The sequence below is a fragment of the Dipodomys spectabilis genome, unplaced genomic scaffold, assembly GCF_019054845.1.
Source record: "Dipodomys spectabilis isolate Male_0828 unplaced genomic scaffold, ASM1905484v1 ptg000115l, whole genome shotgun sequence".
Lineage (NCBI taxonomy): Eukaryota > Metazoa > Chordata > Mammalia > Rodentia > Heteromyidae > Dipodomys > Dipodomys spectabilis.
In genome coordinates this window covers 14,505,749-14,649,927 of record NW_024870792.1, presented here as the reverse complement: position 1 = coordinate 14,649,927, position 144,179 = coordinate 14,505,749, and the positions used below count along the sequence as shown (strand labels likewise).

At 36.3% G+C, this 144,179-nt stretch overlaps 1 protein-coding gene across 4 annotated transcripts; it reads right to left on the bottom strand.

Moving 5' to 3' along the window:
• Window positions 1-45,505: 45,505 nt before the first annotated feature.
• Cwc22 (CWC22 spliceosome associated protein homolog) lies at window positions 45,506-103,890 on the bottom strand. Of its 4 annotated transcripts, XM_042688297.1 has the most exons (21): window positions 103,718-103,739; window positions 93,683-93,767; window positions 92,431-92,569; window positions 87,583-87,650; window positions 86,093-86,218; window positions 81,674-81,916; window positions 80,243-80,371; window positions 75,968-76,136; window positions 75,343-75,396; window positions 72,718-72,853; window positions 72,420-72,626; window positions 72,273-72,335; window positions 65,837-65,941; window positions 64,059-64,140; window positions 58,468-58,528; window positions 55,461-55,538; window positions 54,621-54,773; window positions 52,561-52,688; window positions 52,005-52,106; window positions 51,687-51,907; window positions 45,506-46,344 (listed from the first exon to the last, which is right to left on the bottom strand). In XM_042688297.1, the coding sequence occupies exons 3-21, from the start codon at window positions 92,455-92,457 to the stop codon at window positions 45,758-45,760; spliced, it is 2,739 nt and encodes a 912-aa protein (XP_042544231.1). In that variant the 5' UTR covers window positions 92,458-92,569; window positions 93,683-93,767; window positions 103,718-103,739; the 3' UTR covers window positions 45,506-45,757. The 4 variants fall into 4 exon arrangements, with proteins under 4 accessions (XP_042544231.1, XP_042544232.1, XP_042544230.1 ...); XM_042688298.1 differs by lacking the exons at window positions 93,683-93,767; window positions 103,718-103,739 and adding an exon at window positions 103,869-103,890; XM_042688296.1 differs by lacking the exon at window positions 93,683-93,767 and having other exon boundaries at window positions 103,718-103,770.
• Between the last annotated feature and the right edge of the window lie 40,289 nt (window positions 103,891-144,179).

Here is a 144,179-nt window from a genome sequence, read left to right as displayed (position 1 = left end):
TTTACTCCATTCCCTAAATGGCATGAAACTCTGCCTAGTGAGTCTTTCAGTACGGGACTTTCTGTCTGGGTTACAATTAGTCTCTCATTAGTAAGCTCTGATTTTTCTCCTGGTGATCTACAACTACAGGTAGCAAGAAGGCTTGCTCTTCTAAACATAATAATCAGATGCAATAAATAATGTGTTTATGAATCAATGACATACACTAAAAACACAGTGGAAACCAACCTGAGGAATAGTTAAGACACAGTCTAAATCTCCACATATTTCTGTTCTAGAATTCAAACATATATCCCAGACTAAATAACATTATTAAATATATGTTAACACTTTGAAATAAATAAATTCCAAAATAAACAGAATCAGCCAGGTGCTGGTGGCTATAATCCTAGCTATTCAGGAGGCTAAGATATGAGAAATACAGGTTGATGCTAAGCCAGGAAGGAAACTGTGTGAGACTCTTATCTCCAATAAATTTACCAAAAGAAAAAAGCCAAAAGTGGAGCTGTGGCTAACGTGGAAGGGCTTTAGCTTTTCAGCAAAACAAAAGCCCAGGGACAGCACCCTGATTCCAAGTCCCAGCATGGCACAAAAAAATTTTTTTAAGATAAAATAAATAAATAAATAATCAAAGATTATAGGCATTGATTTCTGGAGAGTGATCTTGGTATGGGCACAGTACAGAAATGAAACCTGGATCAAAAGGAGCCTTCTAAATTTCTGAGGGGCATTGAGTATGGAAGTGTCCTTTCCTCTGAAGAAGGTTCAATTTCTTGGCCTGAGTTTTTCCAATAGACTCTACAATCTTGAATTTAGAGTCTGCAGCTGAATCTGAGAGACAGAGATCCTCCAGAGGAAAAACGGTTATAAGGCCTTGAACACGTTTAGGAATGGCAAATTGAAGCACCTTTTTTGGATTTGGGTCATAAGTTCTTTAAACTGTACTCTACTGGAAATATATCTGGAATATTTTCCTGTATCTGTAATAAAATACTTATTTTTCTTTTTAAATAAAGTATATTCTTGAGACGGTGTGTGTGTGTGTGTGTGTGTGTGTGTGTGTGTGTGTGTGTGTGTGTGTGTGTGTGTACATGTGCATGCATGCACATGCATACATTTCTGTAGCCTTGTTCTAGTTCTTAGGTTTGAATTCAGGGCCTGGGTGCTGTTCCTGAGCTTTGTTGCTCAAGACTAGCACTATACCACTTGAGCTACAGCTCCAACTAGCGGTTTTTTGGTGATGAATTGAAGATAAGAGTGTCATGAACTTTCCTGCTCAGGATGGCTTTGAACTGTGATTCTCAGATCTCAACCTTCTGTGTAGCTAGGATTACTGTCGTGAGCCACCAGTATCTGGCTCTTCAGAAATGTAATCCTTTAAAAAGTTACTGAAAATTGCTGGGCGCCAGTGGCTCACATCTATAATCCTAGCTACTCAATCTTAGCTGAGATCTGAAGATCATGGTTTAAAGCCAGTCTGGGCAGGAAAGTCTGTGAGACTCTTATCTCCAATAAACCACTAGAAAACTGGAAGACACTGTGGATCAAGTTGTAGAGCGCTCACCTTGAGCTGAACAGCGCGGGAACAGAGCTCAGGCCCAGAGTTCAAGCCCCACAACCACAAAAAAAGTATTGAAAATTAACCCTATTTCCTATTTTTTAATGGCCCAAAGAAATTAAAATTAAAGAACTGTCTTATTACATGGGATGCTGTGACTTACCGCTAATCTCAAACCACTTCAAGAGGCCAAGTGGGTTGAGAGGATCTAACTGTAGAGGAACTTCATGTGTCTGCTCTCACCTGAATGGATTCCTCATCTATTCAACTTTATCTGACAGTGGGCTTAGACATTTGATACAAATGTTAACTTATTGAATATCTAGATTGTTAATTGCAGTGTCTCCCATGAGTTCCAATACTCAATGTTACCAGCACTAGGGTCTTCTCCCTTAACTCCCATATACTCATTGGTGGATGTTTTCAATAATGTTTTAATAATTGATGGGGTATCTTTCATGATTATGATCCAAACTGTAGTTTAATTATGTTACATTACTATAAACTATTTGTGGTCTTAAACACCATAAATCTATTTTTCATGAATTACTTTCATAGCATTCAAAAAATATGGTTGGACTATATAACTAAACCCCTTCTTAAAACACTCCTGAATATTGATTTTGTTCTTGAAGTCATTCATATTCAAAAGCAAAACTGCCTATGTGTAACTCTGAATTTTAAAAATTGTGACCTATATCGTCCAACTTGAGAATGTCGCTTGAGAATGCAAGGCCATCAAGACACAGAAATTAATTTCCCAACTATTCAAGATCTTTGCTTGTATGTTAGAGTATCAGAAAGAAGCCAGGCTGAGTGCTATTTCTTTAACACTCCTTTCCATCCCTAATACTTGACACACCTTCAAGGACTCTAATCCTTCATCTGCTCTCAAAATTCTGCAAAGTAGTATACTATTTATATGGGGTGGAAGGCGACAAGAGAGGCAGAGTGATGGCTGTGTGGAAGAATAGGTGAAAAGGGAAGTAGGGACCACGAAATCCTTGACCATCTTGTCCCATCTTAGAGGTTTTATACCAGACAGAATTCTCTTAGGTTGAATTCTAGGGAAAGAAGTTGTGAGACGGGTTGGCAAGTGGTTCATTGAGGGCAGCTCTCAGGAGGAATATCTGCAAAAGGATCTGGTATGGAGCATGACAGAGTGGAGTACGAAGTGGTAACAGCGACAGGCCACAGTCCAACAGGCAAACTACAAAGCTGTTGTTACAAATTGAGACAAGGAAATGGTGACCACTCCTCCAAAAAAATGACTAGTCTCTTGTGAGCCCACTCAAAATGGCCAGTCACTGGCTGTTCCAGGAGGGGTCATCATTGGGAAGAGAGGAACTTCCCCTGCAGCAGAGGGCCAATCAAGCTGGATGACAGCAGGTGATGTCCCCGGCAACCAAGGAAAAGGACACAGCCCAGAATGAGGTGTTAAGAGTGACACATAAAACATCTTCAACAAGCACTGTATTCATGTGCTTTTTTTATATATAAGCTAACTGGAATCACCATCCCTGGGACGTCCCCCGTGCATCGGTCTTCACATAGAACCTTCGTGTTCCTGATTACTGTTTTGGAAGCTCTCACACAAAGCTCATTGTTGCCAACAAGAAATGGCCACCCTTTACAGAGAAATGATTCTCTGTAAATGAAATTATTCTCCCTAATGTCTCTTTGTGCTCATGCTTCCTCTGGTGACTGCTTCCCTTTAACTTTCTGTACAGCAGTTCGGGTATCTTCTTGCCATTTATATCTGGCACATTTTCAGGCCAACAGAAGTTCATTTTCAGCAATAAAACTTCAGCGTAGTTATGCAAGTCTGATGTTGGTGATGGTAGGCAGCCAGCAGAAATGAAGTAATTGTAGAATTGAACTTAAGTTCAAAAGCTTAGTACTGTATACCAGTTTCCTAAGATCTTAGGGAAAACTTTTTGTTTGTTAGTTTGCACATCCCAAGTTTGTCCTTGAATTTCTGAGCTACATTGATGCCAGTGTAGATTCCTAACCATAGACATGGTTGGTTCTATTTTCTCCTGCCCAATCTTCTTAGTGTGTAGTTTGATTGATATTGCAAAATATTTTTTTTGTTTTGGTTGAAATATTTAACTTTCTTGTCCATAGAATATATCATGTTGTATAACCTTAATTTCCTCCAGACTGTATTTATTTAACTTGATGGTGATTCTTGGCTTGTCTTGATGCATGTTAACTTCCATCATGTTGGTATAAAAACAGAGCAGTCCTAAATTTGTTATCAACCAATGAATAAAAGGCTAGCAATGAATTCTAGCCCAGATTTCCTCACTGAAGGCAACTGTAACATTATATATCAACCCAAATGTGATAACCCATGCCCTACTGCCATGTCTTAAAGGGGCTATTATTATAACTTAAAGGGGCTATTATTATAACTTTCAGTGATCAAACCTAATTAGTAGCTCCTAAACTCTCTGTCATTATTCCTGATGTTCAGGAATGAAATGGCACATGCACATTGCATTTGCAGTGGGAGGTGTGTCAAAACACAAAACTATTCTGTAGAACTGCTGTCCATAACAGAGTCAGACTGGGCTTCCCAAAGTGAGTGAACCAAAGGATTGTATTCTGGCACAGAGTTCAAAGTCAATCATTAAGCTAACCATAAATTTGAGGCTCAGAGAAGTGAGAGGTCAAAAAATAGGGAGTCTCTGGAGGTAAAATAAGGAAATGGATGAAGTAGAAGTGCTTATATTTTATTGATATGGGTGGACATAAATCCTGATTGTGTTTCAAAGCATTGGATCACTTTAAGCTTGGCTTTTCATACCACTCACATTTTAACACCCCACCCCAGTAGTTTACTTTTCAGATAAAAATCCACACAGAGCAATCACTTTGTACTAGTCAAGGTTATTTTTGCCATCACAGAGAGCTCTAAAGAATTGACTAATTAATCTTTACAATTTCTGTCAGTTAAGTTATAGATTGAAAGAAAGTACATCCCTTATCTGGGATAGAGCCCCATTTGGAACGGAAGGGTTTTTTTTTTTTTGAGCTATAACTAGACAGCAGCTCAAGACAGAATGCTGAGGACAACATATGGAACAAAAATCCAAATGGATGGAAGTATAAAATAGGACAGGAAGCTAAAATAGATGTGCACTCAATTTCTTTAGTATAAATAGCATTGTCTGTAATCTCAGGTATATGATTCAGCAATTGCTAATGGAAATAATTTCCAGTATAGAAAATGGGCAAGGCAGACAGTCTTGGATTTTTTTTTTAAAGAAAACTGAAAAAGGTCACTGAAAGACTTGAAACACTCAAAAATAAAAAGATTTGAAACAGGCAAAAGTTCTGGTCATTACATTTTTCAAGTGTTATTATGATTGGCATCCAAATTCCCTATACCAAGTAGATATGGCTGGTAACCCACCTATACTGTAAACTTAGATGGCTAAAGGAAGTCAGTTTTAGTGGAGTGGGTAAAAAAACGCACCAAGCAGTGTTGATTGGACTCAGCAAATTCATGACCACCACATATACTGGGGCTTTTACAGCTATTTTCCCATCATTTTCTCCACCCAGGATAACTTCCTATTCCATCTGTAGTCATATTTTCTTTTTTTAAAAATAAGCTTTTTTTTCCCCTTTGTTTACTCTTCCCATCCCTTCCCATCCTCCCTCCCCCTGCTCCCCCAATCCTCCCTGCCTCCCCCCACCAAAGTTGTAAAGTTCGTTTTCGACATAACAACTTGTACCCTTATTTAAACGACTTGTTTTTCCCCTTCCCCTCCACAAATTATACCGACATCAAATACAGTGAAAGCAGGGGTTATACTGTGGGGGAAGGACATACAAAGCAACAAAGAAATAATCTTAGAAATGCTTTAGAAACAAATGCATGAGAGAAAAAAAAGCATTTAAATACATATCTTAGGGTTCATTTTCCTAACATCATCTCATCTGACCTTTTCTGCTTGACTTATATATATACTAGATATTGCAAATAAGGGAAACCATGGGACCTATGTTTCTTTGGGCCTGGCTTAGTTCACTTAATATAATTTTTTCCAAGTCTTTCCATTTCCTAACAAATTGGGCAATGCCATTCTTTCTGATGGAGGCATAGAATTCCATTGTATATATATACCACATTTTCTTGATCCATTCATCTACTGAGGGGCATCTGGGTTGGTTCCATATCTTAGCTATGGTAAATAATGCTGCAATAAACATAGTAGTGCTGGTAGCTTTAGTGTGGTCTTGTTTGTAAACATTTGGGCATGAAGTTGCAGTGCTTCTGCATGGCAAAGGACATAGCTAGCAACATCAATAGAAAGCCCACGGATTGGGAGATCTTCACTAGCCATACAACGGACAAAGGTCTCATATCTAAAATATACTTGGAACTCAAAAAATTAAATCCCCCAACAACAAATCCTCAAAGAAACAACTGCCCAATAAATAAGTGGACAAATGACTTAAAGAGAAACTTCTCTAAAGAAGAAAGAAGGATGGCCAATAGACACATGAAGAAATGCTCAACCTCCCTAGCCATAAAAGAAATGCAAATCAAAACAACATTGAGATACCACCTCACCCCAGTTAGAATAGCAAAAATCAAGAACTCTAAAAACAACAGATGCTGGAGGGGATGTGGACAGAAGGGAACCTTACTGCATTGTTGGTGGGAGTGTAAACTTGTTCAACCACTTTGGAAAGCAGTATGGAGGTTCCTCAAAAGACTCTACATAGAGCTCCCCTATGACCCAGCAATCCCACTTTTGGGCATAAAAATAAGCTTTTTATTGTGAAAATACCGTACAGAAGGGTTACAATTACATGAGCAAGGTAATGAGTACATTTATTTTTGTTGCCTCTTCCTTTGTTTTTCCCCTACCATCCCTGCCCTCCCATCTCCATGACTACACTCCCCCCTCCCTGCCCGCCGCCCCCCAACCCCCGCCAGCCAAAGTTGTAAAGTTAGTTTTTCAACATAGCATCTTGTACATCTCATTATTGCAATGGGTCCATTTAAACAATTTATTTTTTCCCTTCCCCTCCCCAAATTATACCAACATCAAATACAGTGAAAACAGGGGTTATACCATGGGAGAGGGACATAAAAAGTAACAAAGAAATCACCTTATAAATACGTTAGAAACAATAGCAAGAAAGAAAAAACTGCAGTCATATTTTCTTATTCCCTGTTCAGCTCTCAGCTCCTTTGCAGGGTCCTTGTCAGCATGGTGTCTGACCACCTTAAATGAACTGGTCAGTTTCCTTCCCATCCATATCTGACTTCTCTATCCATATCTATGCTTCTCTATCACTTCCAGTGAATGATCAGTCCTTCTATGTGATCCTATTTCCTCCTATCTTTCTGGAGGCCTTACTCCATTAACCAAACTCTAAAACTTTTTTTTCAATGTTGTCTGCTTTCATGATTCAAAACCACTATGCTTTAAACAGTATTTATTCGCTTACAGCTTGAAATTTGGATAGAGCAAGGCTCCACAGTGATCCAAGTGGCATTTTTCTGTAGGTGGGAGTGAAAACTTGTTCAACCATTTTGGAAAGTAGTATGGAGGTTCCTCAAAAGACTCCACATAGAGCTCCCCTATGACCCAGCAATCGCACTTTTGGGCATTTACCCAAATGACCACAAACAAGGCCATACTAAAGCTACCAGCACAACTATGTTTATTGCAGCATTATTTACCATAGCTAAGGTATGGAACTAACCAGTAAGATATGGAACTAACTCAGTAGATTAATGGATCAAGAAAATTTGGTATATATACACAATGGAATTCTATGCCTCCATCAGAAAGAATGACATTGCTCCATTTGTTAGGAAATGGAAATACTTGGAAAAAATTATATTGAGTGAAGTAAGCCAAGCCCAAAGAAACATAGATCCCATGGTTTCCCTTATTTGCAATATCTAGTATATGTATGAGTCAAGCAGAAAAGGTCAGATAAGGTGATGTTAGGAAAATGAACCCTTAGATATGTATTTAAATGTTTTTTATTCTTTCATGCATTTGTTTCTAAAGCATTTATAAGATTATTTCTTTGTTGCTTTGTATGTCCCTCCCCCACAGTATAACCCCTGCTTTCACTGTATTTGATGTCAGTATAATTTGTGGAGGGGAAGGAGAAAAACAAGTCGTTTAAGGATACAGGTGGACCCGTTGTAACAATGAGAAGTACAAGTTGTCATGTTGAAAATGAACTTTACAATTTTGGTTGGGGGGGGGGAGGGTTGGGTGGGGGTTGGGGGGGAGGCTGGGAAGGGATGGGAAGAGGAAACAAAGGAGGAGGCTACAATGCTTGATAAGAAATGTACTCATAAGGGATGTGAAGGGTAAACAAAGGAGGAGGCTGCAATGCTTGATAAGAAATGTACTCATTATCTTGCCCATGTAATTGTAACCCTTCTGTACAGTATGTTCACAATAAAAAAAATGTAACAAGCAGAGAACCAGTGAACAACAAAAAAAAAAAAAAAGAAGAAAGAAAATACGAAAGGGCTTGCCCACTTGTATCTGGGGCTTTAGCTGGGATGTCAACACCAACTAGGAGCTTGATGGACATCTCCTCTACCATGTGGTAGTTCCATTTGAGTAGGTTTCTCCCAAAGCAAGATCATGTCAGGTAAGTTTCTTCTAAAACACACAAGCAGAAACTGCTAGGTCTTAATACCTTGCCTTGGAAACTTATGTAAATGCATAATATTCTATCAGTCACAACATTCCAGATCCAAAGGGAGGGACTACACAATGGCAAAAATACTAGGAGACATGGTAGACTGGGGGAGGAATGCCATTTTAACTGATTACCACCCATCTCTGCATTGTCTCCTTAGAATAAATTTTCATTTTCTCATTATCTTATTCTTCTCAAACATTTATAACACTTTTCCATTTACACTTCATCCCTAATTTTCAAAAAACAATTCTCCACTCTTTTCCCCCCTTTAGTCTTATTTCCTTCCCCCTTCCACCTACTGCAATGTGACGTTTAGTTTTGTCACATTATTAAAAATGAACGGTAACTTGCTAAACATTAAATCTACACTTCTGCCCTCATTTTATTCTTCTCTTCTGAAGCATTTGTTTCTGCTGACTTCTATTTTGAAACCTTCTTCTTAGTGGATTCTGAGATGTTTGTGTTTCTCCTTTTACGTGCCTTCCTCGACTTCTCATTTCTCTTGTACTACACAAATGCAGGGGACTTACACATGCTATTTCCATGCTACCCCATCTGCTACTGTACTATCACAATCCCACCCCAGTAAAATCTAGAAAACACTCTTTGTTTCCACTTTCATCACTCTTATACTAATCCAGTCTCATCCCTTTGCCATTTGTAAATCTTCTATTTTATAACTAATGCTTTCATGTATGCTTCTTATGATTCTATGAACTGGTACAAGAGTTATCTGCAAGAAATAGAGCAGTCTATACTCCAGAATTTTTCCCAGGTATCTCTTGCCACTTAGAAAGAAAGTCTAGTTTTCTTGTCTTACTAGGACTAATTCCATAATTTTGTTATTGAAGCCTATTTCCAAACACCACAGATAATTACCACAGTACAAGCTTTAGTCCATACAATATGACACTGTCTGTAAGGAAGACCAGGTTAAAATATTTTCTAATGACATAATTTTGTTTAGTATTCCTTATAGAACATCTGAATCATAATTTATACTATTTTTTTCTCTATTTTTAATATGTCAGCTGATGAGTACTGAGTCACTATGTGTTATTTTCAAGATAAGACTATGTACTATTTTGGCGCTTCTGAGTAGATTAAAAACCTTATGTGACTAGTGGCCCAACATCTAGCAGCGTTGGTAAGAGCTGGATATTGTTAAGTTTAACTGTGTAAGTATTATGAAGTATGTGTTGGCTTTTAACATTTAGTGAAATATTTATGCAACACGATAGTCATTTCCTTGAATACACATGATTCAGTTCCTAACTGAGCACCAAAGCTTTCTGTAGACAGGGCTGCTGGAATTATGTTTATTCAAGTCACTCAATGATATGGTGAACTTTTAAAGGAAAAATTTGAAAATATCTAGAAGCATATACAAAAACAATTCAGCATTTAAAAAAATTACCTGATAATTACCTTACTTTATCATCTTGTTATAAGTTTCTTTCAAAGATTTATCAGGAACTGATGCTGATGTTCATTTAATTTTCATAACTTTCTGTAATATGTACCACAGAGTTACACTATACTTACTGTTATAAGTAGTAGTATGCATGTACTGTATATGTATATGTAAACATTTAAATTAAATATAAAATAGTATGTTGATAAATCTGCAGAGAGGGATAAGGATATATTGGTGAGGATTTCATGTGGTAAGAAAATATTTGACTTCTATTTGTGAGAACTACAACAAAATTATTTTCTGTATTCAGTGAGCAAAAATTAGGTTATACTTTGCTTTCACAAATTCATTTATTTCTAAGATATAGAGATCAGTAAATCAATCCTATTTTCATATCTCTCATAATTTAACACTTCTCATCTATCTTTAATAATTTCCAATATTTATCATTAGGCTGTTTAACCCACTTAGATTAACATATAGTTAATGATCAGGAAACATTAATATGTAATTAGTGGTCAGGAAACAATCATTAAAGAAATTGCTGTTCTGAAGGAATTCTAGAGTGAATCCTTCTGCAAGCTGAATGACTAGATAGTAGCTTATACTTTGCATAAATCGTTCAGGGATGCACTTTCAATGTATGATTATGCTTTGTTCCAATGACAGTTTGAAAATCAATTTTGGAAAATCTGGAATAAAGAATTTCTGTCAGAATCATCTTATTCTACTTTTCAAAACAGACTTTCTAACCCTAATATGAATGGCCTGAGCATATTAGTACTATTAATAAGTATATTAGTTTCAGGATCATGAGATTGAAAAGTCCTGTATAGAGGGAAAAAATTTTAAAAACAGCCATTGTGCAAAGTAAATAAACAAATAAAATTGATATTCTTTAACTTCCAAAAAAAAGGAAGAAAAGCAAAGCTTTGGCTGTCATAAGAAAGAAGAGAGTAGAGAATAGTATCCTTTCTAATTTTGTGTGTGTGTGTGTGTGTGTGTGTGTGTGTGTGTGTGTGTGTGTGTGTGTATGTGTGTGCATGCATGCAGGCCCACTAGAACTGGGGTTTGAACTCAAGGCCTGGGCACTATCCTTTGGCCTTTTCTGCTTAAGAGTCATGCTCTAGTGTTTAAGCCCCGCCTCTACTTCCCTTTCTTGCTGGTTAATGGTAGATAAGAGTCTCATGAACTTATCTGCCCAGGTTGGCTTCAAACCATGATCTTCAGGTCTCAGCCTTCTGAGTAGCTAAGATTACAGATGTGAGACTAGGGCGGCTGGCCTTCTTCTACTCTTTAGTGAATAGTGCTAAGCAATATTTCAAAACGTCAAGATGTGCTATCAACATTCTGGTACTTCCTAAGGGTCTCTTTATGGTCTTCACTACCTACCCTTAGGATAAGACTGTGAGAATGGAACTAGATAGGAAAAGAAAACAAAAAAATATAGGAAGTACATTTCCACAAACAGTGTATTAGAGTTCTCTTTTGGCCATATTTCTCACCAGCATCTGTTATTGCTTGTTTTCTTGATAATGGCCCTTCTAACTGGGGTGAGGTAGAATCTCAGTGTTGCTTTGATTTGCATTTCTTTTATGGCCAGAGATGTTGACTATTTCTTCATGTGTCTATTGGCCATTTTTCCTTCTTCTGAGAAGAGTTTTTTTTTAGCTCATTAGCCCATTTATTAATTAGGTTGTTGCATTTTTGAGGGTCTAATTTTTAAATTCTATGTGTATTCTGGATAGTAGGCCATTGTTTGATGTGATTGGTGTATTCTAAATCCATTTGTTTGGTGATTTCTTGATTGTAGAGGTTATTCATAGAAAAATAAAAATGAATTTGAAACTTAGAATCATGATGACTTAGTGCAGATTGATGGAAGCACTGTTTGATTGCTCAGCCATCCATGCATGTCTATATTTTTATAGCAGATGATTTGCCCTTGCACTGGGACTATTATGAGATGCCTCTTCCAACATAAGAGTTTCCACTGTTTCCCATCCTCTCTGCACTGCTCCTACATTTATCTTCTCTCAACAAGATTGTTACCATCAACATTCAAATGTGCTTTAATCTCGCTCTTGAAAAAAATGGGTAATTCCAGGTATAAGGAAGGTATTATACAAAATAAGGCAAAAAAAAACCCCACCCGTTTAACTAGATAGTAAAAAGTACACAAAAAGCCAAAAGGGCCTGTCAAATTGTTTCTGCGGCCAAACTGAACACAGTCCCACTACACAAAAATTGGGGCAACTAGAATGTCAAAAAGAATGATAACTTCAATATATTGAAGCATATATAAATATATGTAAAACAATGAGTTTTTAAAAAATTCTGTGTTGGAGGATACGCCAAGGAGAGAAGGGTAGATGAAAAAAAGAAGAGAAGAGGGAGCGGGGAAGAATGTAGTCAAGAATTTATTGTATTACTATACAATTAAGAAAAGTAAGGCAAGGAGGGAGTGCGAATGTTGAAAGAGGTGGCAGGGATCAAAATAAATTGTATTCATAAAGTGCATTGAAAAATGGCAACTCATTTGTACCACTGTTTAAAGATAAAAGTAGAAGAAGAAAAAAACAAAAAGGAACAATCCAAAATTTATTCTTCTTTTACTATCAACTTAATGTGAGAAACCAAATAAACAGCAAGGGAAAAATTACAGGTAGTGAAGAAGGAAGGATATAACTAAAAGGTAATCTTTTATAATCTCACATCAATGTAACTGTATATCGAGGATTGATAGCTGCTTCCATCATACAGGAAAAAGGCAAGCAGATATTATGCTCCTTTTAACAGGTAAACATACAACAACCTCTCAATTAATCTTGTTTAAAAAAAAGTAAACTCAAATGGAATCTACTTTTTGGATACAACTGTTGGTGGTGGTGAGATACAGAAGACAAGGAAGCCAGGCGCTGGTGGCTCACGCCTGTAAGCTTAGCAACTCAGGAGGCTGAGATCTGAGGATTGTGGTTCAAAGCCAGCCCAAGCAGGGAAGTCTGTGAGACTCTTATCTCCAATTAACCACAAGAAAACCAGAAACGGCATTTGTGGCTCAAAGTGGTAGAGCACTAGCCTGAGCTGAAGTGCTCAGGGACAGTGTTCAGTCCAGAGTTCAAGCCCCATGATCAAAAACAAAAAAAAAGAAAAACGTTTTCACTGTATTTGATGTTGGTATAATTTGAGGAATGGAAGGGAAAAAACAAATTGTTACATAGGGATATGGGTGACCCATTGCAATAATGAGATGTACAAGACGCTATGTCAAAAAACGAACTTTACAATTTGAGGGGTGGGGATGGGGAGTGTAGTTGCGGAGATTGAAGGGAAGGGATAGTAGGGGAAAAACAAAGGAGGAGGCAACAATGCTTGATAAGAAATGTACTCATTACCATGCTCATGTAATTGTAACCCCTCTGTACAGTATTTTCACAATAAAAACTTATTTTAAAGAAAGAAAAAAAGAAAAGAAAAGGAACAGTAGTCAGGAATACTACTAAGATCTGAATGTGTCCAAGATTCATGTATTGAAAAGTTAGTGCCCTACCCTGCATTGGTGAATGGTGAGGACTTAGGAGAGGTGATTAGGCCTGAGAAATGCATTAGGTAGTGTTATAACAGCCCTAAATAGACAACGACACATATCCAGACAATAGGATACCATGGGAAAAACAAGTTGGTTTCTTCCAAAATAAATTGAAACAAAGTGAAATGATGGAAAAGTAATCTATAAACTAAAAAATAATACACTACAATGTCAAACCTAAAGGGTATTGCTCAGAAATTATATCAAATAAATATGTATCCTAACATTCATACGACAATTAGAACTCAGAACACTCTTTATATGTGCCATTGAAGTATTGTCAGTTTTCTTTAATTGACATAAATATTGTGTCATATTTCTTTGTAAAAGCTCTTATCTTTTAGATATACATATATATACATATATGTGTGTGTCTAAGTGTGTTGACATATTTATAAATGAAATAATGATATCTAAGATTTGCTTCCATAACTATATAGAAGTGTAAATTGATATATTTTAGTGGTACTTGTGTTTGAAGCCAAGGCCACACTTGCTAGGTAGGTGATCTGCTACTGAACCATACCTGCAGATTTTTCTTGCACAGGTTGTTTTTGAGATAGGGTCTCATTCCCTGCCTTTGCATGTCCCTGAACTATGATCTTCTTTGTTCTTGCTTCATTTCAGAGCTGGGATGATCAGCATACACCACCATGCCCAATTTCTTCCATGTGTCTAGAGGATTTTTTCTGCCCAGATTGGCCTAAAACCATGATCCATCTAATCTTACCCTCCTAAATAGCCAATATGAGAAGCATACACCACTATACCCAGCTACTAGTTAAGCTGGGGTCTCACATGTATGCCCAGGCAAGCCTTGAACTACAATCCACTGGATCTCAGACAAGTAGCTAGTATTACTGGCCTAGGCTTGGCTGGCATGGCTAGTGCTTGAAGCCACTGATGGTCATTAAAATTGTCTCTTGGTCATGTTTTCTTTTATTCATAGCTTCAAATTTCTGCTTCCTTGTGGAGCAAAATTCCATACAAAACTCTGGTCTCCACTATTCCATCTACCATTCACAATCTTTTCAATTAAGATCTTTTTCTTCCCCTTGCCCTTACAGATGCACTATGCACTCCATCTGCCAAAGCTAATCTTCAATTTCTTTCCTTATTGCACTCAGCTTCTTCATGGTATTTGACAGCATCTGGACCATTCCTGACTTTGGGGACTGCCTCTTCCTTATAAGATCCTTCTAATTTTATTGGCCTCTCCCTTTTTTCCCCTCAGGATTCTGGAAGGCCTCTCAGCTCCTGATCAATGCAACTCAGTATACAATCTCATGCAATTCCCTAACTTTAAACCCAACCTAAACACCAGTGATATCCTGGCTCCTGAATCCCAAATTGTATGTCCATTTCACAGCAATGTCTCTTAGGCACATTGTAACATTAGAAAATGAACAATGAAACTGCTAACCATGCTTTCCCCCTTCACATCCACCCCAAAAGTACATTCATACCACCACATCCAGATCTTCCATCTCTTCTAGTTAGTCATGAAGAACCAAAATTTCTTTCCTCTTTTCTTTCCTATTCTGCACAATCCATCTGTAAGAAAATCTTGTAAGCTCCAACTTAAATATATTCTATAACTGATGTGTTGGTCAGCTCAGGATGCCAAAACAAAATATCATAGATTTGGTGGTTTAAATAACAAAAAAATATTTATCATAATTCTGGAGATTGAGAAATCCAACGGAGACTGAAGAAGTTCTTTTGGTAAGGTTCCTCTTCCTTGTTTGGAGCAGTCTACCTGTTTAGTGTGTCATGCAGAGAGAGAGAACAAGAAAGAATGGGGTAAGGAGGAAGGAGAATGCTACGGGCTTCCTCCTTTTTATTGGTGTACTTTAAGTTCCTACATGGTAAGAAGTTTTATCATGACACTGCCACATATGTACGTGATCTACTTGGAATATACCCACCTCCTCTAGTACTCTTTCTTATCCTCCTTTTCACTCCCATTTCCCTCCCCTTCCACCTTCCTAATACCTCTTTTATTTTCATGATCTTGTTTTGCTTTACTTTTCCCTAGTTCTCACAAGTGAGAGAAAACATGCAATATTTGTCCTTGTGGGACTGGGTTAATTCACTTCACATAATGATATTCCAATTCTGTTCCCTAGCAAATGGCAAAATTTCATTCTTCTTAATGACTAAGTAAAACTCCATTGGATGGGTATGTTACATTTATTTTATTATAGGGTCACTTCTTATCAGAACACTAATCCTACCATATCAGAACCCCCATCTCATGACTTCATTTAATCTTATTTACCTCACTATATGTCTAATCTCTAAAATAGAATCACACAGACAGACATACTCACACAAAAACACAAAAATGCATACTTTTTAAAATAATGAAAACCAGTATTTTTGAATGTACATGTTGGTCCCACTTAAACATTTCCCCTGATCATCTTTCCAAACCAGTTGGTGATCTGTCTTGTTCTTTTTTTAATTTTTTTTGTGCCAGTCCTGGGACTTTAACGCAGGGCCTGAGCACGTTCCTTGAGCTGTTTTGCTCAAGTCTAACATTCTACCACTTCAGCCTTAGCTCTACTTCAGGCTTTTTGGTGGTTAATTGGAGATAAGAGTTTCACAGATTTTCCTATTTGGACTGGTTTTAAACGGTGATCCTCAGATCTCAGTCTCTTGAGTAGCTAGTATTACTGTCATGAGCCACCAGGACCTACCTTCCCTTTTGTCCTTAAAAAACTGACATTACATTCTATTAAATGAATTGTAGCTTCTTTATTCATACTTCTTTGGAAGGACATGAAATTATTAGTGTGTTCAATTATTTTTTTATTTTATTGTAAAGATGCTTACAGAGGGGTTACCGTTACATGAGGAAGGCAAAATGAGTGCATTACTTGTTGACCATTGTTACCCCTTCCCTTGTTGTTGTCCCACTATCAAAGGACTTACACGTTGTAGGGCCATTTGCTTATATGTATTTACAGAGCTCTGTTGATATTTTTCATAGACTGTATTACTCACTGTGAGACGGCTTTGTTAAATGAAATGATCATTCTCCTTCTCAAGTTCATATATGTATTTCAACTCCCATCAGCAATCTATGGCATTGTCCTCATCAGCTCAGAATGCTCAAAAGTTATCAGTTTCACTTTTGTGACACACTGACAGACAAAATCATCTTGTCATTTTCATTTACTTAACTTTGCGTGTTTCCATTGATCACTTATAACGGATAACTTTTATATTCATGTTTTAATGTAAAGGTAATTACAATAGCCTATTGAGATTAGTAAGTGATTGCATTAGAGTATATAACTACTAAAATGGATTAAATGAAATATTAGGATGGAGGATTAGAATTCTGTGATGTAAATAAGTATTTGTCACTGCATATGTGTGTTCATTTCCATAAACATTTATGGGATGTTTGCTGTTAACCAGATATTTCTCTAGGCCCTTGAAAGCAAAAATTAATATAACCTTGGCCCTGAACTTGGAGATCTTCCACCTAATTAATTAAGCATCCAAAGATGGGAAATTAAAATACAAAATGATCAGTTTTGAAGCTTCAGACCCATACATTATAGTTCCTCAGTATATGTGCTAATATAAAATTCCTAATGAGAAAAAAAATAAAGGACTGGGTTTTCACTGTAATGGATAAAGTGATTGCAGATTAGCATTAAATACCTATTAGATTTATATAATAAAAATGTGTTGAGGTAAAAACAAATTTAATTTCCCTGCAGACAGGGGAATATGCAGGAAGAGTTGATGAATTGCCTTCCTTGCTTCTTAAAATCTCTGCTTGATTTCTGACAGTTTGACGAATAACCAAGTCCACTGGGGGACTGCTTTCTCAGATGTATTCACTCATAAAGGAGTCATAGTTTGTAATAAAATCACTGCAAGCATTAAAAGAAAATGAGAGTGGGAACCACATGTGCAATTCTCTGCAAAGCTGAGAAACAACATGCTCTCATTTTAGACACCTTATCAAGGGCTGCTAAAGCAAAAATAATTGCACTTCGGATTTAAACCCAACAACCCAGATGCTGCACAGTTGGAAAAGTGGGACTGCCCTGGTTCTGGAACATAGTGGAAGAACTTCTGAGGCAAATTCAACATCCCTCCCCACAGACTGTCTTAGAATATAAATGTCCCCTTCTCACCTTCCCAAACAGGACCATCAAGTGGGGTGAAGAGGGAGCTGAATGAGGATTCTCCCCAGGAAAACTCATCACAGAATTTTCCTGCTATCCCTTTCCTCTACCTTTCCTTCCTCTGATCTTCCCTCCCTTTCCCCCCTCTCCTAGCCTTCCCTTTCCTCTTCTCTCTTATTCTCTCTCCCTTTTCCCCGTCAGTTCCCAAGAAGGTTTCAAATCATTAAATCATTACGGTCAGTGAGAACTTTATGAGTTAGGATATGTTTGAGCAAGGAGACAGAAAGAGGACACAGAGAAGTGTAGTTAACTTGGAGCTCCTCCAGGGAGGCTGTCTTTGCTGTCTGCAGACTTCTTTCTACTGAAGAAACATTTTGCTCTAGACACTTCCATCCTCCTGCAGCCTCAACCCCACAAGCTGTGGCACACACTTTTTGATGGAAAAGACAATGAGGTATGGGCATTTTTGTAGCATCTTGAGTTAGGATCTCAGCTACACCACACTGGCTCCAGGGGTGGCGCAAATTATCTTAGCCACTGGACTTTGTCCCAGAGCCTATTACAAATTAACTAAAATGTGAGGCAATCTTGCTAGCTAGAGATAGAAATTAATTTGCTACTTTGGCCTTCTTTTTCTATATTGATGTATATTTGGCACATGAAAAGTTGCACATGGAAATGTATGCAATTTGGGGAGTGTGAGCATGTGAAGATATTCATGTGATCATCACCACAATCATGGTAATAAAAAATGCTCATCACCAATCACTTCCAAAAGTTTCCTTGTGTATCTCTATATTTTTGTGGCAAGAACAATTGTTATGAGTCAGTCTCCTTTAACATATGAAGTGCACAATATCTTATTGTTAACTATATGAATTACACTGTTCTAGAACTTATTTACCTTGTATAACTGTTCCATTATACCCACTGAACAACTTCCCTAAGCCTCTTCCCTCCTTCTGAGAACCACTATTCTATTGCCTACTTATGACATTTGAGTACTTGACATGCTTCGTGCAGGAAGAATCATACAGTGTTTGTCCTTCTGTAAGTGACTTATTCAATTTTGCATATCTTCCAGATTGGTCCATCCACGTTATACCAAAACACATGATTTCATTCTCTTTAGGGACAGAGTAATATTCCACCACATATTCTTTACCTATTCATCTATTTATAGACATAACATGGGTTGTTTCCATATTTTGGTACAATGCTACAATAATCAAGGGAATGCAGATTATTTTGCATTTTGATTTCAATTCTAGCCTTGACGCTCACAGATTGAGCTTTGATATATGACTGATCCCCTGACTCATAATGGGAATTGGAATCCTAATAGAAAACTTCATTACATGTATTAACTCTGCCCCCTAAAAGACATGTGCTATGCCTAACCTCCAACACTATGACTGACTATGACCTTGTTTAAAAAGTCATTGCAGATACAATAATGTTAAGGATTTGAGATGATTGTCACTTTAAATCAAGCGGGACCTAAACTGAAGGATGATCTTTTATGAGACAAAAGGAGAGAAGACACAAATCCTTGTGAAGATGGAGGTAGGACTGGAGTGATGTGTCTAGAAGCCCCAAAACACCAAGGATCTTCCACGGCCTCCAGAAACTATGACAGAAGCAGGGAAGGGCCTCTCTCCCAGAGCCCACAGAAGGAACTAGCTCTCTCATTCTTGACTTCAGATTTCTGTTCTTCAGAACTCCCAGAACAACTAAGCTTCTGTTGTTTCTCCTAATTTGTGATGGTTGTCCTAGGAAACTAATATAGCCCCATAATCCAGATCCAAGACATTTGTGTGCTCTGGGGTGGCACAAGGGCTATGCCCAGTGGAGATAACACAGGATTTGGAGTAGAGTGACTTTACCAATCACTACTGTGTGCACTTGGTAAGTCCTTGTCTAGGCTTTGATCTTTCCTTATTAGAGACCAGGAAAGCAGCCTGGAACATGGAATATAAGTTAGGTAACATAAGTAAAAAATGTATTACAGGTGATCAACCCCAGCTGTCCATGTATATGACCTGGAAACTTTAAAAAATATGTTTGGCAACACTTTACCCTGGATAATTAAATCAGACTTTCTGGGTCTAAGCCATGAGCTTATAATGGCTATGCTATGATGATTTTCAAACTCTTTGAGCACTATCCATATTTATTAGTGGATTTTTCATATCCACTAGAAGATTTTGTTTTTATAATTATAAAAGCCAAAAATAAATACACAGAAGTAGAAAATAGGTGTTAGCAAGGATGTAAAGAAACCTGAATTCTTGTGCATTGTTGATAGGATTGTGAAACAGTGCAAGTATGGACAACACTATGGCAGTTCTTTAAAAATTAAACCCAAGGGCTGGGAAGGTGGCTCAGTGGTAGAGCGCTTGCCTTGCATGCCTGAGGCCCTGGGTTCGATTCCTCAGCACCACATAAGCAAAAAAGAAAAAAGCCGGAAGTGGTGCTGTGGCACAAGTGGTAGAGCGCTAGCCTTGAGCTGAAGAGCTGAGGGACAGTGCCCAGGCCCAGAGTTCAGGCCCCATGACCGGACTCCCCAAAAAAAATTAAACCCAAGATAGGTATGGTGATACACATCTATAATCCCAGAATTTGGGAGACTGAGGTAGAAAATGACAAGCTCAAGATAAGCTTGGGCTCTATGGTGTGTTTGAGGTTAGCTTGGACAAAACTATGTAACACAAAAAAAAAAAACATAAACTAGCATAGATCTAGCAATCTTCTTCTAATTATACACCAAAATGAACTAAAAGGGAATCAGACAGATCTCTTACACCAAAACTCATAGCAACATTATTCACAGAAGCCAAAGGTGAATACAATTTCCATATTCATCCATGGATGAATGGAAAAACAAAGTATGTGACCTTATTCACCACTAACATGGAACACCGTCTAGAACCTCATGAATGACTGTTAAAAATATTGTGTCAAGTGAAACAATATTTGTTAAGAGGACAAAGATTGCATGGTTCTAATTATATGAGGCAGCTGGAATAAGCACATTCACAGAGATAGCAAGTCAAAGGGAGAGTTCTAGAAGATGAAAAACAGGGAAAGGAGGTTAATAAATATGCAGATAATTTCAAGTGGAAATATGAAACAGTTCTGGAGAGGAATATTGTGGATGGTTATAGAACATGCCAATATACTTAGTCCCATTAAGTTGTACATTTGAAAATGGTCAGAATGGTCAATTATATGACATTTATATATTTTTACCATAATAACCAAACAAAGCAAAAAGTTTTCACATACATTGTTGCTCTGTTACTAGAGTTAGAAAATAAGGATCCACAATGCTAAGTAACAGAAGACTAAGTCAGGTCAGGGAAGTCATACAAGAGACATCTGGCCAATAGCCAGGAAGGGAACTCAAGGAGACCCAAGACAGATTCCCACACCTGGTAATTAGATGCCAGGAGCCAGGGCTCCTAGCAAGGCTGGGTCACCAAGGTCAGCTAAGTACTGAAATCTGTTCTTTCCTAATAGTCTATGAAGAACAAAATTAATTCTGACAATAGAACAGAGCTGAAGTTTTTGTGGACAATGATGCATTCTTGACAAATACATGGGAAATATGCTCAGAAGACTGTTTTATCTCCAACTTTGCTTTGTTTTCTTTACATCTCAACTCTGTATTTTGTTTTGTGTGTGTGTACTTAAAGAAACTTTTGTGAAATCTCAACTCTTAGCCTTTTGGATAAACTCCCATCCTGCACATCAGTCTGAGAGAGGTTTGAAAGCCTGTAAGCCTTGCATAAGTCTGACAAGCAGTCTATCGATCTATTTCCAGCTCAAGAGTGGGTTGCAAAGAAAAGTTGAGCAAGGGTGTGTGGGTGAGGGGTGAGGGCGTGCAGGAATAGAGACTGAGTCTCTTCTTTTCCATTCAGAAGGAATATTGTCGACCTCACTCTCATATGTGAGCATGTACTCTCCTTGGACTGTGTATACTCCTGGCACTGCTTTTAACTATCTTCCTTTAAAATATGATAATATCACAACCAGACTCCAGCCTAATTATTTGCAATGATTTCGGCAATCCTGTTAGAAATGAAAGAATATACAGAACCACTTTTACCAATTGCATGTATTTAGTCTCATGTGAGTTCATTTTCCCTAAATAGGTAAAGACAGAAATAAATGATATATAATTCCAGGAGTTTCATTAGGAAACACAGATACAAACGGCATTCCCTGTACCTTTATACTTATGTTGGTTCATAAATAAGGTTTGATTTAGTTAGGCTGTGCTTGATGACAGGTTGAAGGCAGATCATAAAGATACATCATTCAAGGTCAAGGACTGAGTGTAAGCTGATGTTAGCTGCTTAAATTCTCAGTAACATATTTTGAGGCTGCATGCCTTTCTGATAACACATCACTGCCCTATGGAGTTGAGTTTCTCAGATGCTTTAACACTGAAAGCAACCTTGATCTCCTATGCAGGTCAAAGCTTCAGATAATGTATTTACAGACAAGATTTCACATTCACCTAAGCTTTCTATAACAGAAACCTAAACCCTCATCACAGGTCAGTACTGGTTACTAGCATAGTCATGCTTGTTGTTTTTATAACACTGAAGCATTATTCATTTCAATTTTACTTAATCTCTTGTTGCCAAGCCCATAGGAACACTAGCTCTTCCTCTGATTTGATGATAGGTCTCACAATTCTGCTGTGTGGTTTCTCTTACTACATCTAATTAATAAGACTAGCTTTGTTAGGCTCTGGATGTGACATAATTTTGTGGTATTTAAGCAGATTTATCAGTAACAATTTCCTATAGCCAGTCTCAAGAACGTTAAAATGAATATGTAGTACCACATTAGATGGAAATGAGTTGTTACTGGCCATAGCTGGAACCTGTAAAAGACATAAAACTAAAGAAGGAATAACTTCATCATCCTTTGCCTTCATTGGCTCTAAGTTATGTTCCACCCTTGTACTTACTTGTACTTACCTTATGCTACAGGAAATATGAACTATTTACTTGTTTTAAGGATTGTAAACATTTATTCCTTGTATTTATATATTCAGATATGCTGCGTATACCACCCCTTGATAAACATTGTCTTGATTCTGATGTAACTGTGACCATTTTTCACGTACTATATATTTTGTTATAGCGTTTACAGTTTCATTGATGAGATTTGTAAACTTAATTCACAAAAAAAGTCAATTTCTCGTTGCTTTTAGCAAGGAACCAGCAAATGGGCTGTGAAAGAAGACTATGGGATGGAGTGTGTGCGCTGGGCCCTCAGGGCTCCTTTGTTTGAGAAACTCTCTCCAGATTTGGAGTCCTGGAAGCTCAGCACAGACAGGAGTCTAGTAGTTATATATTTTATGTTTCAAAAAATACAAAGGCAGATAGCCCAGCCTCACAATCATTTAGGTAATCATTACAGGTTACAGGTTCAGAAGTTTTCGATACATCACACACAAAGGATCTCCTATGCCACCCTTTGCTCCAGGTTGAGCCACAGGGTCAATTTGAGATCACAGTGCAACTAGCCTGGCCATCACTTATTGCATTATTATTGCTAATAATGAATATGACCAGGTTGTGAGCTCTGTAATACACTCTTTCTTTGGGATAAAGCAGGGAAAAAATAAAAACGAAACCCAAATATCATGACAAGTAATTGTCTCTAATTTTCTGCCCAAGTCAACAAAGAAACAATAAGATGAATAGTAAGAGTCAATCACAGTAAACATCTCAGTGTGGATCAAAGAGAGATCTATCTCGATAATCTGAACTCTCTACTTGTTCAGAGGACCATTTCATCCATAAACTCTCCAATCTATATTACAAAGTAGACCTTTGAGTTCCTAGAATAATTGTTTGCCTCTGAAATACTTGGTTAAGAATGAGTAAAGTCCACAGTTATTATTATTTGTTGTACCTTCTTTCTGGAGTATGTACAGACCCTCACTAGTTTATGTAGCAGCTTATATTTTCTAAGCCAAGACTTCACTCTGTGATTTTTATATTTTTAATTTCTCAGATCATATGTATTCCAAGTCATGTACTCTTTTAATTCATCCTTTTGAGAAATATACATAAAGTATGTTTTACTTATTAAGCAGTGCTGTGGTTACTAGGCAAAACAAGAGATAAATGATGCCATTTTTACTTTCAAGGTTTCCACCCTCTAGTTAGAAAAGTAGACACTATAGTTAGAAAAGTAAAATCCCAGTATAAGTCTGTAAATAATCCTCATTTTGTATGGTTCTAAAGACAATCTGCAAGATGGCCTCCAAAAATCTTCACCTCCAAGACCGCCAGCAATGCCTCACTTTCAAGATGGCCTCTAATGGTCCTCACCTCCTGGTACCTGGATGCTAGCCTGTATGACCAATAAAAGAGAGGGAGAATGAATTCTGAGGTAATAAAAACATGATAATTTATACAATGTTATTTTTAATCACTTATCAGCAAACCACACATCATGATGGGACTAAAGTGTTCATGAAAACACCTCTTAAATGCAAATCAAGGTTCCTAGACAGTACTACCAGCAATTTCCCAGTCACAGGAGTTGTTCACATTGGAAGCAAATTATCCTGTCCCAGTCAAGGTAGGCTATGCTTTTGTCTGGTAGAGTGAGCTTTTCTTCTGCCTGAAACCTTTGTATGTGCTTTCGTATTTCATCTCTTTCACTTTCAAAATCACAGACATCAATACTGCTTTTCTGAATTATACCAATCTGAGATCTGTACCAATTACTTAGTACATTATAAGTATTATAATTGCTTGTCTATTTTTCACAACTATTCACAATATTATGAACTATGTATGTTCAGGTTGTACTATACTTAAAGTTTATCATTGTACCAATTCAAGGCCTGGCATATTTAATGTATGTGATAACTAGTTAACTGAATTATATGAATGATAAATGGTAAACTTCAGTACATACACAAAGATTGTGCTTTATTAATGATAAATGGTAAACTTCAGTACATATACAAAGATTGTGCTTTATGAATTTTTAAATTTATATGCTTCATTTCAAGGGCTCTTTTGTTTTTTATGTTTACTTTCTCTACCAGCATTACTCTGGACCTCATCTGTTATTTCCTTTCTGTCTCTTTACAGCCTCTAATATAGTGCTAGATACTCAATGTATACTCAATAAAGCCTGACTAACGAATCATTTAATACCTAAAAACAGAAATTCAATAAATATAGTCTCAGTGACCTGAAAGAGTAATGTCCTTCCTTGTGTGTCTAATAGATTACCAAAGAACAACATATAGCCTGAAATTTAGAAACAATTGTCAAGGCTAAATTCAAGGACACAAATATGGCTTGAAAGGGCCTTCCCAACAGGAAAAAAGTTCTCAAAGTTAAAGAGCTGAAGATATCAGCCTCTTCCTAACAAATGGGGTGGTGTCATTCTTTCTGATGGAAGCATAGAATTCACACACACACACACACACACACACACACACACACACACACACACACACACACACACACACATATTGCTGCAATAAACATAGCTGTGCTGGTAGCTTTAGTATGGCCTTGTTTGTGATCTTTGGGTAAATGCCTAAAAGTGGGATTGCTGGATCATAGGGGAACTCTATATGGAGTCTTTTGAGGAACCTCCATCCTGCTTTCCAAGGTGGTTGAACAAGTTACACTCCCACCAACAATGCAGTAGGGTTCCCTTTTTGCTCTGTTGTTATTAGATTTCTTGATTATAGCCATTCTAACTGGGGTGAGGTGGCATCTCAATGTTGTTTTGATTTGCATTTCTTTTATGGGTAGAAAAGTTGAGCATTTCTTCATGTGTGTATTGTCCATTCTTACTTCCTCTTCAGAGAAGTCTCTCTTTAAGTCTTTAGCCCACTTACTAATCGAACAGTTGTTTCTTTGAGGATTTGTTGTTGGGGGATTTAATTTTTTGAGTTCTAAGTATATTTTAGATATGAGACCCTTGTCTGGTGTATGGTTAGTGAAGCTCTTCTCCCAATCTATGGACTTTCTATTGATCTTGCTTGCTATGTCCTTTTCCATGCAATAGCTCTACAGCTTCATGAAATCCCATTTGTCCAACCTTTCTTTGATTTGTTGTGTTTCTGGGTCTTTCCTAAGAAAATTTTAGCCTGTGCCAAGGAGCCCTAGAGTTTTTCCTATTCCTTTCTGTAATGTTTGCAGGGTGTCTGCTTAAAAAAAATTACATTAAGTGAAATAAGGCCCAAAGAAACAGATGTCCCATGTTTTCCCTTATCTGAAAGAACTAGTATATGTCTAGGACAAGCAGAAGAGATCAAAAGCTATGTACATATGACCATATAAGATGATGCTAAAGCAAAATGAACCCCAAGATAGAGACACAAGAGATTTTATCTTTCTTGTTGTTCTTGTTAATGTACTTATAATGTACTATGCGATTTTTTTTGTCTCTTTGTATGTTCTTCCCCCATGGTATAACCCCTGTTGTCACTGTATTTGATTCTGGTGTCCTGCATTTTATATATACATTTTATATATACATTTCTGGGAGGGGAAGGGAAATAACAAAATGCTGAAATAAGGATACAGGTTGACCCATTGTAACAACGCAATGTACAAGACACTCTGTTGAAAATGAACTTTACAATTTTGCGCGGTGGGGTTAGGAGTTGGGGAGGTGGAGAAGAAAGGGATGGTAGGGGAAAACAAAAGAGGGGATAACAATGCTTGATAGGAAGTGGACTCATTACCTTGCTCATGTAACTTTAACCCCTCTATACAGTAGCTTTACAATAAAAATATATATTAAAAAACTAGACTCCTTAGATTTCCTATGTGCACTGAGTTCACATTAAAAATAAGAGACTTCCCTCTAAAAGAATGGATGTTTGACTATCCCAGTTCAGGAACCTGTCAGAGCCTCAAAGCATAAGTGAATTATCACAGATGAAAAGTTGGTGTCAAGGGAAGAACAGTCAAAAAGTCCAGCTGTCACTGCGACTCTGCCTCTCTACTAAGCTAGATCGCTCCATACATCTTGCCAGAGCTGCTGTCCTTGGGTACTCTATCCTGACCTCTTTACCTTATATCTTCAGGATATAAAGTCCTTAGCTCTAGCCTTGACCAGGATTGGTTTAATTTATCTAACTTGCCTTTATCCATGCTGGGTTCTAACCGTGACCTCTTGGCTTACAACTCCTAGTGTATTTCCATTCTTCTGTTTAAGTACAACCTATAAACTTATGATTGAATATTTCCTACTCAGACAAAAAAGTTTTTCATTGTGAAAATACCGTACAGAGGAGTTATAATTACATGGGCAAGACAAAAAGTTTTAAATTCTGAATTTATCCAAGCTTTTTAAAAAGAAAGAAACCTGAATTTTGGTAAAATTATTCTTCAAAAATACTTTGTTATGTAGTATAGTTTCTCAGAAAAGCTAACTCACAGCCCAACAAAATAAATACCAGGAAATGGGTACCCAAAAGGGAGTTAAGAATAAAGCAGAGGGAGGTAGACAAAGAGAGGAAGAGAGAATAACGCAGTCATAAAGTCCAGTGCATATTCTACAAAATTAGGAAAATTGAGGCAAGGGGGGAAGAGGTGGGGGAGAGAGATGGGGAAATGATGAAGTGGGGGGCTTGGAGCAAGATACGTTGTGTTCATGCTTTGTTGAGTAGCAACTCCTTTGTACAACTAAAGATAAATAATAAAAATACTTTGTCATGATATAGTGTTAGCCAGAACTATGAAAACATAATATTATCAAGTGAGAGAAAAATGAAAAAGTAAAAGAAATATAATGAATATTTAAGACTTATAATTTACTAACATTTACCCTGTGGATTTTCAATAATTTAATAGAGAAACAAAATAGATTTTTATTATTCAACATGTTTGCATCCATTATCCATCAGAGATGGAAATGCCTCTAGTTCAATCATATTTATCTTGAAGGTATACTAATAACTTCATGTTGATGGCTTTTGTGTTTTATATCCAATTGTATATTTGTTATTATGAGAACAATAAATATAACTTCATAAAGGAAAGAGAAAATTACATAAAGTAAAATGATATCTAAGGGGAATGAACTGAAGTAAACATTATTAATAGAAAACTAGCTTTAGAAAATAAACTGATTTTAAAATTAATATTGTGGTATAGAAGGTTTAAAAACTATACCTTAGAAGAAATTAAAATGATTCATATGTGTTTTTTGGCTCTAAAATTATTATATTTAATAATTTAAATAGTCTGAAAAATCCTTTGCATTTTATTAAAAAGTTCAATAAAAGAATACCAAATGAAGCATAATCATCAATTTTCTAAGTAGCATTTATTGAGCATCTGTCTTACCAAAAAAAGTCATGTCAATAGCATAAGTAATAACAAAAAAGTATATTAAAAGTCAGCCATTATGTTGTTTCTATGTTTTTTCCACTATTCCATTTATAATATTTCCTACCACCACAGCAATGTTTATGGAGCATTCTTTGTAGGTCTTGAACTGTGCTGAGCACTCTCATGCATAATTTCACTTAATATTCCTATAACAAATAACCTGGTAACCCACCATACTGCTAATAAGTGAACTAAGACATGGAAGGATTTGGTAACTTTTCCTATAAGATAGTTGGAGGTGAACAGAGCTAGAACTCAAATTAAATCTATGTGTCTAAAGTTGAGCTCTTACTTAATTCTTTTTTGGAGACTCTGAATTGTCATCTCCCTCGAAAGTCCTGCCCCCTTCTTTAGGACATACAGATTCCACTCACTTTTCTACGTCAAGGTTCTTGTCATGACTGGGGAATGATTGCCTAATGTACGTGATAACCTGTGTTTGATCCCAGCACTACAAAAGCAAACACAAATTTAAAAAATCTTGCAATGGATTCTGTCTTTTGGTTACATACTCTATTATAGTTATATGAACATGTTTATCTGAAACTTTACAAAGTAAACTCCTATTTAATGTTTCCATATACCCAGAAATTTACCAAATTGAAACATTATTCCTAAATACTAAATAATACTAAATAAATTTATTCAGTATAGCCATTTAAAATTGGTAATACTGATTAACAAGGTATTTAGCACATTCATCCTAATATCATGATCAATACTTAACTATATTATTTCATTTAATCCTGGAAGCAACTTGAAAAGTTGGCTTCATCATGCCCACTTACAAATGAAGAAACAAAATAAATATTAAGTAACGTCACCAAAGTCACAAACTAGTGACTGGCTTTGAACCGTGATACTCAGATCTCAGCCTCCTGAGCAGCTAGGATTATAGGTGTGGGCCATCAGCACCCAGCACTAGTGACAATTTTAAGATTTGGGTTCAAATTATCTGAAAAATATCTGTCCTTATTATCTACTATACTGTTATATCAGGACTTTAATAGGATACTTATGAATAAAATTATTTTTGTTGCAAGGCAAAGAACTGACATGAATTGGTCATAATACTGCATTTTAATTATTGTTATATATGTCTGAGTGCATGAATGAGAGTATGAGATATAATTCACTGATGATTTGATACTTTCTAAGAAGTAGAGGAGAATAAGCTAAATAAGAGTCCTAGAAATCACTCACTTAAGAGAGAAAAACAATTTAACAAATTACCTATAACTTTCTATCGCTAAAGCCTGACCTATCAACAGTCTCTAATTTCCTATGAGGTTGCCAAATAGATTGAAAAAGAAGAGTTGGTTTTGTCTGGTTTGTGCTCTACCACTCCAGCCACATTTCCACTTCCATCTTGTTGCTAGTTAATTGAAGCTAAGAGTTTCAGAGACTTTTCTGCCTCAGCTGGCATATCTTCAGATCTCAGCCTCTTTAGTGTGATTACAGATATGAGCCACCAGCCACAGATGACTTAATAGAAGAAGCAGTTCACATAGTTAGAAAATTTAAAAAGCAACAATCTTGATTGTTCTCTTTTCAATCACAATCTCTTGAAAACATATAGCCTAGTCTTCGTCCCTCAGGTTTGTCGCATACTACAAATTATGTGTTACCCTTTCTCGGGGACTGTTCTTTGACTTCCCCTTGCTTTGTCTTTTCCTAATAGATGATTCATCTCCCCAAAAGAGCCAATCAAAACAAGTCACAGGCAGACAAGGAGAACATTGCTTAGGGAGAAAGGAACCAAATCCATTGCAATTTCTCATAAACTGATGACTCACTTCTCTTGCAAATAACTGCCTTCACTGAAGCCAGTTCTGTTCTGTACTCTGTAACTGGGCCAAAGATGGCCACAATGGAGTAGCAGTATCCTTATTTTCTGGGAAGCAATATTTTTGATAGTTTACAAGGAAGCCATATCAATAGTTAATAGAATTTTCAATATCCAGGAGAAAAAAAATTGATTTTTGAGAATACAGAAGTGGAAAATAATTTTTGGCCTCTAAAAGTTATATGTAACAATATATGCCTTCATGCTACCATTTCTTAAATGGCTAATATATTTGGCTGACAATGGAAAATATCATCCTATAAATAGGATTATTAATGGTGAAGAATTGGAGATTCAGTAAGAGAAAAGTGATTTGCTGCAGAAGCAGATACCGCTGAGCAAGGCAAAAACAGGAGAAGAAAACATTCCAATACCATAGAGGATAATGTACTCAATTCCACAATGGGAGAGCAAATATTCATATCCCTGGGGATGTGACCAGAAGCAGACCTGCTACATTCAGGTAAACATTATTTATAATATCGAAGACAATGTAAATGACAGTCCATTCTGGTCCACTCATGCAAGACAACACAATGCAGCTGTAAAAATGAGTTGTTGGGGACTATTCAAAGACCTGAAAGAAATTGGCAAAATACTATAAAATAGTAGAAACTACAAGATATGCACCGATTACAAACACACAGCTATTAGTGTGCACATGTGTCATATACAGATGGCAAAGAGGAGCAACAATATACTATCAGTTCCAGCTTAGGAGCTTGTGAGCAGTTTTTAATATTCTCCTATGTGCTAAGTAACAGAAATGAATAACTTAGCAGAAAGATTAAGCAGCATATTAGACACAACTGCAAAGAGAGTTAAAAATGGCAGGAGGGAGATTTACGGAAAGTATCCAGAATGTAACAGCAAAAGAGGGACAAGAGATGGCAAACATGTAAGAGAAGTTAAGGGACATAACATAATGACGAAGGGGATACACATGTGCATCAGATGCACGGCAGATCCACAAGCAAATTAAAAACGTGGATGTAAGTATTACACATAGGACAAGGGCTACTAATGGATGGGCGCAAGACATTGGTTCACAAGCAATATTCAGCTTCAGAGATAATGACAATATTCTATTGAAGACGGGTGGTGGGTACTTTCCTATTTATTATTTTTGTTAAAATACATTATAAATATTTTGTTATATTGTTCATAATTAGTTACAATATGGAAAAGTAGCCTGAAAGAAAATACTTCATTTCCAGCACAGTGTCTAGTGAGTGTCACTGTGGAATTGGTTCACACTTTGTCCCGCCATTTCTGTGCTTCCCCTTCCCCTCCCCAAATCTTATATACAAGAACTATACAACTTGGGGAAAAGGGGGCCGGGAGGAGAAAAACTGGGGGAGCATGAGGGACAGAGTGACACTGTTCAAAATGAAATGTACTCATTACTTGACTTACGTAACTGTAACCCCTCTGTACATCTCCTTTATAACAAAATTTTAAAATGCAAAAAGGAAAGAAAATCCTTCACACTTTTAACTTTATTTGAATCTTAAGACTAGTAATTTTTATATTCTTATCTTTTCTGGTATTTTTCTTCTTGAGGCAATTCAATTTACAATAAAGATACTATAAAGACTCTTTATAAAAGAAGGAAATATAATGAACTCCCAACACAATAAATATCTTTGCATAAAAGCACAAGCTGAGATGATGATGTGATCTAGAACCAATTTTTTTTTTACACACAGCACAATTTTCAAAATGCATTGTATCAAAGTGGGAAGGCTCCTTAGGGTTCTACTTTTTTTCTAGCTCCCAATCAAAGGTTTTTAATTACTTTCTGGAACGAATGCCGGTTCTTACACTAAATTACTTCAGTTTCTTAATTGTATTTAATGACAAAATTAATTAGAGATTTGGGACTGGTAAGATTATAATAGCACTGTTGAGATTCTAAAGTTGTTTTAAGCAGAGTTCATGGCAATGATAACATTATTTTCATTTTGGGCTGAACATATTTGTAGGAATAGGGGTTAAGGCACATTGGTAACAGAAATACTGACACTGGTAGATTTGTAGATCAAAATTTTCTTAGGTGTCAAAGCAATTTATTTATTTATTTATTTTTGTTGGTTGTGGGGCTTTGAACTCTGGGCCTGAGTGCTGTCCCTGAGCTCTTTAGCCCAAGGCAAGTGCTCTACCACTAGATCTACTGCACCACTTTCAGTTTTCTGGTAGTTAATTGGAGATAAAAAGTCTCATGGACTATCCAGCCTGGGCTGGCTTTGAACTGTGATCCTCAGATCCTCAGATCCTGAGTAACTAGGTGTGCACCACCAGCACCCTGCTCAAAGCAATTTCAATAACTAACAATGACAGAAAATAGAAAACAGAAAAGTGAAAAATAAACCTTTAAGTCAAAAATATGACCTGCTATAAAAGTATCACTTGCAAAATCATTTAAGGAGCAGAAAGAGATAAAATTTAAAAAGTAATCTCATTGGAAGTTGCCTTATTCTTGTAACATAAATAAATTATCTTGTAATGAACTTAAAGCCGTTCCTATTCTATTTCCTAACTAGAAATCTTAAAGACTTGAAAAATAAGTTGTCATGATTATCTTGCTAGTTTATAACCATAGTTTTTGAGTTTGAAAAACACAGTTTTCGTAAACAATGAAATGTGCAGATATTAAGAATAAAGTTTGGTCCATGCTGATAAAATACTGTGTAACTCTCAAACCTATCAAGATTCTATCATTCTATCAATCTTGAAATTTCCCTTGTGCCTCAGTCTTTAACCCCATGTAACTACTCTCCTGATTTCTATTTCCACTAATTAGACGTAGGGTTTTAAATTTTAAAAAAAATCTTTAAGTAGTTATAGGAAGTAGTTGCTATTTAACAAATTAGTTTATGAACACAGGGCATCTTGATTAGTGTCGCTACTCTCAACACTCTCACCCATCCCTCCCCATCACTTTTCTTAATTGTAGACAATACATTGGATTCTTGACTCTATTTTCCACCTTTTCTCCTCTTCTTTTGTCTACTCTTTTTCCCTGGAACCCATCCCACCTCTTCGGAAGACCTGCTTTCTCATGTTTTATTGTGCTAAACTTTGACTTTGTAAACCAAGAAGTCACTAGCACAACCATATTTACTATAGTACTAATCACCATAGCCAAGGTATGGCATCATCCCAGATATTCCTCAATGGACCAATGGATCAAGAAAACGTAGTATATATACAGAATGAAAATTTACTCATCCATTAGAATGATATTGTATCCTTGGTAGAGAAATGGAAAGACCTGGGAAAAATTATGTTAAGTGGACTAAGTCAGGTCCAGAGACAAAGTATGCATGTTTTCTCTTATATGTGGAAGATAGATTTAACTTAAATTTAAAAGTAAGTATGTTGGTAATATGTGTTAGTGTATATAGATGTAGTTTTTGTATTTTAATTAGTTTATTTATTCTTGTAGTACTGGGGATTGAAGGGACTCTAGGCTCCCGAGCCACAACTCCAGCTCCTTTTGTGTTATTTGCAAGGTAGTGTCTTGCCTTTTCTCTGTGCTGGCCTGGGTTGCATTCCTTCTACTTGTTTTCCTCATGTCTCTGAGGATAATAGTCATATGCAACTGTGCCCAGACATTGTTTCTGATTTTTGTTTTCATTTTGTTTGTTTTTCTTTTTTAATTATGTACTGAAGATGGGGTTTGCTTTGTAGCCTCGGCTGGCCCTGAACTTTTGGTCTTCCTGCCTCAGCCTCCTGAATGCTGAGGAAAATGCTTTTAAAATATTCTACTGTATACTACAACTCGTTTATTCACTTTCCTGCTGCTAATAGCTATTGGGGATGATTTTTAACTCTAGTTACTATAAATAAAGCTATTGAAAATATTTTTGTATAAGGTTTTAGAAAACAATATGTTTTAATTTCTTTTGGATTAAAAACCTAGTTTGGACTAAACACCTAAGTTGGAATTGCTAAATCATAAATATTTATTTAGCTGTTTTAAAAGACTATCCAAGATAAATAAGTACATGAAGAAATGTTCAACACCCTTAAACATAAAAAAAATATAAAACAGGGCTGGGAAGTTGGCTCAGTGGTAGAGCGCTTGCCTTGCATGCATGAGGCCCTGGGTTCAATTCCTCAGCACCACATAAGCAGAAAAAAAAAAAAAAGTGGAAGTGGCGCTGTGACTCAAGTGGTTGAGTGCTAGCCTTGAGCTGGAGAGCTGAGGGACAGCACCCAGGCCCAGAGTTCAGAGTTCAGGCCCCACGACCAGACACTCCCCCCACCCCCAAAAAAAGAAATATAAAACAAAATGACAATGAAATTCCTTCTCATCCCAGTCAGAATAGATATCACCAGGGAAACAAGTAGCAAATGCCAGTGAAGGTATGCAGGAAAAGGACACCTATGCTCTGCTGGTAAGAGGGTAAATTAGCATAGCCACTGTGGAAATCAGTATAGAGGTTCATCAGAAAACTAAACAGAGAACTACCATACGATTCTGCCATGTTACTCTTGGGCATGTGTAAAAAGGAATTAAGTCCAAAGGAGATAACCACAGAACAGTGTTTATAGCAACACTAATCATAGTAGCTGAGCTATGGAATCAGCCCATGTGTCCATCAAGCCATGAAGGATAAAGGAAATGTGATGTATACAGATAATTGAGCCATAAAGAATGAAATTGGGCTGGAGGCAACTTTCCTTCAGCAAAGGGTCCTTTTTAACAGACTGTGAATGATCGGGGTTAACTCAAGCTAGCTTCAACTGAGATGAATAAAGACTTTCTGGTGCATTACTTAGATTTAGTTCACCACAGACTTAAAAGCCTTTTGGGTACAATTAGGATATTCCCGATAGCATAGCTGGAGGTTTGAGTATTTGGACAGGTTATATAAATTCTCATTTCCTGACTTTAGCATTTAGTGTGTGTGTGTGATGCACTTGTTCTTAGGAGATTATCTATTGCTTTGTATGCCCTCCCACAGCCTTCCACATGGGGCTGGCAAAGGAGGTGCTGCTTTGAAACTGAGGCTTTAAATGCCTTTCTTTTTTGTTGTTGTTTCAGTTTTCCCACTAAAGCACACCCAGCTTCAGCAGACCCAGCTCTGTCAGTGGAGTAAGCATATCTCTCTCAACCAAAAACCCCTTACCCAGCTCTGGGAAGACCCTCATTCTCAGGTCCAGAGTGCTCTGAGAAGTTTTGTCCATTCTGTTTTCCTTAACACTTGAGCTTGGCTTCTGGGCCATTCATTAGTCTCTCCATTTTCTTGTCCTTTCACCAATCTTTCTAGTGTAGGTCCATGAAAAAGATCTGTAAAGAGCAAACTGTTTTTAAGCATGGTGCTCTTTGGTTTCAGATCATCATGCCAGCCTTTCCTCTGCCTTTGAAAATGTGTTAAAAGCTTTGCCATTTTCTCCTTAGTGGGGCAACTGCCTTCTCCAGCTGCTGTACAAGCAGCAGCTCAGGATTGCTTTTCTTACTTTCTCAATTTTAGTTTGTTAGGGTTTTTTTTTTTTCCGTTTTGCTTTTGTTTCATTCTTTTTGCATTCTCAGCTCTCTTCCATTGAATCAGACTCATACATTTGTAAGTTATCCAGTTTTTCTTATGGAATAATAGAACTGTTACCTTGTTTTATACCTGAAGTAGAGACCAAAGAAGCAATATATAAGTCTAGTAATATGTAAATGTCTTTCAAATCCTTTTTTGTAATTCTTCAGATAAGTTTGTGGTCTCCTGCCTTCATGGAGAACAATGACTATTAACTTGGGCTTGTTCCAGGCTGTTCCATCTTTTCTTCATCAATTACTTTCAATATTACAGAAGTTTTATGCCTATTTTGCCTATTATAATGAACCATGCTGTAAGAAGTTTCTTCAACTGTGACCTCTCTCCTGCCCAATGCTGCCCATTACTTTCTGTCACCCAAATTACTTTAACCTTACCTGCTTTCCAATCCGCTCAGCACCCTTCTCAGAAACACTCTTAAAACATTGATTTGATACTGTAGTTCTCTGGTTTTAAAGTCTTTCAATGACTTTCTAAAACATGTACAGTGATCTGCAAGATTTAAACATCCATTCTGGATAACTGATGTGCAGTTATTTTCATCTAACAATTCTTTACTTTGAACTCCATCCTGCATAGTATAATAAAATTACTGTAGTTAATCTCAGGGAAATCCGTACAAATCATAGCTTTCTTGCTTCCCATTTTCTCCCCTAAATTGTCTTGTTCTGTCATGGATTGTTTGTGGAACAGTTCAGTTAACACCACTCTTTGATATAAAAAACTTTGTGATGTTTGTGTTCCCATCCTGTCTTTACTGGTCTTTTTTCCCTCTTTACCCAATCCCACAAATTCACAGGTTCTCAGTGTCATCTCAGAAATCTATTGGCAGCTTCTATACATTGAATGAATCTTGCAATGAATCTATGACTTCCTGGAATTCTTTTGTCTGTCTGTGGCAGTATTCTGAATCTTTTTAATATACTCTCCAGTGCTATCATAATATAAAAAATTTTAAGAGCTTGTCACTTACCCCAGCATCCCAGAAGGGCAGCAGGGTGCAAGACTCCTCTATTCTGACATCAAAATTTTATAGGGCCTTTTGTTCTTTCTTGATGTTCAGAAAAATTTCATCTTTGGTGGGAATAATAAAAGTAGATTCTGCCTCATCTCAAATTTCCCCAAATATATGTCTTATTCTTAAACTATAGCTTTTGAAACTCAAAAGTCAAGACTTGACATCTTTGTTCTGTGATTTGATTGGGTGAACTCACATTGAGAACAATGGGGACTCCTGTCTAATGACAGAGAGAACAAACTGGGATAATAGAAAATGATAGGAAGGAAGTGAAAGAGAAATATCTATCAGCTCCTATCTTAAAGCATCTACCCCATTAGCTTGGTTTTTTCACCTTTCAAAAGTACTTAGCAAGAGCTAGAGAAAAAGCAAAAGCAGAGGTTTTATTCTCTGTAATCTTGCTAGAAATTGTTTATACACTATGCTCTTGAACCTCTATCATTAGAGTATATATTTGGGTTGTTTATCTTGTTGTAGCTATATACCTGTGTTAATTGTTTACCAGTCTCCTCTAATTTGCAACCCTGGTAAGTAATATACATCTGAAGAGTAGTGGCAAAGACATCAAAGTATGATCTAAAATGGCATGACCCCCAAAAATGAATTGATTATATACGATTCTTCTAAACACTCAGATAATAAACCATTAGTCTCAAGAGGATGAGAGATAGAACAGATGAATTTACTCAGGGCACATTGTATTTATGCATGGAAAAATATGAAGACTGCTAATAAACATGCTTAAAACAAAATAAGACAATCCCTATAAAACTCTTACAGTTAAGAACATTATAAAAATTGATGGTAGCTCTACTACATTACAAAGAGATGCATGCAGACTTTTCCTGGGGTTTCTGCTTTATGTTGTATCTATGGCAAAAGTTAAAATCATAGAGTAAATTGGGCTCAAGAGATCAAAGGAGATGTACTATATGTCAAAATAGGAATATGATCAGTTTTTCAAAGGCTTAATGGAGACTTCACAACCTTTCACAGTAAATTTGTTCAATTTTTCACTGGCAAGAAATGTATTCCTTAAGAAAAAAAATCATGCAGCTCCTGAAGAATAGCTTTGACTATTATTTTCTAAAAAGAGAGTAGCAGTGATAATGATGGCTTGTATGGAAACTCTTAGCATATCTGAAGTTCATTTCTAGATCTTTAAAAAGGCTAGTATATAAACAACAACAGATACAGACCTTGACAAAAATGATGGGTTTTAAAAGCACTTCTAAATATTTAACACTTCTAAGGTAAAGATTGAGATGTATTTTATAGAACTGACTACCTAATAAAAAACTAGAAGAATAAGAAGAAATCTGAATTATCATTAAAAATATTTACTGGATGTGTAAAAGTATGTCTTAGACTAGTTTTTATGCAGTAAGTTCAGGGATCATTATTGAGTCAGATTCTGTTATGCACAAAACTGCTCTAAAACTAGTGTTTTGTTTTTTTTTAAAGCAAACATTCTTGAGAGCTTGTTTGGAGGTTCTAGCAGGGGAGCGCAGCTACTTGTACACCCTTGACCTAAGACCGGTCCTCCTCTATCGGGGATGGTCGTCCTCTTCGACCAAACATGCAGTCTCAGGAGGGATGCACATGGAAAGGTGAGGGAGGAAGGGATACCCGCCTAGGCAGCCAGATCAGCCGAACTAACCCTGGCGATCAATGGGGTGACAGATGTTGCAGCCAGATTGCCCTCACATCATGCAAACATTCTTGATTATGAAGGGTCTGAGAATTGTCTAGGTAGATCCTTTGATCTATGCCTAACAGATCCAGCCTGGCAGCTGGCTTAATGTTGGTGACAATCATTACTGTCATCATCAATCATTACTGATGAGCCACTTTCAGTGACAAGTGTGGGCCAAGGACTACTCAAGCTTCTGTATGTTGCTCACTGTTGGTAATGTTCCACTGGCCAAAGCAAGTCACATGCCCAGATTGAAACAACTGAGAGTTGTTAGAATATATTTGTTATAAAAAGACCCTACTTCTCATTCTGAGTCATATAAAAATAAAGATTCACTATTTGTATCTCTTCTGATCTCAAAGATGAAATCATAGACTATTTCTCTTGACACTGAGAGGAATTCATAGAAAGAATCATAAGCATGGTGTAATCTTTCATATCATAAGCTTTTTGCTTATTGTTTGCAATGGAATAAGTTCAGCTGTGTATTTGAGTTGGAATGTCATAAGTTTACTATAAGAAATTTTATGTTTTATTTTAACCTTTATTTTGCCACTTTTTTTTAGGGGGGGGGTCCAGTCGTGGGGCCTGAACTCTGGGCCTGGGCACTGTCCCTCAGCTCTTCAGCTCAAGGCGAGCGTTCTACCACTTGAGCTACAGCGCCACTTCCTAATTTTCATTTTTATGGTATTTAATTGTAAGAACATAACACAAATTTGGATCTTAGTTGTTTCCAGGGCTTTTTTTATTAGTGAGGATAAGGCTATTTTGAAAATTTTTATACATCTTCTGGTGCACGTATATATATATATATATATATATATACATATATATATATATATGTATGTATACTGTTTGTGTGTGTGTGTGTGTGTGTGTGTGTGTGTGTGTGTGCATGTGTGCTGGTTCTGGGACTTGAACTTAGGGTCTGGACACTGTCCGTTAGCTTTTTTGCTTAAGGCAGACATTCTATCACTTAACATCCCCACTTCTGGCTTTTCGCTGGCAAAAAGATAAGAGTCTTAGCAGACTTTCCTGCCTGAGCTGGTTTTGTACTGCAATCTGCATATTTCAGTCTCTTGAACAGCCAGGATTATAGGTAAGAGCCAGTGAGGCCTATCTTATATATACATTTTGAATATACAATTGACAGTAGGATTGCTGAATCATAGCTGCAAATGTTTCTTCATCATACTTTTGTGGATATATTTTATCTTCTCTTTGTCGTCCTAGGTTTTCAGCTAGTGAACTCTTACCTTCTATTTTCCCCTGCTTTATCATAAAACACTTACATATAAATTCTATCTGGGTCAATAGTGGTTGATATGTTATTGAAAATTAAATAAGCTCTCAAAAAACCTGAAGTATAGCAAATCACTGTGTCTAGTAATAAGCAAAATATCTGAACTATTCCATTCATTCATCAGATTTTTTGAACACCTACAAGTGAATTTAGATTTATATATGGAGATATGTAGAAATGTAAACTTGCACATCCCACCTCAAAGTAGCCTCAGTGGTAGCTAGTGACTCATGTCCACTTTTGCAACTCCTCCTCCTGTTCACCAGTGCTTGCCCTTTGCCTGAGAAAGCAACTATAACAGGTCAGCAGCCACAAATAGGATTATTTGTACTACTTCAGTTCATCACTCATCCACTACAAATTCACTTTTCTATCTTAGTAGATAACTATCTATAGTTTGATCTCTTTCTTTTAGGGGCTAAAAATAATTACTAGGAATATGAAAATTTCTGAAACTTAAAGAATGATGCTATTATTCAATTTTCACATTCTTGTATTTTAAGGAAGATGACCTTATACATTTATGTAAAATGGAATTCTCAGACTACACTTATATTGTGGGATAGAATATTTATAGTGTTCTTACTGTTCAGTATTTTATACTGTAATATGACCAGGAGGATACATTAGTTTTTAGGTAATATGCTCAAGTATCTTTCCTGCTTAAGGGAAGCATGAAAAATCAAAATCGCCCATTAGTCCTTCTCATTGGTTAATGTTAAATCAGTTTTTGTGAATTGCATTCGTGCATCTATGTGTTCCTATTTTAAGGCCTGAGTGTTGTAGAAGCTACCTGTAACTTACAAAAATGCAGCACTGAATTCTGGTAACATAATTCACATCATGTAAAATCATTCATATACATTTCTATATAGTATAATAACCCAAAGATCTTTTGCTGTAATTTTTAATAGGCACTTTTACTAGATCTGTAATTTCCATTGGCAACCAAAAGGGAAAACTTCAAGGAAAAGAATGTAAACACAAGTGTAGTAAGGTGGGACTAACTATCCTTACCACCCAAGTGATCCAAACCCTCTCAACAGGAATCACAGAGTTAACACTGGTATTGTAAGAGCAAGTGGTACAAATCCAAATCAAAGCTGCTTAAGTAGAAAAGGGTACATTGGCTCATATAACTGGAAAATCTAGCTTCAGATTCAATTCAATTCAGACATTATTGGGACTCTCCCCTCCATCTGGCCCTGCTTCCTGTTGAGCTGTGCTGATCCTCTTCCACTGCAAACTAGCTTTCTCCACAGGACAGAAGATAATGAACTTCCACTAAACTCCCTGTTCTGCATACCCTTAGACACAATCTCATTTCATGGTCCAAACTGGAAAACTACTGGGGTGGGATTCTAAATGGATGAGCTCAGATCATACACTCACTCCAGAACTAATTGCATTGCCAAGAAAAATTGGGTATTATGTGTGCAATGGCAGGAGTGTTTAGTTGGCAGGTTCACCAGAACCATCTGCTCAGGAAGAGGAATAACCCTCAGACAATAGCAGCAAATGTTCACCATTGCCTTCACAGGAACTTCCCATGTACTGACCACAAAAACACAGTTTTAGGGAAGGAAGATCTCAAGTCAAACAGAAACGCAATTCATTAGCACACCAAAGGTGTCCTAATCACACCAAAGGTGCTATTCCAGAATTCTTATTTCTGGAAGGAGAGTTGATTTGAAGCAAGTTCAATCTCATCTGCCCAAACTTTTAGGTCTTTTTTTTTTGGTCCCGTCGTGGGGCCTGAACTCTGGGCCTGGGTGCTGTCCCTCAGCTCTTCAGCTCAAGGCTAATGCTCTACCACTTGAGCCACAGCGCCACTTCCGGCCTTTTTCTTTTTGCTTATGTGGGGCTGAGGAATCGAACCCAGGGCCTCGAGCATGCAAGGCAAGCGCTCTACTACTGAGCCACCTTCCCAGCCCCAACTTTTAGGTCTTGTAATGCTTAAAACAATGCATTAAACAGTTATTCATCTTAATAATGGTATGAACTGTCACTCAAGTGCATTATCAATACATAAGGTGTTTGCCAGAGTATGTAGACTAGATCAAATGTAAACTATGGATTTGGGGGGATGGTGATATAATAAAGTAGGTTTAATTTTAACAAATGAGCAACTGGTTGGGGATGCTGACAACTGGAGAGACAGTGCATGAATGGGGCAAGGGGTTTTTGAGATATCTCTACACCCACTGCTCAATTCTGCTATGCAAGTTAAACTGCTCTAAAAACAGAATAACCTAGTTCTGTAATGCAAGATTAAAAATAATTCAAAAGTCACAAGCAGTTGTTTTCCACTACTGAAGTATTATTAATAAGTATCTACAGTGAGAAACCAAACCCTAAATGGGACAAATCTTAAATGGGATATTAACAGGATAATCACGCCTCCATTTTTGCAGAAACCTTACTAAAGTGTCAACCAGATTGTTTCCCTCAGAATGAGGTATCAGGATATCTTACCAAACACAGAGTAGAACTAGTCCTTTCTACTGCTCTATTAAGTACTAAGCTCATTATTTAAAACAAATCTTGTCATCACAAAAACAAAAACAGAACAAACCAGCACAACTTTGGATTCAGGGACACTGTGATGCTGTACAAAACAAGCACTATCATGGCCATACATTAGAGTACCTCCTGATTGCCAGTTCCATGTCAGTGGTGATCAACTAGATGTGACACTGTCTCATCTTACCACCCAGAGCTTATCTGGAAATGTCTGAAGACAATCACTATATTAAACTGGGATGTGTGTTCCTCGTAGTTAGTTGGTAAGGGAAGGGATACTGGTGAAAACATCCTAACAGGATTAGTTTTGGACTAGAGACATTCACTAGTCCATATGCTCCGCAATGTTTAATTAGACCAAAATGAGAATGGGGAGGCTAAGAAACCTGGGTTTTGTAGTGGTACAGAGGAAAAGACAATGTTTAAGACAAATGCTTGCCCCAGAAGAATGACTAACCTACTTGGACAGAGGGATAAGATAAATAATGAGCTTATTGTTCAATGTGTAAGTGATTATAAGGCCTATGCCCAATGTGCTTTGAACTACATCAAGTGCTGTGCCTTGTCAAGAGAAGCCTTCATGAGTATGAGGTAAATGTGTAGTCTTGATAGTCTCAAGTAAACGCAAAAGAGTGTTTCAGTTGATAGAGGTGGCAGACACTCATGGTAAGAAAGAGCAGTTTCTTTTCAGGACAGTAGATAACCAATTTAGCCACCACAAGACTATGTGTCCAGACAATCATAAGAAAAAAGAAACACTTAACTATCACAGGGGATAGCCTGGCCAATGGATTTCTGGCTGTCATATAATAAGCTTGACATGAGCTATAAAATTGGGCAACTCTTATCTTTCAGTTGTTCCTGTAGAAACACTAAAATGCTGTCATGTAGTTGTGCTCAAATGATTGCAGCTCCAAGAGCAAGTTGAACTTGGAGGAAACTAGACTAATAGGCTGAAATTTTACTTAACCCTCTAGTCTGGCCTAGTCACTGGACATAAGTGTGTAAGGGAATGAGAGGACAGGAATACTTAAGACTCAGTTGAATTGAGGTAGATGAGATTAAGGTGACTAGTGCACTCACTGTTACATTTTCTCAATTAATGGTTTCTGTTCTGTCATTTTTTTTTTAACTGTTTATTTGAGAACAGGTCCTCTTTTACACACTGCTATACCCTTACCAACTGAAACAGTAGGTAGCAGGAAAGTACTGAACAGTACAACTAAAAACTACACAAGAAGGAGCAGAAATATAGTAGTCACAGTTGGATAGAAAGATTGGAACATATACTTAAGTTCTGACACAATTTACTAATTAGAAGAGAGTGGCATTGAAAACTCAAATCTGATGGAACAAATTGCAGAGAAATAGAAAAAATATATTTAATAATTATACGGAGGGATTACACCAAGAAACTAAACTTGACAAGTTTTATAACAGTATAGTCAGAAGGGAATGCTGAGCTTAGCAGAGTACATGTGGTTTCTCAAAAATAATGAAGGGCATATCTATTCTACTGTATGAAGAGCAGAAACTGAAAAATGACCTTTCCAAAATAGAAAAGTAAATAATATACAATCACAAACTACTCCAAATCTAGTTAAACTGTAGATCATGTTTGGTTTTCTTTGAAAGTCCCAAGCTGACTGTGAACTTATAGTCCTTCTGCCTAAAGGCATGTGCCACACACAGTGCCATAAGCATGTGCTACTGGGCCCATTTTAACCCTACAGATTAGTGTCAGCATTTAAAAACTGGGAGCAAGGTAAAGATCCAGATTCTTTAACTATCTTCAGCACCAGAAAGATGGACAAACGTAGGCCTTTGTTTCCAAAACAGGACTGATAGAGCTGAGCAAATGTTGATGCCTGGGAAATGACCGCAATATACCATTAGTGCAACCAGTCTCATTTGTACTGTCCTTTTGCCCACTGTAGGTATCTGAGTTTGTAATTCCTGGCCTAGTGGTACAAGGTCAGCTTTAATGACAATTACAACAATAAAAATGGTAACAATAATGGTATAAGCATAGAGACACTGTTCTAAGAAGAGCACTGATCAACATGCATTGTATTCATAAACTGCTTTGTTAAATGCCACCTCCTTTGTACAATTACTTGAATAAAAAAGTATAAAAAAGAAAAAAGAATGCCACAGAGATCTTTCATCATCTGAAGGACAAAGGTAGATGACTTAAGCTTCAGCTAAAGGGTCTGTCTAAAAGGGCAACAGCAGCAAACAGTAAAAGATGACATTAAAAAACCATGCACAGTCAAATGTGTAGTTAGTTACCAGTGTATATGAACATGAACCTATCTTGTCCTAAAAACAAGTATTCTCACTTCCACAAGACTTCTGCTCTTTTCTACATTGTCCACAGACAGAACTAGAAACCATTTTGTTCACTGTTTTATCTTTGGTATCAGAACAGAACTGGGCATATAGTAGAAGTTCAATATATTTTCAGTTAAATTTTAAGTTTAATCTATGTCAGTAACTTTTAAACGTCTTTTAAGTACCCAGTAAAAATATTTTTTACATTGTAAAATGAAGAACACAAACTACAATTCCTAATCTCTTTTGTTCCATTTTACCACACCTAAAGATGACTATTCAGGTAAAAAAGAAAAGAAAAACATAGAATTTACTTCCTACAGGGCCTCACAGCTTTGACAGTCTCTTCTAACAACATTCATTATCATTTAATGACAACATGACAATGGTAGGAGAAACACAAAGAATTTTTCCACGTTTATCTCTATAATCCTAGCTACTCAAGAGCTAAGATCTGGAGTATATCATGCTGTTAAAACCCTGACTGGCAGAAAAGTCTGCCAGGCTTCATTTCCAATCAATGAGCAAAATGTTGGGACTGCAGTCAGATGTGTGTGAGCAAGAAAACTGAGTGAGACCTTGAGTTCAAGACTAGTACTGACTCAACAAAGAAAACATTTTTTTTCCAAGCTGTCATATCAATATTTCTAATTTGGGGGGGGGGGTTGAAGAGAAGGGAAAGATAGGAATATTTATGTGGACTTGACTGTTAAAGTTTCCAGATAACAAAGACAGAAAGCATTCTGAACCAGAACATGCCTTAAAGCTATTCACTATTCCTGAATGCAAACACTGACTAAAATGGACCATATCTACTTTTAAAGCAAACAAGCAGAATAAGTCCATTTAGTAAGTGGAGTTAAATATCTGTCAATCAATTTGAGATCTCAGAGGTAATTTTTTATTTCAAAGTAAAAATGATTTGATCAAAGTTATAATGACAGAAACCCTAAAATTATTATTAAGAAACAGAATTATTCCAAGGCTATTCACTTATATATGACATTTTTCAATGACCAGTCCAATTAAAAATTAAATATATATTAACTTACAATACAACTTCAAGACTGAAAAAAGTTCTAATCACAAATAATTGTAGATCAACATAATTAGCAGTAAGAGGGAAGAATTGCGACCAATGGAGAATCCTAATTATAAATAATGTACCTGTGAATCAGTTTAAATACTAACATACACTTACCTCGTTTAAGACATAATATAAAACTTGTAATTAACCCTCTACTTGCGAAGACAACCATCTGACAACCATATTTCACTGATAAAAAATTAATTACTGAAATGGTCTATAGTTTTGACATCAATCACATATAAAAAGCCACTAATCATAGTAAAATGTAATAATTAGAGTGTTAAAGAAAAAATATTGTCAATAAAAAAAAAAACCACTGGTTCGTAGACCACCATTTTATTTATAAAATATAAGCAAGGCATACATCTTCTTTTGCTGAGACTTTTCTTTCCCAATAATTACACCAAGAGGGCCTTGAAATGCATCAATTATAAAACACACTGAAATGAAAACATTTTCAAACTTTACAAATACAAACCAGTGCTTTGTACAAGAGTTCTCTATGAAGTTCACAATGTAAAACACTTCCACTGATGGAATATAAGGCACGTTCAGTTTGTTATGTTGTAGAATTATTTTTGCTTTGCTGGAGACTTTTCTCTTCTCCAGTGTTGATTTTTCTTTGATTCTCTGGAATGTTCAGAGTACCTACTAGATTTTTCCCACCGTCTCTCAGAACCATTCTGATACCTATCTTCGTCACTTTTAGATGTTGAATGTTTTCTATTCTTTTCCCTTGACTTTGATCTTGCTTTTCTTCTAACACTTTCACCATCATGACTTCGAATTCTATGTTTCTCATTTTCAGGAAAAGAACTTCCTCTCTCTCCTCTCCTCTTTTTTGGATCACCATGCTTATTTTCTAAGTCTATGTGCATTTCTTGGTCTCGGTCATTCCCAGCTCTATGGTAACTATTTCCTTCGAAAGGAATACTTCTGTCTGATGTGTGTTTTGTTATGGGATCTCTCCAATTTGGATCTCTTGAGCTCTGACCTCTGTGTCTTTCTGACCTTCTTTCTCTTTCAATCCTTGTTTCCTGGTGCCATTGTTCTGCAATTCTTTCTTCTTTTCTCTTATCATTTGCTTGTTGGTGCCTGATTAATTTATCTACTTCTTTACTTCTGGTCTTCCCTTGCTCCTTATTTCTTATATTTTTAGCTGTGTGAAAATAAAATGAAGTTAACTGTAACTTATTTTAACTGTAACTTACAATTTAACAGTATTTACAGATACAGTTACTCTTTTACATAAAATGAAAACAAAGCCAAACTGATTAACTGTAAGTCTGATAGAATATCTGACAAGATATGTAACTTTATATATTCAATATATCAATATTAGTTACCAAAGTACCACTCAAGACAATGAACAGAAACTTTTTTTTGCCAGACCTCTGGGTCTGGGCACTATCCCTGAGCTTCTTTTACTAAATGCGAGTGCTCTACCACTTGAGCCACAGTGCCACTTCCAGCTATTTTTGAGTACTTTATTGGAGATAGTCTCATGAAGGTTCCTGCCTGAGCTGGCTTTGAACCACAATTCTCAGATCTCAGCCTCCTGAGTAGCTAGGATTACAGGCATGAGCCACTGGCACCCAGCATGAAAAGAATGTTGTAAAAGTTTTTTGGTGTAACTAGAAATGTTACACTTGCACTTACATAATTTAACCTGAAATAGAAATTCTAGCCCATATACATTATGTCATATTAGTTTCATTATATCATATTAATTCTGGCTGTGGTACATAATCAAAACACAATGATCACCCACCACATCATGGATATCACTTGCTAAACATAGGGTGGGATGCACAATTGGATTCTTGACAGCATAAATCTACAAGATTTAAATAAAACCCTTTTTCTATGAAAGCAATAGTTTCTAGTACTGTCAGTCACTAGCTTAACCAATAAAAGAATCTGTTAGGATTTATAGTCACAGACTTTATGAGAGCAACACAGGTTTAACTTCTGAAAGGACTTCTAAAAAGACCTTGAAGGATTTAATATAATCACAAATACAAATATAAAACACTGGGAAATACTTTAGCATTTTAAATCCTAAAACAAACTTTGTTATTTTACCTTTGTTATTTAACTACTTGGGTACATAATAGAAGTACTTAGATGACTAAAATTTTAAAAATTCTTACATATCAAAACCAAATGTGGGAGAATTATTTTACCAATCAAAGTACTCTAGTAAAATTGTAAGTAGTAAAATAAGGTAGATTAATTTTGCATCAGCAAGCTTCCTTACTGCTGCAGTTCATGCTGTGCTATCCTATGTTCTCAGAATGGACACCATGAAATACATTGTGTAGAATTAAGAGGTAAACGTTGAATGAACAGTATCTGAATTATTTCAATTTAAGGAAATGAAATTGTGCTCTAACAACAGAAAATACTGGTTGACTATAAATCCGATAATCCTACAATTATGGAGTTCATACAGTATATAATATATGTAAAACACTCCAAGATATAGCAAGGTAGAGAATGAGTGTAAAGATTAACCTTCCAACCTAAGACTCCTGTAAAAAGTGAAATATGGCATTAAAATAAAATAAAATAAATATGTATTTTACATAAGCAGACAGTCCTTTACCCACATAAGACTACAATTCAAGAAAGCAGAAATTGGGTAAAAAAAAAATCTTTAAAAACTGAGCAAGAATCAATCTTGAAAAAAGTGTTTCACAACAATATCTCAAATTGTGATAATGAAGACCAAAAGATCTGTGCTTTGCAGAAAGCAACTAGAAATAGCAGAAAGACTTAAAATCTTCTGCTTAAAGTTGATGATGATCTGAAACAATTTCAGGTGTTAGAATGACAGGAAGTATCAAGTACAGGCAGACCATGTGTCGAAAGATCACAGGAGTCAAGCAGAATAAACTCCTAGCTGCCTAAAGTGAAATAACTTCAATAAGATAAATGATAGCACTGGTCTTTAAAATTCAGAAAAAGATAATCATGAGTGAATACTAATATAAAATTATGATTGAACAAATAAATGAGGGAAGAGAGGCAACTCTTTTTTACAGAAGAAAGTCACTTACTACATTCAGAGTAGAAAATTTTTTGAAAATCACCATTAGGCAAAGATCATAGTAAATGTTGCAAAGATCCAAAGGAAGCTGCCAAAATTAGTAAGTGAAAGCTGGAGGATAAAGATTTGCATAGTAATAGTTTCTACATAAGTAATAAAGTATCTCCATATGAGATACTAGTAGAAGAACACAGCTTCTGTAAAGACATCAGGCAAATATGATCTTAATCCAGTGATCAAATTAATATTAACAAAACTAAGACAAAGCAATATGATGCACTTAGAACATGTCTTTTCTATGGTATGCTTGACAAAAATGCCTACCCTCATGCTAATCAAGAGAAAGAAGCAGACTAATTTATATTGAAGGATGGCAAAAATAAGTGACCAAAGAACTGTACAACACTCAGAGAGCCTGGGAGGTAAGAGAGGCTGAGAAGAATGTAGTTAATTCACACAGGATCTTGAAAAAAGAAAGAAGACATATGAGTTCGTTGATTTCTGATCAGCTCCTTCATTTCTGGTAACATCCAAGTAAGGCCTGCAGTTCAGTTTTACTACAGTTTATTTGGACATGATAGAAGAAACAGGACCAAATGTTCACATAGGGATTCCAAAGGAGGATATTCTTAGGAGAGGATCACAAACGCTCAATAGCCAAGTGCATCTGATCATATAAAATGATGCTTATCAAAATGAACTCCAAGAAATGGAGGTTTTCTTTTTTTGTTATTTTGCTTTCTGTTTTCCCCTTTTTTGCTCTTTTGATTCCTGTACCTTTTATCTTGTATGCAAATTTATATATTTGGGGAGGATTAAAGGGAGCACAGAAATGATGGGACAAAGGGTGAAATAATATAGCAGTGAACTTGTGGGTAGGAGGCCGAGAGGGAAAAAACTGGGAGAAAATGAAGAGGTGGCACTGTTCAAAAGAAGTATACTATCTGACTTATGTAACTGTAATCCCTCTGTATATCACTTTTACAATAAAATTATAAACGCAATATTGTTTTTAATACTGTTCCAAAAATACTGTTCCAATGTTAATTCAGGTATTTCAGTTCATAATTAAAGTATGTTTATGTAAGAAGCTAACATTGGAGGAGTTAGATTGAAGGTGGATGTAGGTTTTTGTACTGCTTTTGCCAATTTTCTTATCAGTGTGAAATCAGCTCAAAATGAAAAGTTAAAAACATAAAGGAACTGTTAAAAAATGAGAACTAGAAGGGCTAAAAATTAAGAAGACAGAAACACACAAAAGCTGGTATTCTATAGCTAGTTTCTATCGGGAAACATTTTCAGGGCTGCTGAGGGCAAAGACAGAAGACAGAAGAGCTCTCTGACAGCCTCTCAGGGTTGCAAAAACAAGAATAGCACTAGTTAGTACACACACACACACACACACACACATACAGAGTCTACATGTGTATATGTATATAGTATATATACATAAAATGTAAGTACATAGACTATATGTACATACATATATATGTGTTTTATGTAGCAAAAATGAATATGCAGAATACAAAAAGAACTACAAATCAATTAAAAAGTTAACTTAATAAAACTAACGGGAGAAGGGGAAGAGAAAAAATACTTAAGCAGCTACCTAGCAAGAAGAAGAAATATCTGAATGGCTAATAATTAAGTGCTGCTCAACTTCACTAGTGATAATGAAAATGTAACTTAAAACTAAAACTACAATGCAATATTACTGCTAAAATGGCTAAAATTTTTAAAAAGGCCAAAATATAGCTGAAAGGAATAACATGGAATAATCACTTAGAATTACAACAGTGATTCCATCTGAAGGTATATAACCCAAACGCCACACACAAACATATATTTTTCTCAATTTAATAAGAGGTTATGCCAGAGCGGAATATAAAATGACCTGCCTGCTTTCCTACTGTCCTTGTGGGCACTATAATCTGATAGGTCTGACATGCTCTGTCTTGTGTGCTTACTCCATACTACCTCCAGAATCAACCAGTGACCTATCAGAATCAACTAATGATCCAGAGTATAGAGCTAACTGCTGATCTGGACTGCAGACCTAGAGTTGACAACAGGTATGTACCAAGAGAACACACAGACTTTTAAATCACTTGGTGACTTGGTATCAGCCACCTCCAGCTTTTTGGAATAAGCCAGTGAGGCCATAAATGATTATAGTAAACCAGCTCAGTGCTTCCTCAAGAAACAAGAGTCTATCAGTTTATCTTTCAAACAAAATTACTATTAGCTGTAAGTATCACTGTGCTACTTATCCATCATTTCCTAAGTAGGCTCTAGTTTTGAAAATGCCTACTAGACCACACTATTGGGCGATTACAATTAGTGAACAAGGATGCCTGAGCTAAAGAGAACAGCAGGATGGTACTTCTGGACAGGTATTATCAACTGTAACCAGATCAGAGATAGGCATTTGTTTCTTAGGTCTGTGACATTTAATGTAAGCATAATAAATGTTCACTGGGATTGAAAAAGATGAAAAAATGTACAACCTACTAAACATAATAGCTTAGTACAGACTATTTTTAAGTATGCTCAGAACACTTATAATTGCCTATAGTTGAGCAGTGGGAAAGAGTATTAATGATTGAAAAAACAGGAACTAAGCTAGACATAAAGGTGTTCATATTGCCTAATTCCATGGTTAAAACATACAAAACAGCTAGGCATGGTGACACATACCTATGATATGAGAACTTGGCAGGAGGGTAAGAGTTTACAACTACTTTGGGCTCCATAATGAGTTTGAGGCAAACCTCAACTAACTAGTGAGAGGCTGTACGAAAGAAAAAAAAAATTCAACCCTCAGTTAAGTTCCTGTGCCTTATCCTTATAGTCCTAGGTACATAGGAAGCTGAGATCTAAGGACCAGAGTCCAAAACGAGTTTGGGCAAGAAAAGTCTATGAGACTCCAAGTAACCAGCAAAAAAGCTAGACTGAAAGTATGGCTCAAATGAAACAGCACCAAACATGAGCAAAAAGCCATGTGAGAGCACCAGGTATCATAGGGATGGAAGGTGAGTAATAACAGGAAACAAAGAGAACTTTGGGTGAGTACTAGCTATAGCTATATGGTTATATTCTCTATATAAATTCATCTAACTCATGAGGTATACAACGAACAATAAATGCCAATTACATAAATCTTTAATACTAAAAGTAAAAAACTAAGATTTCAAATATAAATATCAGGAAAACTACTCTAAGAATAGACATTCATAGACATTCAGATGGCATTTGTCAAAAGTATTTTCATTTTTATGAAGTTAATTCCAAAATACCATTTTAGTATTATAAATGCTGTAATCCACTGAAGACTTTAACAGTGCTAAACATTTTTATTATTAGGTGTGGCTTTTAAATAGCACATTACAAATACCACTAGTGATCACTAGTTAGAAAAAGGAGATTAAATTATAAATGAGCTTCAATACCTGAGGATGAGCTCTGACTGCCACTGGAGGAGGAGTCACTCTCATCACTGGAAGAGTCTGAACTGCTCTCACTGCTGTCAGACGCAGAGTTCGAGGAGTCTGACTCTGAGGAGGATGAGGCTGAAGAGGAAGAGGTCAGGGAGGATTTATTTTGTTCAACATCTGGTTTCTGTGCCACGATGACTTTGGGTGTATTTTTGAGATGCTCACGCAATTCATCCCTAATTGAAAATATAATCTGTTAAATTATGCCTCAAAAAAGCAATTGTGAGTTAATTTTGAAATTTATTTTGAAAATAAATTTCTGATAATCCTTACGTTAAGCCTCCAAGCCCTATAGAAGTGAAGAAGTTGATGGCAAACCGTGTGTTTCTTGGATTGTCTCGGGGTAATAATCCTTCAAAGAAAGGCTGTAGAGTTCTGAAAAAGAAAAAAAAAAAAAAGGAAACAAAGAGACATGTAAAGATAAACATGCAATGGCCTTCAACAGTCTTTCAGATTTTCCATATATTAAATTAGTAAGTGAAATGCAATCAACTAAGTAGTAAATATGTTTATAGATTAAGCCACAAGCTAGGTAAATGAAAGAAATAGCATCAAGTAACAACTTGCTAAACTCGATTTCCATAATTACACAATAGAGGTTTCTGAAAGACTTCTGATATATGAATATATCAACACACGAAGTTCAGACAAATGCATATATATGAATGTTTAGACAAACATGTATGTACAAGTATGTATTTTATGTGTGCATGCAGTATTTTTTAAAATTTCCTTATTTTCATATGTGTGTGTGTGTGCATATACTTCATATTAAGAATGAGGGAAAAGTCTAAAGCCCAGACTAAAACATGTTTAATGATTAACTTACTCATCCTTTAATCTTGCATTAAGTTTAGGAAGACCCATATATTCACACAGTTCTTGGAAAAATATTTTGACAAAAATTCTACTTGATGATGTAGTGGTTTCTTCACTCAGTTTTATACACTCAAGAACCTGAAAATTGAAGTTAAAAAACATTAAAAAGACAACTTTATTTTGTTTTTCAGTAGGTACGATGAAGTGACTATAAGTATAGGGATCCCTTAATACTTATTTCATCTTAAACTAGAATTATCTCTGAATATCTTTTCTGATTTTTATTACTAAGCAAAGTTTAGACATTCTCTACACTATTTTCAAAATTTAAGCTGTTAGAAAGTAAATTCATTCTTTCTTGAGTAATTGGCCTTTTATAGCATGGATGATATTTTCTCTTGAGCATGTTAACATTGAGGTACACACACTCACTTATACACAATAAAAGTAAAGAAAGAAAGAAGGTCGCTCATGCCTGCAATCCTAGCTACTAAGGAGGTTGAGATCTGAGGATGACGGTTCAAAGCCAGCCTGGGCAGTAAAGTCCGTGAGACTCTTATCTCAGATAAACTACCAGGAAACCGGAAGTGGCGCTGTGGCTCAAGTGGTAGAGCGCTCGCCTTGAGCTGAAGAGCTGAGGTACAGCACCCAGGCCCAGAGTTCAAGCCCCATGACCACACACACACAAAAAAAAGGAAAACAAAGAAAAAAAAGAATGAAGGTATATTCTGAAAACTAAGATTGTAGCTTAAAAACAAACTCATAAAGAAATATTTTGGGGCAAATTAACTTGCAGTTTTTTAGGTTCTAGTGATCCATTGGTTAGTCAACTGTTAAAAACAAAATTCATTTTCTTGAACAGCAAATATCAGTTAAAGATTAATTAAGTTTCTGGGTTGGTTTACAAATGTCCATATAACTAGTTAGATATACCTAAAATTTAATATACTACAAAAATCACCCCATGATTACAAGTTGAACAGTATCTTATTATGTTATTAGTTTATGGTTTTCTACATTTTATTCTCTTTCTTTTTGGGCTGACTCCCTCCCTCCTTCTCTTCTTTTTTTTTTTTTGTCATGGGGCTTCAACTCTGGGCCTGGGCGCTGTCTCTCAGCTCTAGCTCAAGGTTACTCTACCACTTGAGCCACAGTGCCACTTCCAGTTTTCTGGTGGTTAATTGGAGATAAGAGTCTCCTGGACTTTCCTCCTGGGCTGGCTTTGAACCACGATCTTCAGATTTCAGCCTCCTGAGTAGCTAGGATTAAAAAAGTGTGAGCCACTAGTGCCTGGCTCTTCTCTTCCTTTCTAAATTCCATTCTCAACTTTTGATTGCCCAGTACTTCTCACATGACAAGATATATAGGTTGTAGCTAAATTATGGTGATTGAATGAACAGTAGTTATACATAAATAGCAGCTTAGCGAATATAACTCCAATTCTAATCCACTATCCATTTCCCCATTAAGGGTGTCTTTCCTTGCTGTAACTCTGACAATAGGATCTCTTCCCTACAGGATACTCATCAATCAATGTACACACAAAGGCACATATCTTTCTAGGACACTTTTCTTGAGTTCTAACAAGAGGAACTATGAAAAGCTGGGAAACAGGCAGAAATTCAGAGACACATGTGTCACAAGAGGGCAACTTGTGTTTCTCCTTTGTGACACATGGCACAGATCTATGTAACAGAGAGAAGACTTATACCTAGTATTTCCTCTGAAAACAGTCCTAGTCATCACTATTAACCAACATTCTGGTTTCAACTGTTGTACACTTCTTATTCTTACAAATTATAACTTACCTCCCCCCTTTTTTTGCTTATGTGGTGCTGAGGAATCAAACCCAGGGCCTCTACCACTGAGCCATCTTCCCAGCCCATAACTTACCCTTTTTATCCCATGCTACATGAATATAATCTCAAAGATAAACGTTATAGAAAAGTATACTACAAATGTCATTTTAGTTCACATGTCTTAGTAGGATTAGTGTAGAGAGGGCATAATTAATACACATTTGAGAATAACAGAGGATGAGGAAAGAAGAATATTGACCCAACTACTTACACTCCATGGAAGTGAATCCGTGTATAGTAAGTGAGCAAACATTTTGGCAACATTTCTCAATTTGTTTGTCTCCAAACGATGGATAGTGTCGTACTGTTCTTTGAATATACTTTCAAAGGATTCCATGTATTCTTTTTTTAGCATGCAAAATCGCTAATAAAAATTGAATGTCAGTATCAGTAAAAACTGAATTGCAACTGTTATAAGCACATTCACCTTTGTAATTTAAATCTAAAATAAACATATTTTACTTCCAAAAATATATCATCACTAGACTTTTTCTGTTTACAAGATGCTCAAAATGGAAGTTTGATATATGATTTCTATCTGCCTGGATTTATAAACTAAGACAAAATTAGATATGTAGTTGACCCTTGATTCATGCATTAGTCTAGGGGATATACTTCTACCTTTTAAGTTTGAGTTAAAAAATATTGTGGGATTGGGGCATAGTTCAAGTGTAGAACACCTTCCTAGCAAGCACCAAGGACTGAATTCAAGTCCAAGTACTACACAGTAAAACAAGGTCAAGTTTTACTTATATTGCCTACTTTTAATAACTGTTTTGAGTTTTTTGAAACAATATTTAATTGTGCAATAATAGGAAATTGCTACATGAAGAATTTTAAGAAAATCTGGAGGACTGATACGTGAAGGTACTGCCAACATATAGTAAGGAAGAAACAAAGGAGCAGGAAATCTAAGCAAGGAGGGACAATTTACTTCTGTCAGAGCTATGTTGTCATAGTAGAACAGGGCAGAACATAAAGCAAAATCATTCATTCATGCCAAGATTTCCCTTAGGGCTTCTGTTAGATTCTAATAGAGGCCAAAACTCACCCCAGCTAATAAGCCAAAAAATTTCTCATATGTCCTTTGTTGAGCACAGCAATCAAGTATCATATTACATAGTTCTTTCTGTTTGGAAAAAGTCACAGTAATTATTCAAAATACAAATACCCTATAAACAATTAGTCTGGTTTAGAGGATCTAAGGCTATTTATATGATTAATGATAAAATTCTAAATTCATATTAATATAAATCATTTCTAAAAAACCTGGCACATGAAACAGGTATGTCAGCAGAGACTAAATATATGGTAACCTAAAAGGACCCTAACATTTTATACACTTTCCAAATATAATAAACAAGAAAGAACACAGTGAGTCTTTGCAAAAACATGACTACAACAACTTCACTTGTAATTTAAAAGACCTTACTCATGGTTAAAAGGAACAAATGTAAAAAAAAATTAGAAAAACAAAGGAATAAAAAAACGTATCTTGGAGTTCATTTCGATAAACATCATTTTATATGATCATATGCACAGCTATTGAGCCTTTGTGATCCTCTCCTAGGAATATACTCCTTTGGTCTCACTATGTGAATGTTTAGAGTCCTTTTTAATTTATCATGTCCAAGTGTAAATTTTTGTCTTTTACCACCCATTGCACATTCTAACTTTTACAAATGAAGGAAACCATGCAACCTATGCTTCTTTGGGTCTGGCTTTATATATTTACTTTCTTTAAATTTAGAAAGCACTCCTATAAAAATAAAATATGAATTTTTTAAGTTAATTTTTATCTGTGTATCTTTATTTGGATCTAATGTCATAGTTAATAATACATATATAACCTAAGAAGTAAATCAATAAGCATTTACTATGCTCATCTATGTAAATAATGTTAAGAGATTTTGATGAGGGCCCTTACAGCAAGAGATCAGTAGGGGTCCTAAAAAAGCAGATAATGGATACTCTAGAACTCTGCAGTCCAGCATGGAATCAACTAGGCATATTTGCATTACTTAAAGTTATATGCTGTTTGCATTACTTAAAGTTATATGCTATTTGCATTACTTAAAGTTATATAAACTAAAATTTTACTTAAGTCATATTAGCCATATTTCACGCAACCCTCACATGTTTAGTGGCTACTGTACTGGTTAGGGCAGAATAGAAATATTCTGTCCAAGCAGGAAGTTCTGTTGGACAGTACTACCCTAGGAACAAAAAATAATCTACCAAGAAACAACCTCAACAGAGGTCTCACTTTAAAACATAATAGTAATGTCATCACATTGCTAACATTTTTCTTTTTAAAGAAAACCTGTCACTACTCAATTAAAAAGTGCTTATAAATGCATCAGTCCAGAAAAAATAAGCTTTGTCAAAATTCCATATGACACTGAAAACTTTAAATGAGGCTTTTCTACATTCCACTGTATTATGTTAACTTGATTTATTAAAATTCACTTTCAATTTCTCTTACTAACAGTGTTGTACAATACAGCAGTTAATTAGATTTTAAACAATAAAACATGGTAATGTGCCAATAGCATTGCTAACAGCACTACTCGAAAAACAAATTAATTTCATCCCTAGACTAAATACAATTATGAGTTATTCCCTATGGCTTATACTAATAAAATATTTTAACATTTCAATTAAATATTAGAGCAATTTTAGTAGTCTACTGAGTACATAAAAACTAAAGCACTATGATACTTGCAAGTACTCTCAAAATATGTTGAGGTTAAGTTCTAGAACAACTACCCTTTGGATTGATGTTTATGATGTAACTGTATTATTTAAATAATGTAACAAGATCATACATTAATTATAACCTTTCCTAATTATAGTGTTGAGTATAATTTTAAAGGTTAATTTACTATTTACTTTTCCAAAAATGATGTATCAATTGCAGCCAGAATATAAATAGGAACATCATTATTACTATATTATCAAATAATTTTTTTAATTCGAAAATATTTGTTTTTCCTCAAAATTCTACAGCACAGCATTTTAAGAACAAATCTGTATTACAGAATAAGGATTAGAAAGTGTTTTCTCCAAAGTAACTGGTAGTACATATTGTAAAGGTTAGAGATAAAATAATCTCTGTTGAAATTACTTATTCTACTACCATGATGTGAAAACAGCCATGAGGAAAGGGAGATAGCTCAATTAATGGTTTTATTCTAATAAAACTTTATTTTATAAAACAGGCAATAGGTCTAGGTCACAGATCATGATTACTGCCTTACAGCAAAGAAATTACATCATCAAGGAAGGAAATTACATCTAATAGTAACTTAGCTCAGAGAATCAAGAATTAAAAACTGAGCAGCTTCTTAGAGTTGATACATTCAATCTAATATCTATGTGGAATCTACTATATGTAAAGTAAAGTGAAAAGTAAAACCAACAAAGCCTTGGCTCAGGTTCAAGGACCTAAATATCTATAGGTGTAGAGAACAATAAATACAAGACCATTAGTAAAAAATACAAGACAATTTACTTACCAATTTGGTGTTTATTATCCTCATCATTAGAGTTCTGATATTTTGAAGACTGAGGTACAGTGAGTTATAAAGGGAATGAGTCCCATGGGGTAAAGAAAAGGCCCTATACGTACTTTATAAATCTCTAAATCACTGAGCTTACAGAGAGTCTGACATAGAATATGTCAAATGAATTAATGAATGAAAAACAACAAATTCTACGTCCAACTAGTGCAATGTAATAGTATATACTATTCTCTTTATAATTTATATAACAAAGTAATTCTTTAATGCATAAAGGGATGGATCAGGTAATTTATAAAAGAACACACTTCCTACTATGACACATTTGATTTATACGCAGAAATTCTATATAAAACGTGATTGTTCTCAAGGCTGTCTTTCAATAGTTAATCAGATAATTTAATTTAGTGGAATAAGTAGCATTTTTAAGATACCCTTAAAAGACCTAAACTTTGAATTAGTGTTTCTATTTATAAAAACTGTCTTAAATATTTTTATAAGCAATACATATTAATTATAAAAGCATTATTAACATACTGTTTGACTTTCGGGAAACTCCATTTTCAGCAATTTGTGGGCACATTCTTCAAAATCTAAACTATGGAAAGATAAAAAGGAGATAAGATGGTCACAATAGGTTAAAAGCTTGCAGTAATGAACTAAGCTCTCTTTAACTGAACATACAAGACTATTTTATACCTTTACTATTGTTTTGAATAAGTTTTTAATTGGAAAATATAAATCAAACACAGCTCTTAATTCCAGAGAATGAAAAAAGAATGCATACCACAGCATGGATAAATCTGTAATTAGGATAAGTAGAAGTCAGATATGAAAGGCATACATAATATAACTGATCTATTTATATAAATGCTCGAAGTAGGTAAGTCTATATACAGAGAAAGAAGGTGAAGGGAATAGGAATTAACTTAGTTTGGCATGATGAAAATGTTCTGGAATTATTATTGATGGCTGAACAATTTTGTAACTATGCTGATACAACTAGCTGTGCACTTGAAAAGTAATTTTATTACATGTAAATTAAATGCCAATTAAAAAAGATTTTTATTCTCTCAAATGAATTAACCTGAAGCTATATCTCATTAAATTAAAGTATCTGTTATAAGGTGAAGAAATACAATAACTCAGACTTTCCCAATTATGAGTATCCAATGTGTTCAGTTCCAAACTGATTACTGAAGTAAAACAGAAATAAATTCTTAAACATAAGTAAAATCTTTTCCTTCAAATTGTGGAGGACAATAACTTCACATAAAGAATTTATCCTAAAGCTTAGAAAAAACAGGATTCTCAATAATGAGGGATAAAGAAAAGTAAAGCTTTAAAAAACCTTAGAGCCACACATATTTGTGTGACACATATATTATATATTACATAATATATGATATATGATATATATGGTAAAAATTTTTCTGGTCCTGGGGCCTGAACTCAGGGCCTGTGCACTGTCCTTGAGCCTCTCTGTGTTCAAAGCAAGCACTCTATCACTTGAGCTACAGCACCACTTCCAGCTTTTTCTGTTTATGTGGTAATGAGGAATTGAACCCAGGGCTTCATGCATGCTAGGCAAGCACTCTACCACTAAGCCACATTCCCAGCCCATATGATACAATTTTTGAGAAATATGTTCTTATTCTTCAGTCACAAAATAGGTAGCTAAATTAATAACAGCCAGAAGTACGAACATCTGTAGCTAGGTGTTGGTGGCTCACATCTTGTAATCTTAACCACTCAGAAGGCTGATCTAGAGGATCCTGGTTCAAAGCCAACTATGGCAAAAAAAAAAAAAAATCCTCAAAACTACAAGTCAAAAAATAACCATCAAAGGGCAAAGCTGGAGGTGTGGCTCAAATGGTAAAGAGCTAGAGCAAGCAAGCTTAAGGCCAAGTTGAACCCCCAATACCTACAAGAACAAAAACCAAAATACCTGTAGATAACAATCCTGATATAGGTTCACATACCTAATTAGCATTTCAGCATGACTTAGAGACAAACTGATTCCATCCTGTCATTTACAGAGAGAAGACTCAGAGGTATTTACGAAAAGTTAGACTTGAACATTCAAATATGCTTTCAATGGAATGCCTGTAAGTTTTAACTTGAAAAGCAGTTTCTTAAAATGTACACTATGTTTAGAAATGGAAGGAGAATTCCCAATTGAAACAGGACTAAACATAAAGTTTCTCATGCTTACATTAAAATCTCAGCATGGAAGAATGAATGAAATTGTATCTACTAAACACTGAATGCTTTTACATCTTTTGAAACTGCTAAGAATTGCCACTAATTGCTAACTAAAAACAGGAACAGGTGAACAACATTCCAGGGGGTCAGCCTGACATTCTAGTTATTGTCATCATTTAGACGAGTTATTTTATTCATACCAAAATGCAGGCCTTCTACAATTTATGAAAAAAATCATCAACTTGTAAAGAAAAAAAAGCATGTGTTTCCAGAGTTTATACAAATTAATTTTAAAACACTTTCAACACACTTTGCCTAAGAGAATTAACAAATTAGGTGTGACTGAGGAATAATGTTAATGTATGCCCTATGTAGAATGTTCAAACTTTCATTTCTTTGAGATAAACAGTATAAAAATCATTATTAAATGAAATATAATCATTATAAATCTGGTTTTGCAGTAGATCTCGATTTCTCAGGTTTTATTACATACAGGGGTTCATGAAAACTACTGGATCCTATAATCTAGGATGGCACAAGGCAATGGAATAAAGAATAAAATAAAAATGAATTCAGGCAGATTTTTTTTAACAATATAGCAATAATAAAAGATATTAAAACGTGATTTTCTTTTCTTTTTCTTAATAGAGTTAAGTTTTCAGAAACAAACAATAACAAAACCCTGATATTTCTGAAAATATTTAACAAGTTAAATATATGATAAATTTTCCTACTTTAAACAAAATCTAATTAAGTATTCTATATTAGATATATTCCTTGTACTTATTTTACTCTTAAAGCATATGATGCTTTTCTATACCTAAGACTGTTTTGGCATTGCAGTAATTATTAAAGTTTAGTTGAGATATTACATCTTAGGTTGGAAAATCAAAGATTTCTGAGTTTAGAACAAATCAGTAATGTCTGAGGAGAGAGTAGATAAAAAGGCATTACTAAATTACTCTCTTCTTGACATGAGGCTTTCAAGTCGTGTTAAAAAATGATTTTGTCGGTGTCCAATTTTAAAACTATAAATTGGCAGGGACATGATAATCTTCCTTCCTGTGATACTACTTTATTTTCAGTAGTAAAGCAAACTTTATAGCCTTATATTTTACATAAATATAAAGAGCAATTTTAAACAATTTTAAACAATACGAAGAATACAAACAGTTAACAAAAAGAAAGAAAAAACCTGCAGTTTGCACAAAGGTCAGCTGTCAAGAATTTTGTTCACAAGATGCTCCAAAATCAACTGCTTGCCTCACAGCCATGAAAATTAATTATTTTATTCCATCTAGCCTATTATACTATAAACATTAGCATGTCACTGCATTATTTCTGGAATCTATTTTTCAGATAATATACTGCAAGCACATCTCTAGCTAATCTCACTTCACCTAACATTATGTCAGAAAATTTGTCCACATTTATAACACTAATTACTTGAACTTTCAGTGGGGACATAAGGCTTTCCATAGTCTTCTCATGGAAGGTTGATCAGGATACCTTGTTTACAAGTGTAGAAATGTCACAATGAAATGCTCCTTTGTACAAGTATACTAATTAAATTTTTTAAATGTAAATTCTAAGGAAAGTGTACAAATCAATGTCTATGTGTTTCTGAAAAATCATGAAGATTAGCACTGCTTTTTCAAAAATAGTAAGTTACTTATTAATAGTGAGTAACAGCACTTCTTAGTCTAGATATTTGATAAGTTAAATTAAGTTACTTTAAACATGCTTAGCTCCTTACATGATTATCCCATCCAAGTACTTTAAACATTTGTCTATTAAACTTTTTTTAATTTAATTTTATTGTAAAGGTGATATACAGAAGGGTTAGTTATATAAGTAAGATAAGTAAGATAAAGAGTACTTATGAGTGTAATAACCTTTGACAAATACAATCAGTGGCATTTAGACTGAATTTGATTGTTTCCAAGTCTTTCCATTTCCTTACAAATGGTGTTCTTTCTGATGGAAGCACAGAATTACACACACACACACACATATATATATATATTATATATATGTATATATATGCATATATATATGTATGTATATAAAATGGAATACACACACATACAACACACACACACACACACACATACACACCACATTTTCTTGATCCATTCATCTTCTGAGGAACATCTGGGTTCCATATCTTAACTATGTTAAATAATGCTGCAATGAAAGTGAAGTAAGCCAGACCCATGGTTTCCCTCATTTGTAATAATTAGCGTATGTTTAGGATAGTCCCAGAAGAGGATCACAATAGCACAATAGCTGTGTACATATGACCATATAAGATGATGCTAAGTGAAATGAACTTCAAGATATGGAAACAACAGGTATTTATTTGTTGTTGTTTTTAATGTGCTATGTGAAGTTATTTCTTTTTTCTTTTGTTTTTCTTTCCCCCACGGTTTATCACTTATTGTCACTGTATTTGATTTTGGTATCCTGTGTAGTGTATATACATTTATCTGAATTAGGGAAGGGAAGGGACAACAAAATGGTGAAATAAAGGACAAAAGGCAAATCAATGCAACAGCGATACTCAAGAGACAGTATGCTGGAAATGAACTTTACAACTTGAGGGGGATGCACTAAAGAGGCGAGAACGTGGAAGAAAAACAAAGGAGGGGGGAAACAATGTTTGACAAGAAATGTACTCACTACCTTACTATGTAACTGTAACCCCCTATACATCACCTTGACAATAAAGTTAAATTAAAAGAAAAGAGAATTTGCTGTGTACTGTTTACTGTTAAGATTTCTTTAAAAAAAAAAAAAAAAAAAGACAAGCAAGTTTCTATTAAAATATTAAAGGTTGTGTTCTGGTAGCTCACGCCTATAATTCTGGCTATTCAGGAAGCTGATGTCTGAATATCATGATTTGAAGTCAGCCCAGGCTAAATAGTTCTTGAGACTCTATTTTTATTAACCAGAAAAAAAAGCTGAACTGCCAGGGTAGCTCAAATGGTAGAGTGCCAGACCTAAGTGAAAAAGCTAAGCAAGAGCTTGAGGCTCTGAGTGCAAGCCTTGGTGCTAGTACATACCCACAAACTATCCCAACGTTTAACAGCTTTTCATGTAGAAAGGAAGTAAGTTAAACCCCAAATTTTCTGTTCTGCTTTTAATATTCCTGTGTTTGAAGATGAATCTGGAGCCAAAGTTGTCAGACTAAAAACATGATGACTCGTACTTATGAATCATTATTGGTATTACACCATACTAAATGGAAATATACAAAACCTAAGCAACAAAATGGAGAATACTAAATCAACAGGCTGTTTTGTATACAAAATAACAGATGCACTAAGCATTTAACATCCTCAAATACATCTTCAAAATGAAACTCATAGTCTTCAAAGCAAGTAGGTTTTATTTTCATAACATTGTCTTCCTTGAGATCACTGCAAAGGGTTCTCATAACCTTCCTAAATCTAATTTCCAATCCCATTTATATTCATGTGCATCTGCACAAGAAGTTTCTCAAAGTCATCACAATCACGCTTCTCTCCTACATGAGAATTAGAAACCAAATTTTAAAAACATATATCCAACATTAAATTTGCATCATGCAAGAACTATGTTAGCTTTTAATATTATTTTTAGGGTTTTATTAGTAGTATTTAACTCTGAGAAATGACATAGCTAAAATATCTAATATAACACTATTTTTAAATAAATAATTTACCCTTGAAGCAAAGTATGGACCTAAAAGCTCTGGCAAAGAACAAGATTTGGGAGGAAGTATTCCAAGATCTCTGATATGGTGTCTAAATAGTATCAAATTTTGTGTTCTCAGGTTCTAAAATGAATCTCTGATCCTAATCTCTCTCATCATCCATTATTCAGGAAAGAAAGAAAGAAAAGGAAAGGAAAAAAGGACCAACTAAGCTATGGTGTCTTACCTTGACTGAATAGCAAGATATATTGTACGACGGAATGAGACTAGATTAATTTCTGTTTTGTCATGAATAGTCATTTTTTGTCCTGAAAGAAATTAAAAGTAAACTTATGAAACTACAAAAACAAACTTGAAGAAATGACAATGTATCTCTGCCTATCTTTCCACAAATCTATTTAGAATCTTCCAGAACTTAATAGTACTCTTTTCTACTGTGTATACTGGCATTTACAGTCACAAGTAATTGCTTCAAGTTTTTCTGTTCTATGATTCTCTTAGCTCAAAGCTCAGAACTCTGTGTCATCCGCTCATTAGAAAAGGCTACACTCTTGCTCTTGTTTGGTAAAATATTATTTCCAGAACAATAAACAATGTTTTGATAATTTAAAGAACTACAATTTATAGGAAGAAATTCAGTTTAAGAGAATACAGGTTTTGTGAATCAAATATAAATATTTGTGAAGTTTCTCTCTCTCTCTCAGATTTTGTGGGTGCAGATAATCCAACTTAGGTTGGTATTAGTGTTACTGACAGTGTTCTGGATTAGGTGTTATTCCAGGTTCCTGATATTTCAAAGAATTGAGTAAAACACACCAGGAATAATGAAGAACCACAAGTTTACTGAAGAAAAAGTACAGAGAATGAAGTGAGCATAAGCTCTGCTCAATGGGAGTGGGACTACGCAAAATCATGTCTTATACTGTGTTTTGTTCTGGTTTGTTTTGTTTTGTTTTTGGTGCTGGCATGGGGCTTGAATGCAGCCATGGCCAGAGGGATGTTTTTGCTCAAGGCTAGCACTTGCCCTACAACTCTACTTCTACTTTTTGGTAGTTTTAGTGGAAATAAGAATCTCACAGTCTTTCTTGCAGGGCTGGCTTTGAATCATGATCCTTGGATCAGCCTCTTGAACAGCTAGGATTATAGACATGAGACACTGAAGCTTGGCTTATATTGTTGTTTTTTATTTGAACAGCATAAAACAAAGAAATTTTAAATTAAAAGATATTATGTGGGCAAGTTACATGACTTAAAAACAACAACACTTGGAAATAGTGAAAGCCACTTTTATAAAATAAGTTATAGAACAACAATTTAGCTGTAGACCAAACTAAAATGTTAGTATTTTTAATATTTGGAATATATAATCCATATAAATAACTGGTTTATACATGTCCTGATATATGAACTGAACAGCACCAAAGTAGAGTTCTAGACTCATTTTTCTGTGTAATAATCAACACTGAAGAGGAACAATATCATGACTGCTTCTGTATAAATATAGCTTTTGGCCTCCCTATTCTATTTTGCCAAAAAGAATAGCAAGTATCTAGTCATTCATATCTGTCACATGTTTGCCAGGATTAAATAAATCATGTGCACTTAACATGAATAGATTTCATACACTTTATAATATAATCAGAGGCCTAAGATGTCAAATTGAAAGTATGCTGATATTAAAAAATGCATTTCTTTGTTAATATTCCTTGGGGCCTAGGTTCACAACATAAGTACTAGAGTGCTTGCCAAGTGTGTGCAATCCCTAGGTTTAATCCCTAGCATGACAAACAACAACAGAAAGACTACTCTTGGGATGAATACAATTTTTGTGTGACAATTTTGTATTTTGATGTTTAACCCACTAGATACCACAAGTGTTCCTTCCAACATCCTCCCAGCAGATTGAGAACACTGGTTTATATTATTTCTTTGGAAATTTAATTAGAGTATTGGTACTATTATCCACATTAGAGTATTGATACTATTAACCAAATTAGATTTTACCTTCTTCGTCTTCTTCTCCTTCTTCCTCCTCTTCTTCCTCTTCCTCTTCACTACTCCCAGCATCTTGGTCTGTATTTGAATCACTGTCTCCTTCATCAAGTATTTCTGAAGGAAGAAGTAATTTAAGGAAAAAAAAAATAATGAGCAAGATACATGTATCTCATTCTGGGACCACACGTTCTCAGTTCATAGAAAGTGTTATAACAGTTTACCTGCCAACATGGATGATCATACAAGCCTTGCTTGTATTGATATCTAAGTGGTGAGAAAGCACTAAACTGATTTCATTCTTTTGCCAGATAAAAGTGGGCATGAAACAAGAAGCACAAAGAAAAAGTAGATGAGATGAAGACTGGGGAAAAAGAATACTCCAAGGAACTAACATATAAAAATCAAAATATTATTGTATCATTAGAAATAGGGTAGTTTACTATGCAATGTCATGCTAATACACAGAAAATCAGAACTTAAGGTAATTCAAATAAACAGTAATGATATTTTTATCAAGATGTATACTTATTAAACAGTATTAAAATCAAATTAAAGATTTTTCAAAACACTCTTTTTGAGGCATATCAAAGGAGGAATAATGAAGGTGAATGAATGTGAATATGGCCAAGTACTTTATTTACTGCATGTATGGAAACAAGAATAAAACCTGTTGGAATTGTTTTAACAAGGAGATGGTGGGGTGAGAGTTTATGATAGAGGGAATAAGGCTGTTGGGGTACACTGTATGCCTTTGTAGAAGTATCACAACAAAACCCCACTTATAGGATGGAATAGGAGAAACCCTGGGTCTCCTTGGCTCAGGCCGAAATTTTCTGAATAGAGACCCGGAAACACAACAAATCAAAGAAAGGCTGGACAAATGGGATTGTATAAGGTTGCAGAGCTTCTGCAGGGCAAATGACATAGCTAGCAAGATCAATAGAAAGCCCACGGACTGGGAGAAGATCTTTACTAGCCATACAACGGACAAGGGTCTCATATCTAAAATATACTTGGAACTCAAAAAACTAAACCACCCAACAACAAATCCTCAAAGAAACAACTGCCCAATAAGTAAGTGGGCGAAAGACTTAAAGAGAAGCTTCTCTGAAGAAGAAAGAAGGATGGCCAATAGACACATGAAGAAATGTTCAACATCCCTAGCCATAAAAGAAATGCAAATCAAAACAACATTGAGATATCACCCCACTCCAGTTAGAACAGCAAAAATCAAGAACTCTAACAACAACAGATGCTGGAGGGGATGTGGACAGAAAGGAACCTTACTTCATTGTTGGTGGGAATGTAAACTTGTTCAACCACTTTGGAAAGCAGTATGGAGGTTCCTCAAAAGACTCCACATAGAGCTCCCCAATGACCCAGCAATCCCACTTTTGGGCATTTACCCAAATGATCACAAACAAGGCCACACTAAAGCTACCAGCACAACTATGTTTACTGCAGCATTATTTACCATAGCTAAGACATGGAACCAACCCAGATGCCCCTCAGTAGATGAATGGATCAAGAAAATGTGGTATATATACACAATGGAATTCTATGCCTCCATCAGAAAGAATGACATTGCCCCATTTGTTAGGAAATGGAAAGGCTTGGAAAAAATTATATTAAGTGAAGTAAGCCAGGCCCAAAGAAACATAGGTCCCATGGTTTCCCTTATTTGCAATATCTAGTATAGGTATGAGTCAAGCGGAAAAAGTCAGATAATGTGATGTTAGGAAAACGAAACCTCAAGTATGTATTTTAATGTTTTTGTTTCTTTCATGCATGTGTTTCTAACGCATTTATAAGATAATTTCTTTGTTGCTTTGTATGTCCCTCCCCCACAGTGTAACCCCCGCTTTCACTATATTTGATGTCAGTATAACATGTGGAGGAGATGGGGACAAACAAGTCTTTTAAGGATTTCAGGTGGACCTGTTGCAACAATGAGAAGTACAAAATGTCATGTCAAATCAGCATTACAATGTCGGTGGGGAGGGGTGGGGGGGTATGATTGGGTGGGAGGGAGGGGGGAGGCTGGGAAGGGAGGTGAAGGGTAAACAAAGGAGGAGGCTGCAATGCTTGGTAAGAAATGTATGCATTATCCTGCCCATGTAATTGTAACCCCTCTGTACAGTATGTTCTCAAATAAAATAAAATAAAATTTAAAAAAAAAAACCCACTTATAAAACTCATATATGCTAATAAAGAATCTTTAAAAAAGATTTTTCATGGGGCTGGGAAGGTGGCTCAGTGGTACAGAGCTTGCCTTGCATGCCTGAGGCCCTGGGTTCAATTCCTCAGCACCACATAAGCAAAAAGAAAAAAGCCGGAAGTGGGGTTGTAGATCAAGTGGTAGAGCGCTAGCCTTGAGCTGAAGAGCTGAGGAACAGCACCCAGGCCCAGAGTTCAGGCCCCACGACCAGACCCCCCCAAAAAATAAAAAAAGATTTTTCATATATACAACTGAGGTTTAAAAAATGGCAATAGAATCACTGTATTGGACTATCATGTCTTAAAATACAACTCATTTAGAAGTAAACAAAAGTATAGATTTGTATGTCACTACATAAGACCATTCATTATGTTAATAGGAAACGAATGACAGAAGCTAAAATTACACTTACTTAATAGCGCTGCTAGGCTGATAACCCAGGCAAACATATAATTAATAAGTTTTTAAGATCAAATTTTAGCCAGTCACTGTTAGTTTACTCTTAGCTACTCAGGAAATTGAGATGTGAGGATCAGGGTTCAAAGCCAGCCTGGGCAAGAATGTCCATGAGATTCTCATCTCCAATAAACCACCAGAAAGCCAGAAGTGGCATTGTCGCTCAAAGTAGAGCACTAGGCTTGAGCAAAAGAGCTGAGCGAGGGCTGGGAAGGTGGCTCAGTGGTATAGTGCTTGCCTTGTATGCATGAGGCCCTGGGTTCGATTTCCCAGCACCACATAAGCAGAAAAAAAAGCCAGAAGTGGTGCTGTGGCTCAAGTGGTAGAGCGCTAGCCTTGAGCTGAAGAGATGAGGGACAGCACCCAGGCCCAGAGTTCAGGCCCCACATCCGGACCAAAAAAAAAAAAAGAGCTCAGTGGCAAATGGGAAGACATGGGAAAAATCATATTAAGCGAAACAAGCCAAGCTCAAAGAAACGTAACTTGCATGCTTTCTCTCATTTGTAATAACTAGAATATGTCTATGATATTCTTAGCAGAGGATCACAATAACTCAATCACTAAGTGCACAGGCCCATATATGTTTAGGCACAACAAAATGAACTCCAAGAACTGGAAACAAGAGGTTTTTGTTATGCCCTGTATGCAGTTATTTATGTATTTTTTTCTGTCTTAGTCTTTTGTATATAAGCTTATCTGATCCATGGAAGGGAAAGAGAATAAAGAAATAACAGGACAAAGGATGAACTAATGACCAAAATGCTACTCACTAGACACTACACTGGAAATGACCTTTACAACATGGTACGGTGGGGAGTGGGAGAAAATGAGGGAGGGGTAAGAGTGTTTAAAAAGCAATGTACTCATTACCTTATTTTTGTAATTGTAACCCCCGGTTTATCACCTTCACAGTAATTTTTTTTAAATCAAACTTTAGTCAACTCAGTTTTAGAAAAATTCTAATTTCTTTATGAATGTAAATAAATTGGTATATAAATCCAGAATCACATATTTAAACAGAGAACTACAGACTATGAAAAAAAGTTTTACAAAATTATCATTCTGCTCTTACCTGATGTATAAATCTTAGAAATATTTCTAACAAATTCTGCTTCTAGAAATAATCTCTAGTGTCTAGTTTATAATGTAAAACAGCTCAGACAGACTCTCAAAAAGAAACTATTTAGTATTCAAAAGTAGGAAGGCAGACTCTCCTGCTGTTTTCCCAAATGCTATAAAACCTAAAACATAAGTACACCTAGGTCACTCTAAGGTGCTAATTACTAAAGCTGTGCTGACTTCCTGCTGTGGCCATTTTTTTTATTCCACTTCTAGAATATTTTACTAAGGAATGAAGGTCAAATGAATTGTCTAATAGTTTACATCATCCTCTTTTCCTCTCTGGTTTAGAATCTATTTACTGAAATCACTTAGGCAAAGCCAATTAGATTTCTTTTAAATGAATAAAGCAGTGATTTCAAAGAATAGTCTAGGACTCTAAGGGGTCTGTGAGGTCAGTCATTTTTATAGTAATACCAAGACATATTTTAATCGCATTTCTGCTCTGCTGATGGCTATGAGGGTCCAGGTCAATTTGGCTTGAAACTGCTTTAATCCAAGAATAAATTAAGGAATTAAACTGTACACTCTTCACCGCACATTAACAGTAGAAAAAAAAGTCCTTAATGAACACGTAGAACATTAATTTTCTTAAATTCCAGTCCTTAAGTAGAGACCTTTATCATAATCTGAGTGACAATATAGGAAGTCTGTGTATATATCACTTCTGTTAAAGAAAATCTAGAGTAATAGTGGTTCCTTCAGGATAAGCAATGATTTGACTTTCTGAATTGTTTGGTTTTACCTGGAAAGAATTGGCCAACTACTCATAGCTATTCAATATCTGGCAGGCTTTTGTACAAATATAAACAGAGTAAGACTGCCATTACAAGGTAAACAACTAACAGTATTTGCTACTACTATAACTTTTGGAAACCTACATCTCTATCACTAAGCTTGATAACTTCCTAAACTTGAACTCTTCTGAAGAGGCAGGGAGTAATACTAACAAAAGTGATTTCCTGATAATATACTAACATGTTAAAATGACAATGATAATATTTATGTCTTGGCATTTAGATTATGTATATAACTCAATGCATCAGTAGTCTCCAAATGACCAATGATCGTAACAAAACACATGCCTTAATGACCCACTGACAGTGACATCCTAATGGATTTTAATGTAGTGGGGTTTGAAAATTCATCTATACTAATTTAGATTTCAAACAGAAATGAATTTTTAAGAACCCATTATCTGCTTAATATAAATATAGTATTAAGGAAGATTCTCATCTGAAAAGGATATTCCTCTCCTTTCTTAACTAATTATCTATGTGAGACTAGACAGTGAACTATAACATACTGACTATATAAACTGGAATATGCAGCTATTTGCTTTAGGCCAGGTATTAACCTATATAATACATAATTCCTTAAATTGATTTGTTTTATAAAATAATTATTTCCATAAAAACATAGTTTGTTATATACTAGCTTTATTATTTTCAAACAACAGAAAGTATTATATCCTTCATTTGATTTCTAACACACTAAGTATCAGTGATATAACACATAAAAAGGAACTCGTTGGAATTCACTGTAATTTTCAAAAATGTTAAGGGATCTTGAGACCAAACAATTCAAGAACTGCTGTAATAAAGCAAAGTACTACATTCCAGGTATTGGCTAACTGCCTAGACCTTAATGAAATGGTTACAGAATTCTCCAGATTAAAATACAAAGAAGTCATATCAAGTATAGCAAAATCTGAAAAGTCATTTAGCCCTTTTTAGGAAGGCTGTTGGGAAAAAAGTTGTTAAGGAAAGAAGGCAATGGGTTTAAGGAGTTCTCTATGTTTAGAAACTGAAGTATAACAGACAAAGCAATCTAGCCAATGGCAATGAAAGCTCCCAAGAAATCAGCAATGAAAAAGAAATGAGCTGCTAAGAAATCAGCAGTGAGAAACCTGTTTACGACACCAGATTTTTAGGATACTGTATAGAAATGGAAGTTCTTACACATTTGCTTTCTACTTCTAAGTACAACTAATGTAAAGAACGGAGACAAAGAAAGAGCTCTAGGACTCTACTTTCCTCAGAGGAACATCCAGAGCAATATATACTTCTTAGAAAAAATCACCACTCAAAGAAAATAAATCCAAAAAGCTACTGCATAAATAAATCTGGACATTAGCTTTAGGAGAAAAATAATAATGCAAACATGAAAATCATAAGAGTAATGATAGCACTGTGTGAATACATGATCTGTGGCAATACAAAGCATACACAAATTATATTTACCCTTCCACAAACAAATAACATTACTTGAACAAGGAACTTGGTTAGTTATAATGTTAAACACAAACCACAAACCAAAATTTGTGCAATTCATTAATGAAGTACAAATGAGGTAGTAAAGCAGTAGCACCGTCATTTAGTTCACACACATTTAGATCACTGGTAATCTATGAATATTTGTAATTTACAGGGGAAGAGAGAAACAGTGAGGTAAATAATTCAAGATGAAGTAATACTGTGGGCAAACATCACACAAAGAAAAACAATATATGGGGAAACCATAAAAGGAAAACAGCTTCATAAGAGCAGAGATTTTACTTAGTAAGGATCAGTAATCTATAAATATCCTTTCTACCAGTAGTATTACATAACTACTTGAATTGCTTCTAGTTATCCAAAATATTTTACATACCTTTCTTAATAGCTTTGTACTTCTCTTCATTCTCCATAAAGTTAGGATCCATCTTGAAAACATCTTAAAAAATAAAAGTTAAGTATTTAATTTCTGTGTTTATATCTGTTGCTATTGCACTTCTCATTTTATGTCCCTCACACTTACTAAGAACATCTTCTGGGTTATAGTCATCCTCCAAAGGAAGCATGTGGGTGAACTGATCATCTTCCTCAACTAAGTCAAGTCCTTCCAGAATAACTGGGTGGTCCTTGAATCCATCCTTTCGTACAGCAAACATCACTTCAATCATATACTGAACTCTTTTGTCAATTTCAGATTCATGTAGAATGTTTCGAAGTCTTTCAAAAATAGCTAATGTTGGACAGAAATAAAATAAGTAACAATTGTTATTAATATTCAAGTAAAATACACTAGAATATATAAACTACAGTTCTCTACTTACCATTGATTCCTCTTGGTGACACTTGTGTTAATTTGAGGCCACATTCCTTAAGAAAACCAATGGCTACTTCAACACTATCATCTGTTGGCCTTTCTAGGAGCAAAGTGAGCATCTCTAAGCACAGAACTTCATGTGCCTTAAAGGGAATACAAAGGGAAGAGAAAAACATTTCACCATGGAAGAAAGAGGAAATGCTTTCATATATTCTAGCCTGCTCATACTAAAACTTAGTAAATTTTCTTATAAATATTGTACATATAATTTATCTGTATGACTTTATGTATCTATTAGTATTATATGGGTGAGTATTACAAAATCTTAACTTACTTGCTGAATACAACTATTTGAATTATTTCCAGAAGAAATATTCTTCTTAGATACGACATACAAAAAATTCTAGATTAAACTGTAAGTTAACTATCACAAATTATTATTGCTATTCTATTTTTCAAACAGGGTCTTGTTATCTATAGATCAGATTGGCATGGAAATCACTCAACTCTTTTGAGACTAGACACCTAAATGCAAGGATTACAGGCATGAGCCACAATAATGACTTCCTGCACCGATTTTCAATAATCATTTTCATAATCACCACATAAGGAATAGCAAGTTCTTTTTATAATTCCCTTTTTCTTTCGTTCTATAAGTAACTGTTAAACACAAATAGTCTTGAAGTTACAGGACTAATTTTCAATGTTTTTGGGTACACCAATAACCACTTGTAGTATGAAACTACAATATTTTACAAAATAAGCAATGCCACATCCAATGAAAATATAATTCTATGATATGCTTTGCTGCAAGAAGGAAATGATCTACAAAGACTGTTAAAGACACCTTCTATCCAACCATACATCTTTATAAATCAGGCATCTAATAGAGATTGGAAGAAAAAAGTAGAAATTTCAACTCAGGAAAAGAGCCTTTTCATACTGTGCACAGTATCAAAAATATACTGCTGGCATTTTGTTTACTTTCTGAGGAGTAGGGGAAGGTGCTAAATAGCCTTATTTTAGTGAGAAGAAATGCTGCCAGGTATTTCACTGGGTAGGTACAAAATATATAACATTCTATCTGCTTTGTGGCACTGCTAAAAAAAAAGTCCAATGTAAGTGTAAAACACATTGGAAAACAGATACAGATCTCTGCAATTTTAGATGTGAAATTATGTTTCCATGGTCTTATGTAACAAATTGCCATTGTAATAATGTCTGACTAATTATGAGAGCTCACACTAGGAAGAATTTCAGGTACATAAGAATTAAAGTATTGTTTAATACTAGAGAAATAAGAGTAGGTTTGACTTTAATGCTCTTGCTGATACACAGATACCACATTAAATGACAGTACAAGCTGGGCATTGCGGTGCATGTCTGTAATCTTAGCATTCTAGAGGTAGAAAAAGGAGGATCTTGTGTTTGAGGCCAGCTGAGTAAGTTCAAGGTCAGTAGCTCTAAATCATAATGCTCTATTTCAAGAAAACAAGGGCTAACACACAACAGGGCTGACGTACTTGCCCTAGGTTTGATACTCAGCACTAGAAAAAATAATATACATATAAATAAACTCAAAACCATCAAGACATGCATGAATACAAAATAAAGACAAAGTTAAAATTATTTACAAGTAACATATTTAAAACTATTTAACTTACTCTATTTTTACATATATCTAAGTATTAGCAGGGAATACTCTTAGGTATTTATTAGGCTGTCATGAACACCAAGCATACAGAAATGAGTGAAGAAAATTTGTTGCTTTTTAAAACAGGACATTAGGGCTAGAGGAGTGACTGAAGTGGTAGAGTGCCTGATTAGCAAGTGGAAGGTCCTGAGTTCAAATCCCATTACTGCCAAAATAATCAAGGATTAAATTTTGTTCTTTTGTTGTTGGTGGCGGTCATGCGGCTTGAACTCAGGGCCTGCAAGAGCCATGAACCTGAGTTGTTTTTGTTCAAGGATAGTGCTCTACCACTTTGAGCCAGAGCTCCACGCAGTTTTCTGGTGGATAATTGAAGGTAAGAGTCTCACAGACTTTCCTGCCTAGGCTAGCTTTGAACCATGATCCTCAGATCTCAGCCTACTGAATAGCTAGGAGTAGCCACCAATGCCTGGCAATTTTCTTCTTTAAAGAAGAGCCACATACAATATTAAGTTAAATTAATCTGAGTAAGTATTTTAAAAAGTATTCTCAGTTCTGTTTATATATCAAAAATATTAGATATATTTATTATGGTTTTAAAATTAAAGTATCATCCAAAATATAGATGTCAAGACTACAAATCTAAACAAAATTAAAGATGTATCACTGATATGGCATCAATCCCATGGCACTAAATGGGATCAAGTTTTGGAAATCACTAACCATTGGCCGGAATGTGGCGTGGTGATAAAGAGTGCTTGCTTAGCATGTATGAAGCTCTAGATGTGATTCCTCAGTACCACATGAACAGAAAAACCCAGAAAGAGTGCTGTGGCTCAAGTGGTAGAGAGCTAGCCTTGAGCAAAAGAAGCTCAGGGACAGTGCCCAGGCCCTGAGTTCAAGCCCCAGGACTGCCATCAAAAAAAAGATGAAGAAGAAAAAAAAAAGAAGAAAAGAAAAGAAGAAAAGAAAATCACTTACCACGTTTTGGTTAATAAGATGTGCCACAAATTTTGAAGCAGTAAGGCAAAGTTGCTGAAAAGTAAAAACACAAAGTTAATCCATAAACCAAAACCAACTTTTGTGTATTTGTTGGATCTACAACTTACAAATGGACTCTTAAAAAAATATGTAAGGAGGGGCTTGGAAGGTGGCTCAGTGATAGAGCGCTTGCCTTGCATGCCTGAGGCCCTGGGTTCGATTCCTCAGCACCACATAAGAAAAAAGAAAAAAGCCGGAAGTGGCGCTGTAGCTCAAGTGGTAGAGTGCTAGCCTTGAGCTAAATAGCTGAGGGACAGTGCCCAGGCCCAGAGTTCAAGCCCCACGACAGGACTCAAAAAAAAAAAATATGCAAGGATAATTTTATATGAAAATAATACATAGGAAACAAAGTCATTATTCACTAATTTAACTGTTACACAAGTCTGGTAAAGTCATCATTCTTCTGAGTTACATGTGAGGGAAACCTTAATAAAACCAGAACAGTCTTCATGAAGTACAGTTTTTAAAAAGCATTTGTGTAGAAACCAGTATGCTTACTTTTGTTGATACTGGCTTATTAGTTTGTTCCTATGTGACAGTCTACTTACAAGCTGTTCATAGATACCTTATCATTTCTTCGATAGCCTTTTCGAAAATTAAGAATCAGCCTCTTGAGGATTAATTCTCCAATTTGTGGAAATTTTGAGTTGATAATTGCCACTAATGCTGCATAAACATGGGTGAAGATTGGAGAAGCACTTTGCGCTTGCAAAACAGATCTGGACAGCAGCCCTCTGGGTATAAAAACATGGGGTCAAAAACAGTCTACTTAAGAAAAAATATTTAAATGAACCTACAGACCTATAGCCATCTAATCTTCGATAAGGGAGCTAAAACAATAGAATGGAAGAAAGACAGCCTCTTCAGTAAATGGTGCTGGCAAAATTGGTTAACTACATGTAGAAAACTTAAGCTAGATCCTTATATATCACCCTGCACCAGAATCAACTCCAAATGGATCAAAGACCTTGAACTCAAAGCAGACACTCTGAAAACATTACAGGATGGAATAGGAGAAACCCTAGGTCTCCTTGGCTCAGGCCGAAATTTTTTGAATAGAGACCCGGAAACACAACAAACAAAGGAAGGTTGGACAAATGGGATTGCATAAAGTTGCAGAGCTTCTGCAGGGCAAATGACATAGCTAGCAAGGTCAATAGAAAGCCCATGGATTGGGAGAAGATCTTTACTAGCCATACAACGGACAAGGGTCTCATATCTAAAATATACTTGGAACTCAAAAAATTAAACCACCCAACAACAAATCCTCAAAGAAACAACTGCCCAATAAATAAGTGGGCGAAAGACCTAAAGAGAAACTTCTCTGAAGAAGAAAGAAGGATGGCCAATAGACACATGAAGAAATGTTCAACATCCCTAGCCATAAAAGAAATGCAAATCAAAACAACATTAAGATATCACCTCACCCCAGTTAGAACGGCAAAAATCAAGAACTCTAACAACAACAGATGCTGGAGGGGATGTGGACAGAAAGGAACCTTACTTCATTGTTGGTGGGAATGTAAACTTGTTCAACCACTTTAGAAAACAGTATGGAGGTTCCTCAAAAGACTTCACATAGAGCTCCCCTATGACCCAGCAATCCCACTTTTGGGCATTTACCCAAATGTTTGCAAACAAGACCACACTAAAGCTACCAGCACAACAATGTTTATTGCAGCATTATTTACCATAGCTAAGATATGGAACCAACCCAGATGCCCCACAGTAGATGAATGGATCAAGAAAATGTGGTATATATACACAATGGAATTCTATGCCTCCATCAGAAAGAATGACATTTCCCCGTTTGTTAGGAAAGGGAAAGGCTTGGAAAAAATTATATTAAGTGAAGTAAGCCAGGCCCAAAGAAACGTAGGTCCCACGGTTTCCCTTATTTGCAATATCTAGTATATGTATGAGTCAAGCGGAAAAGGTCAGATAATGTGATGTCAGGAAAATGAACCCTTAGATATGTATGTTTTTTTCTTTCATGCATGTGTTTCTAACGCATTTCTAAGATTATTTCTTTGTTGCTTTGTATGTCCCTCCCCCACAGTATAACCCCTGCTTTCACTATATTTGATGTCAGTATAACTTGTGGAGGAGATGGGGAAAAACCAGTTGTTTAAGGATACAGGTGGACCTGTTGCAACAATGAGAAGTATACAAGTTGTCATGTCCAAAACGAGCTTTACAACGTTGGGGGGGGGGGGGGGAGGGAGCAGAAGGATTGGGATTGGGGGGGAGGGGGGAGGCTGGGAAGGGATGTGAAGGGTAAACCAAAGGAGGAGGCTGCAATGCTTGGTAAGAAATGTATGCATTATCCTGCCCATGTAATTGTAACCCCTCTGTACAGTATGTTCACAAATAAAATTAAATTAAATTAAAAAAAAAAAAAATATTTAAAAACCAGGAATATTATTTCTTTGTAAATACTCAGAAAACTAAGCTAGAAATGTAGCTAAAGTGAGCCGGGCACTGGTGGCTCATGTCTGTAACCCTAGCTACTCAGGAGACTGAGATCTGAGGATCACGGTTCAAAGCCAGCCCAGGCAGGAAAGTCTGTGAGACTCATCTCAAATAAACTACCTCCCCACCCCCTCCCACCCCTGGCCCCAGCGAGAAATCTGGAAATGGCGCTGTAGCTCAAGTGGTGTAGTGCTAGCCTTGCGCTGAAGAGCTGAGGGACAGTGCTCTAGACCAGAGTTCAAGTCCCAAGACCAAAAAAAAACAGAAATGTAGCTCAAGTGGTAAAGCACCTGCCTAAAAAGCTCAAGGCTCTAAGTTCAAACCCCATCACCAAAAAAATTTTGACATCTACTTAGACTATGCAGTGCAATCTTGTCTCAACAAAATAAAATAAACATATTATCATAAAAGACAAATTAGAATTAATTTTTATCATCTTATTTTAGGAAGAGAGTCTTATTAATTACATATATGAAAAAGAAAAAAGAAAGCTTCATGAGGAAACAAAACTTGAATATGTGTTATTTTAAGAATAGAATAACAATACTGGGTACTGGTGTTTTATATCTGTAATCCTAGCTACTTGGTAGGCTAATTTTAGAGAAGTGCAGTTAGAAGCAAGCCAGGTTAGATTCTTACCACTAATTAACCCACAAAAAGCTAGAAGAGGAGGCATGGTTCAAGTGGCAGAGTACCAGCTTTGAGCAAAACAGCTAAGCAAGAGCAAGAGGATCAAAATATATCAGCACAAAAGGAAAAAAGAAAGAAAGAAAAAGGAATAGAAAATGAATACACTGGGCAAGATTACACCTGTAATCACAGCACTCAAGGAGACTCAGGAGGACCTTGAGTTCAAGTCCAACCAGGGCTACACGAGGAGACTGTCTCAGAAATCAAATGAACAAAATTAGAATGAGCTATTATTACAATTTGTTTTCAAAAGTACCTTATCTGAAAAAAGGCTGGATGCATGGCTCAAAATGATGAGAGTTCTGGCCTGACAAGTAAAGCTATGAGTTCAAACCCTAGTACTACCAAAAAATAATAATAATAATAAAAACAAAGTCATTCTCTTCTGCTCTCCTAAATTTTACTCATCACATTTCCTATTCTCTCATGCTAACCTTACTTTCATTAAAATGGCCATACTGTAAAGCCTAGCAAACATTATACTCTCAATAGTAAAAAGCTAAAAGCTTTTCCTTTCCTATCAGGACCAAGACAAGGATGACTACTTTCACTGACTTCAATTCAACACACTCTTAGACATCTCAGCCAAAAAAACTGGCAAAAGAAACAAATGGAAGACAGAATTTGAAGAAGTTATAGTGTCTCTATACTCATAATCTTATATAAAGATCCTACAGACTCCACCAAAAAAAAAAAAAAGACAAAGCTGATGAAGGCTGATATAAAACAATACTTAAACAATTGGGAGCATTCCCATACGCTAGTGAAAAAGAAACCAAGAAAATAATCCCATTTACAATAGTTACCAAAAAAGCCTTAAGAATAAATTTAATAATGTAGATATATGTGAAAGACATTATGCTAAGAAATAAGTTAGATACAGAAAGACAAACATCCTATTACCTCATTGTATGTAGTCTAAGAAAGTTGAACTCATAGAAACAGAATAAAATGGTAGTTATCAGAGGCAGTAAGGGTAAATGATGCATTGGTCAAAAGACACAAAATTCTGTTTAGACAAGAGTAAGTTCAAGAAATCTACTATACATCAGGTGACTATATTTTTACCACAAAGAAAAACTATTAAGGTAAATACATATGCTGAACAATGTTATTCATTAAAACATGTTCATCATAAATATATGCCATTTTAACTTGCTAACTGAAATAATTACAAAAATAATATTGGTGTGACATGGCATGTTTTAACATTCAATATTCCTCATGGATTTAAAATATTGGAGAGACAGTCAATGAAAACAAATGTGCAAAAATCATTATGTACTGTGTGGAGCTGTGGCTCAAAGTGGTAGAGCATTGCAAAAAAAAAAAAGCAGTGCCATAGGCCCTGAGTTCAAGCCCTGCAACCCACCAAAAAAAATCATTATGTAATATCACTTCTCAAGATATAAGAACTCCATAGGTTACAGTTACATAAGTGATGAGTATAGTTCTTTTTGAACAGTGTTGCCCCCTCCCTCATTTTCTCCCAGTTTTCTCCCCTCCCTTACTGCCCCCGCCCAGGATCAAGTTATTTGTTAGTAACCTACATTTTCATAGAACTACATTTTGAATAAAATTATCAATTACATTTAAAGTCAGGAAGCATAATAAATTAATGACTATTGTCCACACATAAAAACATACTATAAAATACTACATATAAAATGGCACTTACCTTCCTCTAACTATATTTTCTTGAAGAAGCTCTTGAATAATAATACTTATATTGGAAATGTTGACTTTGTTGATAAGACCATTGATAGACTTCTTCAGCGCTTCCCAGCTCATTCTCTGGTATGCTAAGCTAAAAAGAAATCAATTTTTTTTTTTACAAAGATTAAAATTTTGTCAACACTTGCAATATCAAGAAGCTATAATTAAAGCCATGGCTAATTAAATCAAGGCTAATGTGTGAATTCTACCTCCAAAACCAACACAACCATTAAAAGATGTGCAAATATTCCTCCTTCCTGGCTTATTTGTTTTTTCTTTAAATAACTACATTTGAAGAAAACTTCCTGGCAATTAAGTTACCATTCAATTAGGATCACACTTTTTCTACTTAGCATCGCATTGTACTGGAGAACCTCTTCAATGTTTCAAAACCTTTTCTCTTTTTAGCACTTTCTTTCATAAATAGCTTCTTACCCTTCAAAATATGTTGAAAATATGGAAACTCATTTATCAATTTTGCTTGACTAGGGAAAAAATAGTCTTTGCTACTGCAGTCCAGACACAGAGGTGAGGAACATCTGGTCCATGGGTCATATAAAGCCTGAAAATCATTTAACACATACCTGGAACCACATATAAGCTTCTCATGAGCTGCCCTTGGGTATCTATGACTGATACCTCTATGCAGCCCTCAAATAATGTAAGAATATCTCAATGGCCCTTGCAAAAACAGGCAAAATAAAAGGTTCCTCAATTCAGGTAAAGAAAAGAAAAAAAAAAGAACTGCCAATTTCCTTTTATATTCACACAAGAGTTTGCAACCTATACATACTATCATGTATAAATGATCACATATAACTAATGACTATGAAACACTCACTAATAAACAGAAACCATCCCCAATCTATCCAAATGCACCTACTGTAAATAAGGCATTTTTTAGAATCCTACATACCCAGTTATTTGCATATATTATCTACAACTGTTCTTTCATAGTACATTTTTGAAGTTAAATAGCTACAACAGAGACAGAATGACCCACACCCTAAACTAAATACAATTTAATTTTGACAGAAAAAATCTGCTGAATCCTTGCTTAGTACAAGTAGAAAGATTCATTTTATATCTAAACTATCAATATCATCTCTTAGTCTTCTACAAAACATATAAGCTACTAATAGTCTGAAATGCTAAAATAGTAAAATAAGGAATCTTTTCCTCAAACTTCTAAATTCATTCACAAAATAAAAAAAAGATGGGCAAGTAGTACACAGCACTCAGTGCTTATAGAGCAAAAAAAAGAAAAGCAATTTTGTAATCTCATGTCATGGTTGACTAATGTGTATTCTCAACAGTTAAAGCTAATTAGGCCTCATTTGACTTATCATTCAATGAGGAAATCACTGCTTTATAAGCTAGCATATTAACATGCCTGTTTTTGTCTGTAATCTGTTCTTGCATCATCCTAAGCTTTGCAGGAGGAATATATGCTCCACCAGTTCGAGTAAGGAGAGGATCCAGATCATCTTTTTTCTTCTTTGAAGTAGGTTCATCCTGAGCAGAACTCTGGGTTACTGAAGGTGGTGGGCTTCTTCTTCCAGGAGATGGGGATTTCCGGGACCTTTTTCGATCTGTATCTCTTTCTCTTTCTCTGCGTTTTTCTCGGTCCCTGCTTCTGTAATATTAATAGTTTTTAGAAGGAGAAAACACATCATAAAATCATTCATAGAAGGAACTACATACCAACTGAGTAAACATAAGTGGGCCCATAAACTTAGACCATGCAAAGTAGTTTAGGAAGGTGAGATAGAACTTCACAAAGAAAAGATGACTCATACCAGGGCTCAAAGATTGCTCAAGGTTTAGCTTGGAAGCAAGCTGGGAAAAAATACCGAGAGGGAAGATGGCATTCTGCAATTTATAGGAGAACAACAAATGAAAAAAATGGCCTGGGCATTAAAGCCAGAAGAGTATAACAATCAGGAAACAGTAAGAATTCATGCATGATAATAGCTAGAAGATGAGTTTGAGTGAAGACTGATATTTTAAATGTCCGGGATTTTTTAACTTTTGTATACTGGAAATGATGGAGAATCTAAAAGTGACATGAAGGACAGTGACATGAAAACAGCATTTTAAGAAGGTAAACTGTATAAATAAGAAACCTGAGTTTACTTCCAAAAATAGCAAATATAGGTAGAAGATTACTATAAAAAAAGTATTTAGTGCTCACTTTGACAGCACACATACTAAAATTGAGCAATACAGAGATTAGCAAAAAAAAAAAAAACAGTTTCTTGAGAGGATTAATCTTTTATTAGAAATTCAGACAATAATAGTTAACTGAGACAATGTGAAAAAAAACTTTGACAACAATTACTCTTTCATCTAATATAAATGCTTATCCTTTCTTAACCCTTTTCAAACAGAAGAATATTATTCAGTGAGTCCATTAAGTATGTTTTGTTACCTTTTCCTAGTAAACAGTTTGCTCACTTAGACATTTCTTTACTTACTGTTTTGGAAAGTAAGATCATTCTGCTCATGCTTTGTACAAAAATGAATTATATAAATGTAATAAACAACTTCCATATTACTACATCACTATAAAATTGTGCAGACTTTGGTAAACTCTAATGGGTATATTCAAGAAGATAAGTTTTAAAATTCTCCTTAGAAAGAGAGAAAGCAGTTGCCCACCCAAGCAGCTGTGGAAGAACAGTTTAGATGCTGAAATATAAGGACATGAGTGACTGCCAATGAGTACTGACTGTGCATATTAGGAAACAGGAGAAAAATTGACTAAAATAATCCACACTTAAGTCATAAAGGCAGATGCTTCAAATTCTACCCACTTATTTGCTATGAATGTAGCATGTTTTAATAAAGCAACTACAAAGGGGAAGTAGCTAACACTGCTTATATTCTGAAAACCAGGTGAAATAAAGCTAGTTGGATGATAAAAATCATATCCTACAAATGATCATGTTGGAACAGGCTGAACAGGGGGATATCAGGAGGAGTAGGGAAGTCTAATGAAGAAGCTGGCTGAAGATGAATATAGTCACATGTCTGAAAATAGAACAATGAAACCTTTTGAATTATTTTAAGAAGGGAAACTGCAATAAGGAGAGTAATGGGATGACGTTAATCAGGATACATTTTACACGAGTGGAAATACCACAATTAAATCCCCCTGTACAACTAATGTATACTAATGCAAAGAATCCTATTTGTTCTTTTGTACAAAAACTATTCTTAAAGTCTAAATAAAACATTTGTTTTCTTCAAATTTAGCCTTTATATTCTACAGAATACATACACTGTTTGCTTCAGTGTGACTGTTTGTCCCAAGTTCATTATGTTCCTATGCTGGACCAAATACACTGAATAACACTTTACAGTATAGTCAGGGATTGCAAAATAACAAAACAAAACAAAAACAAAATGACCATACACTTTTATATCCAAATGGAGATGAAATCCTAGTATCAGTATCTGTAAGATGGGTAATGTCAACCTCATGTGTATTACTCATATCAAACATACTTCCTAACTTCAAATTAGGAAAATGAATTTTGACAATACTAAAAAGTATACAAAATGTTTAGCTTATCTTTTAGTGGTAGTAGTTTTTCTTAAGGTGTCATTAAGATAAATGCTGATGAATTTGGCTTTTTGTGACTATTTAACCTGACATTTTAAGAATGAGTGTATATATATATATATATATATATATATAAAAAACATGGGTGCTGGTGGCTCATGCCTATAATCCTACCTACTAAGGAGGCTGAGATCTGGGGATCGCAGTTCAAAGCCAACCCAGGCAGGGAACTCCATGAGATTCTTATCTCTAATTAACTGCCCCCCCCCCCAAATCCAGAAGTGAAGCTCTGGCTTAAGTGGCAGGGTGCTAGCTTTGAGTAAAAGCAGCTCAGGGACAATGCCCAAACCCTAAGTTCAAGTCCCAGGCCCTGCAAAAATAGAAAGAAAGAAGAAAGGAAAGAAGGAAGAAGAGGAGTATATACTGGAATGAATAGAATTACTAAGAAGAAAACTTAACATCTACTCATGTAGATGGCAGATTTAATCCAACAGTTATAATGAGGGGACTGGTCCTGGTGGTTATAAAAAGGACCTTATTGAGCAATAACATATAGGAGACAAGGGTAAAAAGATAAACAGGAACATGCAGAGAGCTGACTTTATGAAAATGATGATCAAGATGAATGCATAGATGATGCAAAAAAAAGACAATAGTTATTGGAAAGAAACAGAACATGAGAGACAGATGACAGTTCTTTTATAAAATATTAAAATAGTTATTTTCACAATAAAAATATTAAAATAGAATTTATTAATTTTGTCAGATTAATTATATTCAAAGTGAACCACTCTCTATATTAGGAAATCTGAATTCTTCTACTGCTTTCTATATGCTATTCAAAGGGCCACTGAATCACTATATATTATTAAATAGATATTTTGAAATTAATATATTTAAAAGCTACCATTTCCGAATATTTATTATGTTCAGACATGGTAATAGAAAACAGATATTATCTTAAACTTGAAGCATCAAAGACACTCATTATCACACAAATTTCACAGATAAGTAAATTGCAGTTCAGCAGGAAGCTGATAGAGTATTTTTTAATAAGATATGAACTATCATCTATATAAATACAAAATCCATACTCCTTCTAATATGTAACTGACTCATTAAAAGGGTTAAAATATGGGCATTCTAAAGTCAATTTCAAGTGAGTTCATAGTCTACATTACTTATTTCTCTATGCCTATTTATTTGTTCTACATGCAAGTAAACAGAGAACTAGCTATGTAAGCAATTACTGTGTTAAGCAGTTGAGCATATTTCTATCTCTAATAGAACTCCAGTTAAATTCCTCTGCCTATATAGAGCATCCATTTCTTTAAGCAAACAATCTCAAAAACATGTCTCATAAATCAGTCTCTCTTGCAATACAATATAATGACTAAAAGCCTGAGCTTTAGATCATACAGACTTGGATTTTTCCACTGATAATTCAAAAATACAAATAAGTTACTGAACGTTTGTAAGCCTCACTTTCTGTAGCTGTAAAACTGATGTAATATCTGTTTCTCCTATTTACTTCAATAAGCAATTAATTCACATGTAGTCTTTACTAAAAAGTTTGGTACCAACAATATCCAATTAATGCTAGCTGCTATTCTTGATGTTTTGTTATAAAAAATGAAGAAAATTAGCCAGGCACCAGTGGCTCACGCCTATAATCCTAGCTACTCAGGAAGCTGAGATCTGAGGATAGCAGTTCAAAGCCAGTGCAGGCAGAAAAGTCCGTGACACTCTTATTTCCAATAAACCACTAGAAAACTGGAAGTGGTGCTGTGGTTCAACCGGTAGAGTGCTCGCCTTGAGCTGAAGAGTGCAGGGACAGCGCTCAAGCCCAGAGTTCAAGCCCCACAACTGACACAAAAAGAAGAAGAAGAAGAAAGAAGAAAGAAGGAAGAAGAAGAAGAAGAAGAAACTTTAGCCAGGCATTAGTGGCTCATGCCTGTAATACTAACTACTGAGAAGGCTGAGATCTAATCAATCTGAGGATCATGGTACAAAGTTAACCTGACAGGAGAGTCCATGAGACTCCTCTCTCCATTTAGCCACCAAAAAGCCTGAAGTGAAACTGTGGCTTAAGTGGTAGAGTGCTAGCCTTGAGCAAAAATGCTAAGGGACAGTGCCCAGGCCCTGAGCTCAAACCCAAAACCATCATAAAAAAAGGAAGGAGAGAAAAAAAAATTAAATGAATGCAGCCTTTCTACAGTTGATACAGCCTTTCTACAGATTCACCTTGATTCCATACTGCCATCGTAAGAATGTCCTCTTCTTGAACGATCATAGTCTGACCTACTGTAGTCAGACCTGCTGTAATCAAAGTAATCTCTCTCCCGGGAGGACCTTTCTTTTTCTGCATATCTAGCATAAAATAAGAAAAGAAAGTTGAATATTGAAAACAACTATATTTTAAATATTTAAGGAAATCATATTGGTAATTCTAAAAGAACTCTATAACTCAATAACACCTTAAATTTTTTGTAGCAAACAGTTCATTTTGTGAATACCCCTTTATTCATTCTGGATTATAAAATTTTCCTGTTGCACACATCAAAGCAACTCCTGGAATTCACTTAACCAAACTTGTTCATAGTGATTCATATTATCCTTAGTGGGACAAATAAATAAGGAGACAATATATAATTAGCAGGAAAAACGGCTATCCTATACATAACTACTTTTGCTTAGATAGCTCATTTATCAATCATATCCTTAGTGGGACAAATAAATAAGGAGACAATATATAATTAGCAGGAAAAACGGCTATCCTATACATAACTACTTTTGCTTAGATAGCTCATTTATCAAAACACTGAACAAACGAGACTGTCCTTTGTCTCTGTAAATACCAACTGTACTCCAAGAGGATATATTCATTTGCTATTTTTTCCTTTTTGGGGGGTTGGGGGACACTACTGGTCCTTAAACACAGGGCCTCACACCCTTGCTTGACTTTTCCACTCACGACTATTGCTCTACTACTTTAGCCAAGCCTCCAGTTCTAGCTTTCTTGCAGTTAATTGGAGTTGAGTCTCCCAGAAAATGTGTCATTGGATAACAGACAAAATGGACTGAAATTACTAGCACATAAGGATAGATAGTATCATAGATATTTTACTTGAATCTTAAGTAAATACAATCAGATAACTTAAAGAGACATAAAATAAATTCGTAATATTGAATAATAGTAACACAATCCATATTTCACATACAATTAACTCATACATCCATACGTACCTATTTGTGTTGAAGGGAGATATTTTGGGGAAAGAAAGAGAATGGAAGAGAAGGGGAGAAGAGGGGAGGGGAGCAGAAGAGAAGGGAAGGGAGGGGAGGAAATAAAGAAAAAGTAGATGCTTGGTGAAAGTAATAAGTAGTCATAAACCAGGGCAAGTAATTAGATGTTCTTAAAGCAAATCCTCTGGTAGACATATGCTTTTCACAACAAGATTATTTTTAATGGTTACAACTAAATAAAATAACTGCAGTCCTAAAATAAATGCTGCTGTACAATGGGACCATTTCCAGACTGTTGACCTTAACATAGTTACAATGATATACAGAAATACTGTACACTATAAAGAGTTATGTGAACATGTATGATTGTAGGAACTAGTAAAACTAGTAGTTCAACATCTAAACATACATTAATAGCCAAAGAGATAAATTCTTGCTTAAACACATTGTACAAGCTTTAGTAGTACTCATTACATAAAATTACTTACCTGTCTTCCGGAGAGGAACTCCTCTGATATGAATCACAGCTTTCCCTTCTGTCATGACCAGAAGAATGCTGTCATGGAGAAAGAAAGGAATATTTCGAAAATTATTTATGCAAAAAAAACACACAACAAAAACAATGATATCTGTGCCTCAGAAAATTGGAAGTAGTTCAGGAATTATTTCAAATCTTGTTTTACCTGACAGAAATAATTCATCTTACATAGGCCTACCATTTGAGCAACAGTGCCACTTCCGGCTTTTTTCTTTTTGCTTATGTGGTGCTAAGGAATCGAACCCAGGGCCTCAGGCATGCAAGGCAAGCGCTCTACCACTGAGCGCTCTACCACTGGCCCCACTGGGGGCCATTGCAGATAAATGTCTACAATCCATACTTGTTTTCATTGTAGACCTATATTTTATGTGGGGTGTGTGTGTGTGCCAGTCTAGGGGCTTAAATGCAGGCCCTAGGTGCTGTTCCTGAGCTATTGTATCCAAGGCTAGTGCTCTACCACTTGAGCCACAGCTCCATTCCTTGCCTTTTAGTAGTTAACTGGAGATAAGAGTATGGGGTGGGGGAAAGAGGAGGCAATATGGCTTAGTGGTAGAGTGGTTGCCTAGAATGCATGAAGCCCTGGGTTCAATTCCTCAGTACCATATAAACAGAAAAAGCTGAAAGTCACGCTGGGGCTCAAGTGGTAGAGTGCTAGCCTTGAGCAAATGAAGCTCAGGGACAGTGCCCAAGCCCCAAGACCGGCAAAAAAAAAATTTGTAATGCCGGGCACCAGTGGCTCACGCCTGTAATCCCAGCTACTCTGGAGGCTGAGATCAGAGGATTACGGTTCAAAGCCAGCCCAGGCAGGAAAGTTCGTGAGACTTCTACAATTAACCACTCAGAAAACCAGAACTGGTGCTGTGGCTCAAGTGGTAGAGCACTAGCCTTAAGCTGAAGAGCTGAGAGACAGTGCCCAGGCCCGGAGTTCAAGCCCCACGACGGACCAAAAAAAAAAAAGTATCAAGGACTTTTCTGTCTGGGTTAGCTTTGAACTGTGATCTTCAGATCTCAGTCTTCAGAGCAGTTAGGATCACTATCACCTGGCTAGACCAACTATTTTTATTTTTGTGGGGAAAAAAAAGGTAGGAAAGAATAGTGCTCAAATTTTTTATTCTACTTACTCAAGATTTTATTCCTATGAGCTAAATTATAAATTCATACAACAGCATTTACATAAATAGCTCCTCATGGTGAAAAAAGATAACTAATTTTAGAGGCTTTCTAGAAAGATCATGTTTGTTCAATTCTTACAACACAGCACTTACCTTGTACTTCCTTTGGCTTAACAAACACACACTTAGTATGAATAACTAAATCTGGATAAAATGAACAGCTAGAAGAAGCTAACAAATATATTTATCAAAATCCATGCTTATTTTCAACAAATATTATTTGACCATCTGATATAAGTGGTACTATGTTAGATGATAAGAATTAAACATTTAGGGCTGGGAAGGTGGCTCAGTGGTAGAGTGCTTGCCTTGAATGCCTGAGGCCCTGGGTTCGATTCCTCAGCACCACATAAGCAAAAAGAAAAAAGCTGGAAGTGGCGCTGTGGCTCAAGCGGTAGAGCGTTAGCCTTGAGCTGAAGAGCTGAGGGACAGCGCCCAGGCCCACAGTTCAGGCCCTATGACTGGACCCAAAAAAAAAAAAAAAGAATTAAAGCATTTATGATGAAGGTTCTGGACCAGGGAACATTCCTCAATACAATAAAGGCTGTATATGACAAATCTACAGCCAGCATTATACTTAATGGTAAAAATCTAAAGCCATTTCCTCCTAACTCAGGAACAAGACAAGGATGTCCACTCTCTCCACTTCTCTTCAATTTAGTATGCAAATGCCTAGCTACAGCAATAAGACAAAATGCAAACATAAAGAGGATCCAAATAGGGAAAGATGAAGTAAAACTCTTCCTCTTCGCAGATGACATGATCTTGTATTTAAAGAATCCCACAGACTCCACTCCCAAATTACTTAAGCTGATTCAAAACTTTGGCAAAGTAGCAGGGTATAAAATTTACCCTCAAAAACCAATGGCTTTTCTGTATGCCAACAATGAGAAAAGTGTGGCTGAAATCAGGAAAGCAACTCCATTTGTAATAGCCCCACAAAAAATAAAATACCTAGGAATTAACTTAACCAAAGAAATGAAGGACCTCTATGATGAAAACTTTAAAAACCTGAAAAAGGAAATCAAAACAGAACTTAGAAAGTAGAAAACCCTTCCATGCTCCTGGATTGGAAACATCAACATCATGAAAATGGCAATACTTCCCAAGGCTATCTACAAATTCAATGCGATACCTATCAATATTCCAGCCTCATTCTTCAAGGAAATAGAAGAGGCAATCCAAGAATTCATATGGAACAATAAAAGACCCAGAATAGCAAAAATGATCCTTAACAGAAAGAACAGTGCTGGAGGAATATCAATACCAAATTTCAAACTCTACTACAAAGCCATTGGAATCAAAACAGTTTGGTACGGGCACAAGAACAGACCTCAGGACCAATGGAATAGAATTGAAAACCCAGAAATGAACCCACAGACCTATAGCCATCTAATCTTCAAATAAGGGAGCTAAAAAAGTAGAATGGAAGAAAGACAGACTCTTCAGTAAATGGTGCTGGCAAAATTGGTTAATCACTTGTAGAAAACTAAAGCTAGATCCTTATATATCACCCTACACCAGAATCAACTCTAAATGGACCAAAGACCTCGAAGTCAAAGCAGACACTCTGCAAACATTACAGGATGGAATAGGAGAAACCCTAGGTCTCCCTGGCACAGGTCGAAATTTTCTAAAAAGAGACCCAGAAACACAACAAATCCAAGGTCGGACAAATGGGATTGCATGAAATTGCAGAGCTTCTGCATGGCAAAGGACATAGCTACCAAGATCAACAGAAAGCCCACAGATTGCGAGAAGATCTTCACTAGCCATACAACGGACAAGGGTCTCATATCTAAAATATACATGGAACTCAAAAATTAAATTCCCCAACAACAAATCCTCAAAAAAACACCTGCCCAATAAATAAGTGGGCTAACAACTTAAAGAGAAACTTCTCTGAAGAGGAAAGAAGGATGGCCAATAGACACATGAAGAAATGCTCAACCTCCCTAGCCATAAAAGAAATGCAAATCAAAAGCATTGAGATTCCACTTCACCCCAGTTAGAATGGCTATAATCAAGAACTCTAATAATAACAGATGCTGGAGGGGATGTGGCCAGATGGGAACCTTACTGCATTGTTGGTGGGAGTGTAAACTTGTTCAACCACTCTGGAAAGCAGTACGGAGGTTCCTCAAAAGACTCCACATAGAGCCCCTATGACCCAGCAATCCCACTTTTGGGCATTTACCCAAATGATCACAAACAAGACCATACTAAAGCTACCAGCACAACTATGTTTATTGCAGCATTATTTACCATAGTTAAGATGTGGAACCAATCCAGATGCCCCTCAGTAGATGAATAGATCAAGAAAATGTGGTATATAAAACAATGGAATTCTGTGCCTCCAACAGAAAGAATGACATTGCCCCATTTGTTAGGAAATGGAAAGACTTGGAAAAAATTATATTAACTGAAGTAAGTCAGGCCCAAAGAAACATAGGTCCCATGGTTTCCTTTGTTTGCAATAACTAGTATATGTCTGAGACAAGCAGAAATGGTCAGATAAGTTGTTGTTAGGCGAAATGAACCCTAAGATAAGGATTCAAATGTTTTTTCTTTCTTACGATTGTTTCTAACATATTTATAAGACTATTTCTTTGTTGCTTTGTATGTCTCTCCCCCACGGTATAACCCATTTTTTCACTGTATTTGAAGTTGGTACAATTTGTGGAGGGGAAGAGAAAAAACAAATTGTTTAAATAGGGATAGAGGTGGACCCACTGCAACAATGAGATGTACAAGCAGAACAGTTTTGAAAAAGTGAGTACAGTTCTGGTTTCCCGGTACTCTTCTGACATCACGCCTAGAAATCACAGTAGCTTCTCTGTTCATACTCCCAGGCACTCTTCCCTACATATCTGTTAGCTCTCTTGACTAGTATCAGTCTCTGCTCAAATGGCTCACTTCCTTTCCAAAAGCCCAACACTCACCTCCCTACTATAAACTGTACTCCATCAGTGTTATTGATCATATTACTTTTACTATAGCTAATCTAGCACTGAACACTAACATATATTACTTATGTATCAAATTTATGATTTTTTTGTTTCCTCATTCTAATAGGTAAATTCCATCAGAATAAGGATTTTTGTGGTTCAAAGTGCACAGAAAAGTCATTACAATACATTTAAGAATTGCATATGTGTGTGTTGAATACATAAATGTCTATCACGTACAGCATAGTATAGTGCCAATATGTGCATCTGAAATATGGAGCAACAAGTTCATAAAATGAACAGACATGCAGGAACCCAGACTAGCCAAAGGAAGGAAACATCTGCCTTCCAAGTCATAGTTAGGAAACAAACTCCTAGAGAATGATCATGGAATTTCCTATACCATTTCTAATTTACTTTCTTTTGCATTTGCTCATTCACATGATTTAGGTAGGTATTGATGTGGGCATGTATGTGTACACACATACAGAACATACACATCCTCTCTCATGCTCCTTTGGACATGTTCATTCCCATCTGCCCAAGTATCTACCTTAAAATTTAATGGTGTTACTAAGAGGTATGATGCCATCTTATTGGCTGATTCTAATATTCTAATTATATAAATGCATTGTCACTTATTAGCCTACATCTTCTGTCATAATTTTAAACACTTACCTTTATATGTGCTACACTGCTTTTCATTTTCTGTTGCCAGCTGATCCACTAAACCAAGAACTCCTCACGTAGTCCAAGTAATAAGTACTCAGAGAACTGAATTCCTTGACAGTTCACTTTTTCTGCCTGCAAGCATCACCTACAAAACACAAAAAGGCTTTAACACTGAGAAGCAATGTGTGAAATAGCAATACATTTTTTCCTCACAATGGACATTAAATTATTTTTTATAATCAATAATCAGTTATAACCAATAACTTAAAAAATGTAAGAACCAGATAGGCAAAACAATATGCATAACACTTATTTCAGCAGTTTTAAAAAAGTTCTATAGGAAAAAGAGCAAACAGAATACTTTATTCTAATGATTTAAAGGAAAAAAAACTTAATATGAAAAGAGAGAGAACACTTTCCTTGAAAATACTATTTAGTGGAAGGAATGTAAACCTTTATCATGAAGCAGTAGTATTACTATTTTTAGACCTGAGGAAATAACCAAGTAAGAGAAACATTAAGCTAAAAAAATCCAGCGTTTCGGGCTGGGAAGGTGGCTCAGTGGAAGAGTGCTTGCCTTGCATGCCTGAGGCCCTGGGTTCAATTCCTCAGCACCACATAAGCAAAAAGAAAAAAAGCCAGAAGTGGTGCTGTGGCTCAAGTGATAGAGCGCTAGCCTTGAGCTGAAGCGCTGAGGGACAGCGCCCAGGCCCAGAGTTCAGGCCCCACGATCGGACCCAAAAAAAAAAAAAAAAAAAAATCCAATGTTTCTATACAAAGTATGAACGAACAACCATGTTTATGCAATAAAAAGTATTTGACTAAAAACATACTATGTCTGGAAATATACAGAGCTAAACTAAAATGTAAAATCTACTGAAAGCAGTAACCTTTAGATGTATATGCACATTTGGGAACTGAGTAAATAAACCTATAAACCTATGCATTTATTGAATTCTAAAATATTTTGTTAAATACATTTTAGTCATTTTTTGCAAAATGAATTGTTAATGTTTACATAGAACTGCCATTCAAGCATTTTACAGGAATTAAATAACCCCATTTATCAAAAATAAATTGAAATAGAAAAAAATGGAAGAATTTAAGAGAGGCAAAGAATACAGAAAAAATACTGCTCATTATAGAAATAACTGAATACAACTAGGAAAGGCTCTAGGGTTTTGAACTGAAGGCCTCTGGTTACTGGCCTGCTTGGTAGGCTCATGTTTTACCATTTGAACCACACTTTGAGTCTTACTTTTTTTGCTGATTATTTTGAAGATGAAGTCTCTGCTCTGGCTGACTTCAAACACTGATCCTCCGAATCTCAGTCCCTTCAGTAGCTAAAATCACAGGCATGAGGGGTTAGTGATGTGGCTCAGTAGAAAAGCACTTGTCTAGCAAGTAAAAGGCCAAAAATCATACATTAGCCACTAGCACCTAGCTATGAAAAAGGATTTTTAACTGGAGCACTAGAAAGTGTTAATAGACTAGATGATCTAATTCTTTGTTTTTAAAGTTATGAACATGGAAAGTCAGTTAATCATTCAAATGTGTAACTAGAAATGTAGAGTAAGGATATATATTCATTTCACTAGACAACAGACACAAATAGTAAGTCTCAATACCATTAAGTGATGCACAGCTGCTGTTACTGTTGTGGACAGACATAGAAAAACTTCTATTATAATGGTTATCAGGTGATGGAACCATAGAAAGATAGACAGATAGATAGATAAACAGACAGACAGACAAGGTTCTTTTACAAAATTATCAATGAAAGATTGTTGTAATCTAACACCACCACTTTTGGTTTTACAACTGCAGATACACTACCATGACTAATTTTATATAAAGCCTCTTTATAGAAAGTCTGTTTCTTTCAATCAGTTACTATTTCAGTTATATATAAAGTGTAATCTTTTATTTGTGACTGTCAAGTTATCCTGGAAAGAACTATTAATTCACTCATTCCTTCTCTTTCACATACACACACACTTTCTCTCCTGCTCTCTCTTGATCTTCCTCTCTTTCTCCTCCTCTTCCCTTATTTGAAGATGGTATAGTCTTACACATAAAAGATCCTCAATATGAGGACTGCTTCACGATGGCCCTCTAGATTGCTGGGCCTGAATGGGCTCTCCATTCCCAGACAAAAGGAGCGGCTCCATTCCGACAAAGGGAGCGTGGAAAGGACATGGAGAGCAGAGCTGTGCGAGTGTGCTGAGTTTCCTAGGGCCCTGTCAACACTGGCTTTTATCATTTTAATAGTGGTGTGATTTAACCAACAGAGCAGCCTAGGCTGTGCTTCCTTGAGTGGCCATTACCCTTTAAGGTTGGCTCTGAGAGAATCACAGTTCTGGGGGCTTGAGTCCAATGAAATCACTGCCCTTTGGCATGAGATTATGAAATTAGCTCAGTCGAGGAGAATTTGGGTGATGTTGGGGACGCCTGCTTTTGTGAGGATGATTTCTGAGCTTGGAGGCAGAAGGAGGGCAGAGAATCCAGGCCATACCTGCCTTGGGGGGTGGGGGTGTTATTCTGGGATTTAGCTACAGAGAACTTTTCCCAGTACCCCACTTGGTCTACTGAGCCACCCACAATTCCAAAGCTCCCAACCCTTCTAGAGACAATAGACCCTTCTATTAAAATACAAACTTCAGCCTAAAGCTGTGGCTCACACCTATAATCCTAGCTACTCAGTGATAGGGAAATGGAGGGAAAAGGAACAGAAACAAGCCAGACTTGATCTTCAACTGGGCCAGGACTGTTTATTGAGATACAGCAGCCAGGGGCAAATAATCCTCCTACAGGATCAGAGATTGTGTGAGGAGGTGGAGTTGGGATCAGGCTTATATTGGTTTTAAAGAGGAAACAAATAAACAACAACAACAACAAAAAAAAAAAGATCCTCAATATGCCATCAGATTCTTGGATCTCAAATACACTTTTAGCAGAATACAAAAATCAATAGCTTTTGTTATATGCCAACAACATATCTACTGAAAGGGAAAAAGAAGTGAAGAAATTCTATTCATAATACCCTCAATTAGAAAATGAAATCAAAAACCAAAAAAACCCTAGGCACAAACTTAACCAAAGATATTAATAGACCTCTATACTGGGAACTATTGAACAATGAAGAATTTGTAGAAGACAAGAAAAGACAAAAGGAACTATGATTGTGGATTAACAGAACACTAAAACAGCTATGTTATCAAAAACAATTCTATAGGTTTGATGCAATTTCCACCAAAATTTCAATGATATTCTTTACAGAAATAGAAAAAACAATGCTAAAATTCATATGAAAACATAAATGATCCTAAGTGGTCAACTAGAAAGAGGAATGCTGGAGGTCTCACAATATCTGACTTCAAACTATACTATAGAGCCATAGTGTTGTTGTTAAGACAGAGCTAATGGCACAACAGATGCACACACCAAGCAATGCATACACCAATCCAGAGATAAGCCCATGAAGCTACAGTCACCTGAATCTTGACAAAGGTACCAAAAACATATACTAGAAAAAGACAGCCTCTTGACAAATGGTTCTGTTTTTTTTTTTAATATAGGCTTGTTCATGTTCAAAAATGAAACAAAAATCAAATCAAAATCGGTCAAAGATCTTAATGTCATACCCAGATCTTTGAAACTACAATAGGAAAACAAAGGGGAATTTATTTACATCTAATAGGCAATGACTTTCTAAGAAGGACTTCAATGGCTCAGAAAATAATAGCAAGAATTGATAAATATAGGGCTGAATTAAATTAAAAAGCTTATGTACAGCTAAAGAAACAATTAAAAGGATGAAGAGACAATCTAGACAATGGAAGAAAATGTCTTCTAGAGAGTCATCTGACAGGAGGTTAATACCTCAAATAAATAAACAAGTCAAAAAACTAACAACAAATGACAAAATAAGCCATGTCCCAATAAAGGGACAATGTAATTATACAAATGCTTTTCAAATGAAGAGTACCAATGTAAATAAACACATGGAAAACATGTTTGACATCTTTCCCCATCAAGGAAATGAAGATCAGAACTACACTAAGATTTCACTTACCCCAGTCTGAACGGCAATCATCAAGAAACAAAAAATAACAAATATTGGTAAAGGAGTTGAGAGGAAACAGGCACATTATTCACTGCTGAAGAGAATTCGATTTGTGTAATCACTATGGACATCACTATGGAGGCTCCTCAAAAAAAAAAGGGAAAAATTAAAATAGAACTTCTAAGCCCGTTGCTAATGTGGCTCACACCTGTAATTCTAGTAATGAGAAGGTGGAGCTCTGAGGTTCATAGATGGAAGCCAGCTCAGGTAGGAAAGTTCCTCAGAATTACATCTCCAATTAATCACCAAAAAGCCAGAAGAGGAGCTGTGGCTCAAGTGGTAGGTAGTGCACAGTACTGAGCAAAATGTTCAGGGATAGCATCCAGGCTGAGTTCAAGCTCAAGTACAGGCAAAGAAAAAACAAACAAAAAAACCTGAACTTCTGTATTATTCAGCTATACCACTTCTGAGCCAAAGAATCAATTTCAGCAAGCTACAGAAATACCTGCACATCAAAGAATGTTATATGTGGAAAAGTCATAATTAAACATTTTGCTTAATATATGCTAACAAAATATTTTAAAGAGCCTATCTGTGTCAATGCATTTTAAATGTGAGAAATTATAGGCACATTTATAATCATTTTAGTCTTGTTCAATCTAATAAAATTTTCTGATGTGTTGGCTTTTTTACTTTTATTTTTCAACTAGAGAGCAAAATGACTCAGAGTTCAAATGATTTGTCCAAGAATCTTATAACTAGTAAAAGGCAGAGCTATAATTCAAACCCAGGTTTATCTGATGCCCCCAATCATCCAATATTACAGCTTAATTTAAATGTTCTTATCCTAAACTGCCGGCCTGGGCAGAAAAGTCCATGAGACTCTAATCTTCAACTAACCACTCAAAGACTAGAATTGGTGCTGTGGCTCAAGTGATACAGCACTAGCCTTGAGCAGAAATAGGCTCAGGGACAGTGCCAGGGCCCGGAGTTCAAGCCCCACAACCAAGTAAAAAAAAAAAAAAAAGAGAGAGAGAGAGAATATATTTCTTTTTGAATAATGTCAATCCCTTCCCTACTCTCTCCAGGGGTTTTTCCCTCCTGTCCCCACCCACAAGTTGTATAGTTCATTTTCAACATAGTATCTAGTGAAACTGCTGAATTTGTTCATCCTTTACAATTTTTTTAACAATTTAACCCATCATCTAAAGTTTGTTTAACAAAGTACAGTATGACCAAATAAATCAGTTAACTCTATTGTATAAGATGTAGCATTTTCCTTTACTACTCACTCCTCTGTCCTTAAAAAGTTTCCTTTGCTATTCTAGCCACATTTTTTAAAACCAACTTTTCTGTATTGTATTTCAAGTTGCCTTAATGATTTAATCAACTTATTTTTCTGATTGATGTTATCTTTCTCTTTTTACATTTCAACCTTTTCCAGCAAGTAATTTCTGGCAGTTAAGTATCACCTTTTACACATACTTCCAAATTTCAGGACATGAGTAAACTTGGCAACCCTGCAGACTGTTAATTGCATTTCTAACCAAAAAAAAAAAAAAAGATGCATGAAGTACTTATCATTGTCCAGACTTATTCAGAATATGCCTATAGGGAAATTGTTCATGCTTGTAACTTAAGACTAACTGGAAATCCCTGAAATGAGAGCAATTTATCTAGAGTTTATAGCTCTCCGTGCTCTTCTTAGCATCACTTTGTGGATTTTATGATGAATTATTAAACGTCTTACCTTGTCACAAGTAAGCAACTCAACAAAACCATACCTGTTTTCCTCAGCAAAGAAGGTGTTTTACAATAGGAGATAAAGCCCTGGGAGCACTAGTTTAAAACAATAAACATTTTTCTCTATTTCAGCAAGCATTAGATAGCAAAATATTCTCTAATAACATTTCTAAGAAATATTTCACACTAAGAATCTATGAAATAATAACTTGCAAAAACTATCTACAACTCAGACCATCATAAAATATTCAACTAATGGCTAAAATGCACTGCTTTCTAGATTATTTCAAGAACAACACAGTTCCACCATTTTATATGGGTCTCTTCAGTCATTGAAGCATACTACTGTAAAACTACTAAAGCAAACGGGAATCAAAGCAAAGTTCTTTAGTTTGCACCTCTGTAGTCTATAGACTAATAGCAGGCCAAGTTGGGTAAATTTTTAAACATAAGAATGCTTTCTAAAAGAAAAAAAAAAATTCTAGGCCCGGAGTCAGTGGCTCACCCTTATAATCCTACCTACTCAGAAGGCTGAGATCTACGGATCACGGTTCAAGGCCAGCCCAGGCAGGAAAGGCCATGAGACGCTTATCTCCAACAAATCACCCAGAAAACTGGAAGTGGTGCTATTGCTCAAAGTGGTAGAGCACTAGCCTTGAGCAGAAGAGTTCAGGAACAGCACCCAGGCCCTAATAACCCTCCCCCACCCCTGCCTGAAGAAAATGATACTATTCAATATTCAAAATAAAACCTGTTTTTAAAAAAAACTTAAATATACACTGACACGAGTTAAGTACTCAAACATATTTAATTGAAGAATAGTGACCTAGACCCTGAAGGGGGATTACTAAATAATACATACACTACATTTTTTTCTCAAATCAAAACAATTATTATTTCAGAGAAGTTCTGGTTCCAAGAATTACCAAGATTTATTGGCCTTTACTCATTTGTTGTTTGATTCCTATGCACTGCATATAGCAGGTGTGTTCTTTGTTTCATAATCACTGAATGATTACAAATCCAAGTACAACTACTGTGCAGAAAGTTCTAGATTTTATTAAATGAGAGAGGAATAAACAGAAAAACACTTGAGGGTCTTTGATGCTTTGTAAAAGGACAGAGCACCATAAAATTTAAAACAACTTAAGAGTAAAACTCAGGCATAAAAAATAAATTTTAACGCACCAGGTAATACCAGCATCTACGCCAAAAACTACCTATGACAAATTGGAAGGATTATCTACTATTTCCTACATCATAAAGTTGAGACTGTACCAGCCTATATTTAAGCAATCAGATATTACAAAAAAAAAAAACATTCACTTGGATATTATATATACTTCAAAACCAGCTTGGGAAGAAAAGAGCATGAGAGTCAATCTCTGATTAGCAAATTGCTAATTCAAGTGCCAGTTGAGTGAGCAAGCCTCTTGAATACAAGGTCAATTCAAACCATGGTACAGGCCAAAAAAGGGAAAAAAGTGACATTTATAGGTCAAAATCCTTTTATCCTGTCCCCTATTTAGTTCCACTTTCTCCTCCTTTATACAGCTGAACTAATTTTGGTAAGTCCATTTTTGAAGTCTCTAATTCTTAACCTCACCAAACCTCTCCTTACCAATGTTGGTTTTCCATTCTTCCACAGCACGTAACAAGGTTAAAATTTGACCTTATTGGTGCTAAATCCAGGGGCAACTTTTCACTTTTGTTACACAGTATTCCAGCATTGATTCAGGGAATCCCCTTTTTCTTTAAGTTCTTCTCAATTTCACATAGACCTTGTAATGTTTCCATTCCTTTCTTCTGTTACTTTCTCCTTTAATACCAGCTTTTTTTTGTAGCAGACATAGGATTTAATCTTTGCTCTTGCATTTTTGTTGTTATTGCTCAATGCTCATTACTAGAGTGCTCTCTCTCTGTATATATGTATATACATATTAAAAGAACAAATGAGTGGTGTTGGTCCTTTTTTAAAAAAAATTATTATATTTAAGTAGTTGTACAAAGGAGCTTCCATTTAACAAAGCAGTTTATGAATACAATGTATCTTGATCAACGTCAGCCCTTTCAACATTCTCACCTACCCATGCCCTACCCACCCCTTCCCTCATTCTTCTGAAACTTTGTAGGATATACATTGGATTCTCCTCCTCACTTTACCCCCTCTTCTCTTTTTTCCTACCCTTTTCCCCTTGAGCCCACCCCACCCCTTTCCAGTACCCTCCATGTTATCTCTGGGAGACCATCTCTATCCCCAAACTTCAACTAACATAAAAACTTTCACTCCAATCCAAACTTCTCTACACAGCTCCAAATTCTACGTCCTAGTGGCCATTGGAAACTCTATGTGAATATCTCAAAGGTCCTCCACATTAATTTTCTTCTCATCTCACCTGGAATTATCATCTATAGCACTTCCCAAATGACAATTTCCTATTCTCCCAGTCACCAAATTCTGATCTCAGTTAGTTGAAGCAAATCTGTCTCTAATTTTCTCCCAATTACTTTAAGCTGTGTACAATGGGGGACGACTCTATTTAGGGAAGTCTCCTAATGATACCACCTTAGTTTCATTTTAGGACAGATGGAATAATTTTTCTCACCAAGTCTTTATCTTGACTTTAAAAGCTTCTCCAAATTAAATCTAAAAATATTAAGTCCTTATATATTACTAACTAGTATTTTATTCATGTAGGACAAAAATATTGTTTAAATACATTAAGCTGACCACTGGAAAACCAAGCTTCCAAATTAAAAACACATTCCATTAGACACATTCAATACTATTCCACACTTTCCAACTGTCCTCTTTAAATTCTGTCTCTATTCTCTGCTAACAATACTTGTCTGTATATGATTTTAACAGAATTGTAATTTCTTAACTTGTAGCAGCTCTTCTGCTATTGAACAAATACTAAGTGGCATCCTTTCAGTTGGCATGCCTTCAGGCACTGACACTTACATCCTCCCAAGCCTACAACTCTTCTTGACCTTAGTTTCCCCCATACATCCTTGGTTTCTCTTGGCTTCTGGCTTAGCTTCTTGAAAGCATGAATTATCTTTACTCAGTGACCACAGCATCTCATTCACTGAGTAAATAGTGCTATCACATCTTTTTCTTAAATCTAGTGAATAAATTTATATCCATATCCATGATAAAAAATAAGCCTTAAGTTTCAAATCTGTATCATCACCTTCACCTCTATTTAACTTCTTTGTTTCAAATAAACATGATCATGTAATGACTCCTTCCTTCCTCATATTATAAAATTGTATTTGTACAGAAGTCTATGGTGTTATAACAATTGAAAAAATATCTATAAAAGATTTTAAAAAAAAACAAGATAAGCTGAAGACCAGTTGATAGATCTACTAATTAATGGCTTGAAAAGTGACTAGAGAAAATGAGGAGGTATAAAGCTAAGAGAGTGAAGTACAGCCATGGTCTTCTTGGTAAAGACAAGTGCCTATATAAACCATGTACAATGAGATGATATCTGTATCGGACAACATGCACAATACATCAAAAGGTAAATATGCCCACTTACAAAATAGGAGCAAAGTCTAATTGTTATAGCAATGTTATAAAAATAGTACTTCTGGAAAGGAGGAAGTGCAACTAAGTAAGCCCTGAATGTACACAAAGTGGTCTTGGAGGACAAATAGGAATTATTCACATGAAAAAGTCATTCAGGAGATGAGATTCAAGTGTGTAAGCACTGAGAAATGCAGACAAAGCAAAAAACAAAAACAAAACAAAAAAACCAAAGGGCCTGGATGATTCCTGTCCTTTAATCAGGCCAAGAAGTACATACAGAAATTTGAACATAAGTGAGAGGGAACATGAAAGACCTTGTATGAACACAGTAGAACCTAGAAGTTCTTAACAATATATCCAGAAGCTAGGACCCTTAAAAACTTCCAATTCTAAACTTAAAATTTATGCTGGGCACTGGTAATTCATGCCTAATATCTTAAGAGATTTGAGGCACTCAGCTCAAAGCCAGTCCAGGCAGAATTGCCCTCAAGAGACTCTATCTCCAATTAAGTAGCAAAAAATCTGGAGTGGAGGTATGGTTTAATAGAAGTGCTAGCCATGACCTGACAGATGAGTAAAGAACAGTACTTGGAACCAAACAACAGGAATGATAACAAAAAGTATTCATCAGCTGCTATATAGCAGCAGGAAATAAAATAGCTAACACTTTTTTAGGCACTGTGTAGTGCTTAAATGAACCATGGTTCCTCATATCTAAGTGGTAAGGGTTTTTGGCATCCATTGATAGAAGTACTGACATTTTTACAGATGAAGGACCTTAGACTACAGTAGTTAAATAACTTGCCCCCCAAAGATAGACCCGTTAAGCTAATAGATCCCCAGCACCAACATAACCAAGTTTCTTCTCTTAATAGATACTCCCTGTTGTAATGCTTCTCTAGGTTCAAACAACTTTTCACGTCAATTTTAAATCTACTTTTTCACAGGATAGTAACTGATATTGCCTCCTGCACTACTAGGCATAACCGACAGGTCTAAGCACAGATTTTCTTTAAAAAAAAAAAAAAAAAAAGGTGGGGGAGGGGAAGGAAAGTCATGTTAACTGATTGTCTGAAAACCAAGACTGCCTATTATCTATTCTGCTCTCAACATTTAAAAATGAAAGGTTAACTGCACTGTAAGTCAACCATTTTTTTTGCATCTAGAAATAGCCTTTCCCAGAATCTTTCTTTTCCCACTTCCCGTGAAGAACTGAGGATCAAATAATAGGTAAAGAGATTTTTTTTCTAGTTAGCCTCAGTAATATATACTACATATACTATATGTAATGTCTTATATACTAGACACACACATACGAACTAGCATAATCCTGTTACACGAACAAGTAAATTCAGTAAACTGCAGACTGGATTTGAGAGTCGCGGAACTCCTGCAGCGAGTTGGTGGTCGGGCTTCTGAACAATGACGGATGCAGAGCACACACGGCGGGAAGCAATGTGCCCCGGGCTTAGGCACGGGGAATACTTTTCCTTTCAGACTAATGACATCTTAGAGAAGCACTGCCAGGGATGCGCGGCTGCAAAGAGCCAACTCGGAAAGGGGGCGGCCCTGCAGCCCCTCGGGGGATGCGAGGTTAGTGATCCATCCCGGAGCGCACACGGCTCGGAGAGGGGGGGGGCCCGCGCGGGTGCGGAGCGCGGCCCCACACAGAGCCCGCGGCCGCACAGCGCACGCCGGGCGCGCCGCCCCGAGAGCGAGTCCTCCCCGCCCGCCGCGACGCGCGGGCCCGGCCCGCAGCCCGACCCCCAGCTCGCGGGCCCGCCAGGGGCGGGGGTAGAACCCCACGCGGCCCCGTGACGCCCACGACAGACCACCGGGCCCGCGCCCACGCCCCTCCGCCTCCCGGACCCACCGCCCGCGGCCACCCGCCACCCAGGACCCGGCTCGCCCAGGGCGGCGAGTCGACGGAGTTCGATAATTACCTAAGGCTCAACCGCGCCGCCATGGCACCGGAAGTGCATCACTTCCCCTTCCCGGTACCGGCAGCAGGAAAGAGGCGGAGCGTGAGAAACCAACACTCACACTAAGTTGAGCTTGATAAATAAGACTAGTGAAGGAGCCGTAACATCATACCACTTTCGAAGTAGTCCAGATGGCCACACACTCCCACGATCAAGACGGCGACCAAAGAGAACTGGGAGAGAACTACAAAATCCAGAATCCATCGGCTGCGCGGCAGGAAATGACGAAAGCCCCTGAATAGTGAGGACCACAGGGCCGCCCAGTGTGTGATGGGAAATGTAGTACTGCGAGACAAGCCTCTTGGTGTGCCTTCAGCCTCCTCAAAGGAAGTTTAGCTAATGATTAAGGTTTAGCAGATGAATTTTTATCTAAAACTCATCAGTTGCCAAGAATGTTCTTAGTAGTATATTCCCCCCCCAAAAAAAAAATATTTTCTTTTAGCCTTGGTACTCAACCTAGTAATTACACAGTAGGCAAGCATCACAATACTGAGTCTCACCCCAACCTTTCCCTGAAGATTTTAGGGAGAGTGCAGGATTTTTTCAGACTTTTTACAAATAGCTTGACTAAAAGTCCATCAAGAATAAACATTACCAAATGTTGAGCATTTATTTTCAAGGTTTCAAGACCAAGTGAATGGAAGACATTAAATCATAAATGATAAAATGAGATAAACCTGTTTTACAGAGACTATTATAGCTTAAGGTATCAGCTGGCAATATATTGTACAGACGAGGTAATTGCCTGCCAAAGTTGAAAACAGCAGTCTGTAATGGTTTCACAGCTTGGGCACCAAACTGTTTGCTTAAACTTTATTTTTTTAATATTAACAAAACCTAAAAATTAAACCATTTGTTAATGTCGTAGGAACTCTCTTCTTAAATACAAGAGTACCTTTATGTTCCCCAGACTTTAATAAATCAGGCCTAGGTTTCCTAAACAATTCTCTATTACATTAAAGTATTTTTAACTTTCAGTTCTTTCCTAGAGACAAAGGACTAATTGGGGTATAAAAATACAGAACAAGATATATCTCTGAAAGATAGCCTTCATCACCTAGTAACCTAGTTCTTTCACTAGGCAAAACCCCCTAAAGTTTCTAAAACATTCCAAAATAATAGTGCCAGGTTGGGAAACAGACATTCAATGCATGAGCTTGTACAGGAAATTTTGTGTTGCAACTAAGACATTATTCCATCTCATAATGCAAAATGCACTTAAACCATTTCTAACAACCCTATAAATAAAAAGTTTTAAAACTATTTAAAAGTAACTCTATGATGACCTGAGAGCGAGACAATCCATAGTTAAAGGTGACAAAAGAATTTTATTTATACTATTTATACCAGAAAAGGGGCCTGGGACTACCTTATCCTGGGCTAGCTACCCAGAACCAAGAGCCTCAACCACCACACCTCCGAGCCTCCAATGGGCAGCCCTGACCTTGGTTGGTCTGCAAACTTCGGTCTGCAAACCTCCAACACCACCCTCTAAAGCTCCTAAGCATTACATCGCCTAACAGGAAGGCTTTTCCTTTTCCTGTTCCTTTTCCTTCCTTCTTCCTTCTTTGCAGGCCTCTCCCCTGCAAAGAGGCCTTTCCACAGGCTTGGCCTGCCCTGCTCCTGTAGCTGCCTCTTTCCATCTCTCTTCTCCTGCTGTCTGCTACTAGCTTGAGAAACAATTAGAAACACTTGGTCTGTGACTGCATTAAATTCTTCCTAAGCCTCCATTTGTGAACAGATGCATAGGAGAAATTCTCTTCTCACACTCTTCAAATGTGATTACTCATTCATATCTTCAAGCCTTCCATGAGTAGAGTCTGACTTTGGTATGTTGTGACCAATATCTGAAATGTCTCACAATGGGCATCTTTCTTTTCTAAAACAACATAGATAAATATGTGGACAAAATTTGTAACATAAATGGTCTCTAGTCTGATTCCCCATAGAGTACCATTTATTGTGTGAAACCTCATGAGCCTGGCTTTTACTATATTCATTCCTATAGACATTCTGATTTCTCAGGCTCTGACTCACAATATTAAGCTGGATCCTTATATTTTAGATTTCTGAGTATCTAAGATTACAGGTGTGAGCCACTGACACCTGGCTACGATCGCCAAACGTTAAAATTTTTCTTCTATGCGTGACTTCAAATACCTTATGAACCCTATTGTCAGATTTAGCCACAGAAAGTACCACATTTCTCTAGTGTCAATGTTCTCTGTTGGTTACTTTTCTGATTAATATGACAAAACATCTGACAGGAACAATCTGAAAAAGGAAGAAGAAGAAGAATATTTTTATATGTTTTTATTGTAAAAATACTGTACAGAGGGATTACAGTTACATGAGTAAGGTAATGGAGTACATTTCCTAGCAAGCACTGTTACCTCGTCCTTTGTTTTTCCCCTACCATCCTTTCTCACCTCCCCAACTGCTCCTGCCTACCCCCTCCACCAAAGTTGTAAAGATCGTTTTCAACATAGTGTCTTGTACATCTTATTGTTACAATGGGTCACCCTGTATCCTTATTTCAGCATTTTCTTATTTCCCTTCCCCTCTTCCAATTAGAAAAATGTATATACAAGATGCAAGGCACCAGAAACAAATACAGTGAATTCAGTGAAAACAGGGGTTATACCCTGGGGAAAGAACATAAAAAAGAAACAAAAAAATCACATAGTACATTATGAATATGTTAAAAACAATAGGAAGAAAGGAAAAAACCACTTGTGTCCCTATTTTGAGGTTCATTTTGCTTAACATCATCTTATATGGTCATAGGTACATAGCTTTTGACCTTTTCTACTTGTCCTAGACATATACTAGTTATTGCAAATAAGAGAAACCATGGGACCTATGTTTCTTTGGGTCTGGCTTACTTCACGTAATATAATTTTAGGAAGAATATTTTTTAACTGAAGGTTTCAGAAGATTCCAGCCACAGACACTTGGCCCCACAAACTTGGGCAGAACATTATAGCAAAGGTAATTTGTGGAAGAGGAACTTATTCATCTCAGACAGAAATAAAGAGGGAAGAACTCTGAACTATATGTAACCCTTAAAGAAATGAACATAATGACCTGCTTCCTTCAGCTAGGTTCCAGCTTCTAAAGTTCCCAGATCCTTCTAAAAAAGCAGCACCAGCTGGGGCCTAAACATTCAACACATATGCCAGTGGGAGACATACTCAAACCATAACATGATACTATAAGTTCCCAGATAGCATGTTATATGACATGTAGTGGGTATAAAATGTAAATGAATGGCCAGACACTGGTGGCTCATGCCTGTAATCCTACCTACTTAGGAGGCTGAGATTTGAGGATTCCAGTTCAAAGCCACCCCAGGCAGAAATATCCATGGACTCTTTTTAATTTTTTATTATATATATTTTTATTGTAAAAATATTGTAGAGAGGAGTTACAGTTACATGAGTAAAGTAATGAGTACATTTCCTATTGAGCATTGTTACCCCCTCCTTTGTTTTCCGCTACCATCCTCTGGCTCCCCACCTCCCTAACTCCTCCTGCCGACCCTCCCCCCACCAAAGTTGTTAAGTTCGTTTCAACATAGTGTCTTTTACATCTCATTGTTACAATGGGTCAACCTGTATCCTTATTTCAGCATTTTGTTATTTCCCTTCCCCAAATTAGAAAAATGTATATACAAGATGCAGGCACTGGAATCAAATATGGTGAAAACAGGGGTTATACCATGGGGGAAGAACATACAAAAGAAACAAAAAAAATCACATAGTACATTATAAATACATTAGAAACAACAGCAAGAAAGATAAAACCACTTGTGTCTGTATCTGGGGTTCATTTTGCTAGCATCATCTAGCATGGGTCAGTCATGGGGCTTGAACTCTGGGCCTGGGCACTGTCCCTCAGCTCTTCAGCTCAAGGCTAGCACTCTACCACTTGAGCTACAGCGCCACTTCTGGTTTTCTGGTGTTTTATTGGAGATAAGAGTTTCACGGACTTTCCTGCCTGGGCTGGCTTTGAACCGCTATCCTCAGATCTCAGCCTCCTGAGTAGTTAGGATTACAGGCATGAGCCACCAGCGCCCAGCCTAGCTAGCATCATCTTATGTGGTCATATGTACATAGCTTTTGACTTTTTCTGCTTGTCCTAGACAAGTTATTGCAAATAACGGAAACCAAGGGACCTATAGCTAAGATATGGAACCAACCCAGATGCCCCTCAGTAGATGAATGAATCCATGAAATTCTTATCTCCAATTAACCACCAAAAAGTTGAAAGTAGAGCTGTGGCTCCAAGTGGTAGAGCACTAGCCTTGAGCAAAAGAGCTCAGGGACAGTGCCCAGGCCTTGAGTTAAAGCCCCATGACTGACAAAAAATGTAAATGCAAACCCAAAATAAGTTATCTAAGCCTATGAGATTCACTGATAGAAGGGAAAGGTCCCATTATAGCTGACTTACCACACAATGGCTACTTTATTGAAAGACCTTTGTCATATTAGGGGGATCAGCTTGCAAGATTGAAATTCAGTCATGATCCCTCCACTTTCTACCATTATGGTTTGGCCAAACTGACAACTTTTATTGTCTGCTAGAATATGTATATATACACACATACCACATATACATAAATATATAATATATATGTAGTATATAAAAGTTAATCTATCAATTACAATTGTACACGTAGAAACTGGGTAATGACCTATCATTAGTAGGTATATTGCTTTAGATATTTGAGTATCAATGTCAATTCTGGCCATGTATTTAGTAGTTCCCAAGATATGTGGAAATCTGTTCTTCCCCAACATCTACTATAAAACAAGTGGAAGTGGATGTCCTTGGGAAAGAATCAAGGGAATCATTATAGTATATACTTAATATGATGTTGCAGAGAGTCTTTTCCTGAGACTCAACTAAGTCATAATTAATTATTTTAAAGTTGGCAGAAAAGCTGGACATGGAAGTACATGCTTGCAATACCAGCATGCAATAGTCTAAAGCAGAAGAATCACAAGTTTCAGGCTTGTGTAGATTGCAAAGTAAGACTACCTCAGACAAAAATAACCATCACAAGTCTCAAACTGAACAAGGGATTGTGAGTTTCATTGGGGTGATCATCATCAGCTTCCTACTCATATCTTCTTTCTTTTTTTTTGTGCCAATGCTGGTGTTTGAACTCAAGGCTTGAATACTGTCCTTGAGCTTCTGTTTGCACAGGGCTAGCACTCCACCACTTGAGCCACAGCACCACTTCCAGCTTTTTCTGAGTGATTCACTGGAGATAAGAATCTTAAAAAAAAAAAAAAAGAATCTTAAGGACTTTCCTGCCTGGACTAGCTTCTAACCGCAATCCTCAAATCCTCAGATCTAAGCCTCCTGAGTAGCTAGGATTACAGGTATGAGCCACCGGCACCCAGAACTTCTTTCCTTTAATTTTGTATATTAAGCAGTACCTTGATTAGGTACTCTTATCTTGTCTTCCCAGTGAGACCAAGTTCTACTAACCATATTTATATTCCCTCTTGGCTGCTGCTCTGACATGGCTGGAGCCTATGATTAAGACCCTTGACCTTTAGGAGGTAAGTATTTACTCAGTATCTCTTATTTAAGTGTCCCACCATGCTGATTGTTAATAATGAGATAATTTACACCACAGTCTAGCCTTCATCTGTAGAGGAGAGCTACCATTGACTATACTGGAGATATTGGTGCCTCGTTTACCAGAACCTTTCTCATACTTTTGGATATTTTTTCCTAATTTTCTGAAGCGTTTTATGTGCTCATTCCACTCCAGCATGTTCACATCCACATTTTACTTCTTTTCTCCATGCTAATGTGTGGCAACTTAAGACATTTCCATTTTCTTCATGGGTCATCATTTTCTCAGCTGAGACACCCTTTCAACAAATTCCTTCATCCCCTTGAACTTTCTTGCTTAATCTTGTAATGCATGAATGTGCTTCAACATAAACAAACTGCCCCTAATCTTGTGTTATATTCATATGCTCTCTGTTGGTAAAAAGCTACAGAAATGGGGCCACCATACTGTTCTAGGAACAAATTGTACAATCAAGAATAGGATATCCTTTGCTTAGGCAATGTGGATATCCTTAGGCAATGTGGGATTCAATCTCAAAATCATAATTTACTACTGGATTTGATCATTCCCTGCACCACAATGTTAGTTGACTTCTCTTATAGGCTGTCACTACAGTAGAGTCAGGGTGTAAAAGGTTGATTAGGGAGGAATAGCAATGAAAGAAAAGGTAGGATTCATTAAGGAACATCAATGGACCATGATGCAATTCTGACAAATCTCTGAAAATACAACAGCAGAGAAGCCCAGAGAAAGGAATGCCTATTAGTAAAGTCTTGCATTGAGTGGCAATCATAGTTTTCTTGGACATGAGCCAGGATCAACCTAAGGAGCCTAAGACCTGAATTCTGAGGTGGACCAGAAAGAACAAACAAGAAGATATGGAAATCTAACATCTGAACTTGTGTTTTTATGTCTTCCACAACAGGCCTTAGGAGATGCCAGAATTAATTAAATTTGTTTTAAATGCTCTATATTTCTTACTCAGTGCAACTCTATTTTAAAAGTTTCATGGGAAGTCTTGACAAGTCAGAAAAGAAACGTTCAGCCTTCCCTAGGTTGAGTCAACATAAAAACTTCAAAGGTTGTGGATTTTAATGGCATGATCTGGAGACTTGACAGCACCCTCCCTGTCTATAACAAATTCTTATTTCAGGGAGAGCATTGATCAAATTCTTATGAAAAAGATAATATGGAACTTAACTCTCCTTTATTCTCATATCATTGATTAAATAGTAGACTGCAGCTATTGGCTTCATTACCAAGTAAATTTGTTTCCTTTGTGAAGATTGAATGAAACTCTAGACAGGAGGCTTGACTTTGTGTCTCTATCAAAGACTCAGAGCTCTGTGAAGATTGCACTAAGTACTCTGAACTACAAAAAGGTCCAGGGTCAAATCTTCCATAAGAAGCTTGCTGTGTCATGGAATTTCAAGATGTACTAATCAACCAAGTCAGAATTTCCAGGACTCTGTTAGCCAATTGGATGGTTGGTCAAATCCAACTACTTTATCCAGAGTCCAATGAAAAAAAGAATCAATAACAATAGACATAATAGCCTAGTAAGGAAAACTTTAATGTAATTATTTATTCTGAATATTTTAGTATTATATTTTCTATTTAGACCCATGAGTTTTTTCCAATCGTTAATTTAGAAGACTTAGAAGACTACGCCCTTGGATTCTAATTTCTCATTGACACCCAAGAACTGAGAAACAACTATTTTTAACCAAGTTTTCTTACTTTCGTGATATAATTTTTGTATAAGAACATTCCTTTTTACTAGAATATAAACAGACAAATTAATTATCTAATAAGGCTATATATGAACATTTGGCAATATGTGAATAAGTTTATATGTCACATTTGAAAATAGTTCTCATTTAGATATGTACCAACCAGGGGTGATGACTAGCTTATGAGTGACTCTAGCTGTTTACATTAACTGTGAAGGCCAGTCATCTGAGTAATAACCATTACCTTGGAGATGAGAGGTCCTGAAAATGTTAGACTGATGTAAACATCCTCAAGAATCCTTTTTCCCCTGTAAAACCCAGATGTCATCTTGGAGAGGAAATGGAGGAGGTACACATGATTTGAGGTAATTGGAAATATGTAAGGCAGTTAAGATCATCCTCATGTAAGAAGGCTTTTTATGGCATTTTGTAGGGGAAGAAGGCAGAAACTTGGAGAGTGCACATAATGCCAAATATCTGCAAAGACTGAGGAAGATTGGTCCCATCAAAAGCTTGTGATCCTACCTACTCAGGAGGCTGATAAGGATCCTGGTTCAAAGCCATCCTGGGTAGGAAAACCCATGAGACTCTTATCTCCAATTAACCACCAGAAAACCAGAAATGGTGCTGTGGCTCAAGTGGTATAGTGTTCATCTTGAGCTGAAGAGCTCAGGGACAGTGCCCAGACCCAGTGTTCAAGACTCATGACCAACCAGAAAAAAAAAATGCCCCTTAAATCATCATGAGTAAGAGGGGGCAGGTACTGTTTAAATCCTACCACTCAGTAGTTCAGGGAAATACCTTTTTAGATGTTCTATGTTTTCTTCTTTAAAACTAAGTGTGCAGGGCTCTTGAAGAAGATAAGTTTCATTTAAATCAAATAAAGAATCATCTTGCTTCCCACATTCAATTTGTAATAAGATTCTTCCAATTGCAGCTTTATTTGAAAGTGTGAATAATCCAAAAGTGAAATAGTTGTAGCCATAGTCTTACAAGCTAGGAGTACAGATATCTAGAAGAAACAGAAGATAGCCTCTGGTTTTCTTCGGATATATTTTTCATTGTTTTGTTTTTGTTTTTGTTTTTGTTCAGAGTGCTTGATCTCAGAACATCAGGTTAGTGATCCTGAAAAACTAAAACTTTGATGCACTGTTGAGTGACTCAATTCATATCGTGTGCTGAATGTCTTAACAAGTCCCCAGCACTTATGTAACCCACATGTAATAACTTAAAAGGGCTCCTGGAACTATTTATGACAGCTTCTACAAAAACACTTTAATTGGAGTAGCCAACAGCTTTAAATTGCCACAGGGGATGTTTTGATATGGGAAATAGGTGGAAATAAAAACAAACAAAAACACTGAAGAAGGTTCTCTTGAGCACTCATCTCACTCTCGCTTGTGTTTGTCTTTCTGCTGCTGTTTCCAAAAAGCTGCTCTTCCCAGGCAAATGTTAATGTTGCCAGAAAGTAACTAGTGCCTTCTTTCTGTAAATAAAACCAGAGGCAGGGGAAAGAAGTTCATAGGAGAGAAAAAGTGGAGATGAAGAACTTAGGAGTCTAAGAGAATAGTAAAATGAGCAGAGAAACAAATCCACGAACCTCAGTGTAACAATCTACTTATGTTGCAAATAAGAGGACAAGAAACTTTCTTCAGGATAAAGAGAAGTTGATATTATGTGTTCTATGTTGTAGAACCTCCAGACTACCTGGAGCTATTAGGGCAGGAAGAAGGTTACCATTTGTTGGTCCTGGCAGTGGAAATTGAGAACAATCTCCAAGTCCTAGGGAGCAGTAGAGCATGATGGTTAATACCGGATGCCCAAAGCCAGATTTTTATTACCAGCTACAGTAGATATGTATTGCCACATGATAGATCAAAATAACATTTACTGTGGATCAGAAATCTAGGTACAGTATAGCTGAGTCTGCTAACTCTTGGGTTCTCACAAGGGGATGCAGTCAATAAATGGATCAGGGCTTTGCTTCATGACTGGGTCATAAAGATGGAGTCAGGAAGAAGGGATTAATACCATTATAAAAAAAAAAACCAAAGTGGCTAGTTTGTGTTTTCTACCCTGTAAGGACACAGCTAGAAGATTATTTCTGAGGAATGGGCCTCAATTAGACACCAGATCTGGTAATGTTTTAATATTGAACAACTCATTCTTCAGTACTGTGAAAAACAAGATGCTGTTTTGAGGGTTTTTTAAAAAAATGTTTAGTGTTTATAGCATGCATTTTATGGTATTTTTATTTTGGCAGACTAAACAGAAAGAGACCTTCCACGCTTACTCAGAGAGCTTCCCAGCTTACTCATGTGGTCATTGGCAGGTCAGGTCCTCACTGGCGGCAGCCCAGTGATGTTGATTGCTTGCTATTGATGTGGACTTCTCCTTAGCAAAACACAGGAGCTGGCTTTCTTCAGAGTGATTCAGTGAGAAAGGATGAGAGAGGGCATAGTCTAATCTTAGAAGCAATATACTGGGAGGGGATGTAGCTCAAGTGATTGAGAACCTGCCAATCAAACTCAGAGCCCTGAGTTCATACTCCAGTACAACCAAAAAGGGAGGATAATATCATCAAATTTGCAATGTTCTATTTGTTGGTATTGTTAGTGTAGAGTTAAAAGGAAGGACTTCTTTTCTTCTGAAGGTTCACTGAAATTAACTCACAGTAAGCAGATGTTAGCACGCAAAGGGAGGAACCATAGCACGGAGATCACAGCAAAGCAGATTCTGATGGACAGATGTATAAGGCTTCAACAACTCTCCAGACTTCAGAAAGAAACAAGAATTTAGAGTAGAGAGAAACTGGAGACTTACAGATGTGATGCTTACTAGCCTTGAGAGGATCTGGAGAATAATTGTGTAACCTAATGAAGGCTGTCTTGTTATTTAGGCAAGTTTTCTTAACTCATCTCTCAGAGTTACTCAGAATAGAAAGAAGTTAGTGTGCTGGGCATGAAGACTTATAATCTCTTCTCTCTATGTAGCTTAATCTTTACTGATTACTTGATGAGATTCCTAGCAAGCAGGCCTAAAAAAATCTATCCTTCTTTTAAAATTATTATTGTTATTATTATTATTACTGAATTTCTTTTACAACAAGCTTTCCTCAGACAGATAAGGGAACTTCAGGACTAATGCTTCCCTGTGCTTAATGGTAAGAAATAAGATGGTGTAAAAACTTTGATTCTGAGGCAACCTCTAAGGCCTGTCTTCATACCAAAGTACCAGGGTTTGGAAGTAACATTTGCTGAACCCCAATATTAAATAAAAATAAAAGGATGCTATTGTTTTGGTCTGAGCATTTTTTCCCAGGCCCAAACAGACCTGAAGTTTCTCAGCTCTGAAGGGTAGATAGTTCAAGATCAAAGTACTAGGATATTTGATGTCAAGATGGAGCTACTCATATTAAGATTCCGAGTCACCAGGCCAAAACTGAGGTGTTAAATGGCCTTGAGGAAATAGTCAGCTTTCCCAGTGGGGCTAGATTTAAAGAAACCCAGAGAATCTGAGGTTAATCAGTGAGTTATAATTCTGTTGTTCTTTCTCCCCATTCCTTCTTATAAAGAAAGTCATTTTTCAAAACATGTTCAAAAAGTTTTTACTCTATTTCTGTGCTTTTCACCCCTTCTCGATTATGAAACACAATCTATTCAAACATACATCATATTTTATCAAATGAAGCCTTGCCCAATTCTAGAATTGCAAGTAAAACTAATTAAGATTTTTAAACTGAATATGCCATAGTTTTATCTTAACAGCATCAAATTACCAGGGTCAGTCAAGATTCAAAGAAAGGGACTAAAGGATCCAAGAGTCTGAATACAGATTATATCAAGTCTGCTTTAGCACAACAGCTAGGAAACACAACCTACTAAATCTGTTTTACTAATTCCAATGTGAGGATAAATAATAACATGTTAAATGTCAAATACAGAGTTAACAGTACTAGAATTAAGATAGTGGAAGTAATTGCTAACCACAGTTCTTATAAAGGATAATTAAAAATATTTACTATATTTTTCTTCCTAGATACTTTCTTTTCCTTTCCCTCATGATTTCCTGTGTTCATTATTTAGAAAATAATTATGACAAATGTGATAAATATGTTGAAGGACATCTGGTATTATATTCCTGATTTGGTTTCTAGAAATTGCTCCTAAATCCTTATGGAAATAGAAAATCTCAGTGAAGAACAAATATTTGGAGGAAAAAACACAGAATAAAACCAGGTCCCATAAAGAAGAGTTGAGTGAATGCTGAACTTTTGCCTGCTAAAACTTATGCCTGCTAAAACTTATGCCTGCTCAGGCATAACAAACAAAAACATCTTTGTGTCTTACTTTGTGTGAGTAAGCAATTTGATGAAAATATGAACTTTTGAATAAGCAACTCAGTGAAGGAAAATGGCCACACCCTATCACGGAGAAAAGCTCTCACTAATCTCATTTGATCCTGCAGTGTGTGTTCTATAATCCTGAGATTAAGTCATAATGAAATGGCTGGAAAAAGCAATAATAAGGGTTTTGCTACCTGGTTTAGGTTTAGACTAAGTAAAAATTTAATATCACTTGGTTTTGTTTTTAAAGTCATATATCTGTAGTCTGAAAACTAGTTAATGCTATATTAGAATATCACAAATATTCTATTAGACAATCAAGACTGCGCTAAGAAAAATATGTCTTAAAAGGCACTGTTCAGCATATTGGTACATTTCAGAATAAAAATTGGAACATACTGTATGTATGTGTTTTTATTTTTTATTGTTATTATAAAGATGATATACAGAGGAGTTACAGTTACATAAGTCAGGTAAAAAAGATGTTTCTTTTTGGACAATGTCACCTCTTTGGCCTTTTATATGTTTTTGATGCACAAATGAGAACTATTACATGACATAGGCATTAAGGTACCATGAGGAATACACAATTTAGGGACTATTTTCTTGTTTTAAATGTCAAGTTTTTTAATGTGAAGACCTGAGTTGACATATTGTACTTTTATCCTTCCTGATTTCTATAAGTCCTCAAGGAATAGGAATTTGTTCCAAAACCCTGTCCTGGATGACAGAATATTGTAATGGTTGAAGTTATTGGCCTGAAGTGAGGCTGGTAGAATTTGTACTGGCACTGTCGCTTACTAACTTTTTGATCTTATTGAGTTATCTAGTAATTCTGTAACTCAGTTTTCCTACTTATCAAACAGCAATACTAACATTACTTATATTATGTGGTTATAGTGAGAATCAAATGAGAAAATCTCTGAAAATTCTTAAAGCCTCACTTTGAAAGTGAAGACCCAATAAACATGAACATATTATTTTTAACTGGTTGTTGTTCACTTCCCCCTCCCACACACAAAAAACTGCTCATGTTTTTCTTTTTTGTTTTTCCTTTTTTTGGTTCAGTCATGGGGCTTGAACTCTAGGCCTGGACACTGTTCCTGAGCTCTTCAGCTCAAAATTAATGCTTTATCACTTGAGCCACAGTGCCACTTCCAGCCTTTTCTGTTTATATGGTGGTGAGGTATCACCCAGGGCCTCATGCATGCAAGGCAAGTACTCTACCACTGAGACACCTTCCCAGCCCTTCATATTTTTCTTGTTAATACTTTCTTCCTATTTCTACACCCTTTCTTGGTTACTATTTTTCCCACATAAATCCAAGAGATCAGCATGACTGCTAACCCTGAATTGCCTAAAGCATACTTACAGCATTTTATAATAGTGCACTGAGGCAGTAGGAGATACTAGATGCACTGATGAGAATATTTGGACTATAATTCAGAGAAGGAAAACCTAAAACAAAGCACTAGGTACTATGTTTTCTTAAGGTTTGTTATTCATATCTTGTAAGAGGATCCCTAAGAAGCCATCTGTGTTCTTTTATCTTTCCTATGCTTAGCTTTTGTGATGGAAGAGTTGGTTCATTTTCTTAATCAATTTTGCCTCCATAGGATACAGGGTCTCAAAAATTATCCATATCACAATCTTTTCAAAGGGTGCTTGTGCTCATTCCTGTAATCCTAGCTACTCAGGAGGCTGAGATCTGAGGATCGTGGTTCAAAGCCAGCTCGGGCACAAAAGTTTGTGAGACTCTTATCTCCAATAAACCACTCAGAAAACCAGAAGTGGCACTGTGGCTCAAGTGGTAGAGTGCTAGCCTTGAGCTGAAGAGCTGAGGGACAGCACGTAGGCCCAGAGTTCATGCCCGACGACCAACAGAAAAAAAAAGATGATACTTATTTACTAGGGAAATAGTACAGATTCCTTTCTCTTCATCTCAAGTATTTCCAGTCTCAATTTCACCCTTTTCTCATATGGCCTAATGGCCAAAAAAAATGCATTTTTTATTGAAGCACTGTCTTTTTCTAAATATGTTTTTGTACCATCCCTAGAACTCAGATTTCAATCTAACCTTCTTCTCTGTCAAATCCCATCTCCAGATCCCTTCTCACAGACTCTATCTAATTCCTGAGTTAGTGTTTCCAAGATAGAGGAAGGAGAAGACAATGAACAATCTGTACTCCAATAGTAACAGTCAAGTTATAGTTACTATACCCAAATAACTATTTACTGTCAAATTCAAGCCTTCTTTCATAAGATATAGTTTATCTGATATCTGAAGCTTATCAGTTATCATGTTTTTGGGGGAGTCTGTGCTCCTGATTAAACACCTTCACTTAAAAAATTATATTGAATGGCTGAGGAAACCATTCTTTAGATCTACAGACCCATGAATTCTAAGTGAGTTAGAACTTATTGTTTGATCTCAAGCAAAGAAGGGTTGAAGAATTTTCTTAGATTCTTCATTAATTTTGTTATGAGTAGTACTGCCATTCTAGAAAGCAAGTTTATATTTGGAAGCTTCCATTCAGGATAATTGAACTGTGGTATACAACCTATCTGTGATAGAATCATATAACAGTAATGAAATAAATCAAGGACCTTCCAATGTGGTGGGCATATGGCTACCTAAAGGAAACTGAGAGGTCATAGTGGCCCCGCTGAGATGCAGAGGTATTTGAACTAACTTCTTCAGTTTAATGGGTTGTAATTTCTTGTTACCACATAAAAGATTGATGACTATTTTAGCCTAAGGAGGAGGCAGCTTTCCATTTATAACTTTCACCCACAAGGAGGAGCATTTGAGCCCATAATGTTCAGGATGTTTTCATATGGAAGCACAAAAGACTTTAAATAGACAAAGCAACCATGAGAAAAAATGCTGGAGATATCATAATACCAGATTTTAAATTATATTGTAAAGCCATAACAACAAAACATCTTGGTACTGGCACACAAATAAACTTGAAGACAACTGAAACAGACTAGAAGAAGATACAAAAAATAAAGCCACACATCAACAGTTTAGTGGTGTTTGACATAATGAGTTCAAAATATACATTTGAGAAACAACAACTTCTTCAACAAATGGTGCTGGGAGAACTGGATGTCCACATACAGAAGAATACAGTTGGACTCCTATCGCTTACTCTATACCAGATATAATTAAAAGTGAATTAAAGCTGGGTGCTGGTGGCTCACCCTCTAATCCTAGCTACTCAGAAGGCTGAGCTCTGAGGATTGTGGTTCAAAGCCAGCTCAGGCAGAAAAGTCCGTGAGACTCTTACCTCCAATTAACTACCAGAAAACCGAAAGTGTCACTGTGGCTCAAGTGGTAAAGCATTAGCCTTGAGCTGAAGAGCTGAGGGACAGCACCCAGCCCCAGAGTTCAAACCCTAAGACTGACAAAAAAAATGGATCAAAAACCCAATTTATGACCTGAAACTTTGAAACTGCTACAGGATAAGATAGGGAAAACACCAGGACTTGTTTGTATAGGAAATGGCTTCTTCAATAAAACTCCAGTAACTCAGCAAATAGAAGTGAGTCTTGACAAATGGGATTGCATCAAACTAAAAGTCACAGTGAAGACTGTAGTCACTAGAACGAAAGAACAAATATTTTCCATTTATGCAACATCTTTTAGCAATTAAAAAATAGTTTAACAAAAAATGTCAAGCCAGGCGCCAGTGGCTCACACCTATAATCCTAGCTACTCAAGAGGCTGAGATCTGAGGATCATGGTTCAAAGCCAGCCCTGGAAGGAACCAGAAAACTGGAAGTGGTGCTGTGAGTGCTTGCCTAGAATGTCAAGAAGTGGAAACATGTCTTGCTTTTGGAGATGAGGAGGAATGGGAGGGAAGGAGAGCTAGACAAATGCAAAGATGAATGGTAGGTAAATATGGCTATCATATTCCATGTATATTCAGAAAATCTGATCTAGCAAACTGTACTATGAGATAGGTAGAGATGGAGCAGATGAGAGGGAGGAGACAGATAGATGGAAAGGGTGACTGATCAAGACGCATTACACATATAAATGGACATGTTAAATTAAAACCCCATTGTAAGCTGGGTGCCAGTGGCTCGCTCCTATAATCCTAGCTACTTAGAAGGATGAGATTTAAGGGTTGTGGTCAGAAACCAGCCCAAGCAGGAAAGTCCATGAGACTCTTATCTTCATAAACTACTCAGAAAAAGCTGGACGTTGTGCTGTGGCTCACATTGTAGTCTTAGCCTTTAGCAAAAGAAGCTCAGGCAGAGACAGTGCCCAGACGCAGAGTTCAAGCCCTCAGGACTGGACAAAAATAACTCCAAAAACAAAACAAAAAATATTGTACAACTATGTACAGTTCATGGGCTGAGGGGATGTGACTTCCTGAACCTCTGCTGAGATTGTTTCAGAGTGTATCTTGGAAGTAACATTGCCTAGAAAACAACAATGACTCCTTTCAGAGTGTATCTTGGAAGTAACATTGCCTAGAAAACAACAATGACTCCCTTTCTTCCAGACAAGGAAGCTATCTATCTATCTATCTATCTATCTATCTATCTATCTATCTATCTATCTATCTATCTATCTATCATTATTATCATTACTATATCATCATTATTATCATTATTTTCAAATAGCTGTTCATTTTTTTGTTTTTTGTTTTTGTTTAGAACAATTGTTCTAAAATTGACAACTATGAAGGTCATATATCTAGAATGTTCTAAATTTGACAGTTCTAAAATTGTTCTAAAATTCATACACCCAAAGCTAAAAGTCTGTCCTAAATCAAAGCATGACTTCCATGTGAAGAGCACACAATAATGGGACTGACAAAATAATTACCTTAACCCACTCTTTTCCCCAAGACAAATACCAGGAATGTTCTCAGGTTGAAATTGTTCTAAAATTGACAGTTATGAAGGTCATATATCTAGAATGTACTAAAAATTACTGTGTTGTATACTTAAAATTAATGAATTTTATAGTATGCAACTATCACAAAAGTTGCTGTTTATTTCTATTTGTTCATTCATTCATCTATTTTTGAGACAGAATCAATGTAATTCAAACTGGACTCAAATTCATGATCCTCCTACCTCCACCTCCCAAGTGATGGGATTATTGGCATGCACTACAACGCCTAGCTCCAAAAAAAGTCTCAAAAAAGTCTCTATACAAAGAATTTATGTCATGAAGATAGATTATTGCTACTAAAAATTCTGGATTTTCATGATTTAATATTGAGTGACTAAATAGTATTTTAGTTTCAAGAAGAAGAGAAATAGTCTTCAGTTTACCTTAGACAAAAATCAGGTAGAAATTCCATCTGTTAATTGGGGATAAAAAGAGAGGTTTACTGCTTAGGAATGGTGTACTGAAACAAGATAAAAAACAAGAACAATTACAGATCAAAGACATTTATTGTCAGGAAAAGAACTAGATAAGTTACTAAAAAAGTTATTTTGTTTTACTTCTATGAAATATATATTTATATACATATGTATACATATGTACATATGTATGAATATTTTAACATTTTTTCTAGATGAGTTAGAAATAAATATCCTTTCTTTTCTTTCTTTCTTTCTTTTTTTTAAAAAACTATCTCTTGAATTTATCTTAGATTCAGGTCTGCTCAGACGTAGAACCTTACTCCCTTCAGCTAACTGTAGTTAGAGGTGCCCTGAAAGGAAAATCTGAAGAGGCTTACTAAATGATAGAAAAAGTGCAGAATGTAATATTAGATTTTTACAATCATCTAATTTCAACCTGAGAACATTCCTGGTATTTGTCTTGGGGAAAAGAGTGGGTTAAGGTAATTATTTTGTCAGTCTCATTATTGTGTGCTCTTCACATGGAAGTCATGCTTTGATTTAGGACAGACTTTTAGCTTTGGGTGTATGAAATGAGGGCACTGCTAAGAATTGCTTCATCACTAACTTGGCAAAGGCTTTTGTAGAAAAACTGTAGATCTTATAAATTTGTTTCAACTTTTCAACTTTTATTACTTAAAACTTTTAATATCTTAGTGTTTAATAATAGACATACTATGTAATAAGGCTTAACAGACAGTAAATTCTTATGGTAAACTATTTTTAACCTAATAAAGAGTCTACTAGGAGTAGAATATATGACAATTTAAACATTTTGTTAGAAGTTGGTATGAAGTAAGAACCTAATTAATCAAGCTTGGTAAGGGTAGGCACGTGGAGAAAGGTTATTTGTCGGAGTACTGCCTGGTTTACCAAGAGACATTAAGAGTGATTGAGCAATTTTCACAGAGAGATACAGTAAATAATGTTGGGTGGAGCCAAAGAAAACTTGTGCTATTTCATAACTTTGGCTACAGTTAACTTTGTTCCGTTGACCTCAAGCAGGGCATCACCAGCTTCTGAATCTTAAGATATATAAAGTAAAAATGTTCTATTAGCTAATTTTTAGTATTACTGTTTATTACTTTGGCACACATTCTTGGATTGCATCATCCATAAACAACAAGTAATAGTGGATAATTATAACTATTGATGATCCAAAATGAGTGTCCCATGTACTTCCCATCTGTTTCCCAGGGTTAACGAGGAGCCATCCCTGGGGAATACCAGGATTCTATGGAACATTCACTTGACTTATTTGTAGTGATTTTGGATTTGAGAATGTCATATTTAAAAATTGGAGTCAGAGATACATTTAATATTCTCACTGTGGTAAAAGTACTAGGAAGTAATGTCTTTTGGGGGACTTCAAATCACAGTACAGGGAACACTAATTAGAAGCCTCCCAATACTCTAGAACACGTTGTTCCAGATCCTGAGGACTAAAAGTTAAAAATCAGGCTTCTGGATATTGTCCTCAGAGTCCTAAATGATATTAAGACTGATGGAAATTAATAAGAATCTGCAGTTTAGAAAAGGTTTTCCTTTGTTATTGTTTTTTCTTAATATATATTTTTATTGTAAAGATACTGTACAGAGGGGTTACAGTTACATGAGCCAGGTAATAAGTTCATTTCCTATCCAGCATTGTTGCAACCTCCTTTATTTTTCCCCTACCATTTCTTCCGCCCCACCTCCCCAACTCCTCTTCCCCCCTCCATAAAGTTGTAAAGTTCATTTTGAACATAATGTCTTATACATCTCATTATTACAATGGGTATTATTTTTAATATACTATGTAATTTCTTTTTTGTGTTTTTTTTCCTATGGTTTATCGCCTGTTGTCACTGAATTTGATTTTGGTACTCTGGGTATTGTACATACGTTTATCTAATTATGGAAAGGGAAGGGGAGCAACAAAATGGTGAGACAAAGGAGAAAGGGTGAACCAATGCAACAGCGATACTCACAAGACACTATGTTAGAAATGAACTGTACAACTTGGTGGAGTGTTGGGGGGAGAGAAAGTGGGAGAAAAATGAAGGAGGGGTAACAAGTTTGATAAAAAATATACTCACTACCTTACATATGTAACTGTAACCCTCTGTACATTGAAAATAACATTAAAAGAAAACCCTAAAATCCTTGTAAGGGTTATATTTGCCTATTATATTGTTGCTTATTTGTTTACTGAATTTATTCAATACAGGAGTCCATAAATTAATAAAAAAAAGTATCAATGTAGTTAAAGATTATCACAGAAGTTAACACATGTACTTTTTTTTTGTTTGGTCTAGTCGTGGGGCCTGAACTCTGGGCTGGGCACTGTCCTTCAGCTCTTCAGCTCAAGGCTAGTGCTCCACCACTTGAGCCACAGCACCACTTCCGGCTTTTTTCATTTTGCTTATGTGGTGCTGAGGAATCCAACCCAGGGCCTCAGGCATGCAAGGCAAGCGCTCTACCACTGAGCCACTTTCCCAGCCCCAACACATGTATAAATGGAGTATTATAACTGAATTGAGAAGAAAACACAAGAAGGGACGAAGGAAGGAGATGCCACTTTTACATTATGCCTGACCTCACAGTTTGAAATTTTTCATAGAGTGATTTAGAGCCAAATCTTTGTAAAATATGAAATACAGCTAAGAAAATTTCTTTAAAGGTAAGTGCTTAGAATACCAACTCCAAAAATCACCACAATATTTCATACTGCTTCCCCTGATCCTGAGGCCTCAAAGATTATGCATATACTAAATTTAAGACCCAGATAGATTTGAGCCTGAGTTTTCTTCTCAGATTTATCTCACTTCATCCTTCATTGATGGTATATTTTTATTTTTTAGTAGTAGTTAAAAACAAAGAAGACAAAAAGAACCCTTATCCCTCTGGCTTGATTTACAATCCCTTCATTTCTCCTCACACACATCAAATACAGGAAAGAATTTGGATTTTAAAAAATATATTTCTCTCCTTATAAGATGATTTCTTTGTTGCTTTGTATGTCCCTCCCCCACGGTATAACCCTTGCTTTCACTGTATTTGATGTTGGTATAATTTGTGGAGGGAAAAGGAAAAACAAATCATTTAAATAGGGATACAGGTGGACCCATTGCAACCATGAGATGTAGAGTCGTTATGTCGAAAAACGAACTTTCCAACTTTGGCTGGGGGGGGGGGGGCGGGGGAAGGATATAGTGGGGGGGGGAAGAGGGGGACTGGTAAGGGATAGGAAGGGGAAACAAAGGAGGAGGCTACAATGCTTGATAAGAAATGTACTCATTATCTTGCCCATGTAATTGTAACCCCTCTGTACGGTATTTTCACAATAAAAAAAAATATTTCTCTCCTTTCAACCCTAGCATGATAACACGGGAAGATCCTATTCCAACACTAGTCCCTTGAGCGTTGTTTTCTCTTGGATTTGGAGTGAGATCAGGGAGGGCTCGGCAAGGTCACTCTTTCTCTTGCCAGGAAAACTGTGGGAGGAGTAAGTTGCTCCAAAAATTAAAAAGCAACTTGGGGGTGATCTGTTTTTTCCTAGTAAATCATGTTCTTATGATTTACAGATGAGAAATTGGAGTCCTGAACAAATTAAAAAACTTGCTTGAGATCTCAAAGTGGCACAATTTCAAGACGACTTCGGTTTTCTTCCAGCGACGCCTTGACTACTACATAATATTTTATTTTTGTAGCCTGTTTTTTTAAAAGTTGTGGCAAAGGAATTTCTATACCATCATGTATGAAATTAGTCTGATTCAGAAGAATGAAGTCTTAGGAAGCTACCCAACAGAAAAAAAAGAGTAAAAGAAAAAAGCCGGAAGTGGTGCTGTGGCTCAAATGGTAGAGCGCTTGCCTTGTATGCCTGAGGCCCTGGGTTCGATTCCTCAGCACCACATAAGCAAAAAGAAAAAAGCCGGAAGTGGTGCTGTGGCTCAAGTGTAGAGCGCTAGCCTCAAGCTGAAATGCTGAGGAACAGCACCCAGGCCCAGAGTTCAGGCCCCACGACCGGACCCAAAAAAGAAAAAAAAAAAAAAAAGAAAGAAAGAAAAAGAAAACAGTAGAGTAAGTACTATATATCTAAGACTATTTATAATCAGGAATCAGCCAATACCATGTGATTGTTTTATGAAATACAACTCAATCTGAAAGTCTGTTGAGGGTTACTGAAAAATAAGATCTGTATGTATTTACTTTCTTTTTATATTATCTTGGTATGCCAAATAAAATACCTAAGTGAAAAACTTCCAGTAAAATAACTTACAAGGAGCAGAGTATAATAACAGATGATGATAATAGACAAAATATCTCTTGGTAAGAAGGGTTTGGAAAAGCTGCATATGCACATGTTTCCTCTCCTAAGTCCATTTCCCTCTTTCTTCATAAACTGCTTTCTAGAAGCCAGTACCAATATGTATTTCCTTTTCTTGTGTATGTGTACCAGTTTCATCACTTTCTTGTTGATGCTGAGTACTATTAATTTATCTAAGTTTGCAGCTCTAATTTGGTGAAATAAAATTTTAATTTGCACCTTCTTAACAATGAGCCTGAGTGTGTTTTCTTGATAATTGCAATAATTGAAAAACTTATTGGATGCATATTACTTGATAATTACTTAATAAATCCCTCTGTAGATGTTCTGCTTTATTCTGACAGTATCCCTGCGATATAGGATGTCAAATCATCTTTATTTTACCCATGAAACTGAGATATAGAGAGATCAGTGACATGTCCAAAGTTAAATAGCTAGGATAGTTTATTTATTTAGTTATTTACTTACTTATTTATGTGTGTGTTTTTGTGCCAGTATAGAGGTTATAACTCAAGGCCTGGTGCTTTTAATTTGCTGCTTCACTCACAGCTATACTTTACCACTTGAGCCATACCCCCAGTTCTGGGTTTTTGTTGGTTAGTAGACAATAAGAATTTCTTTTCCCTGGTTAGTTAGCAATAACTAACTGGAGTGGCTTCGAACCTAAATCTCTAGTTATCAGCCTCCTGAGTACTAGCTAGGTTTATAGGCATGGGACACTAACAACTGGCTCTACAGCTAGGATTTGATTTTAGGTGGTCTGAGTCTAGAACTCCATGTTCTTAAGAAATATGTTATGTTGCTTTTAAAGAAAGCGTGTTGCTTTAAAAGAAAGCATGCTTCATTTCCCTTTGACTTTGTTCTGTTTTATTTACATAACAACTTGATGAAATTTCATTACTTCATTCAGAGGCTGTGTTTCCAATGACCTGGACTTGTAACAGATCAAAGGACTAACTTGAATTGGAGCAATATGAAATGATTTCAGTGTTTTTTTTTTGTTTAATTTTTAGTGTTTGTTTTATTTTCTTTAAAAAAAATTTCAGGCTCATAAAACCATATATAGTAAACTATTGGGAAATTTTATGTTTTGATAATTTATAAACTTCTTAGTCTTCTTTCTTAATGTCCTTAAATGATAATTTAAAAAATGTTTAGGAGACAGTGTAAAGGAATATTTAGTAGTCAGACTTACTTTAGATGTTCTTGAACACTTCAAAAAAACCCACAATTTAATTTTTTTCCCAAGACATAGTTGCTGAGCATATTTTAATCTTTGAAAATATTACATAATTGTAACTGGCAGAAAGCATTTGTACCAACAACCAACTTGAAAATCACTAAGAGAGAATTTCAAGAAAAATTGTCAGAATATGAGATGTTGACTTCCTTTTTCTTATTGACATAGAAAAGGTCATTGGTTCCATTTTATATGACCTGGTTCCTTTTATAGAAACAGATGATACAGATCAAATTTTGTCCTCTCTTTATTCTTACTTTCTTGGGATACTTTATCCCTTGGTGAGCAAAATTTTGTCTTTCAATTATGTTCACTGTTTAATTTTGAACATGCTTAATTAAAACCACTGCAATGATGATTATCCAGGAAAATGGATGGAAAACCCTGAGATGTTTGTTTGTCTAATATGGACAGCATTAAGCTAACAGTTGACCAGCACCTGTTTATCAGAATGACCACCTAGAGCCAGTCTTCTGCAGTCAGGCTTCCACTGTTCTTAAAGAGGCAACTTACAAGCTACTTTTAATAAATTAACTAGGATCAGGATAAAGGCTAGGCATTCCATACATTTTGATTACCTATGTCCTTTGTTTTGAGCCATTCCTTCTTTCCTACAGTCACTTTGCAGCCATTTTGGAAACTAGAAAGGTCCTTCCAGGTGTCAATGACCATTATTATACCAAGTTCCTACCTGATCAATACTGAGACAATGGAATATCAGACCACTGTAGCCACCTCTGACCACACTTATGACTTGGAATTATTTTAACTGTGTATACCTTCTTGTTCCTTGCCCCAATTCACTCTGTTTAAGCTAAGGCCAATACCTGTGGCAGATGGCTGAAGCTGATCTGAAATGCCATTATGCTATGTAATTTCCTTTCTTTGTCAGATTTCTTTCCTAATAAACTCTCCAGTCATTTTTTCTAGAATCCACTCTTGCCTAACTTCTTCTCACGTTAGATGCTAGAAGGAATAGCTTCAGCAAGTTTTCTTCCTTCCTTCAGCCTGAGGGAGTACCTCCCCCACCACTTTTATATTGCTTTTGCAAATTTGATTCTTGTGTCTTTACTTTTCTAATCAATGTAGGTTTGATAGAAATAGGAGTAGAAAGGGTCAAAAGAGATTAGGAGATAATAATCATATAAACTGCCAAGACAACCATTTCCTTTACTAACTGGTCCTCTCCCAGCCTTGGGGAAGTTTCAGATTAGCAGAGTATTTCCCATTATATCTCCACAGCTCTTCCCTACCTAGAAAGTATGCCTCAAGTGCTCTTAAGAAGTGCTTGAAGATTCTTCTGAATATGAAATACATTTTATCACATAAATCTTCTGTTATCACTGATATTACCCTTAACTTTGTGAAGAAACAATTCAAAAGCCCCAGATAGGCAGCCCAACATCCTGCAGCTCCCAACCAGGGTCTTGTCTGCTTTAGATAAGCTAACCATAATCTGATAAATTGCCTAAAGGGAGAAGGAAAAGGAGGGAGGTCAGCGTGTCTCTGGCCAAACTCACTATCTCCAGCTATCACCCAGGAGAGGGTCTAGCCTGCTTCAAACTCACTAATTGTGATCTGACAGATTGCCTGAAGCCACAGTCCAGGACCACAAGGTGGACAACTGGTTTCTAATCCTGCTGCTCTTCCTTCTGAGTGGCCTTTATGTTCTCCTTTAAATAAACTCCTTATAAATGTGCTTTACAGTTCCTGACTTTTTTTTTCTGTGATGTTGGAGATCAAGAACCCACCACACTCATGCTTCATTTGCTATTGAAGTTTGAACAGAATTGAAGAAGGGGATAAGCCTAACCGAACAGTGAGAAACCTTTTAAATTTCATTATCTCTTTAATTATTAAAGGTAAAACTTGGGGAAAAGCATAGAAAAATAGAGTAAATACTGTGAGATGACTGTTTCGTTCTTACAAGAAAAGCCCTTAACAGAAGCAAAAGATAGAGCAGTAAAAAGCAGAAGTAATTGACCAACTCCTGGTCTTTAAAATAGGAAAGAAGGTTAACACAGCACTGGCCAAGACCATGGCCTTATTAGTCATCTTTCTTACAAACCCCTCACTCCAGTACCCAAGATCCACATCTACCAGAGCCCTTCTCTGCTTCGTGAGAACTGAATCAGAAACTTGGATCCAGCAAGGAAGAAGGTCTCCGGAAGCAAATTCATGAGCCCCAGCTAGTTTACGCTGTCAATGTGTTTCACTTGGCCAGTGAGATGTTTCACTGTTACTCTTAAATGTGTAGGACTTTAGTGTCCTGTGCATTCTTGAGTTGTCCCACCACTCCCTGCAGCTAACACCAACAGTTTTGGTTATTGATGTTGATTGCCCAGTCTTGAACACATTTATCATCTTGATTACAATTCCAAAGCTGGAAATAGAAATAGAACATGGAAAGATGTGTTCTCATTTCCTCTGTTGGTTTCTGCAGGAGAAGGTTTTTATGGCTCACCTTTTTATGTGGAAGAAGAAAGGGCTGTTTTGGTGCTTTTTCTAAGTATGGTTTTTGTTTTGTTTTGTTTTGTTTTGTGAGAATGGCTATTAAAATAAAGAAGGTGATTAATATTTTTTTTACATTTCTTCCAGGACCACTGGCCTTAACTTTAGACATTTTCTCCCTTAGAAACATGATAGCTTTAAAGAACAGAGAAAGGAAAGCAAAGGATCACACATATTAAACTTGTAGCAGAGAGTATTCTTGGGACCTGATACTCTCTACTGGCATCCTGTGCAATTTGAAAGCAAATTATTTAATTGAGTGCAAATCAATTAACCATCCATTAAGGATGGTTTCAGAATATTGTATCATTAAGTAATAGCAGCTGCTGATTTTTCTTAACCACAGTTGTTAATGTGAAGAAAAAAATTAGAGTAATGAGACTATTCTGAATGATTTGGTTGACCTGTAAAACCTTCTCTGAAGGTGCTCTAATTCTGCTCAACTCAAAAATATAGCAGCATTTTTTTTGAAATTTCAGTGGTTCTCATAAGTAGGGAGAAGAAAGGAACTAAAGAGGGCTGGCAAAGGCAAAATGGATCATTCTTTTGAACTGTGGCTCTTAACTTCTTTTGGACTATAGAGTTTTAGATGGGTAAAAATGTATAGGCTCAAAATTCTCAAACATAAAATTAAGGTCGAGGGCTCATGGACTGGCTAAATTTTATCTACTTGTTATTCAAAATTCTGTGGACCTAAAAATAACATTTCCCCTAGGCTTTGCCGTCAGCTTGCATGATCAACCATCTAATGCCCTGTATATACTTTGCTGTAGTGATGATCCCACACTGGAAGATGACAGACAGCAGAAGGATATAGGCAGTACCGATATGCAAAGTTATGCGGGTGTCACAAGAAATTATCCCCATCATCTCATTCCTAATAAGACTCCAGCCTGGGGCTGAAGTTGGCTTCATCTCTCCACAAATAAGTTTATAATGGTTATTAAGCGGGGCAGTTTTAATAGCAGACTAGAATAGTAAGCAAGATATTGAAAACATCTTAATAGGGATAGCTCAGAAGGCACTTGGAAAGTATGTGCTACTTAGAGGCCTCATTCCAACTAAAGGCATTTTTTTTTTTTGCCAAACACTACTTTTAGCAACATATTAAATTTATAGGCATTCAGGGATTCTTTTGTATTCTGTGCCCTGGTTATCATATTATGTAATTTTTGAATTCATACTTCTAGATAAAAAGTTTAGAGACTATTTGAGTATTGGTAGAGACATAAGGAAGAGTTAGTGGTACTTATGTGTTTGATTTCTGGATATGAACTTGGAGTCATTTATTTAGAAGCTATATGCATAATGTTTATTTCTTACATAGAAGGCCACACATTTAACCTTTGTATAAAAATTGTGCCACAAACATTTTTGTCCTCTGGGTTGAAGGGAAGACTAGAGCTCCTTTTGCTATGCCATTTCCTAGTGCACTCTCCATATTGACCTGATTCCTAGCTATGGCTTTATTTTTTTACTCTTGTAAGTCAGCTATGGAAGCTATGCTCCAAAGAGAACCAATTTATTATTTGGCATTTTACCCCTCTCTTTAATGGCTTGCACCATCAGTCCCATCCCCCTGAGCACAGTCTGACCCAATGTGTCATCTGGCATGTTCACACGTGCCATATTTTAGCCCTGCTCTCTCATGCACAAAAGTCCAAGCAACATGCTGTTTAAATGGAGTCATGCTGACAGTTTCCCATTCATTCAAATAACATCTGTGAGATTTGCATGGATTAACATTCAGATGATACAAATCTACTTTTTATTCAAATAAAGAGATAAGGACCGGTTTATTTAACCACAGGCCAAACATTGGGGAAGATTTCTGTCTCCTCTTTGGAATAAACCAGTGTCTATTATTTTAACAAAGGTTTTCCATCTAGCCTGACAATGCATTTGGACCAAGTTTCCAATATTTCTTTTATAACCAAAGCATCACAAGGTACATGTAAACAATAATATGTTTATTATTACTAGGACATTTCTCTTGAGTAATTGAAAACTACACTAAATGTGTCCTCTGCTCACTGACCTTTCAAAATCTCTAAATATGTCCAAACATCTGCATATCAGCTTCATTCTTCAAGGGAAGAATGAAGAAAATAAGGGTCTGTGGAGCCTAGAATGACAATTGTCTTTCAAGAATTAATTTTGGTTAAATAAATTGTATAATCTATGGCCTCAGAGACATGAAGGAAAATGGTAGGTGAAGATGACAGGGATCAAGATTCAGAACAAAGGGTACCAATCATAAGGAAGATGACTTTGTGTAAGCCTCTTAGTGTAGCATGGGCTGGATAATTTTAAAGCTGTTTTATATTAATAAATACTGAATAAAAATATAAATCTGGGCATAATTGTGAAGTTCTTGAACTCTAGTTTCCATGTCATTTCTACAAAAATGTGATGTAGAGTGGACTAGCGTCTGATGCCTTCATATTCTTTGTTTCTACTTTCTCTTTTTTCACACACTCTAAGCCTAAGGGCTCCTCTCTTCCTTAGCTCTACCCAAGCGTGTTTGCTATTATTTGAAGCCAAGATCACATTGATATTAAACTAAAAAGTAACTGCTGATTTTTTTAGTCACAGTGAAGCCACAGAGAGTCTGGAGTTAGCATTTTGTATAGTATAACAAAAACTTGATAAAACACGCGAAACAAGATATCAGTTGAATCACAGTAATCCTTGCAAAATGGAGAGATGTGAGGTGAGTTCTACAATTGTCCCAATCAATTGTGGCTAGAGCATCTGGGAGAAGGAACACAAGGGTAGTCTAGGGGGTAGCCTCTGAGTTGAGGAATGAGGTTGGTTTTGGTTGTCTCTATGACGTCTTTCACAGGACAATGCATACTTGTCACTTTTCCAGCAGAATTGGCAAATACCACCGAGAGGAAACAATGATACATGTTCTCTGCTGAAAATACTGAGGAGGCTCATGGGATATCTGGGACTCTGTACTAACACTGTGAAACCAAAGGCAGGACAATTCCTAAAACACAAGGAACATACATATTTAGAGAAGAAAATATGACAATGCATATTTTGACCAGTCTGAAGTTTCAAGAGGGATTGTCTTCATTTTACATGCTGTAAAAATGCATGACCTTGAAGTACCCTTTTGTTGGTGATATATTCCAATCTCTTTTGAATTTTAATTTTGTGTTGGCATGGCCATTTATGAACAGGTGTCTCTAAATAAAGAAACATATGGTTTTAACATGGCTTTGTGAACTGGAAATCACATTCCTGCAGATGAAATGGCACTTTAGACCAATACAGGCTGCCCACCTGAGAGCATTTTAATCATGAATTATAAATAAACATCTTGGCCTCTTGGTGATAGATGAAGAGAAGAAATTCTTCCTGGTTAATGACTGTGTCAATTTTGAAAGCAAAAACAAATAGTTTTGCTGGAGAAACAAATCTTTAATTTCAAAGAATAAAAATAACTTGTCTTGCACCTAAGTTACAAGCATAAACAGAAATCAATATGTGAGGGTTAATAGATGATTGATATAACCAGAGAAAATAGTAAGGTTGCCTCAGCTGAGTAGAGTTGAACCTAATTGTTGACTAATTGGCACTTCTCTTATTTGTACTGATCAATACTTCTGGAATGTGCTGTTTGGAAAGGAACAATGCAGGTATTAAGATACCATGGGAACAAGATTCTGCTTTTGTTTTCTCCATCCTTTCAGTTCCTGTCAGTTCATAAAAATGAAGTATCAGCGAGGCTGGGAAGGTGACTCAATGGTAGAGTGCTTGCCTCACATGCATGAGGCCCTGGGTTCGATTCCTCAGCACCACCTAAACAGAAAAAGCCGGAAGTGATGCTGTGGCTTAAGTGGTAGAGCCCTAACTTTGAGCTGAAATGCTGAGGAACAGTGCGCAGGCCCAGAGTTCAGGCTCCATGACCAACCAAAAAAAAAAGTATCAGGGACTGAAGAGGCAGATTCTCAAGTACACTGAGGTAGAAAGGTTTCAGGGAAGGATTCACTCTGTAGTACAGTGGAATTTGGGATCCTGGGAACAGTCCTGGCACCAATATAGGAGCCCTTGCAAGCCATCTCACTTCCTGGGAGTTCCTTCACCTATGAAATATGCACCAGTCCTTTGATGTAAAATGCTTTCTCCCCCTAGTTTTAATCCATAAGTGGAGGCAATTAGTAATGAACATAGTTATTTGAGGGATCTATGATAATTCCTATGCTCAATGTTCAACTAGAAGAACTCACAGCATTCAGAGATTGTTATACTCATAGCTCTAGATACACATTAAGAACTGCAAGCAGAAAAGATATAGGCAGAGCCTGGAGGAGGCTCCATGCAGCCTTCTGATTTCCACTTTCTGAGATGGTCTGTTGGGAGGACAGGGAAGTGGTAAGTACTGAATGCCACATAGAACTTGCTTCTTCCTGTAGCTTTAAAAGACAGCCCATGTGCTCAGTGTCACTATAGCTTCCCTATATTTTTATATGAATCCTACTTCACAGTGGGAGCCAAGAGATTTTATTAGCAGCTGGTCATATAGGAATTGTGCCTGTGTAACCAGCCACAATTACTGAGGTTCCAGACTCCCTGAAGCAAAGCAGGTGCTCAACAAAAATCACATTGTTTTCACAAATAGCCTAGCAAGCCAAGATTAGTACCCCAGGCACACAAAACAATTCAGTAAAACGGTGAATATTCCAAAATTCAAGTTCCCAGACCTCCCAAGAAGGCCTTTCTAAAGAACAATGTCAAGTCTTGTATGCTAACTTTTCCTGTAGAGGAATAAACAAGTGGATAATACTGTTTCCTATTACATGGCAAAAAGCGTGAAAAATAGAGTAAGGTGGATGGATGATGCTATGTAGGGAGGCAATGAGAAACATTATAATTTTCAATAGTTTTTCAGAAAAAGCTTTTCCTGTTAGAAGGTGATACTGGAAAAAAATGCATGAGGGAGATGAGGGAGCTGGTGTGGTAGCTGGAGAAAGGTTGGCCTGTGGAGGAACAACTCACAGTTGTTTATGGTAACAGACAACAAGGAGAACCATGTTGTTGGAGAAGATTGAGAAGAGGAGATGGGATGGGATCAACAAGGCAATTGTTTGATTTTCTTTTATTGAAGCTTTTCACATTCTGCATTGCGACTTACTTTTGGTAAGACGATGACTATAACTTGGAATTAAAGTTGGTTTTGATATGGTTCTAGGGCTTTCTGGTGACTACCTTTTTTGTTGTTGTTGTTGGTTGTGGGGCTTGAACTCTGGGCCTGGGTGCTGTCCTTCAGCTCTCCAGCTCAAGGCTCTACCACTTGAGCCACAGTGCCACTTCCAGTTTTCTGAGTGGTTAAGAGGCTCACAGACTTTCATGCCCGGGCTGGCTTTGAACCATGATCTTCAGAACTCAGCCTCCTGAGTAGCTAGGATTACAGGTGTGAGCCACCAGCACCCGGCTTCTAGTGAATATCTTAACCCAAATGTAAACATTTAAACGTGATGTCTTAAATGTGTTCTTTCTTGGGAAGCAAGGTAGAACCGCATGGAGGGTTAAATACGGCCAGCAGTAGTAACATGGTAGTAACATAATGCATCCTTATAGTTGTGGCAAAAGAGGTCTCTTCCATTAGCTTCCCCAAGTAGCATCTGTTGCTTCTGAGGCTGATTTCATTGTTCTCTTGGGCCTAGATCTAGTGTTGACCTTTCTCCCTCAAAGCTGCCCCAACACTCCAGTTTTCACCTCTAGCTCCTGACCTGGGAGTGTTTAGACTGGTGTTAGAGTTGCTTGAGAAAGTGTTTGCAGTGAGAGAATGAACTTCTGAGATTGAACTTCAGATCTTCTCTGATTGTGTCAGTCTGGAGATAGCTGGGCCAGTGTGGTACCATCTTTCCAAATTGACAACATTGTCCTCATTTGGAATCTCTCAGGTCAATTTCTTTAGATTTAGATACTTAATTCTAGATACTTAATTTTAAGAAGGATTTTTTTTCAGGCCAGTGGCTCATGTCTATAATTCTAGCTACTCAGAAGGCTGAGATCTGAAGAGCAGCTTGAGTAGAAAAGTCTCTGAGCCTCTTAACTCCAATTAATCAGCAAAAGCTAGAAGTCAAGGTATGGCTCAAGTGGTAGAACAACAACCTTGGGTAAAAAAGCTAAGAGAGAATGTGAAGTCTTGATTTCAAGCCCCAGTACTGGAACAAATAAAGAAAAAAAATAAAGATTTTTCACCAAGGCTGTTGAATAGGTGTCAATCCTCTGCAATAGAGGATTAGACATGCATGGACATAATGCCGTACTGGCAATGACTGGAGTCCTCACGCACTTGAACTGCACTGTGTTGAGTAACTGATGCCTACTGGAGCACAAGGACAATGGAAAGATATACATCTTTTATGTGTTTGTCATCCCTGCCCTAGATCTAATGAAAAAGATGACTGTAATTGTGGTTGCAGTCACTAGTGAAACAAAGGAACTTCGGGGGAGCTGGCAAAGGCCAATTTTGGAATTTCACAAATGACATTACAGAGTCACTCTTACATATACTCCCAAATTATATATGGTACCTGCAGCAGCATCAAGCTTTCTTTTAATTAGGTGAGAAAGCATTGATGTTATACAACTGGACCTGTTCTTCTGTAATTGGGACAGAGGAACAAAAGTCCTTGTTAACCATAAGGAGGAGCATAGTCCTCAGAGAGGCCTGTTTATTGAGGTGGAAGAGACCTATGAGAACATGTCATCAAAGACAGGAAGCAAGGCTGAGTCTGTCTTAGCTATCTGTAGTTAGAACACATTTGGGTTAGAAAGAGATGTCTGGAGCCTGATTGATATAGTAAGCTAAGTAAGTATTTTACTCTTTAATAATTTTTGTGTATATGTCCTAGGTATAATTCCTTAAAATATAGGATCCCTCTAGTTCCTGTGGCCTCAGCTCCCAATGAAGGCCTCAATACACATTTGTTGAATGGTCAGCTCTTGTCAAGCTAAGCCCATAATTTCCAAAGTCTGAATTAATCATATTTTTTTCCCACATAAATAGTGTGAAAAAATAGGGTACCGAAAGATTGTTGCTCCTTTTAGTCCCATTCACAGATAGCACAGCACCAATACTTTCAAATGTAAGTCCCTCACCAGAAATATCTGGAAAATAATATATTCCTTGCAGGGATGTTATATCTTGTAAATTAGATAATTCACTTTGGGGCTCATTGTTGGAATGAAATAATGTTAGCTTCTTTTTCTTCTTTCTAAGATGACAACTTAAGAAAAAATATAGCACAATCTACAAGATGAGAACTAGGTAATAAAATTCAAAATGGCCTTTGAAGTTTATTAAATTTGATTACTCTTGCCAAGATGTACTTTTGTTTTTTTCTGTTGTTTAAATGTAGCTTAAATGAAGAAGTTAAGAACCAATCTATAAAACTTTTTTCAATTAATTTTGGCACAGATAGTGTTAGTTTGCTCATTATGTTATTACTATCTGGGATTCTTTTTTTTAGTTCAGTTTATAACTGGAAAAAAGTGTTTTGTTCTGATATAACAGGCCCTTTGAGATTCAGTAGGGTATTGTGAATTGCATCAGAGAAGAATTCAGTGAATGTTTAGAGTACTATTTTAGTTTTATATAACTTTATTTATTTTTTTGTCACTCATGGGGCTGAACTCTGGGCCTTGGCTTTGTCTGTCCCTCAGCTCTTCAGCTCAAGCACTCTTTCTACCACTTCTGGCTTTTTTCTGCTTATGTGGTGCTGAGGAATTGAACCCAGGGCCTAATGAATGCGAGACAAGCACTCTACCACTGAGCCAACTTCCCAGCCCCTAGTTTTGTATAACTCTTAAAAATTAAAGACATCAAGTCAGGCAGGGTGGTATGTGTTATACTTGCAATCCCAGCTTTATTAAAAGTGTAAGTATGTGTGGGGGTAGGAGATGGGAAGGGATGGAAAGGAGAAATAAAGGAGGAGGCAACAATGCTTGATAAGAAATGTACTCATTATCTTGCCCATGTAATTGTAAACCCGTTATATGGTATTTTCACAATAAAAAAAAGTGTAAGTGGGTAGATTAATTCTGAGGCACAGCCTTGGCAAAAACACGAGACCCTATCCAAAAAATAAGTAAAGCAAAAAGGACTGCAGTAGAGCCAGTGGAAGACTATCAAGTGTTAGGTGCTGAGTTCAAACCCCAGCACCACCAAAAAGATTATGTTGAATAATCATTGACATTTGTGGGATTATTAGATAATCAGAGTAGTAATGAAATAAAGTTTAGTTTTTATGTTGTAGATACTGATCTGAAAATTGGCACTGCTCCGTGGAAGAGGTCTCCAACAGGGAGAAAACCTCCACCTGGCCCTTGGGTAATGTTTGTAATGTTGCTGCCCAAAAGAATTTTAGGACACATTGAGATAGATATCAAAAAAGTTTCTTAGAAAAGCAAGGCAAAAGGAATATTGTATAGTAAACAACCAAGACACAAGTATAGCACATCTGATCACAGGTACAATGGGATGGCAACATCTTCCATCAGTTCTTGTTTTGATATCTAAATTGGAGGCATGCTCCTACTTTATCTGGAGAAGGGTGCTCCTCTTTGTTCTGAACACCAGGACCATTTGTATCATTCTTCCTGTCATAATGCCTTATCAACTGGACTTTGAGATTATGTTCAAGGTCAATTGTTTAGTAAATTTTGGAACATATGACATAAATACTCACCCATCTCTCTAAGAGGAGTCATTGTTCCAGGTGTTTTTTCCCCCAGGGCAGTTGTTTTTCTTTAAGATAGCCTTGCTCAGTTCCCAGACTAGCTATATGGACAAGCAGACAAGATTGGAAGAAGAGAGCTGTTCTTTCTATTCTTTCCCTTCTGTCGGGTTTTCCTTTTTCCTTCCTTCCTTCCTTCCTTCCTTTCTTCTTTTCCTTCTTTCCCTTCCTTCCTTCCTCCCTGTATCCCTCCCTCCCTTCCTCCTTCCTTCTTCCCTCCTTCCTACCTTCTTTCCTTTCTTCCTTCCTTCCCTCCCTCCCTCTCTCCCTTCCTCCCTCCCTCTCTCCCTCCCTCTCTTCTTCCTTCCTTCCTTCTTTCCTTCCTTCCTTCCTTTCTTTTTCTTTCTTTCTTTCTTTTTCTTTCTTTCTTTCTTTCTCTCTTTCTTTCTTTTTAAACTGAATGTTGCAGCTTATTGAGGGAAGTGTGCCTGTGTGCTGGTAATCAAGCTCTTGATACAGATTCTACATTCCTGGATATCATTTCCCATGCTTCATTTTTTCCTGGTCTACGCTAATGTGATATGCTTACCTCTTTGTTTCTGCAGTAAAATAAGATATCCTGCATAGCAAAATTGCTGTCTCTGAAAGAATATCGTAACTCTTTAAAATTATCATATAAGACTGTTTCTGTGGCACTTCTGAGTTGTATCTGTACCAGACAATGAAAAGTGATATATATATACATTTCTACCGTTCTGTTTCAATCTAATAAGCTATTTTCATAATATTATCTGGGGATACTTAGCTAAAAAGGTCTTATATATTACCTAATCCAATATCTTTATGTTTGGAGATGATGGGGGGGGGGGGTTGGTAAGCTGGAATTACCTAAGGGCCCTGTGATTTAGAAATTGTGTAGTTTTCCCAGTCTTACTGTCCAGGAGTTGTAGCTTCTATGCTGTGTGAACAGGAATCTGGAAGTTGGCCTCAAAAAAAAGTCAGTGGATTATGGAGTTCTTAAATGCTGGAGCTGTAAAGTTAGACCTTCTAGGTTTGATTTTGCTCCAACCCAGCCCTTATTATTTAACCTGTGTCTCAGTCCCAGTAGCTGTCTTAGTCTTGATGACAAAAGTAAATGAGCTAATGAGACTTAAGTTCATCTGGCAAGGCAAGGTGGGAACTTGATAGATATTAACACCACATAGCTTCTCAGAGTCTGGTTTGCTCTGCCATTTGGCCCATCTTTAGAATTATGTCTGCTAATGTCAGTTCTGTTGGTGCTGTTGTTATACATGCCACTTTGTTTAGCCCATTGGAGAGGTTACTCCCATTAACCTATGGCTTGACAATTGAATAAAATGCCATTAGAGCCATTAGTGTAGGGTTGTATATCTCTGGTACTTGCATTCATTAAACTGAAGGTTTTTTTTTTTTGCCTCTGTTAAGTATGGGGTGCAGAAATCTTTGAAAGGATTCCTGCTGCTTATATCCAGGGAACCAACAGTTCAGTTTACATTTCCCACATGGACCCATTTGGCTGGTGGTCACAATTTTGTATCTTTTGCATCTATTAATTGCTGCTGCTGTTGAAACAGCAACAGGCCCCTAACCTGTTTCTAGCACCAAGACAGCTTGAGTAGCTAGTGCCAGAACTATGTATTTGTTTTCTCAGTTATGACTGGCAACATTCCATCCCCACAGCTGTGTTAACCCATGAGCTTCTCATTTGGGCAATAATTCAATTGTTTCCTGGAACTGAGTATCATAATTTTTTTCCTGAGGGTTGTTAGACTTGACATGGATGCTAAATTGTTTTAATTTCAACATATTAAAAGATGTTCCATTGAATCACATCAGTGGATTGCCAGGCTCTTACTATGACAGATTTTTTTTTTACAAGGAAATACTGCCCCCTAGTGCTCTGAAATGATACACCGGTCTATGAGGATCATTGCAGAACTCCTTTAAAATAGGGACTCTAAATTAGAAAGGGCATTAAATAATGTATAATGTGATAAGAATTTTTACACAGCAATAAGTAAATATGAAAAAGGCAGATTTCTATTCCTTTTATCTAGTATTTCAAGAAAAAACACAATTGTTGCATTTAAAAAAGGTTTTGAATTGTTATTGATGAAATTTTCTTCTTATTGTTGTCACCATTTTACCGGGAAGAAATATTAACTGGTTTCTGAGAGTGCTTTGCAGATAACAAAGACTTTTTGCATGTAACCTAATTTGCTTCTTAAATTACCTGCTTTGAGAAAAGATGTGCTTCATTTTCCCACAAAGGAGAAAGAGGAGGAGAAGGAGGGAAGGAGGGGGAGGGGGAAAGGGAAAAAAGGAGGACAAAGGAGAACAAAGAGAAGGAGAAGAAGGAGAAAGAGAAAGAGAAAGAGAAGGAGGAAAATAGGAGGAGGAAGAAGGAAAAAGAGAAGAAGAAGGAGAAAGAGAAGAAGAAGAAGAAGAAGAAGAAGAAGAAGAAGAAGAAGAAGAAGAAGAAGAAGAAGAAGAAGAAGAAGAAGAAGAAGAAGAAGAAGAAGAAGAAGAAGAAGAAGAAGAAGAAGAAGAAGAAGAAGAAGAAGAAGAAGAGGAGGAGGAGGAGGAAGAGGAGGAGGAGGAGGAGGAGGAGGAGGAGGAGGAGGAGGAGGAGGAAGAAATGATTAGAAAGTGTGATTAGTAAGAATAGAAGAAGTGGTTAGAAAGTGAGACTAGCAAGAATACAAAGGGGTAGGTTTGTATGTAGAGGATTCTGCATTGTAGGATTCTTACAAGTCTGTAGACCAATCATATACAAATTTACAACTTATAATTTCCTATTGGAATTTGTAGTCATTTGCTAATCAAGGCATATAAAGACTATTCTAGTTTCATAGCCTCCGTTTCTATAAAATATTAGACTGCTATTCATGTCATTTGGAAAATGTCATTTGTAGGTTAACCAGGATGGTAAAACCTGCAAAAATAAGATAAATGTTAAGCAAGCTTGCTTGCATTGTTATTGGGAGTATATTTGAAAGTTTACAAAAAATCATTTGCACTAAAGAAACTATTCAAAAAGAAAAGTATATAAAATATGCTAATCAAACATTACATAGTTGAATCATTTTATTTCTTGTCACACTTGAACTCTTAATTGATAAATTCCCATGGATAAGATTTTAAACAATATGAGAAAAGAAAATTAAAAAATCTAGAGTATATTTTCTTATTGATTCTCATTTTCTCTTTCAGAACAAAGCATTGTTATTATTCTTTTTCTAGTCTATTTCCTATTCATTTATATTCATTTGCGTGCCTATGTACACATACATTGTTTTTTGAGAACATAAGGTCCATTCATAAATATTCTGGTTACTGCTTTATATTTACTTAAAATTAGACTGGATATCATTCCATAAAATGCATATAGATCTTCCTTGCATTTTTTTAACTAGTGCAAAATAATGCATGTGTTAGTATAATTCATGAATTATCAGTGGTCATTCAATAAGCATGTGACTATTGGCAAAGCCAGGTGTTTTTCATTAGTTTGGAATAATTTTGACAGTGTATATTTATTCAGAAAATTATTCAAGTGAAGATGACCAAAGTTAAGTAGTATGTACAGTATTTATAACTATCATACATATATTTCAATGTATATATTAATATTGCCTATTAATGTTTTCATTATCTTGTTTTGATTGCACATGCAAACGTATTTATATAATTTTAATGATCTTATTTCTTTTTAAAAGGTTCCTTCTTTCTTTTCTCTCTGTTTCTCTTTTTTTCTCTCTTTTTTTCTTTCTCAGAGAAAGGTGTTCATTAGGGAGAGTTCTTGGAATCAAAACAACCATGTGGAGGGGAGAGAAAGGAAGAAATGTGTTAAACTGCAATGCTCTTTGTGGGAACAAAAATTCCCCATGAGAGCAGTTTCAGGTTTACTCACCAAGACTCGCCTTTGTACCCTCTCCTTGATCAATCATTGGAATTGTTTTTATGTTTTGTTTTATTGTCTGTTTTTTTTTGTTATTGTTTGTCTTGAGCAAAGTGCTTTGTTTCATTTGAGACACTCCCTGAAGGGATCCATCAGCCTTTTTGAAAGGGATTTCTGGTGTATCACTATGTCAGCCACACTTGATTGGCTTACCATTTTTGTGTCTTCTTCTGGAGTCACCTTTCCTCCTTTACAATTTTCTTCATTAAAGGCATATGTAGTAAAGAAATCTGTTTTAGACCTTTCTCATTCTTATAATGTAGTTTTTATAGGGAAAAAATGTTTGGCTAGGAATTTTGTGTTTTTTCTTCTCAATATCTTGAAGATAAGATTTCAATATCTTCTTATTTCCATGAGTACTGGTTTTAGAAGCTCTGGGCACACACACACACACACACACACACACACACTCTCTCTCTCCCTTCCTCCCCCCTTCTCCCTCTCTCTCTTTGTTAGACACTTTAAATTATCAGGCACATTCAAGTCAAGAAAATTTCAAAGAATAATAACAAATTTTCCCATATAGGCATAAAGGCTTCAGCAATATTTTGAATTATTTGCTTTATTATTAGTCCTTTTTTCTATGTGTGTATTCCATTTAACATAGCTACATACGATATTTTCCCAAATTTTAATGGTGTGAAAACCATTTGTTATGCAAATCGCTTCTATGTGTTAGGAGTTTGGATGCAGCAAGAGGGCCTTGTTCCAGGAAGTGGGGTAGAAGTGAAGGTCAGAGGCATGTACACACTAGTCTGCCAGTAGATGCTGGCCAAAGGCAGATGGAGATTCACTTACTGCGCACCTGGGGCCTCCCCAGGTTGTGGCTCTCTCTTTTTGTCCAAGAAATGGTTCTGCTCACCTTGGCCTTATTTCTGTTATATTATCTCACGGTTTGCCATTTCCCTCTTTTCAGTTTTTCTTCTTATTCCTGTCTTGTGTAGACTTACTGTGTTTTAATGACATTTATCCCAAACCAACCAAACAAACAAAAAACCAACCAAAATAAAATGCCATTTCACCTGGTTGGTTGAAAATGGCCTGTTCCATTTGTGTTATGGAGGTGACTGTACATGTGCTGACCAGCAAAATCATGCGATCGATGGTTTCCTAAGAAGGTCTAAAATTAATGTACAAAACTCACAGGCACTTCATTTTCTTTCCTGCATGCTAGAGATTTTTGTATTACCTGTGATTAAAGATGAGATTGCCAATAATTCTATTTGTGTTACACTTCAAAAATGATTTTGTCTGCATTAAACACATTCGTTAGAAGTAATTTTGGAAGGATAGATGATAGACAAGCAGCCTGGAATACAAAACAGAGTTCCCAGGAGTCATTTCTATTCCTGAAGTGTGCCAGTGGGTGGATGTTGACTACGATACAGAGCTAAAGGAAAGATTTAAAAAAAAAAAGAACTTTGATTTCCAATGAGGAACTATTCCTTCCTCAAGGCCCCAGTTGTTTCCTCTCAATATGACTAGGGAGAACTTCTTTCCAGTAAAGGTAGAGTATTCTAATTGCCTCTCTGTGGGCCTCTGGCCCTTATGTTCAATAGTGTTTGCTGGGTTTGGTTTATTTCATAGATAGATGTTGTTCTTTATACCGATTTTATTTAAGGTAAGAAATGATACATGGACAGAGAGCAAAAATGACGCTAGCAAGAAAATGTTGAAAACTTAACTTACTTCTTTCTGTGTCCTTAATACTATCTTTGGAAACAAAGTTAAAAATCTGCCAGTCTCAGTTTTCTTGTAGGAAAAAGAAAAAGGAAAATTACCTCCTGCCTTTCAAAGTTGCTATAAAGATTGGAAATAATTTAAGTACCAAGTAGGACAGGGTGGATGCGGAATAAATCACCATTTTTACTGTGTCCTCTTATTCTATTGCATTTTATTTGTTCATTTATCTGTATCCACACTGATTAGTGCAAACTGAGGGCTTATCTGTTGAGAGAACAGTGGCCTAGGAGATGTGTGTGTGTGTGTGTGTGTGTGTGTGTGAATGTGTGCATGCATGTGTGTGTGTTCCAACCGCATTATTGCTATTATAACTGAGGATATTGTTATTCAAAAAATGTTACCAGAGACTTTAGAGTGAATTTATCAGCTAGCTTGATTTTTAATGCAAGCAACTTGACTACTGAGTTGATGCCAAAACACATGGGGATATTTCCTTACCAGAAGCCTGATATTATTAAGGAACATTTTACTACCTGAGGTCCACGTCATCCCACCCCCATTTTTCCTCCTAACACAATCTTCCTCCAAATTCTCAAACACAAAACCTTCTTCCATCTCCCCCTTTACCCTGAGCCAGTGGCTGTGTCTGTGATATAAACATAATTTGGAATATGTAACTAAATATACTATAAACTATTTTTCCAGTTTAGGAAAACATGGTAGTGTTATATCATACTACTTTTCAGTTGAATAGGAAGCTCTTATAGTTTGAACTTGTGTCATTTATATTACAGAAGCATGGCACACTTTGCTCATGTAGATTACAGCAAGTTCATATTTCATAATCACATAAAGACTGCATTTAGTCCTCTAGAAAAATATTTCATTGGCTGTGTGTTCAAAAGCTCTTTTATATAAGCTGATTTATATTCTGGCAAAAAAGTAAGGTCTGATT

What these genes read in the sequence shown, in the direction of transcription:
- Cwc22 (XM_042688298.1), bottom strand. Translation starts at nt 92,457, where the DNA reads ATGAAAAGCAGTGTAGCACATATAAAG. An exon ending in GCTATCGAAGAAATGATAAG is followed by an intron (nt 75,397 to 75,967) that starts GTATCTATGAAC and finishes TTTACTTTTCAG; the next exon opens with CAACTTTGCCTTACTGCTTC. An exon ending in AGGAGAAGAAGACGAAGAAG is followed by an intron (nt 64,141 to 65,836) that starts GTAAAATCTAAT and finishes AATTTCTTTCAG; the next exon opens with GACAAAAAATGACTATTCAT.